Here is a 144,179-nt window from a genome sequence, read left to right as displayed (position 1 = left end):
AGAAAATGCCAGTCTCCATGCCAGTTGTGAGGGGCCTCTCGGGATTCCTCTCCAGTCGGTGCTTGGTCCAAACTCCTCGTTTACACCTGAGATCAGAAACTGAGTTTCCGTCTCCAGTGCTGACATGGATCTTGAGATTCCACTGCTCTCTCCATAGGGGAGTCAGGCCTCGTCTCGGGTAGATACATGCACGTCCACTTCCTCCCGAGAGGTAGCAGAGGTGTCAGACTTTCGACGAGTAGACACAGGGATCTGTGGCTTTCCCATTATGTGCCACTGGCCTGTCACCCGTGCCACTGTGGTGTGAGTCGATATTCGGGGTGCCAGTTGAGACAGTGCAGGGAAATTAGGTTCATCTGGAGTGGACTGAGATAGTTGAGGGTCTGTTAGATTTGTGTCCGGTAACCTGGAGTTCCTCTCGAATTCCTGTTGATAGTGCCTCCTCTTGAGATGCATCAGAAACGCCGGGAATCCTTTCCCAACGAAGCACGGAAAGGACCCCTCACCTTGAGTTGAGGAGGGACAACGCAACACCTCTTGAATCGTGGCGGCACCCTCGGTGTTCCTCTCGAGTGGAAATGCGTATGTCGGGTAATTCTTGAGTTGCAGCGAGGGTGTGAAGGACCATTTCGAGGTCCAAGACCTAGCTGTGATTTTCCTCTACACGCCGCAGTGGCAAAGGATCTCATGTCTCCTGGAGGGGAGAATCTTAGAGTTTTTTGCGAGTTGCGGCAGGTCCTTCTCGAGTTAGGACGAGGACCTCAGGGATCCACTCCTGTGGACTCAGGAAAGGCCACTCCCCATGTGAGGTGCAAGGGGATTCTCGGGATTCCTCTCCAGTCGGTGCCAGGTCCTAAGATCTCATTTGGAGCTTAGGACGGAACATGAGTTTTCCTTTCCAGCGCTGACATGGATGTTTGTGTTCCTTGGGAGTCTCCACAGGGGAGTCAGTCCTCGTCTCAAGTGGAGACATGCACGTCTGCTTTCCTTCTGAGCTGTAGCAGCGTTGTCAGGCTTCCCGTCGGGTTGACAAAGGTATGTCTGCCTTTCTCTTGAGGTGCCACAGGTCTGTTGCAGGTGCTACCATGGTGTGAGTCGATACTCGGGGTGACAGTCGAAGAAGTCCCTGGGAAATCAGGTTCATCTGGAGATGACTGAGACACTTGGGGGTCTATTGGAAAGGTGACATGAACCATACAGTTCTCGACTTTCCTGTGGAGATTGTCCCCTCCTGATTTGCGACGGGAACGTGGGAAACCTTTCCCAATGAAGCAGGGAAAGGAATCCTCATCTCGAGCTGAGGAGGGGAGAGCAGGTTTCCTCTTGTCTTGTGTCAGGAACCTCAGTGTTCCTCTCTCAAGTGGAGATGTGTATGTCAGGGAGCTTCTTGAGTTGCAGCAAGGCTGTAAAGGAACCTTTCAAGGTTCCAGAGGGAAGGTGTGATTTTGCTCGAAACGCAGCAGCGGGAAAGGTTCTCATCTTGTCTGCAGGGGAGAATCTCCTGGTTATTATCGAGTTGTGGCAGGTCCCTCTCCAGTTACGACAGGGACATCAGGGTCCCGCTCGTGTGGCCTACTAAAGGCCAGTCTCCATGCAAGTTGCATTGGGCCTCTTGGAATTCACCTCCAGTCGGTGCCAGGTCCATAGTACTTTTCTGGAACGGAGGCAGGAACCTGAGGTTTCCTGTCCAGTGCTGACATTGATCTTGGCGTTCCTCTGAATTCTCCAAAGGGGAGTCAGTCCTCTTCTCGAGTGGAGACATGCATATCCGCTTTCCTCCGGAGTGGTAGCAGAGGTGTCAGGCTTTTGGCGACTAGACACAGGTATCTGAGGCTTTTGCTTGATATGCCAAGGCCTGTCACCCATGCCACTGTGGTGTGAGTCAATACTCGGGGTGCCAGTAGAGACAGTGCAGGGAAATTAGGTTCATCTAGAGTGAACTGAGATATTTGAGGGTCTGTTAGAATTGTGTCACGAAACCTGGAGTTCCACTCGACTTTCTGTGGAGAGCGCCTCCTCTTGAGATGCATCAGAAATGCTGGGAATCCTTTCCCAAAGAAGCAGGGAAAGGAACCCTCACCTCGAGCTCAGGAGGGACAACACAACTCCTCTTGAATGGTGGCGGGACCCTCGGTGTTCCTCTCGAGTGGAAACGAGTATGTCGGGAACTTATTCAGTTGCAGCAAGGGTGTGAAGGATCATTTCAAGGTCCAAGAGGTAGCTGTCATTTCCCTCTACATGCCGCAGCAGCAAATAAACTCATGTCGCCTGGAGGGGAGAATCTCCGTGTTTTTCTCGAGTTGTGGCAGGTCCTTCTCGAGTTATGATGGGGACCTCGGGATACGCTTGTGTGGACTCTGTAAAGGTTACTCTGCATGAGAGTTGCGAGGGGCTTCTAGGGATTCCTCTCCAGTCGGTGCCAGCTCCTAAGTCCTCATTTGGAGCTTAGGATGGAACGTGAGTTTTCCTCTCCAGTGCTGCCATGGATGTGTGTGTTCCTTGGGAGTCTCCACAGGGGAGTCAGTCCTCGTCTTAAGTGGAGACATGCACATCTGCTTTCCTCCCGAGCTGTAGCAGCGTTGTCAGGCTTCCCGTTGATTTGATACAGGTATTTGTGTCTTTCTCTCGAGGTGCCACAGGGCTGGTACACGTGCTACCATAGTGTGAGTCGATACTCGGGGTGACAGTCGAGGCAGTGCAGGGAAATCAGTTTCATCTCGAGTGGACTGAGACTTTTGGGGGTCATTTGGAGTGGTGACACGACCCCTGGACTTCCTCTCCACTTTCGTGTGGAGAGCGCCTCTTCCTGAGTTGCGATAAGATCACCGGGACTCATCTAGACCTGAGAAGGGCAGAATGAGTTTCCTCTTGAGTTGTGGCGGGAACCTCGGGGTTCCTCTCTTGAGTGGAGACGGGTATTATGTGGAACTTCTTGAGTTGCAGCAAGGCTGTAAAGGACACTTTCATGGTTCCAGAGGGAAAGTGTGATTTTGTTTGAGACCCCCACAGCGGGAAAGGGGAGCATATCCTTGTTTTTATCGAGTTGCAGCAGGTCCCTCTTGAGTTACGACGGGGACCTCATGGACCCACACGTGTGGCCTCAGGAAAGGCAGTCTCCATGCAAGTTGCGATAAGCCTCTTGGAATTCCTCTCCAGCCGGTGCCGGGTCCTTAGTCCTTGTCTGGAACAGAGGCCGGAACCTGAGGTTTCCTGTCCATTGCTGACATGGATCTTGGGTTTCTTCTGGGATCTCCAAAAGGGAGTCAGGCCTCGTCCCGACTGGAGACCTACATGTCCACTTTCCTCCGGCACGGTAGCAACAGTGTCAGTCTTCCCTGCGAGTTGACAAGGGATCTGTGGCTTTCTCTCGACATGCTGCAGGACTGTCACAGGTGCCACCGTGGTGTGAGTCGATACTCAGCATGACAGTCGAGGCAGTGCTTGGAAATCAGGTTCATCTGGAGTGGACTGAGACATATTGGGGTTTTTTGGAATGGTGGCACGACTCCTGGAGTTCCTCTTGACCTTCCTCTGGAGAGCGTGTCCTTTTGAGTTGTGACAGGTTCGCCGGGAATCCTTTCCTGATGAAGCAGGGAAAGAACCCTCATTTCAAGCTGGGGAAGGGGAAATGGTGCTCCTCTTGATTTGTGGCATGACACTCGCTGTTTGTCGTGAGTGGAGACTGGTATGTCGGGGAACTTGTTGAGTTGCCGCAAGGGTGTGAAGGATCCTTTCAAGGTTCAAGAGGAAAGGTGTGATTTCTCTCTAGACGCCGCAGTGAAAAAGGGCCTCATCTAGCCTGGAGGGGAGAACATCCTGGTTTTTCTTGAGTGCGCCAGGTTCTTCTCCATTTACGACGGGTACCTCAGGGACCCACTCCTGTGGCCTGAGGAAAGCCAGTCCCATTTGAGTTGCGAGGGGCCTCTCGAGATTCCTCTCCAGTCTGTGCCAGGACCTAAGTCCTCATCTGGAAATGAGGCCGGAATGTGAGATTTCCTCTCCAGTGCTGACAAGGATCTTGGAGTTCCTCTCGAGTCTCCACACGGGAGTCAGGCCTCGTCTCGAGTGGAGACATGCACATCCCCTTTCTTCCAGAGCTGTAACAGCAGTATCACGCTTCCTGGCTAGTTAACACAGGGATCTGTGGCTTTCCCTCGAGGTGCCACAGGGCTGTCACACGTGCCACCATAGTGTGAGAAGATACTCTGGGTTACAGTCGAGGCAGTGCAGGGAAATCAGGTTCATCTGGAATGAACTGAGACTTTTGGACATCTTTTGAAACGTTGGCACGACCCCTGGAGTTCCTCTTGACTGTCCGGTGAGAGCGCCTCCCCCTGACATGTGACGGAAATGCTGGGAATCCTTTCCCGACGAAGCAGGGAAAGGAACCCTCATCTCGAGCTGAGGAGGATACAGTGGGGCTCCTCTTGACTCGTGCCGGGACCCTCGGTGTTCATCTCAAGTGGAGTCGGGTATTTCGGGGAACTTCTTGAGTTGCAGCTAGTGTATGAAGGACTCTTTCAAGGTCCGAGAGGGAAGGTTTGATTTCCCTCAAGACACCACAGCAGAAAAGTGCCTCATCTCGCCTGGAGGGGAGAATCTCCTGGTTTTTCTCGAGTTGCTGCAGGTCCCTCTCTAGTTACGATGGGGACCTCAGGGACCCGTTCGTGTGGCCTCAGGAAAAGCCAGTCTCCATGTGATTTGCGAGAGCCCTCTCAGGATTCCTCTCCAGTTGGTGCCTGGTCCGAAGTCCTCACTTGGACCTGAGGCTGGAACCTGAGATTTCCTCTCCAGTGCTGACATGGATCTTGGGGTTCCTCTGGAGTCTCCACATGGGAGTCAGGCCTCGTATCCAGTGGAGACATGCATGTCCGCTTTCCTCCCGAGCTGTAGCAGCACTGTCAGGCTTCCCGTCGAGTTGACACGGGGATCTTTGGCTTTCCCTCGTGGTGCCACAGGGCTGTCACACGTGCCACCGTACTGTGAGTCAATACTCGGGGTGACATTCGAGGCATTGCAAGGACTCGGTTTCATCTATAGTGGACTGAGACATTTGGGGATCTTTTGGAATGGTGACACAACACCTGGAGTGCCTCTCGCCTTTCCAGGTGAGAGTGCCTCCTCCTGAAATGTGACGGGAATGCCAGGAATCCTTTCCCTACGAAGCAGGCAAAGGAACCCTCTTCTCGAACTGAGGAGGGGACAATGGGGCTCCTCTTGAATTGTGGAGGAACCCTCGGTGTTCCTCTAAAATGGAGACGGGTATTTCGGGGAACTTCTTGAGTTGCAGCAAGTGTGTGAATGACCCATTCCAGGTCCAAGAGGGAAGATGTGATTTCCCTCCATACACCACAGCGGAAAAGGGCCTCATCTCTCCTGAAGGAGAGAATCTCCTGGTCTTTCTGGAATTGCGGCAGGTCCCACTAGAGTTAAGATGAAGACATCAGGAACCCACTCGTGTGGCTTCAGAAAAGGCCAGTGTCCATCCGAGTTGCGAGGGGCCTCTCCGGTTTCCTCTCCAGTTGGTGCCGTGTCCTCCATCGTCATCTGGAGCTGAGGCCAGAACCTGAGGTTTCCTCTCCAGTGCTGACATGGATGTTGATGTTCCTCTGGAGTCTCCACAGGGGAGCCAGGCCTCGTCTTGAGTGGAGACATGCACTCCCACTTTCCTCCCGAGCTGAAGCAGCAGTGTCAGGCGTCCTGGTGAGATGATACAGGGATCTGTGTCTTTCCCTCCAGGTGCCACAGGGCTATCACAAATGCCACTGTGGTGTGGGTCGATACTCTGGGTGACAGTCGAGGCAGTGCAGGGAAATCAGGTTCATCTGGAGTGGACTGAGACTTTTGGGGGTCTTTTGGAATGGTGCACCACACCTGGAGTTCTTCTCCACTTTCCTGCTGAGAGCCCCTCCTCCTGAGATGCGACGGTCCTTTCCCAACGAAGCAGAGAAAGGAACCCCCATCTCGAGCTGAGGAGGGGACACCGGGGCTCCTCTTGAATTGTGGCAGGACCCTCCGTGTTTCTCTCGAGTGGAGAAGGGTGTGTCAGAGAACTTCTTTTCTTTATTATTATTTTTACATCATTTTACTTTACAGCACTCTATTGGTTCTGGCATACATTAACATGAATCCGCCACGGGTGTACATGAGCTCTCAAAGATGAACCCCCCTCCCACCTCCTATCCCACATCATCCTTCTGGATCATCCCCGTGCACCATCCCCAAGCATCCTGTATCCTGATCGAACATAGACTGGTGATTCATTTCTTACATGATTGTGTAAATGTTTCAATGCCATTCTCCCAGATCATCCCACCCTCTCCCTCTCCCTCAGAGTCTAAAAGTCTGCTCTACACATCTGTGTCTCTTTTGCTGTGTTGCATACATGGTCATCATTACCATCTTTCTAAATTCCATATATATGTGTTAGTATACTATATTGGTGTTTTTCTTTCTGGCTTACTTCACTCTGTATAATCAGCTCCAGTTTCATCCATCTCATTAGAACTGATTCAAATGTATTATTTTTCATAGCTGAGTAATTGTGTATATATGTACCAGAGCTTTCTTATCCATTCATCTGCTGATGGACAGCTAGGTTGTTTCCATGTCCTGGCTATTATAGACAGTGCTGCGATAAACATTGGGGTACATGAGTCTCTTTCTATTCTGGTTTCCTTGGTGTATATGCCCAGCAGTGGGGTTGTTGGGTCATAAGGCAGTCCTATTTGCAATATTTTAAGAAATCTCCACACTGTTCTCCATAGTGACTGTACTAGATTGCATTCCCACCAACAGTGTAAGAGGGTTTCTTTTTCTCCACACCCTCTCCAGCATTTATTGGTTGCAGCCTTTTGGATCGCAGCCATTCTGACTGGTGTGAAGTAGTACCTCATTGTGGTCTTGATTTCCATTTCTCTAATAATGAGTGACGTGGAGCATGTTTTCATGTGTTTGTTAGCCATCCGTATGTCTTCTTTGGAGAAATGTCTATTTAGTTCTTTGGCCCATTTTTTGATTGGGTCGTTTATTTTTCTGGAATTGAGCTGCATAAGTTGCTGGTATATTTTGGAGATTAGTTGTTTGTCAGTTGCTTCATTTGCTGTTATTTTCTCCCACTCAGAAGACTGTCTTTTCACCTTGCTTACATTTTCCTTTGTTGTGCAGAAGCTTTTAATTTTAATTAGATCTCATTTGTTTATTTTTCCTCTTATTTTCAGTACTCTGGGAGGCGGATCAAAGGGGATCCTGCTGTGATTTATGTCAGAGAGTGTTTTGCCTATGTTCTTTATAGTTTCTTGTCTTACGTTTAGATCCTTAATCCATTTTGAGTTTATTTTTGTGTGTGGTGTTAAAAAGTGATCTAGTTTCATTCTTTTACAAGTGGTTGACCAGTTTTCCCCACTTGCTAAAGAGATTGTCTTTACTCCATTGTATATTCTTGCCTCCTTTGTCAAAGATCAGGTGTCCATATGTGTGTGGATTTATCTCTGGGCTTTCTATTTTGTTCCATTGATCTATATTTCTGTCTTTGTGCCAGTACCGTACAGTCTTGATGACTGTGGCTTTGTAGTAGAGCCTGAAGCCAGGCAAGTTGATTACTCCAGTTCTATTCTTCTTTCTCAATATTGTTTGGCTATTTGAGGTTTTTTTTTATTTCCATATCAATCTTAAAATTATTTGTTCTACTCCTTCTGAGTTGCAGAAGGGGTGTGAAGGACCCTTTCGAGTCCCAAGAAGGAAGATGTGATTTCCTTCGAGATGCCGCAGAGGAAAAGGGCCTCATCTCGCCTGGAGGGGAGAATCTCTTGGGTTTTCTGGAGTTGTGGCATGTCTCTCTAGAGTTATGACGGGGACCTCAGGGACCCGCTCATGTGGCCTCAGCAAATGCCAGTTTCCATGCAATTTGCGAGGGGCCTCTCGGGATTCCTCTCCAGTCGGTGCCGGGTCCTAAGTCCTCATTTTAAGCTGATGCCAGAACCTGAGGTTTCCTCTCCAGAGCTGACAGGTATCTTGGGGTTCTCTGAAGTCTCCACAAGGGAGTCAGACCTCATTTCGAGTGGAGACATGCATGTCCCCATTCCTCCCAGGCTGTAGCAGCAGTGTCAACCTTCTTGGCAACTTGATACAATTGGCTGCAGATTTCCCTCAAGGTGCCACAGGGCTGTCACATGTACCACCATGGTTTCATTCGATACTCTCATTGACAGTCGAGGCATTGCAGGGAAATAAGGTTCATCTGGAGTGGACTGAGACATTTGGTGGTCTTTTTGAATGGTGGCACGACATATGGAGTTCCCTTCGAATTTGATGTTGAGATCCTCTCCTCCTGAGATGCGACGGGAACACCGGGAATCCTTTTCCAATGAAGCAGGGAAAGGAAATCTCATCTCGAACTGAGGAGGGGACAATAGGGCTCCTCTTGTGTAGTGGCGAGACCCTCAGTGTTCCTCACGTGTGGAGATGGGCATGTCGAGGAACTTCTTGAGTTGCAGCAAGGGTATGAAGGACCCTTTTGAGGTCCATGAGGGAAGGTATGATCTCCCCGGAGATGCCGCAACAGAAAAGGGCTTCATCTCCCCTGGAGGGGAGAATCTCCTGGTTTTTCTCGAGTTGCGGCAGGTCCCTCTCGAGTTATGATGGGGACCTCAGAGAACCGCTTGTGTGGCCTCAGGAAAGGCCAGTGTCCATTCGAGTTGCAAGGGGCCTCTCGTGATTCCTCTCCAGTTGGTGCCAGGTCCTCCGTCGTCATCTGGAGCTGAGGCCAGAACATGAGGTTTCCTCTCCAGTGCTGACATGGATTTTGGGGTTCCTCTGGAGTCTCCACAGGGGATTCAGGCTGCGTCTGGAGTGGAGACATGCACGTCCACTTTCCTCCTGAGCTGAAGCAGCAGTGTCAGGCTTCCTGGCGAGTTGACACAGGGATCTGTGGCTTTCCCTCAAGGTGCCACAGGACTATCACACGTGCCACTGTGGTGTGAGTCGATACTCTGGATGGCAGTCGAGGCAGTGCAGGGAAATCAGGTTCATCTAGAGTGTACTGAGACTTTTGGGGGTTTTTGGAATGGTGGCATGACCCCTGGATTTCCTCTCGACTTTCTGGCTGAGAGCCCCTCCTCCTGAGATGTTCCGGGAATGCCGGGAATCCTTCCCCAATGAAGCATGGAAAGGAATCCTAATCTCGAGCTGAGGAGGGGACAACGGGACTTCTCTTGAATTGTGTCGGGACTCTCCGTGTTCCTCTCGAGTGGAGATGGGTATGTCGGGGAACTTCTTTTTTTATTATTATTATTTTTACTCATTTTACTTTACAGCACTCTATTGGTTCTGGCATACATTGACATGAATCCGCCACGGGTGTACATGAGCTCGCAAACATGAACCCTCCTCCCACCTCCCACCCCACATCATCCTTCCAGATCAGTCCTGTGCACCATCCCCAAGCATCCTGTATCCTGATCGAACATAGACTGGCGATTCATTTCTTACATGATAGTATATAAGTTTCAATGCCATTGCCCCAAATCATCCCACCCTCTCCCTCTCCCTCAGAGTCTAAACGTCTGCTCTACACATCTGTGTCTCTTTTGCTGTGTTGCATACATGGTCATCATTACCATCTTTCTAAATTCCATATATATGTGTTAGTATACTATATTGGTGTTTTTCTTTCTGGGTTACTTCACTCTGTATAATCAGCTCCAGTTTCCCCCATCTCATTAGAACTGATTCAAATGTATTATTTTTCATAGCTGAGTAATACTCCATTGTGTATATGTACCACAGCTTTCTTATCCATTCATCTGCTGATGGACATCTAGGTTGTTTCCATGTCCTGGCTATTATAGACAGTGCTGCGATGAACATTGGGGTACATGAGTCTCTTTCTATTCTGGTTTCCTTGGTGTATATGCCCAGCAGTGGGGTTTCTGGGTCATAAGGCAGTCCTATTTGCAATATTTTAAGAAATCTCCACACTGTTCTCCATAGTGACTGTACTAGATTGCATTCCCACCAATAGTGTAAGAGGGTTCCCTTTTCTCCACACCCTCTCCAGCATTTATTGGTTGCAGATTGTTGGATCGCAGCCATTCTGACTGGTGTGAAGTGGTACCTCATTGTGGTCTTGATTTGCATTTCTCTAGTGATGGGTGACATGGAGGATCTTTACATGTGTTTGTTAGCCAGCTGTATGTCTTCTTTGGAGAAATGTCTATTTAGTTCTTTTGCCCATTTTTTGATTGGGTCGTTTATTTTTCTGGAATTGAGCTGCATAAGTTGCTTGTATATTTTGGAGATTAGTTGTTTTTCAGTTGCTTCATTTGCTTTTATTTTCTCCCACTCAGAAGGCTGTCTTTTCACCTTGCTTTATTTTCCTTTGTTGTGCAGAAGCTTTTAATTTTAATTAAATCCCATTTATTTATTTTTCCTTTTATTTTCAGTATTCTGGGAGGCGGACCATAGAGGATCCTGCTGTGATTTATGTTGGAGAGTGTTTTGCCTACATTCTCCTCTAGGAGTTTTATAATTTCTGGTCTTTCATTTAGATCTTCTATTCATTTTGAGTTGTGTGTGTGTGTGTGTGTGTGTGTTGTAAGAAAGTGATCTAGTTTCATTCTTTTACAAGTGGTTGACCAGTTTTCACAGCACCACTTGCTAAAGAAATTGTCCTTACTCCATTGTATATTCTTGTCTCGTTTGTCAAAGATAAGGTGTCCATATGTGTGTGGATTTATCTCTGGCCTTTCTATTTTGTTCGATTGGTCTATATTTCTGTCTTCGTGCCACTACCATACTGTCTTGTTGACTGTGGCTTTGTAGTAGACCCTGAAGTCAGGCAAGTAGAATCCTCCAGTTCCATTCTTCTTTCTCAAGATTGCTTTGGCTATTCGAGGTTTTTTTGTATTTCTATAAATATCTTGAAATTATTTGTTCTAGTCCTTCTTGAGTTGCAGCAAAGGTGTGAAGGACCCTTCCGAAATCCAAGAGGGAAGGTGTGAATTCCCTCGAGCTGTCTCAGCATTAAAGGACTTCATCTGCCTGGAGGGGAGAATCTTCTGGTTTTTCTCGAGCTATGGCAGGGCCCTCTCGAGTTACTACAGGGACCTCAGGGACCCGCTCGTGTGGCCTCAGGAAAGACCAGTCTCCATGCATTTTGCAAGGGGTTTCTCGGATCCTCTCCAGTCGGTGCCATGTCCTAAGTCCTCATCTGGAGCTGAGTCCAGAACCTAAGGTTTCCTCTCCAGTGCTGACATGGATCTTGGGATTCCTCTGGAGTCTCCACATGGGAGTCAGGCCTCGTCTCGAGTGAAGACATGCGTGTCTGCTTTCCTCCCGAGCTGTAGCAGCAGTGTCAGTCTCCTCGGCTAGTTGACACAGGGATCTGCGGCTTTCCCTTGTGCTGCCACAGGGCTGTCACACATGCCACCGTAGTGTGAGTTGATACTCGGGGTTACATACAAGGCAGTGCAGGGAAATCATGTTCATCTGGAGTGGACTGAGACTTTTGGGGGTCTTTTGTTATGGAGGCACGTTCCCTGGAGTTCCTTTTGATTTTCCTGTTGAGAGCGCCTCCTAAGATGCGACAAGAACGCCAGGAATGCTTTCCCAATGAAGCAGGAAAAGGAACCCTCATCTTGGGCTGAGAAGGGGAAGCTGGGCTCCTCTTAAATTGTGGCGTGACCCTCGGTATTCCTCTCGAGTGGAGACGGGTAAGTCGGGGAAATTCTTTTTTATTATTATTACTTTTACTTCATTTTACTTTACAGCAACTGTGTTGGTTCTGGCATACATTGACATGAATCTGCCACGGGTGTACATGTGCTCCCAAACATGAACCCCCCTCCCACCTCCCTCCCCACATCATTCTTCTGGATCATCCCCGTGCACCAGCCCCAAGCATCCTGCATCCTGATCGAACATAGACTGGTGAATCGTTTCTTACATGATAGAATACATGTTTCAATGCCATTCTCCCAAATAATCCCACCTTCTCACTCTCCCTCAGAGTCTAAACATCTGCTCTACACATCTGTGTCTCTCTAGCTGTGTTGCATACATGGTCATCATTACCATCTTTCTAAATTTCATATATGTGTTTGTATACTGTATTGGTGTTTTTCTTTCTGGCTTACTTCCCTCTGTATAATCGGCTCCGGTTTCATCCATCTCATTATAACTGATTGAAATGTATTCTTTTTAATAGCTGAGTAATACTCCATTGTGTATATGTACCACAGCTTTCTTATCCATTCATCTGCTGATGGACATCTAGGTTGTTTGCATGCCCTGGCTGTTATAAACAGTGCTGTGATGAACATTGGGGTACATGGATCTCTTTCTATTCTGGTTTAATCGGTGTGTATGCCCAGCAGTGGGATTGCTGGGTCATAAGGCAATTCTATATGTAATTTTTTAAGGAATCTCCACACTGTTCTCCATAGTGACTGTACTAGTTTGCATTCCCATCAACATTGTAAGAGGGTTCCCTTTTCTCCACACCCTCTCCAGCATTTATTGGTTGCAGACTTTTAGATCGAAGCCATTCTGACTGGTGTGATGTGATAACTCATTGTAGTGTTGATTTGCATTTCTCTAATAATGAGTGACGTGGAGGATCTTTACATGTGTTTGTTAGCCAGCCATATGTCTTCTATGGAGAAATGTCTATTTAGTTCTCTGGCCCATTTTTTGATTGGGTCGTTTATTTTTCTGGAATTGAGCTGCATAAGTTGCTTGTATATTTTTGAGATTAGTTGTTTGTCAGTTGCTTCATTTGCTCTTATTTTCTCGCACTCAGAAGGCTGTCTTTTCACCTTGCTTATATTTTCCTTTGTTGTGCAGAAGCTTTTAATTTTAATTAGATCCAATTTATTTATTTTTGCTTTTATTTCCAGTATTCTGGGAGGTGGAACATAGAGGATCCTGCTGTGATATATGTCAGAGAGTGTTTTGCCTATGTTCTCCACTAGGAATTTTATAGTTTTTGGTCTTACGTTTAGATCTTTAATCCATTTTGAGTTTATTTTTGTTTGTGGTGTTACAAAGTGATGTGGTTTCATTCTTTTACAAGTGGTTGACCAGGTTTCCCAGCACCACTTGGTAAAGAGATTGTCTTTATTCCATTGTATATTCTTGCTTCCTTTGTCAAAGATGAGGTGTCCATATGTGTGTGGATTTATCTCTGGGCTTTCTATTTTGTTCCATTGATCTATGTTTCTGTCTTTGTGCCAGTACCATACTGTCTTAATGACTATGGCTTTGTAGTAGAGCCTAAAGTCTGGCAAGTTGATTCCTCAAATTACATTCTTCTTTCTAAAGATTACTTTGGCTATTCGAGGTTTTTTGTGTTTCCATACAAATCTTGAAATTATTTGTTCTAGTCCATCTTGAGTTGCAGCAAGGGTGTGAAGGACCCTTTTAAGGTCCAAGAGGGGTGGTGTGATTTCCCCTGAGATGCTGCAGTGGAAAAAGGCCTCATCTCGCCTGGAGGGGAGAATCTCTTGGTTTTTCTTGAGTTGTGGCAGGTGCCACTGGAGTTTCAATGGAGACATCAGGGACCACTCGTCTGGCCTCAGAAAAGGCCAGTCTCCATGCGAGTTGCGAGGGGCCTTTCGGGATTCCTCTCCAGTCGGTGCCAGGTCTTAAGTCCTCGTCTGGAGGTGAGGACACAACCTGAGGTTTCCTCTCCAGTGCTGACATGGATCTTGGAGTTACTCTGGAGTCTCCACAGGGGACTCAGGCCTCGTCTGGAGTGGAGACATGGACATCCACTTTCCTCCCAAGCTGAAGTAGCAGTGTCAGGCTTCCCGTCGAGTTGACAGAGGGATCTGTGGCTTTCCCTCAAGGTGCCACAGGGCTGTCACACGTGCCACCGTGGTTTGAGTCGATACTCTGGGTGACAGTTGAGGCTGTGCAGGGAAATCAGGTTCATCTGGAGTGGATTGAGACATTTGGGGGTCTTTTGGAATAGTGGAATGACATTTGGAGTTCCTCTAGACTTTCCTGCTGAGAGCCTGTGTTCCTGAGATGCACTGGGAATGCCAGGAATCCTTTCCCTACGAAGCAGGCAAAAGAACCCTCATCACGAACTGAGGAGGGGACAACGCGGCTCCTCTTGAGTTGTGGCGGGACTCTCGATGTTCCTCTTGAGTGGGGACGTGTTGTTGGGGAACTTCTTGAGTTGGAGAAAGGGTGTGAAGGACTCTTTCAAGGTCCAAGAGGGAAGGTGTGATATTCCTCTAGATGCCGCAGCAGAAAAGGGCCTCATCTCGCCTGGAGGGGAGAATCTCCTGATTTTTCTGGAGTTGCTGCAGGTCTCTTTCGAGTTCCGATGGGGATCTAAGGGACCCGCTCATGTGGCCTCAGGAAAGGCCAGTCTCCATGCGAGTTGCAAGGGGCCTCTAGGGAATCCTCTCCAGTTGGTTCCAGGTCCTAATTCCTGTCTGGAGATGAGGCCAGACTCTCAGGTTTCCTCTCCAGTGCTGACATGGGTCTTGCGGTTCCTCTGGAGTGTCCACAGGGAACTCAGGCCTTGTCTTGAGTGGAGACATGCACGTCCGCTTTCCTCCCAAGCTGTAGCAGCAGTGTCAGGCTTCCTGGCGATTTGACACAGGGATCTGTGGCTTTCCCTCGATGTGCCACAGGGTTATCACAGGTGCCACTGTGTTGTGAGTCGATCCTCTGGGTGACAGTCAAGGCAGTGCAGGGAAATCAGGTTCGTCTGGAGTAGACTGAGACATTTGGGGGTCTTTTGGAATGGTGGCAGGACCCGTGGATTTCCTCTCGACTTACCTGCTGAGAGCACCTCCTCCTGAGATGCAACGGGAAAGCCGGGATTCCTTTCCAGACGAAGCAGAGAAAGGAATCCTCATCTTGAGCTGAGGATGGAACAACGGGGCTCCTCTTGTCTTGTGACGGGACCCTCGGTGATCCTCTCCAGTGGAGAAGGGTATGTAGGGGAACTTCTTTATTATTATTATTATTTTTTTACTTCATTTTAATTTATAGCACTCTATTGGTTCTGGCATACATTGACATGAATCCGCCCCAGGTGTACACGAGCTACCAAACATGAACCGCCCTCCCACCTCACACCCCACATCATCCATCCGGATCATCCCCGTGCACCAGTCCCAAGCATCCTGCATCTTGATCAAACATAGACTGGCGATTCTTTTCTTACATGACAGTATACATGTTTCAATGCCATTCTCCCAAATCATCCCACCCTCTCCCTCTCCCTCAGAGTCTAAAAGTCTGCTCTACACATCTGTATCTCTTTTGCTGTGTTCCATACATGGTCATCATTACCATCTTTCTAAATTCCATATATATGCGTTAGCATACTGTATTGGTGTTTTTCTTTCTGGCTTACTTCACTCTGTATAAACGGCTCCAGTTTCATCCATCTCATTAGAACTGATTCAAATGTATTATTTTTCATAGCTGAGTAATACTCCATTGTGTATATGTACCACAGCTTTCTTATCCATTCATCTGCTGATGGACATCTAGGTTGTTTCCATGTCCTGGCTATTAAAAACAGTGCTGCGATAAACATTGGGGTACATGTGTCTCTTTCTATTCTGGTTTCCTCAGTGTGTATGCCCAGCAGTGGCATTGCTGGGTCATAAGGCAGTTCTGTTTGCAATTTTTTGAGGAATCTCCACACTGTTCTCCATAGTAGCTGTATTAGATTTCATTCTCATCCACAGTGTAAGAGGGTTCCCTTATCTCCACACCCTCTCCAGCATTTATTGGTTACAGTCTTTTGGATTGCAGCATTTCTTACTGCTGTGAAGTGGTACCTCATTGTGGTCTTGATTTGCATTCCTCTAATAATGAGTGACATGGAGCATCTTTTAATGTGTTTGTTTGTCATCCGTATGTCTTCTTTTAGAAATGTCTATTTAGTTCTTTGGCCCATTTTTCGATTGGGTCATTTATTTTTTTTGGAATTAAGCTGCATAAGTTGCTTGTATATTTTGAAGATTAGCTGTTTGTCAGTTGCTTCATTTGCTATTATTTTCTCCCAATCAGAATACTGCTTTTTTCCTTGCTTATATTTTCCTTTGTTGTGCAGAAGCTTTTAATTTTAATTAGATCCCATTTGTTTATTTTTCCTTTTATTTTCAGTATTCTAGGGAGAGGATATAGAGGATCCTGCTGTGATATTTGTCGGAGAGTGTTTTGCCTGTTATCCTCTAGGAATTTTATAGTTTCTGGTCTTACATTTAGATCTTTAATCCATTTTGTGTTTATATTTGTGTGTGGTGTAAGAAAGTGATCTAGTTTCTTCCTTTTACAAGTGGTTGACTAGTTTTCACAGCACCACTTGCTAAAGAAATTGTCTTTACTCCATTGTATATTCTTGCCTCATTTGTCAAAGTTAAGGTGTCCATATGTGTGTGGATTTATCTCTGGGCTTTCTATTTTGTTCCATTGATCTATATTTGTTTCTTTGTGCCAGTACCATACTGTTTTGATGACTGTGGCTTTGTAGTAAAGTCTGAAGTCAGGCAAGTTGATTCCTCCAGTTCCATTCTTCTTTCTCAAGATTGCTTTGGCTATTCGAGATTTTATGTATTTCCATACAAATCTTGAAATTATTTGTCCTAGTCCTTCTTGAGTTGCAGCAGGGGATTGAGGGGAGGACCCTTTCGAGGTCCAAGAGGGAAGGTGTGATTTCCCTTGAGATGCCACAACGGTAAAGGGCCTCATCTCTCCTGGAGGGGAGAATCTCCTGGTTTTTCTCGAGTTGTGGCAGGTCCCTCTCACGTTATGATGGGGACCTCAGGGAACCACTCGTGTGGCTTAAAGAAAGGCCAGTCTCAATGAGATTTGCGAGGGGCCTCTCAGGATTCCTCTTCAGTCGGTGCCAGGTCCTAAGTCCTCGTCTGGAGCTCAGGTTGGACCCTGAGGCTACGTCTCCGTGCTGACATGGATCTTGGGGTTCTTCTGGAGTCTCCACATGGGAGTCAGGCCTCGTCTCGAGTGGAGACATGCACGTCCGCTTTCCTCCCGAGCTGTAGCAGCAGTTTCAGCCTCCCCAGCGAGTTAACACCGGGATCTGCGGCTTTAACTGTAGGTGCCACAGGGCTGTCACATGTGCCACCATAGTGTGAGTCGATACTGGGGGTGACAGTCGATGCATTGCAGGGGAATCAGGTTCATCTGGAGTGGGTTGAAACATTTGGGGGTCTTTTGGAATGGTGGCATGATCCCTGGAGTTCTTTTGGAAATTCCTGTTGAGAGCGCCTCCTAAGATGCGACCAGAACGCTGGGAATCCTTTCCCAACGAATCGGGGAATGGAACCCTCATCTCGGGCTGAGGAGGGACAACGGGGCTCCTTTTGAATTGTGGTGGGACCCTCGGTGTTCCTCTCGAATGGAACGGGTATGTCGGGGAACTTCTTTTTTTAATTATTATTATTACTTCATTTTACTTTACAGCACTGTATGGGTTCTGGCATACATTGACATGAATCCTCCAAGGGTGTACATGAGCTCCCAAACATGAACCCCCCTCCCACGTCCCATCCCACATCATCCTTGTGGATCATCCACGTGCACCAGACCCAAACATCCTGCATCCTGCATCGAACATAGACTGGCGATTCATTTATTACATGGTAGTATACATATTTCAATGCCATTCTTCCAAATCATCCCACCCTCTCCCTCTCCCTCAGAGTCTAAAATTCTGCTCTACACGTCTGTGTCTCTTTTGCTGTGTTCCATACATGGTCATCATTACCATCTTTCTAAAGTCCATATATATGGGTTAGTATACTGTATTGGTGTTTTTCTTTCTGGCTTACTTCACTCTGTATTATCAGCTCCAGTTTCATCCATCTCATTAGAACTGATTCAAATGTATTATTTTTAAGGCTGAGTAATACTCCATTGTGTATATGTACTACAGCTTTCTTATCCATTCATCTGTTGATGGACAGCTAGGTTGTTTCCATGTCCTGGCTATTATAAACAGTGCTGCGATGAACATTGGGGGACATGAGTCTCGTTCTATTCTGGTTTCCTCGGTGTATATGCCCAGCAGTGGGGTTGCTGGGTCATAAGGCAGTTCTATTTGCAAATTTTAAGGAATCTCCACACTGTTCTCCATAGTGGTTGTACTAGATTTTATTCCCACCAACAGTGTAAGAGGGTTCCCTTTTCTCCACACCCTCTCCAGCATTTATTGGTTGCAGACATTTGGGTTGCAGCCATTCTGACTGGTGTGAAGTGGTACCTCATTGTGGTCTTGATTTGCATTTCTCTAATAATGAGTGACGTGGAGCATGTTTTCATGTGTTTGTTAGCCATCCGTATGTCTTCTTTGGAGAAATGTCTATTTAGTTTTCTGGCCCATTTTTTGATTGGGTCGTTTATTTTTCTGGAATTGAGCTGCATAAGTTGCTTGTATATTTTGGAGATTAGTTGTTTGTCAGTTGCTTCAGTTGCTATTACTTCCTCCCACTCAGAAGGCTGTCTTTTCACCTTGCTTATATTTTCCTTTGTTGTGCAGAAGCTTTTAACGTTAATTAGATCCAATTTGATTATTTTTGCTTTTATTTCCAGTTTTCTGGGGGCGGGCCTTAGAGCATCCTGCTGTGATTTATGTCAGAGAGTGTTTTGACTATGTTCTCCTGTAGGAGTTTTATAGTTTCTTGTCTTACGTTTAGATCTTTAATCCATTTTGAGTTTAATTTTGTGTGTGGTGTTAAAAAGTGATCTAGTTTCATTTTTTTACAATTGGTTGACCAGGTTTCCCAGCACCACTTGGTAAAGAGATTGTCTTTATTCCATTGTATATTCTTGCCTCCTTTGTCAAAGATGAGGTGTCCATATGTGTGTGGATATATCTCTGGGTTTTCTATTTTGTTCCATTGATCTATATTTCTGTCTTCGTGCCAGTACCATACTGTCTTGATGACTGTGGCTTTGTAGTAGAGCCTGAAGTCAGGCAAGTTGATTCCTCCAGTTCCATTCTTCTTTCTCAAGATTGCTTTGGCTATTTGAGGTTTTATGTATTTCCATACAAATCTTGAAATTATTTGTTCTAGTCCATCTTGAGTTGCCGTAAGTGTGTGAAGGACCCTTTCGAGGTCCAAGAGGGAAGGTGTGATTTCCCTCATGATGCCACAGCGGAAAAGGGCCTCATCTCACCAGGAGGGGAGAATCTCCTGGTTTTTCTAGAGTTGCGGCAGCTCCTATCGAGTTACGATGGGGGCCTTAGGGACTGGCTCGTGTGGCCTCAGGAAAGGCTAGTCTCCATGCGGGTTGCAAGGGGCCTCTTGGGATTCCTCTCCTGTCGGTGCCAGGTCCGAAGTCCTCATCTGGAAATGAGTCTGAAACCTGAGGTTTCCTCTCCAGTGCTGACAAGGATATTGGAGTTCCTGTGGAATCTCCACAGGGGAGTCAGGCCTCGTCTCGAGTGGAGACATGCACGTCCCCTTTCCTCCAGAGCTATAACAGCAGTATCACGCTTCCTGTCAAGTTGACACAGGGATCTGTGGCTTTCCCTCAATGTGCACAGGGCTGTAACATGTGCCGCCATGGTGTGAGTCGATATTCGTGGTGACAGTCGAGGCAGTGCAGGGAAATCAGGTCCATCTGGTGTGAACTGAGACATATGGGAGTCTTTTGAAATGTTGGCACGATCGCTGGTATTCCTCTCAGCTTTCGGGTGATGGTGCCTCCTCCTGAGATGCGACGGGAATGCTGCGAATCCTTTCCCAACGAAGCAGAGAAAGGAACCTTCATCTAGAGCTGAGGAGCAGACAGTGGGTCTCTTCTTGAGTCATGTCGGGACCCTCGGTGTTCCTCTCGAGTGGAGTCAGGTATTTTGGGGAACTTCTTGAGTTGCAGCAAGTGTGTGAAGGATCCTTTCAACGTCCAAGAGGAAAGGTGTGATTTCCCTCAAGACACCGCAGCGGAAAAGTTCCTCATCTCGCCTGGATGGGAGATCTTCTGATTTTTCTCGAGTTGCTGCAGGTCCCTCTCGAGTTACAACAGGGACCTCAGGGAACCACTCCTGTGGCCTCAGGAAAGACCAGTGTCCATGCGAGTTGCGAGGGGCCTCTCGGGATTCCTCTCCAGTCGGTGTTGGGTCCTAAGTCCTCACCTGGAGCTCAGGCCGGACCCTGAGGTTTCCACTCCAGGGCTGACATGGATTTTGGGGTTCCTCTGGAGTCTCCACAGGGGAGTCAAGTCTCATCTCGAGTGGAAACATGCACGTCCGCTTTCCTCCCGAGCTGTAGCAACAGTGTCAGGCTTCCTGCGAGTTGACACAGGGATCTGTGGCTTCCCTCAAGGTGCCATGGGGATGTCACACGTGCCACAGTGTTGTGAGTTGATACTCGGGGTGACAGTCCAGGCAGTTCCAGGAAATCTGATTCATCTGGGGTGGACTGAAACATTTGGGGATATTTTGGAATGGTGGCATGAACCCTGGAGTTCCTCTCGACTTTCCTGTGGAGAGCGCCTCCACTTCAGATGGGACAGGAAAGCCGGGAATCCTTTCCTGACCAGTCAGGGAAAGGAACCCTCATCTCGATCTGAGGAGGGGGAAACGGGACTCCTCTTGAGTTGTGGCGGGACTCTCGGTGTTCCTCTCAAGTGGAGACGAGTATGTCGGGGAACTTATTTAGTTGCAGCAACAGTGTGAAGGATCCTTTCTAGGATCAGGAGGGAAGGTGTGATTTCCCTCATGACGCCCCATCAGAAAATGGCCTCATCTCACTTGGACGGGAGAACTTCCTGGTTTTTTCTCGAGTTGAGACAGGTTCCTCTCGAGTTACGATGGGGACCTCAGGGACCCGCTCGTGTGGCCTCAGGAAAGGCCAGGCTCCATGCCAGTTGCAATGGGCCTCTCTGGAATCCTCTCCCTTCAGTGCCGGGTCCTAAGTCCTGGTCTGGAGCCGAGGCCAGAACCTTACGTTTCCTCTCCAGTGCTGACATGGATTTTGGGGTTCCTCTGGAGTCTCCACAGGGGAGTCAGGCCTCGTCTCAAGCAGGACATGCACCTCTGCTTTCCTCCCCAGCTGTAGCTGCAGTTTCAGGCTTCATCTCAAGGTGACACAGGGATTTGCGGCTTTCCTTCGAGGTGCCACAGGGCTGTCACACCTGCCATCTTGTTTTGAGTCGGTCCGTGGGGTGACCGTCAAATTAGTGCAAGGGAGTCAGGTGCTTCTAGAGTGCACTGGGACATTGGGGGTCTTCTGAAATGGTGGCACGACCCCTGGATTTCCTCTCAAGTGTCAAGTGGAGACCGCCTCCTCTTGAGGTGCAACGGGAACGCCAGGATTCCCTCTGCAATGAAGCAGAGAAATGGACCTCATCTCAGGATGAGGATGGAGAACCAGGGCTCTTCTTGAGTTGCGGTGGGACCCTCGGTGTTCCTCTCGAGTGGAGACGGGGATGTCGAAGAACTTCTTGAGTTGCCTCAAGGGTGTCAAGGAACATTTCTGGGCTAAAGAGGGAAGGTGGTATTTATCTCGAGATGCCCCAGAGGAAAGTGGCCTCAGCTCGCATTGAGGGGAGAATCTTCTGGTGTTTCTCGAGGTGCGGCAGGGTTCCTCTCGAGTTATGACGGGGACCTCAGGGATCCACTCGTGGGGCCTCAGGGAGGTCCCGTCTCCACCGAATCATGAGGGGCCCCTCAGAATTCCTCTGTAGTTGCAGCCGGGGCCGAGGTCCTCATCTGAAGTTGAGGCCGGAACATCAGGTTTCCTCTCCAGGGCCGACATGGACCTTGGGTTTCCTCTGGAGCGTCCAAACCCCAGAGGAAGTCAGGCTTCCTGTTGGGTTGACCATAGGGATCAGTGGCTTTCTCTCGAGGTGCCACATGGCGGCCTCACCTGCCATTGTGTTTTGAGTCGGTCCTCGAGGTGACTGTCGAGTCAGTTCAGGGGAGTCAGGTGTGTCTGGAGTGCGCTGGTACATCGGTGATCTTTTGAAATGGTGGCACGACCCCTGGAGTTCCTCTCGAACGTCAAGTGGAGATCGCCTCCTCTTGAGGTGCGATGGGAATGCCGGGATTCCCTCCCAGACGAAGCAGGGAAATGGACCCTCCTCTTGGGATGAAGGGGGAGAACCGGGGATCTTCTTGAGTTGTGGCAGGATCCTTGGTGTTCCTCTCGAGTGCAGACAGGGATGTCGGGGAACTTCTTGAGTTGCCTCAAGGGTTCAAGGACCCTTTCAGGGTTCAAGAGTGAAGGTGGGATTTCTCTGGAGACATCGCAGTGGAAAAGGGCCTCAGCTTGGGTGGAGGGGAGAATCTTCTGGTGTTTCTCGAGTTTCGGCGGGGTTCCTCTCGAGTTATGATGGGGACCTCAGGGACCCGCTCGTGGGGCCTCAGGGAGGTCCAGTCTCCCCTCGAGTCACGAGGGGGCTCTTGAGATTTGTCTGCAGTCACTGCTGGGGCCGAGGTCCTCATCTGGAGTTGAGGCCGGAAACTCCGGGTTCCTCTCCAGGGCCGACATGGATCTCGGGGTTCCTCTGCAGCATCCACAGGGGAGTCAGGGCCTCGGCTCGTGTGGAGCCATGCAAGTCCACTCTCCTCTCGAGCAGGAAAATCAGTGTCAGGCTTCCTGTCGGTTTAACCATAGGGATCGGTGTCTTTCTCTCAAGGCGCCACAGTGCTGTCACACCTGCCATCATGTTTTGAGTCGGTCCTCGGGGTTACCATCGAGTCAGTGCAGGGTAGTCAAGTGTGTCTGGAGTGCACTGGGACATCGGGGGTCTTTTGAAGTGATGGCACGACCCCTGGAGTTCCTCTCGAGCGTCAAGTGGAGACTGCCTTCTCTTGAGATGCGATGGGAATGCTGGGATTCCCTCCCTGACGAAGCAGGGAAATGGACCCTCCTCTCGGGATGAGGATGGAGAACAGGGGCACTTCTTGAGTTGTGGTGGGACCCTCGGTGTTCCTCTCGAGTGCAGACGGGGATGTCGGGGAATTTCTTGAGTTGCCTCAATGGTGTCAAGGACTCTTTCGGGGCTCAGGAGGGAAGCTGGGATTTCTCTCGAGAGGCCACAGCAGAAAAGGGCCTCAGCTCGCTTTGAGGGGATAATCTCCTGTTTTTATCGAGTGGCGGAGGGGTTCCTCTTGAATTATAACGGGGACCTTAGGGACCCATTCGTGGAGCCTCAGGGAGGTCCAGTCTTCACTCAATTGGCGAGAGCCCCTCGGGATTCCTCTGCAATCGCTGCTGGGGAGAGGTTCTCCTCTGGAGTCAAGGCTGGAACCTCAGGGTTCCTCTCCAGGGCCGACATGGATCTCAGGGCTCCTCTGGGAAGTCCACAGTGGAGTCAGGCCTCATCTTGTGTGGAGCCATGCAAGTCCGCTCTCCTCTTGAGCCGAAAAGGCAGTTTCTGACTTCTTGTTGGGCTGACCATAGTGATCAGTGGTTTTCTCTTGAGATGCCACAGGGCTGTCACAACTGCCATCGTGTTTTGAGACGGTCCTTGGGGTGACCATCTAGTCAGTGCAGGGGAGTCAGGTGTGTCTGGAGTGCGCTGGGATATCGGTGATCTTTTGAAATGGTGGCACGACCCCTGGAGTTCCTCTCGAGTGTCAAGTGGAGACCACCTCCTCTTGAGGTGTGACGGGATGCCAGGATTCCCTCCACAATGAAGCAAGAAAACGGACCCTCCCCTGAGGATAAGGAAGGAGAACCGGGGCTCTTCTTGAGTTGTGGTGGGTCCCTTGGTGTTCCTCTTGAGTGAAGACAGACATGTTGGGTAACTTCTCAATTTGCCTCAATGGTGTCAAGGACCCTTTTTGGGTCTCAAGAGGGAAGGTGGGATTTCTCTCGAGACACTGCAGGGGAAAAGAGCCTCGGACACTTTGAGGGGAGAATCTCCTGTTTTTTCTCGAGTTGAGGCGGGGTTCTTTTCGACTTATGACGGGGACGTCAGGGACCCGATCATGGGGCCTCGGGGATGTCCAGTCTCCACGCGAGTCACGAGGGGCCCCTCAGGATTCCTGTGCAGTCACAGCCGGGGCCGAGGTCCTCATCTGGAGTTGAGGCCAGAAAGCTCAGGTTTCCTTGCAGGACCGACATGGACCTCGGGGTTGCACTGGGTCGTGCACAGGGGAGTCAAGCCTCATCTCGTGTGGAGCCATGCAAGTCTGCTCTCCTCTCAAGCTGGAAAAGCAGGGTCAGGCTTCCGGTCGGGTTGACTGTAGGTATCGGTGTCTTTCTCTCGTGGTGCCCCAGGGCTGTCAAACCTGCCATCATGTTCTGAATCGGTCCTCGGGGTTACCATCGAGTCAGTGCAGGGGAGTCAGGTGTGTATGGAGTGAACTGGGACATCGGGGCTCTTTTGAAATGGTGGCACGACCCCTGGAGTTCCTCAGGAGCATCAAGTGGAGACCGCCTCCTCTTGAGGTGCGACAGGAATGCCGGGATTCCCTCTGCGATGAAGCAGGGAAACGAACCCTCCTCTCAGGATGAGGAGGGAGAACCGGGGCTCTTCTTGAGTTTTGGCGGGACCCTCGGTGTTCCTCTCGAGTGCAGACGGGGATGTCAGGGAACCTCTTGAGTTGTCTCAAGGGTGTCAAGGACCATTTTGGGGCTCAGGAGGGAAGGTGGGATTTTGCTCGAGATGCCGCAGTGGAAAAGGGCCTCAGCTTGCATTGAGAGAAAAATCTCCTGGTTTTTCTCGGGTTGTGGTGGGGTTCCTCTCGAGTTGTGATGGGGACTTCAGAGACCCGATCGTGGGGCCTCAGGGAGGTCCAGTCTCCACGCGAGTCGCGAGGGGGCCCTCAGGATTCCTCTGCAGGTGCTGCCGGGGCCGAGATCCTCATCTGGAGTTGAGGCCGGAACCTAAGGATTCCTTTCCAGAGCCGACATGGATCTCGGGGTTCCTCTGGGGCATCCAAAGGGAAGTCAGGCCTCGTCTCGTGTGGAGCCATGCAAGTCTGCTCTCCTCTCGAGCCGGAAAAGCAGGATCAGGCTTCCTGTCGGGTTGACCATAGGGATTCGTGGCTTTCTCTTGAGGCGAATCAAGGCTGTCACACCTGCCATCGTGTTTTCAGTCGGTCATCTGGGTGACCATCATGTCACTGCACAGGAGTCAGGTGTGTCTGGAGTGCACTGGGATATTGGGGGTCTTTTGAAATGGTGACTTGACAACTGGAGTTCTTCTTGAGTGGAACGTGGAGACCTCTGCCACTTGAGGTGCGACAGGAACACCGGGATTCCCTCCCCAACGAAGCAAGGAAACGGACCCTCCTCTCGGGATGAGGAGGGAGAACCGGGGCTCTTCTGAGTTGTTGTGTCACCCTCGGTGTTCCTCTCAAGTGCAGATGGGGATGTCAGGGAACTTCTTGAGTTGCCTCAAGGTTGTCAAGGACCTTTCGAGCCTCAAAAGGGAAGATGGGATTTCTCTCGCGATGCCTCAGCAGAAAAGGGCCTCCTCTCGCGTTGTGGGGAGCATCTCCTGGTTTTTCTCGAGTTGCGGCAGCAACTTTGGGTCCCTCTCAAGTTACGACGTGGACCTCAGGGACCTGCTTGTGCTGGCCTCAGGAACGTCCAGTCTCCATGTGAGATCCGAGAGGCCTCTCAGGATTCCCCTGCAGTCGCTGCCAAGGACGAGGTCCTCATCTGGAATTGAGGCTGGAATCTCCTGTTTCCTCTCCCGTGCTGACTGGATCTCGGGGTTTCTCTGGGATTTCAACAGGGGAGTCAGATCTCGTCTCGTGTGGAGACATGCACGTCCGCTCTCCTCTCAAGCTGGAAAAGCAGTGTCAGTCTTCCTGTCGGGTTGACATAGGGATCGGTGGCTTTCTCTCCAGGTGCCACAGGGCTGTCTGTCACACCCGCCATCGTGTTTTGAGTCGGTCCTTGGGGTGACCGTCGAGTCAGTTGCAGATGACTCAGGTGTATCTGGAGTGCATTGGGACATCGGGTTCTTTTGAAATGGTGGCACGACCCCTGAGTTCCTCTCGATTTTCAAGTGAGACCACCTCTTCTTGAAGTGCGAGGGTAATGCCGGGATTCCTTAACTGACGAAGAAAGGAAATGGACCCTCCTCTCGGGAGGAGTTGGGGAAATCGGGGCTCTTGTTGAGTTGTTGCGGGACCATCGGTGTTCCTCTCGAGTGGAGACTGGTACGTTTGGGAAATTCTAGAGTTGCCCCAAGGGTGTCAAGGAGCCTTTCGAGGCTCAAGATCGAAGGTGGGATTTCACTCGAGACGCCGCAGCAGAAAAGGGCCTCATCTCGTGTCAGGGGAAGAATCTCCTGATTTTTCTCAAGTTGCCTCAGCAAACTTAGGGTCCCTCTCAAGTTATTACAGGGACCTCAAAAACCCACTTGTGGGGGCCTCAGGAACGTCCAGTCTCGATGCGAGGTGCGAAGAGCCTCTCGGGATTCCTCTGCAGTCGCTGCCAGGGCCAAGGTCCTCATCTGGAGTTGAAGCCGGAACCTCAGGGTTCCTCTCCCATTCCAACATGGATCTTGGGGATCCTCTGGGGTTTCCATAGGGGAGTCAGGCCTCGTCTCGTGTCGAGACATGCACATCGTCTCTCCTCTCGAGCTGGAAAACAGTGTTAGACTTCCTATCGGGTTGACATAGGGATCAGTGGCTTTCTCTTGAGGTGCCACAGGGCTGTCACAAATGCCATCCTGTTTTGAGTCAGTCCTCGGGGTAACTATCAAGTCAGTTACAGGGGAGTCAGGTGTATCTAGAGTGCATTGAGAAATTGGGGTCTTTTGAAATGGTGGCATGACCCCTGAAGTTCCCCTCGAGTGTCAAGTTGAGACCGTCTCCTCTTGAGGTGCGACGGGAATGCTGGGATTCCTTTCCCCAATGGAGCAGGGAAATGGACCCTCCTCTCAGGAGGAGGAGGGAAAACCGGGGCTCTTCTTGAGTTGTGACAGGTCTCTTGGTCTTCCTCTCAAGTGGAGACGAGTATGTCAGGGAACTTTTTGAGTTGCCTCAAGGGTGTCAAGGACCCATTTGAAGTTCAAGAGGGAAGGTGAGAATTCTCTCGAGATGCCGCAGCAGAAACGGGGCTCATCTCGCATTGAGGGGAGAATCTCCTGGTTTTTCTAGAGTTGCGGCAGCAAACTTGGGGTCCTTCCCCTGTTACGATGGGGACCTCAGGGATCCTCTCGTGGGGGACTCAGGAATGTCCAGTCTCCATGCAAGGTTCGAGGGGCCTCTCAGGATTCCTCTGCAGTCAATGCTGGGGCTGAGGTCCTTATCTGGAGTTGAGGCCGGGACCTCTGGTTTCCTCTCCCTTGCCGACATGGACCCAGGGGTTCCACTGGGATTTCCGCATGGGAGTCAGACCTCATCTCGTGTTGAGTTATGCATGTCCGCTCTCCTCTCGAGCTGGAAAAGCAATATCAGGCTTCATGCCGGGTTGACATAGGGATCGGTGGCTTTCTCTCGAGGTGCCACAGGGCTGTCACCCGCAATCGCATTTTGAGTCGGTCCTTGGGGTGACTGTCGAGTCAGTTGCAGCAGAGTCAGGTGTATTTGGACTGCTTGGGACATTGGGGTCTTTTGAAATGTTGGCACGATCCCTGGAGTTCCTATCCAGTGTCAAGTTGAGACTGCCTCTTTTTGAGGTGCGACGGGAACGACGGGATTCCTTTCCCCGACGAAGCAGGGAAAAGGCCCCTCCTCTCAGGAGGAGGAGGGGAACCCAGGGCTCTTATTGAGTTGTGGCGGGACCCTCGGTGTTCCTCTCAAGTGGATACGGGTACGTTGGGGAACTTCTTGAGTTGCCTCAAGAGTACCAGGGACCCTTTTGGGGCTCAAGAGGGAAGGTGGGATTTCTCTTGAGATGCCTAGTGGAAAAGGGCATCATCTCGCATTGAGGAGAGAATCTCCTGGTTTTTCTCAAGTTGCCGAAGAAAACTTGTCCCTCCCAAGTTATGACAGGGATCTCAGGGACCCGCTCGTGGGGGCCTCAGGAAAGTCCAGTCTCCATGCTAGGTACGAGGGGCCTCTCGGGATTCCTCTGAAGTCAGTTCCCAGGCCATGGTCCTCATCTGGAGTTGAGGCCGGAATCTCCAGGTTCCTCTCCCATGCCGACATGGATCTCAGGGTTCCTCTGGGGTTTCCACAGGGGAGTCAGGCCTCATCTCGTGTGGACACTTGCACGTCCGCTCTCCTCTCAAGCTGCAAAAGCAATGTCAGGCTTCCTGTCGGGTTGCCATAGGGATCGGTGGCTTTCTCTCGAGGTGCCACAGTGCAGTCTCACCCGCCATCGTGTTTTGAGTCGGTCCTTGGGTGACTGTCGAGTCAGTTGCAGGGGAGTCAGGTGTATCTGGAGTGCATTGGGACATCGGGGTCTTTTGAAATGGTGGTACAAACCCTGGAGTTCCTCTCGAGTGTCAAGTTGAGACCGCCTCCTCTTGAGGTGGGACGGGAATGACGGGATTCCTTTCCCTGACAAAGCAGGGAAATGGATCCTCCTCTCAACAGGAGGAGGTGAAACCGTGGCTCTTATTTTGTTGTGGTGAGCCCATCGGTGTTCCTCTCGATTCAAGAAGGGTACATCAGGGAACTTCTTGAGTTGTCTCAAGGGTGTCAAGGACACTTTCGAGGCACAGGAGGAAAGTTGGGATTACTCTCATGACACAGCAGCGGAAAAGGGTCTCACGTCATGTTGAGGGGAGAATCGCCTGTTTTTTCTCGAGTTGTGGCAGCAAACTTGGGGTCCTTCTCCTGTTACGGCGGGAACCTCAGGGACCCACTCGTGGGGGACTCAGAAAAGTCCAGTCTCCATGAGAGGTGCGAGGGGCCTTTCAGGATTCCTCTGCAGTCGCTGCCGGGGCCGAGGTCCTCATCTGGAGTTGAGGCCGGAATCTCTGGTTTCCTCTCCAATGCCGACATGGATATTGGAGTTCCTCTGGAGTTTCCCCATAGGAGTCAGGCCTTGTCTCGTGTGGAGACATGCAAATCCTCTCTCCTCTCGAGCTGGAAAAGCAGTGTCAGGTTTCCTGTCAGGTTAAAATTTGATCAGTGGCTTTCTCTCGAGGTGCCACAGGGCTGTCACTCCTGCCATCGTGTTTTGAGTCGATCCTTGTGGTAACCGTTGAGTCAGTGCAAGGCAGTCAGGTTTATCTGGAGTGAACTGGGACACTGGGGTCTTTTGGAATGGTGGCATGACCTCTGGAGTTCCTCTCGAGTGTCGAGTTGAGACTACCTCCTCTTGAGGTGCGAAGGGAACGCCAAGATTCCTTTCCCGACGAAGCAGGGAAATGAACCCTCATCTTGATATGAGGAGGGAAAACTGGGGCTCTTCTTGAGTTGTCGCAGGATCCTCGGTGCTCCTCTCGAGTGGAGCCGGGTGTGTCAGAGAACTTCTTGAGTTGCCTCAAGAATCTCCTGGTTTTTCTTGAGTTGTGGCAGCAAACTTGGGGTCCTCTCAAGTTTCGACGAGGTACACAGGGACCCGGTCATGTGGCCTCAGGAAAGTCCCATCTACATGTGAGTTGCGAGGGGCCTCTCAAGATTCTTCTCCAGTCGCTTCCAGGGCTGAGATCCTCATCTGGAGTTGAGGCTAGAACCTCTGGTTTCCTCTCCAGTGCTGACATGGATCTCGGGGCTCCTCTGGAACTTCCAAAAGAGTTAGGCCTCATCTCGTGTGGAGACATGCAATTCCATGCCGGGGTCCAGTCCCAGTGGATCCAGGGTAATTTGAAGCAGAGACAGTGTGGCGAGGAAAGACTTATTTATATAGAGATATAAAATTAGATTAGGAAGAAATAGTATAGTAGGAAAATTTAGTGGAGAAAAGAGGCTGAATAACTTGGTTTATGTGGAAAGCCAATAAAGTTCCAGACAAGGAACTTGCACCATCCATGTTAGGCCACCGGCATCCTCTTGAATAGCACGGGGTGCCCCACCTTGGGCTCCCTCTCACGTGGATCTCAGAAGCCAGGGCAAGTAAGTATACATGGCAAGCCTCCACGCCCCAGATGGGAATTCAGCCAGAAAAGCATAGAAGGTGAATAGACCACACGAGGGAAACCATTCCAGTGACTAGCCCATCCACTATTGTTGTAAAGGCCTTTTATACCTTTTTTTTTTTTTTTTGTACATAGAGATTAATGGATACTATAAAATTATGTAGTGTCAACAGCCCTGACTCTTTTCCAGACCAGGCTTTTTCTCTGCCTACTTAGTTGCTTACACAAGTCTTAGGTGATTTACATCATCTTCTGGCCAGAAGGTCAATTAACATTTTACTTCCCTTTTCTGATCAGGGTCTGTCAACGAGAAGACTAATTTGTGTTGTTTTTCCCAAAGTCTGGTGACACTCTCAGAAAGCACTAAATAAAGTTACATTCTTACATAGCAAAGATACAACAATTTATAACAATGAAAAGGAGTGCAGTGATTTATAAAGAGAAAAGTAATTAACTCAAAAGTCAAGTGTTGCTACCATCAAAACTACTATATGAGTATTTCTGCATCCCGATTACATTGACTGATACCCTCCCAGGTGCCTAAAAGGTAAAGAATATGGAGGCCTGGCAGCAGTCATTGAGTCAACAGCGAAAACCCATCACCAATATGATTTTTAGCTCTTTAGAAAAGGCTCTGTACCTTTAAGATGCTTTAAGCTTTGTGCCTCTGGTGGCTGGAGGGCTGTAAACTATTCACAAGTGGTAAAAAGTCCATGGGAACCTGTTAGGCTAGATAGAGAGCCATCAGAAGGGTTTGAGCTGAAACATTCCTTTCAAATGCAGAAGACTGAAGCCCTAAGTTAGCTTTTTCTAGAGAGTGTCAGAAAATTTGAAAAGCACAGTACATTAAGGCAGGCAGACTCTGTTTTTTGTGGGTAGACGTTCAGAAAAATCCAGGGGGAACCCCTGAGGCCTGACTCGTCTTGCCCATCAGGCCACTTCTCATTACCTTGTCGTGGGTGGGATCTCCTGTGTGGGCTCCCAGTAAGTTCACTTTCCTTTGAAATGGAAAAGCAATGTCATGCATCCTGTCGAGTAAACATAGGGATAAGTGGCTTTCTGTCAAGGTGCCACAGGGCTGTCATAACTGCCTTCATGTTTCGAGTCAATCCCTAGAGTGACTGCAGAGTCAGAGCAGGGGAATTAGGTGTATCTGGAGTGGATTGGGACATCAGGCTCTTTTGGAATGTGGCACGACCACTGGAGTTCCTCTTGAGTGTCAATTTGAGATCGCCTCCTCTTGAGGTGCGACAGGAATGCCGTAATTCATTTTCCGACGAAGCAGAAAAATGGACCCTCATCTCGAAATGAGGAGGGAAAACCGGGGCTCTTCTTGAGTTGTGGCGGGACCCTCGGTGTTCCTCTCGAGTGGAGACGGATATGTCGGGGAACTTCTTGAGTTGCCTCAAGAGTGCCAAGGACCCTTTCGAGGCTCAGGAAGGAAGGAGGGATTTCTCTCATAATGCTGTAACGGAAAAGGGCCTCATCTAGCATTGAGGTGAGAATCTCCTGGTTTTCTCAAGTTGCAGTAGAAAACTTGGGGTTCCTCTCAGGTTATGACAGGAACGTCAGGGACCCGCTTGTGTGGCCTCAGGAAAGTCCAGCCTTTATGCGAATTGTGAGGGGCTCTTGGGATTCCTCTCCAGTCGCTGCTGGGGCTGAGGTCCTCATCTGGATTTGAGGCTGGAAACTCAGGGTTCATCTCCAGTGCCCACATGGATCTCGGGGTTCCTCTGGAGATTCCACAGGGGAGTCAGACCTTGTCTTGTGTGGAGACATGCAAGTCCGCTCTCCTTTCGAGCTGGAAAAGCAGTTTCAGTCTTCCTGTCAAGTTGACATAGGGATCGGTGGCTTTCCTCGAGGTGCCACAGGGCTGTCACACCTGCCATCGTGTTTTGACTCGATCCTCAGGGTGACCGTCGAGTCATTGCAGGGGAGTCAGCTGTATCTGGAGTGGATTGGGACATCGGGGTCTTTGGTTGGGACATCAGGGTCTTTTGTTGGGACATCGGGGTCTTTTTGAATGGTGGCATGACCCCTGGAGTTCTTCTCGAGTGTCAAGTTGAGACCACCCTCCCTTGGGGTGCGACTGGAATGCCGTGATTTCTTTCCCAATGAAAAAGGGAAATGGACCCTCATCTCGAGATGAGGAGGGAAAACCGGGGCCCTTCTTGAGTGGAGACGGGACCCTTGGTGTTCCTCTCAAGTGAAGATGGCTATGTCGGGGAACTTCTTGAGTTGCCTCAAGGGGGTAAAGGATGCTTTCTAGGCTCAAGAGGGAAGGAGGGATTTCTTTCAAGACGTTGCAGAGAAAAAGGGCCTCATTTCACGTTGAGGGGAGAATCTCCTGGTTTTTCTCGAGTTGCGGCAGGAAACTTGGGGTTCCTCTCTAGTTAGAATGGGGACCTCATGGATGCACTCATGTTGCCTCAGGAAAGTTCAACCTCCATGTGAGTTCCAAGGGGCAGCTCAGGATCCCTCTGCAGTCAGTGCTGGGTCCTACGTCCTCATGTGTAGCTGAGGCCGGATCCTCAGGTTTCCTTTCCAGTGCTGACATGGATCTCGAGGTTCCTATGGAGTTTCAAGAGGGGAGTCAGTTCTCGTCCACTTTCATCTCGAGCTGTAATAGTAATGACAGGCTTCCTGCCGAGTTGACCTAGGTATCTGTGTCTTTCTCTCTAGGTGCTACAGGGCTATCACAAGTGCCATCGTGTTGTGAGTCGATCCTCTGTGTGACAGTCGAGTCAGTGCAGAGGAATCAGGTATATCTGGAGTGGATCGACACATAGGGGTCTTTTGGAATGGTGGCAAGACCCCTGGAGTTCCTCTCGAGTTTCAAGTAGAGACCGGCTCCTCTTGAGGTGCGACAGGAACACCCGGGTTCCTTTCCAGACAAATCAGAGAAATGGATGCTCATCTCGAGATAAGGAAGGAAAAACGGGGCTCTTCTCGAGTTGTGGCGGTATTCTCGGTGTTCCTCTCTAGTGGAGACGGGTATGTTATGGAACTTCTTGAGTTGCATCCAGGGTGTTAAAGGACCCTTTCAACACTCAAGAGGGAAGGTGGGATTTCTCTTGAGATGCCGCAGGGGAAAAGGGACTCATATCGCGTTGAATGGACAATTTCCTGGTTTTTCTTGAGTGGCGGCAGGAAACTTGGTTTTCCTCTCCACTTACCACGGGGACCTGAGGGACCAGCTCGTGTTGCCTCAGGAAAGTCCAGTCTCCAAGCTAGTTGCAAGGGACCTCTCGGGATTCCTCTCCAGTCGGTGCCGGGTCCTAGGTCTTCATCTGGAGCTGAGGCCGGAACCTCAGTGTTCCTCTCCAGTGGTGACATGGATCTTAAGGTTCCTATGTAGGTTAAACTGGGGAGTCAGGCCTCCTCTCATGTGGAGGCATGCAAGCCCTATTTTGTCTTGAGCTGTAACAGTAGTGTCAGGATTCCTGTCGAGTTGACCTAGGAATCTGTGGCTTTTTCCTGAGGAGCCACAGGGCTGTCACACGTGCCATCATATTATGAGTTGATCCTCGGGGTGACAGTCAAGTCAGTGCAGGGAAATCAGCTGTATCTGGAGTGGATTTGAACATCAGGGTCTTCTAGAATTTTGGCACGATCCCTGGAGTTCCTCTCTACTTACAAGTGGTAACCACCTCCTCTTGAGATGTGACAGGAACTCCAGGATTCCTTTCCTGACGAAGCAGGGGAAAGGATCCTCATCTTGAGATGAGGAGGGAAAAACGGGGCTCATCTCTAGTTATGGCAGGAACCTTGGTGTTCCTCTCGCTTTTCCTGTTGAGAGCGCCTCCTCTTGAGCTGTGACAGGAATGCCAGGATTCCTTCCAAACAAAGCAGGGAAATGCACCCTCATCACTAGATGAGGAGGGAAAACAGGGGCTCTTCTTGAGTTGTGGCGGGACCCTCAGTGTTCCTCTCGAGTGGAGATGGGTATGTCAGGGAAGTACTTGAGTTGCCTCAAAGGTGTCAAAGACGCTTTTTAGGCTCAAGAAAGAAGGTGGGATTTCTCTCGAGACGCCACAGTGGAAAAGGACCTCATCTCGCATTGAGGGGAGAATCTCCTGGTTTTTCTCGAGTTGTGACAACAAACTTGGGGTTCCTCTCGAGTTACAACAGGGACCTCAGTGACCCACTCATGGTGGCTTCAGGAAAGTCCAGTCTCCATGCGAGTGGGAAGGGCCTCTCAGGATTCCTCTCCAGTCACTGCTGAGGCCGAGGTCCTCATCTGGAGTTGAGACCAGAACATCAGGTTTCCTCTCCAGTGCCGACATGGATCTCAGGGTTCCTCTGGAGTTTCCACAGGGGAGTCAGGCCTCGTCTCGTGTGGAGACATGCAAGTCCGTTCTCCTCTCAAGCTGGAAAATCAGCGTCATGCTTCCTGTTGAGTTGCCATAGGGATTGGTGGCTTTCTCTGGAGGTGCCACAGGGCTGCCACACCTGCCATTGTATTTTGAGTCGATCCTCGGCATGACCGTTGAGTCAGTGCAGGGGAGTCAGGTGTATCTGGAGTGGATTGAGATATCGGGGACTTTTGGAATAGTAACATGATCACTGTAGTTCCTCTCATGTGTCAACTTGAGACTGCCTCCTCTTGAGGTGCTACAGGAACACCAGGATTCCTTTCCCAATGAAGCAGGGAAATGGACCCTCATCTCGAGATGAGGAGGGAAAACCGGGGCTCTTCTTGAGTTGTGGTGGGACCCTCAGTGTTCCTCTCGAGTGGAGAAGGGTATGTTGGGGAATTTCTTGAGTTGCCTCATGAGTGTCAAGGACCCTTTTGAGGCTCAAGAGGGAAGTTGGGATTTCTCTTGAGACACTGCAGTGGAAAAGGACCTCATCTCGCATTGAGGGGAGAATTACCTTGTTTTTCTCAAGTTGCGGCAGCAAACGTGGGGTTCCTCTCGACTTAAGATGGGGACCTCAGGGACTGGCTTCTTTTGCCTCAGCAAAGTCGATTCTCCATGCGAGTTGCGAGGAACCTCTCAGGATTTCTCTTCAGTCGTTGCTGGGTCTTAGGTCCTCATCTGGAGCTGAGGCCGGACCTCAGGGTTACTCTCCAGTACTGACCTGTATCTCGGGGTAACTATGGAGTTTCAACAGGGGAGTCAGGGCCCATCTCATGTGGAGACATGCAAGTCCGCTTTCCTCTCAAGCTGTAACAGCAGTTTCAGGCTTCATGTCTAATTGACCAAGGGATCTTTGGCTTTCTCTCTTGGTGCCACAGAGTTGTCACACGTGCCATCATGTTTTGAATCAATACTCGGTAACAGTCGAATCAGTGCATGGGAAACATATGTAACTGGAGTGGATTGGAACATCAGGTGCCTGGGTCCGGCCTCGATGGATCCAGGGAATTCGAAGGGACATCTTTGAAAAAATTATTTATTTAGAAATATAAAGATTAGGATAAAATAATATAGTAGGAAAATTAGTGGAGAAAAAAGGGTGAATAACATGGGTTACGTGGAGAGCTAATAAAACCCTGAGACAAGAGGTTTGCACCATCTATGTAGGCCAACAGCACCTGCCTGAATAGCGGAGGGTGCCCCGCCTTGGGCTCCCTCTCGCGTCGGTCTTAGAAGCCAGGACAAGTAAGTATACATGGTGAGCCTCCACGCCCCAGATGGAAATGCAGCCTGAAAAGGAGAGGCAGGATGAGGGAGAAAGAGAGAGAGAGAGTCGATAAGGGGGAAACCAGTCTTTCCAGTGACTGACCAAACTCTTATTGTCCAGAAAGGCTCTTTATACTTTTGGTTGTACATAGAGATCGATGGATAATACAAAATCATGCAGTGTCAGCAGCCCTGACTCTTATTGAGACCAGGCTTTCTCTCTGCATACCCAGCTGTATACACAAGTCTTAGGTGATTTACATTGTCTTCTGGCCAGAAGGCCAATTAGCATTTTATGGCCCTTTTCTGATAAGGGTCTGTCAGCCAGAAAACTTATTTGTCTTAATAGTGTTGTTCTTCCCAAAGTCTGGTGCCACTCACAGAAAGCACTAAATAAAGTTACATTCTTACATAGCAAGGACACAACAATTTATAACAAGGAAAGAGGAGTACAGTGATTTATAACAAAGAGCAAATTCACTAACTCAAAAGTCCAGTGTTGCTAACATTAAAACTACTCTATTCCTTTTCTATATCCCAATTACATTGGTTAATATCCTTCAGGTGCCTAAAAGATAAAGAATATGGGAGCCTGGCGACAGTCATTGACTCAACATTGAAACCCGTCACCAATATACTTTCTAGCTTTTTAGAAAAAGCTCCATATCTTTATTTTTTTTTAATATTTTATTTTTTAATTTATTTTTTTAATTTTTATTTTTACTTTATTTTACTTTACAATACTGTATTGGCTTTGCCATACATTGACATGAATCCACCACGGGAGAAAAAGCTCTATATCTTTAAGACACTTTAAGCTCCATGCCTCTCGCAGTTGAGGGGCTGTAAACAATTCACAAGTTGGAAAAGTCTGGGGGAACCTGTTAGGCAAGTTAGAGAGCCACCAGAGGGATTTGAGCTGAGACACTCCTTTCATATGCAGGAGACCAGTTGCAGCTCTAAGTTAACATTTTTCAGAGAAAGGTGGTTGGGGATAACCCCTGTAATGTCAGAAGAATATAGTATAGCAGACAGTAAACAGACAGATTTTGGTTTCGGGGTAGACGCTCAGGCAGAGGACCCCTTGAGACCTGACCCAACAAGCCCCGTCAGGTATCTCCGCAAGAACTTGACATGGGTGGTATCTCCCATGCTGGCTCCCAGCAATTAGGGTCTTTTGGAATGGTGGCAAGATCCCTGGTGTCCCCCTCGACTTTCAGGTTGAAACCGCCCCCTCTTGAGGTGCTACTGGAAAGCCGGGATTACTTTTCCGAATAAGCAGGGAAATTGACCCTGATCTTGAAATGAGGAGGGAAAAACGCGGCTCTTCTCGAGTTGTGGCAGGACCCTCAGGGTTCCTCTCGAGTGGAAATGGGTATGTTGGGGAACTCCTTCAGTTGCATCAAGGGTGTCAAGGACCTTTCGAGGCTCAAGAGGGAAGGTAGGATTTCTCTTGAGACGCCACAGCTGAAAAGGGCCTCATCTCGCTTTGAGGGGAGAATCTCCTGCTTTTTATAGAGTTGCTGCAGGGATCTTAGGGTTCATTTTGACTTAGGACGGGGACATCAGGGACCCGCTAGTGTGGCCTCAGGAAAGTCCAGTCTCAATGTGAGTTGAGAGGGGACTCTCAGGATTCATTTCCAGTCATTGCCGGGTCCTAGGTCCTCATCTGGAGTTGAGGCCAGAACTTCAGTGTTCCACTCCAGTGCTGTCATGGATCTCGAGATTCCTATGGAGTTTCAAGAGGGGAGTCAGACCTCATCTTGTGTGCAGACATGCAAGTCCGCTTTCCTCTCGAGCTGTAACAGTAGTGTCAGGCTTCCTGTTGAGTTGACATAGGGATCTGTGGCTTTCTCTTGAGGTGCCAGAGCTGTCACACCTGCCGTTGTGGTTTTACTCAATATGCGTGGTGACAGTCTAGTCAGTGCAGGGGAATCAGGTGTATCTTGAGTGGATTGGGACATCAGGATCTTTTGGAATGGTGGCACGACCCCTGGCTTTCCTCTAGACTTTCAAGTGGAGACCGCCTCTTTTTGAGGTGTGATGGGAACGCCAGGATTCCTTTCCAGACGAATCAGGGAAATGGACCCTCATCCTGAGATGAGGAGGGAAAAAAATGGGGTCTTTTCGTGTTGTAGTGGTACCCTCGGTGTTCCTTTAAAGTGGAGATGGGTATGTCGGGGAACTTATTGAGTTGCATCAAGAGTGGCAAGACCCTTTCAAGGCTCAAGAGGGAATGTGGGATTTCTCTTGAGACACCGCAGGGGAAAGGGTCCTCATCTCACGTGGAGGGGAGAATCTGCTGCTTTTTCTCGAGTTGTGGCAGGAAACATGGAGTTCCTCTCAACTTACAATGGGGACCTGAGGGACCAGCTCGTGTTGCCTCAGGAAAGCCCAGTCAGCTTGCGAGGTGTGAGGGTCCTCTCGGGATTCCTCTCCAGTAGATGCTGGGTCCTATGCCCTCATCTGGAGCTGAGGTCATAACTTCGGGTTTCCTCTCCAGTGCCCACATGGATCTCGGGGTTCCCATGGAGTTTCAAAAGGGGAGTCAGGCCTCGTCTCATGTGGAAACATGCAAGTCCACGTTTCTCTCGAGCTGTAACTGTACTGTCAGGCTTCCTGTCGAGTTTACATAGGGATTTGTGGCTCTCTCGAGTTGCCACAGGGCTTTCACACATGCCATCGTGTTTTGAGGCGATCCTCGTGGTGACCGTCAAGTCAGTGCAGGGGAGGCAGTTGTATCTGGAGTGGATTGGTACACTGGGGTCTTTTGGAATTGTGGCCGAACCCCTGGAGTTCCTCTCGAGTGTCAAGTTGAGACCACCTCCTCTTGAAGTGTGACGTGAATGCTTTGATTCCTTTCCCAATAAAGCGGGGAAATAGACCCTCATCTCGAGATGAGGAGGGAAAACCGGGGCTCTTTTTGAGTTGTGGCTGGACTGTCGGTATTCTTCTCGAGTGGAGACAGGTATGTTGGGGAACTTCTTGAGTTGCCTCAAGGGTGTCAAGGACCCTTTTTAGGGTCTAGAGGGAAGGTGGGATTTCTCTCGTGACACCACAGTGGAAAAGGGCCTCATCTCGCATTGAAGGGAGAATCTCCTGGTTTTTCTGGAGTTGTGGCAGGAAACTTGGTGTTCTTCTCAACATATGACAGAGACCTCAGGGATGCACTCGTGCTGCCTAAGGAAAGTTCAGTCTCCATGCAAGTTGTGAGGGGCTCTCGGGATTCCTCTCCAGTTGGTGCCAGGTCCTAGCTCCTCATCTGAAATGGAGGCCAGAACCTCAGGGTTCCTATTCAGTGCTGACATGGATCTCGATGTTCCTCTGGAGTTTCTACAGGGGTGTCAGACCTCGTCTTGTGTGGATACATGGATTTTTGCTTTCCTCTCGAGTTGTAACAGTAGTGTCAGGCTTACTGTCGAGTTGGCATAGGGATCGGTGGCTTTCTCTCGAGGTGCCACAGGGCTGTCACACGTGCCATTGTGTTTTGACTCGATACACGGGGTGACAGTCTACTCAGTGCAGGGTAATCAGGTGTATCTTGAGTGGACTGGGACATCGGGATATTTTGGAATGTTGGCACGACCCCTGGCTTTCCTCTCAACTTTCAAGTGGAGACCGCCTCTTCTTCAGGTGAGATGGGAATGCCAGGATTTCTTTCCTGAAGAATTAGGGAAATGGACCCTCATACTGAGATGAGGAGGAAAAAACTGGGGTCTTCTCGAGTTGTGGCGTGATTCTTGGTGTTCCACTTGAGTGGAGACGGGGATGGTGGGGAACTTCTAGAGTTGCATCGAGGGTGTCAAGGACCCTCTAGAAGCTCAAGAGGGGAGGTGGGATTTTTCTTGAGTCCCTGCATTGGAAAACGGCCTCATCTTGCGCTGAGGGGAGAATCATTGTTTTTTTCTCGAGTTGCAGCAAGAAACTTGGGGTTCTTCTCGATTTACCAAGGGGACCTCAGGGGCCCGCTCGTGTTGCCTCAGGAAAGTCCAGTCTCCATGCCAGTTGCGAGGGGCCGCTCAGGATTCCTCTCCAGTCAGTGTGGGGTCCAAGGCCCTCATCTGGAGCTAACCAGAGCCTCAGGTTTCCTCTCCAGTGCTCACATGGATCTCGTGGTTCCTATGGAGATTCCAAAGGGGAGTCAGGCCTCATCTCATGTGGAGATATGCAAGTCTGCTTTCCTCTCGAGCGGTAACAGCAGTATCAGTCTTCCAGTCATGTTGACATAGGGATCAGTGGCTCTCTCTCAAGGTGCCACAGGGCTGTCACAGGTGCCTTTGTGTTTTGAGTAGATACTCGCTGTGACAGTTGAGTCAGTGCAGGGGAATCAGGTGTATCTGAAGTGGATTTGGCCATGGTGGTCTTTTGGATGAAGGGTGTCAAGGATTCTTTCGGGTGGGATTTCTCTCGAAACTCTGAAGCGGAAAAGGGCCTCAACTCGTGTTGAGGGGAGAATCTCCTGGCTTTTCTTAATTTGCGGCAGGAAACGTGAGGTTGCTCTCGAGTTACGATGGGTACCTCAGGGACCCACTTGTGTGGCCTCAGGAAAGTTCAGTCTCCATGCGAATTGCAAAGGTCCTTATGGGATTCCTCTCCAGTCCATGCCGATCCTAGTTCATTATCTGGAGCAGAGGCCAGAACCTCAGGGTTCCTCTCCAGTGCTGACATTGATCTCAGGGTTCCTATGGAGTTTCAACAAGGGAGCCAGGCCTCGTCTCATGTGGAGACATGCAAGTGTGCTTTCCTCGCGAACTGTAACAATAGTTTCAGGCTTCCTGTCGAGTTGACCTACGTATCTGTGGCTTTCTCTCGAGGTGCCACAGGCCTGTCACACCTGCCATTGTGTTTTGAGTCGATACTCGGGGTGACAGTCTAGTCAGTGCACAGGAATCAGGTATCTCTGGAGTGGATTGGAACATTGGGTTCTTTTGGAATTGTGTCACGACCCCTGGAGTTAATCTCGAGTTTCCATTTGATACCACATCCTCTTGAGGTGTGACGGGTATGGTGGGTTACCTTTCCTGACCAAGCAGGGAAATGGACCCTCATCTCGAGACGAGGAGGGTAAAACGGAGCTCTTGGTGAGGTGTCGTGCTAAAGTTGGTGTTGCTCTCGAATGGAGACGGGTATGTCAGGTTACTTTTTGAGTTAAATCAAGAGTGTAAAGAATGCTTTCGAGGCTCAAGAGGGAGTGAGGGATTTCTCTCGAGATGCCGCAGCGGAAAAGGGCCTCATCTCACAGGAGGAGATAATCTCCTGGTTTTTCTCGAGTTGTGGCAGGAAACTTGGGGTTCCTCTCTAGTTACAATGGGGACCTCTGGGACCTGTTCCTGTTGCCTCAGGAAAGCCAAGTTTCCATGTGAGTTGGGAGGGGCCTCTCGGGATTCCTCTCCAGTCGGTGCTGGGGCCCAAGCATCATCTGGAGTTGAGGCCGGAACCTCAGGTTTCCTCTCCAGTGGTGACATGGATCTCGGGTTTCCTATGGAGTTTCAACTGGGGAGTCAGGCCTCATCTTGTATGGAGATGTGGAAGTCCGCTTTCGTCTCGAGCTGTAAAAGTAGTTTCAGGCTTCATGTCGAGTTGACATAAGGATCGGTGGCTTTCTCTCGAGGTGCCACAGGGCTGTCACACCTGCCATCCTGTTTGGAGTCGATACTCAGAGTGACAGTCGAGTGAGTGCAGAAGAATTAGTTTTATCTGGAGTGGTTTGGGACATCAGGGTCTTCATGAATTTTGGCATGACCCCTGGAGTTCCTCTCGAGTTTCAACTTGAGACCACCTCCTCTTCAGGTGTGATGGGAAAGCCGGGATTCCTTTCCACGAAGCAGGGAAGTGGACTGTCATCTCGAGACGGGGGGGGGGGGGAAATGGGGCTCTTTTGAGTTGTGGTGGGACACTTGGTGTTCCTTTTGAGTGGAGACTAATATGTCAGGGAAGTTCCTGAGTTGCATCAAGAGTTTTAAGGAATCTTTTGAGGCTCAAGAGGAAAGGTGGGGTTTCTCTCGAGAAGCTGCAGCGAAAAAGGGCCTCATCTCACCTGGAGGGGAGAATCTCCTGGATTTTCTCGAGTTATGGCAAGAAACGTGGGGTTCCTCTCCAGTTACAACGGGGAACTCAGGGACCCACTTGTGCTGCCTCAGGAAAGTCAAGTCTCCATGAGAGTTGTGAGGGGCCTCTCAGGATTCCTCTCAAGTTGGTGCCGGGTGCTAGATCCTCATCTAGAGTTGAGGCTGGAACCTCAGGGTTCCTCTTCAGTGCTGACATGGATCTAGAGGTTCCTATGGAGTTTCAACAGGGGAGTCAGGCCTCGTCTTGTGTGGAGACATCAAGTCAGTTTTCCTCTCGAGCCGTTAAAGTAGTGTCAGGCTTCCTGTCGAGTTGACATAGGGATCTGTGGGTTTTTCTTGAGGTGCCACAGGGCTGTCACAACTGCCATCATGTTTTGAGTCTATACTCAAGATGACATTCGAGTCAGTGCAATGATATAATTTTATCTGGAGTGGATTGGCACATTGGGGTCTTCATGAATTTTGGTATGACCACTGGAGTTCCTTTCAAGTTTCAAGTTGAGATTGCCTCCTCTTGAGGTCCGATGGGAATGCTGGGATTCCTTTCCCAACGAAGCAGGAAAATGTACCTTCATCTCATGATGAGGAGGGAAACATGGGGCTCTTCTTAGTTGTGGCGGGACACTCAGTGTTCCTCTTGGGTGGAGACGGGTATGTCTGGGAAATTCTTCAGTTGCACCAAGGGTGTCAGGGACTCTTTCAAGGCTCATGAGGGAAGGTGGGATTTTTGACGAGACACCACAGCGAAAAATGGCCTCATCTTGCATTGAATGTAGAATCTCCTGGTTTTTCTCAAGTTTCAGCAAGAAACATGGGGTTCCTCTCTAGTTACGACGGGGACCTCAGGGACCCTCTCTTGTAGCCTCAGTAAAGTCAAGTCTCCATGTGAGTTGCGAGAGTTCTCTCAGGATTCCTCTCCAGTCGGTGCAGGGGACTAGGTCCTCATCTCGAATTAAGGCCGGAATTTCATGGCTCCTCTCGAGTGTTAACATGGATTTTGGGGTTCCTATGGAGTTTCAACAGGGGAGTCTGGCCTTCTCTCGTATGGCGAAAAGGAAGTCCACTTTCCTCTCGAGCTGTAAAAGTAGTCTCAGGCTTCCTGTCGAGTTGACTTAGGGATCTGTGGCTTTCTCTCTAGGTGCCACAGAGCTGTCACACCTGCCGTTGTGTTTTGAGTGGATACTCCGGGTTACAGTCGAGTCAGTGCAGGAGAATCAGGTATATCTGGAGTGGATTGGGACATCGGGGTCTTTTTGAATTGTGGCACGACCCCTGGAGTTCCTCTCGAGTTTCAAGTTGAGACCGCCTCCTCTTGAGGTGCAACAGGAATCAAAACATAAAGTGTGACACTGTTTCCACTGTTTTCCTAACTATTTTCCATGAAGTGATGGGACCAGATGCCATGATCTTCATTTTCTGAATGTTGAGCTTTAAACCATCTTTTTCACTCTCCTCTTTCACTTTCATCAAGAAGTTTTTTAGTTTCTCTTTACTCTCTGCCATAAGGGTGGTGTCATCTGCGTATCTGAGGTTATTGATATTTCTCCCAGCAGTCTTGATTCCAGCTTTTGCTTCTTCCAGCCTAGTGTTTCTCATGATGTAATCTGCATATAATTTAAATAAGCAAGGTGACAATATACAGCCTTGATGTACTCCTTTTCCTATTTGGAACCAGTCTGTTGTTCCATGTCCAGTTTTAACTATTGCTTCCTGACCTGCACATAGATTTCTCAAGAGGTAGGTCAGGTGGTCTGGTATTCCCATTTCTTTCAGAATTTCTATGGTTTATTGTGATTCACACACTCAAATGCTTTGGAATAGTCAATAAAGAACAATTTGGGATGTAAAGCCTGTCTTCCATCTCGTTAGGAAATTGTACTCAATTTACACACGGAAGCAACATCTCAGTAGTCTAGACACCAAGAAAGCCCTTTAGGACTATTTACAAAAAACAAGGTGGGGAGGGTGGGACTTCCCTGGCAGTCCAGTGGTTAAGACTTCACACTTCCATGAGGTGAAGTTTTGATCCTTGGTAAGGGAACTAAAATCCTACACACTGAACTTGGCCAAGGGAGGGAAAAATTATTATCCTTAAAACTAAAACTAAGAGGGCTGGGCTTTGGGCTTTCCAGGGCTGGAATTGGGACCCAGCTAAGCTGACATCTTTTTTTTTTTTTCTTTTTCTTTCCTTTTTCCTACCAAGTTAAGTATACTAAAAAAAAAAAAAAAAAGTACCTTTTTGTCTCGTGTTCAGCTATTTTTCTTGAATGTTAGAAGTCCTCACTTTCCAGGTTTTGATTTAGCCAAGGATTTAAAAAAGCTTTCTGTTCACAGTGTTCAACTAGATACAAGTAACAAAAGCTGCTAATTGCCTGCTTACTCTCATTGCTTTAGATAAGACCTTATCTCGCCTGGTGCTCCCCCCCACCTTTAACTCCAGCCTCTGTGGTTACCATCTTGACCGTCTTCCAGGATAACTTGATTCTTAATGTCCTGATTGCTTTTTTTTAATAGTCTTTAAGCTTTCTCACTGTTTTTTTTTTTTTCCCTATCTGAATTAAGAGAGGAGAAAGGAGTATGGTTCATGTCTAAAAAAAAAAAAAGGCAAAAAAACCCACAATGGTTTAAGAATTGTGAAACACCAGGTTCTGGCCTTAGCTCTAGTGTTGACTAGCAGACACTCAAGCTATTTCTAAAATAAGTTGAAATTGCATCTTTTTTTTTTTTTTAATAATTGATGTTCCTTTTAAATATTTATTTTATTTATTAAGTATTTATTTCACTGTACCAGGTCTTAATTGCAGCACAGAAGATCTTCAATCTTCCTTCCACAAGGAAGGGCATGTGGGATCTAGTTCCCTGACCAGGGATCAAATCCACATCCCTTGCACTGGAAGCACAGAGTCTTAGCCACTGGGCCACCAGGGAAGTCCTGAAATACCTCTTTAATGTCTCTTTCAGGCTAAAGTATGAATCTCGGGACCCTCATAGTTTCCCACCACATTTACTCTCTGCTTTCTCCCAGTACCAAAAAAGAATCCAGTGTATTCATGAATCCTAATTCTAAACCATTAAAAACTGGTTTCTGTCTCCTTTTTTTTTTCTTCAAATTTTAGAAAACCTAATTAATTAAAACAGAATAATTTATAAAACATAGTTTATACAGTGGTTTTCTTGCAAGCAGTCTTTAATAGACTTTTTTTCAAATTCTGACAAATACACTAAGTGTTTGGTTTGGATATGCAGAACTAAAACTATCTAGAAAGATTTTTAATTACTTGGTTCAATCCATGAACTTCCTGAGAATTCCATTTGGAAGAAAGAATAAGAAAGAATATGGGGGACTTCCCTGGTGGTCCAGTGGCTAAGACACTGTAGTCCCAATGTAGGGGGCCTGGGTTTGATTCCTGGTCAGGAAACTAGATTCTACATGCCACAGTGAAGACCTGAAGAAGCCAAATAAATAAATAAAATTTAGGAGCAAAACAACTATATATATATACATATATATACATATATATACATATATATACATATATATATATATATATATATATATATATATATATAATAGAATATGGGCTTTGCAGTCTGAGATACCTGGCCTTTTTTTTTTTTTTTTAATGGTAGCAAGCAAACAGGATTTATTTCAGAGAGAAAGTACAAAACTCTCAGCATAGACACTGAGAGAACGTGAAGTGCCCCAGACCGTGGCTTTTTTACTAAGCAGTGCAACTTTAGATAAGTTACTTAACCTCTCTGAGCCTCAATTAAAAAAAAAAAATTCCCTGTTTTATTCATACTTTTTAAACTTTATTTTTTAATATAAATTTATTTATTGTAATTGGAGGTTAATTACTTTACAATATTGTATTGGCTTTCCCATACATCAACAAGAATCCGCCACAGGTACACACGTGTTCCCCATCCTGAACCCCCCTCCCTTCTCCCTCCCCATACCATCCCTCTGGGTCGTCCCAGTGCATCAGCCCCAAGCATCCAGTATCATGCATCGAACCTGGACTTGCGATTCTTTTCATATATGATATTATACATGTTTCAATGTCATTCTCCCAAATCATCCCACCTTCTCCCTCTCCTTTTCCCAGAGTCCAAAAAACTGTTCTATACATTTGTGTTTCTTTTGCTGTCTCGCATACAGGGTTAAAATCGCTTTACAATGTTGTGATGGTTTCTGCCATAAAAACATGAAATGCTTCACCAATTCACATATCATCCTTGAGCAGGGGCCATGCTAATCTTTGTATCATTCCAATTTAAGTATATGTGCTGCCAAAGTGAGCACTGAGCCTCAATTTCTTAATCTATGAAATGGGAATGATAGTTCCCTTGCAGGATTGTTGTGAGGATCACATGCCAGGTATATATTAAGTATTCAATATATGTTCACGATCTTCTCCATTAAACAGCATCTTATTTGTTACTTTGCCCACCAAGAGCACACACTTGGGCCTGAAACAGCCTAGGTTCAATGCCTGATCCCACAATTTTAGTAACTCTGTGATTTGGGACAAGTTGTTAACAATTTCAGAAGCACTGTTTTCTCATCTGGAAAAGAGTTAGCAACAACTAACTAATGGAGTTAGTGCCCAGCTCCAGGAAGTGTTCATGAAATAGTCACATCCATTAGAATCACATTAAATCACTGTGGAGACAGCAGGGATGCTGAGAGAGTGCTGATGCTGAGTGGCTGCTGAGTTGCTGGCGAGGGGTCAGCCAGGTGTCCAGGAGGAGGCTCAACATTCTGTTTCCTGATTTTACCTTTATTTCCTACTTTTCTTTTTTTAAATATTTTTAATTATTTTTTGGCTATGGTTTGTCTTAATTTCAGCATGTGGGATCTTTCATTGTGGGACATGGCCTTCTCTCTAGATGTGGCTCCTGGGCTTAGTAGTTGTGACTTGCAAACTTAGTTGTCCTGTGGCTTGTGGGATCTTAGTTCCCCCACCAGGGATCAAACGCTCGTCCCCTGCATTGGAAGGCAGATTCTTAACTGCTGGACCAACAGGGAAGGCTCCTCCCCACTTTTCTGTGTCTTTCTCCTTTGTCTTCTCTTTCACAGTTTCTGCTGTGTGAAAAATGGTTATATCCAAAGTGATATGACATGTAACCCACATATTTTATTTCCCTGCATGGCCTCCATAAATCTTGTGTCTGTGCATGACTCTTTCTCAGTTCTGGGTTTTTGATTCCACGCCCCCAGGTAGAATACTGTGTGTTGAACTCTGTCCAGTGGATTTGGTGCTGTGTGTCCCCCTCTGACTCTGATACCTCCAAGATGAAAATACCTAATTGCTAAGAATTCTGGGGGCAAAATAAATTCTCAGGAAGGACCACGACTTAGCATCTTTTCATTTCTCTTTTACCTCTGAAAGAGCATAGTCTACTTGTTCTGTCTCGTGGCCTCTTGTTTGATCATGCTATGCATAATTAATATGGCATTTCCAACAGGAGTAATTCTACTTGCTTCTTTCCCTGAATATTTAGACTGGGGGTAAATGGCTTCTTGTTTTTACTTAAGAGTTAAACAAAAGATACTTCCCTGGTGGTGCCGTGGTTAAGACTGTGCCTTTCAATGCAGGGGCTGCAGATTGAATCGCTGATAGGGGAACCAAGATCCCACATGCCTCACTGCTCATAAACAAAAACAAAAACAGAAGCAGAATTGTAACAAATTCAATAAACAACTTTAAAAATGGTACACATCGAAAAAATTCTTAAAAATATATATATGTGTGCATATGTAGTCTATACGTATTGCACGTGTATAACCCTTTGTATTAAATAGTTCGGCTTCTTACAGCAAACTACATTAGAAGCCAATGTTTTCAGACATGGATGCTTTGAAATGTAAATTTATAGTCCCTACTAACAAAGAACCATAGGAATTCTATGTCTTGTGCACTTTTGATGGCACATCCCAACTTTGTGTCACCTATTTGAGAGGCTGAATGATGCCATCATATAATCTTGGACTTAAATTTCAAAACCCTAGCTAGAATTTTCTGCTTAGTCTTTCCACTATAACTGACAGTTTTACCCCAGAGCTAAAGACAAATGAAGAACAAAAACAGGCCTTTTGCTATGTTGATTATTTCTTGCTCACCTCTTTTTCTCTATTAAAAAAAATAATAATAAGGTATATATTTTTTACTGTGGGCCTTTTTTTTTTTTTTATGACCACATCATACAGCATGCAGGATCATTAGTTGGGGCGTGCAAACTCTTAGTTGTGGCATACATGATCTACTTCCCTGACCAGGGATGGAACCCCAGCCCCTTTTTATTGGGAGCTCGGAGTCTTAGCTACTGGACCACCAGGGGAGTCCTAGACCCATTGTTTCTTGACTGCTTTCCCTTTGTTCCTGCAGTCCTTTCTTCCCTTAAGAACATTAATGACTGAGACCTGTTTAAGGGCAAGCATTGTGGCCAGGCTTAGAGCACAAAATGTCTTGGACCAAAATGAAGTCATGCTTTATTCTCTTTCTCCAGGGACCCCCCTCCCCTATCTTCTTACAACACCCAATGTTGAGATAAAAGAATTTTCCAGTTATTTCAACCAGATCATCAGATGCTCTGGACCAAACCCTAGACTGTCAGATTTCTACCCTTTGTATATTTCCTCAGGCTTCCCAGGTGGCTCAAGGCGTAAAAAATTCACAGGAGATACAGGTTTGATCTCTGGGTCGAGAAGATCCCCTGGAGGAGGAAATGACAACCCACTCCAGTATTCTTGTCTGTAAAGTTTCATGGACAGAGGACCCTGGCGGGTTACAATCCACAGGGTTGCAAAGAGTCAGACATGACTTAGCCACTGGACACACACACACACATGCAATTCCCCATATTTTGTCTTTCCTCTTGTCATGATGGGCATTAAAGTCTTAAAATGAAGAGGGTCTGCAAGCTTTTACTCAGGGACAACCAGGAAGGGTGGCAGCTGACCAACTCACTCAAGATGGCTGTTCCCTTGCTCTCTGTCCATCCCTTGCCAGATCAGTGCCCGCTTCATTTACATTTAGTCTGACCTTCCTACATACTTGCCTTGGGCCCCAGCTAGTGATTGTTCTTATCAAAGTGGTGGTGAAGGGTGTGCCCTTCTATTGGTTTCCCTGGTAATCGATGAGCCCATCTGATATTAACTCCCCTATAACTGGCAATCTCCCCCTCCACCAGGAGCAAAGAATGCTGCCACGTCCTGAAGGTGTCTGATGCACAGGGTCAGGGGGAGGGTGTTGCTCCAGGACTTTGCTTCAGACACAGAAGCTCCCCATCTGTCAAACCACTGATGTCTCTGTTGCTTGATGGATGTGTGCATGATAAGTCACTTCAGTCATGTCTGACTCTTTGCAACCTTATGGGCTTTAGACCAGCAGGCTCCTCTGTTAATGGGATTCCCCAGTCAAGAACAATGGAGACGGTTTGCCATTCCCTTCTCCAGGGTATCTTCCTGGCCCAGGGACTGAATCCCCATCTCCTGTGTCTCCTGCATTGCTAGTGGATTCTTCACCACTGAGCCACCAGGTAAGCCCTCTGTTGCCCAATACAGGCTTTCTTCTGTCTTAAAGCTGGGCAAATGCAAGTTTTGTAGGCTTGTGAGGTGCAGTCCAACAGGTGGGCATAAAGAGACCAGCTTCCTTAGCCCCTCAGGAAGGGGTGAGAAACTTGACAGTTTGGGGAGGTGGTGACAATTACCAAAAGGAGACGTGGTGGGGCAGGGGAGTCCCTGGGACCAGCCAAGGTGGAAAAGGAGAGCTTGAGAGGAGCTTGGCTGGGCCTGTGGATCTCCCCCTGCGGGGACTTAGGAGAAAGTGTTCCTCAAATACAGTGATAAATATTCTTTGCCCTGTAATAGAATTCCATTTGAATCTGTTACAGCTGAGGTGTTATGAGCCCATTCTTGTGTCACAGAAAGCTAGGCCGTTCCTCCATTTGGAAGGTATTATTTTATTTCCCTTGTTCCTAAAATAGCACAAAGGAAGGCTTCTATTTGTTCTCTCACCTTGTGCTAATCTTAGAGCAACATGAAAATGCTTACTGTGCGTGGCTCTTGAAACAACACTGAAAACTTCCAACACGGGAAGACAATTAATTCCCACTCCTTCCCCCTTTCCTCTTAGATTCCAATGACTGGCTGTGTTTAACCCTAATTTTGCCTACTCCTTCTCAGAAAAGTCACAGTAACATGCATGGATCTACTAGCAGGATCATAGATTCAGTAGGGTGTGGGATTCCAGCTTGATTCTCCTGGAGCTGACATCTCATCAGAGAACAATGAGTCCTGAAAAGCATATGTTCAGTGCTGGGTTTGGGGGTCTGCATGATAATGGCTTCAGGAATGCAGCTCAGACAAAAATCCCTGAGAGTTTAAACACTCAAGCTTCTTGGAGAAGGTGGGCCTCCAAGGATAGATGTAGAGAAGGAGTAAAGAGAGCTGGTGAGTAAGTCAGAAAGAAAAAAAACAAATATTGTATATTAATGTATGTATGATATGCATTATGGCAGGCTACAGTCTATGGGGTCTGTATGACCAAAGTCATGAGCAAAGCAACTTAGCATGCATGCACCACACATATATACATAATCTAGGAAAACAGTATTGATGAACCTCTTTACAGAGAAGAAATGGAGACACAGATGTAGGGAATGGACTTGTGGACTTGGCAGAGGAAGTAGAGGCTAGGACAAATTGAGAAAGTAGCATTGATGTATATACACTCACTCACTCTCAAAGTCACTCAGATATGTCTGACTCTTTGAGACCCCATGGACTGCAGCCTGCCAGGTTCCTCTGTCCATGGGATTTCCCAGGCAAAAATACTGGAGTGGGTTGCCATTCCCTTCTCCAGGAGATCTTCCCAATCCAGGGATCAAACCGAGTCTCGTTCATTGCAGGCAGATTCTTTACCATTTGAACCACCAAGGAAGCCCCATGTATCCTCGTAACTTGTGGGAGGCTGCTATATAGCACAGGGAACACAACCTGGAGCTCTGTGATGACCTAGAGGGGTAGAATGCAGGGGGAGGGAGATTCAAGAGGGTAGGAGGATATATATGCATATATATATATATGCTGCTAAGTTGCTTCAGTGGTGTCCGACTCTGTGTAACCCCATAGACAGCAGCCCATCAGGCTCTGCTGTCCTTGGTATTCTCCAGGCAAGAACACTGGAGTGGGTTGCCATTTCCTTCTCCAATCCATCAAAGTGAAAAGTGAAAGTGAAGTTGCTCAGTCGTGTCCAACTCTTCGCAACCCATGGATTGCAGCCTATCAGGCTCCTCCGTCCATGAGATTTTCCAGGCAAGAGTACTGGAGTAGGGTGTCATTGCCTTCTCCAATATATATATATATATATCATTATGACTGATTAACATTGATGTATGGCAGAGAGAACCACAACATTGTAAGGCAATTATCCTCCAATTAAAAAATAAATATAGAGAGAGACAGGCAGGTGGAGGGTACAGGCGAGAGCAGCCTGTGTGGGGCATCTCTGTGGAGAAAAACGGACCCAGTTCACTGGAGACAGCAGTCATAGCTGAAGCAATTTCTGATTCAGTGAAAGCCTAAAGTAGGATTTTCCTCAGACTAATGGAAACCCTGTGTGTTACAAACATATCCATCAGAACATTAGAGGGAGGTAATGGATAACCTGACTCCTGGGACCTACCAGCTGACTATGGAGTCGGGAGGGGGACCGTGTTCAGAGAGGCCCAGCCTCTGTACTTTTGCTTGCTCTCCTGTGTTGCTCTGCCCAGTCGGGTCCGAGATACAAATTCATGTGCCCCCACTTGTTCCCTGTAAACTCAGCTCGTATCATGTCTTTCTCTCGCTCTCTCCCTTCCTCTGCCTTTTCTGCTCATGGCCAGATGTTGAGAAGTCCTTCCTCATTGTGAGTTCTGGATGGAATGTCCACCTGTGATATCAGTCTTTTGTGTGCATGCCCAGATTAGCAGGGAGTGTAAACAATGGGAACTCTATCAATACCCACCTGGTCTCAGGATCAGGAGTCTCCAGGCCCAACCCTAACACCTTTTAGCTCCTTGAACTCTGGCATTTCAACTACCTGTTCTTCAGTTTCATTTATTTGTAAAATGGAGACATTAATAGCTCCCTATCTACCTTACACAATTTCCTTGAGGCTTAAATGAAATATGGTTGTGAAAGTGCTTTGGAGACAAAGAAATATATTTATTAAGAGTAACTCAATACTTGAGGGGTTGCATGAGGGGGAAGGTGGTAAAACTGAGACATCTTAATAAATCCCATCCCGTCCTATGATTGTATAAAATTGTTTTATACTACTTTGTCGTTGATTAGTAAGTAGGTTGTGTCCAGCTCTTTTGCAACCCTGTGGACTGTAGCCATCCAGTCTCCTCTGTCCATGGAATTCTCTGGGCAAGAATACTGGAGTGGGTTGCCATTCCTTTCTCCCAGGGATTTTCCCAACACAGGAATTAAACCCACATCTCCTACTTGGCAGGTGGATCCTTTACCACTGAGTCACTAAGGAAGCCCTTTATATTCCTTAAATAAGCTGAATTAGATAGCTTTTCCTGCTTTTCTAACAACTCTCACTCTAGCGGTATCTTTTTTCCTACCTAGAGCTCCTTAAATGCAGAACCCAGGGCCTCCCTACACGTTCCCGCTCACCTTGCTTGGCTTCCTCACCAGCCACTGGGCCTCCCAGCCACTGAAGCAGCAACAAAAACTCTCACACAGCATCTCCAGAGACTCTCTGGACTTCAGTCATCACCCCAGGCCTTCCAGCAGCAGCTGATGTAAAAAAATGTGGAAAGATTTTTCCTAAGACAACAAGATGCTCTACACAGAGACTTGGATGTCACTTGGCTCCTCGCTTAGAAATGACTTAGGAACCTTACTGTGAAAGAAAGTCCTGCAGTATTTCAGGAACAGGTATTCACAGCACAAACTTTGACATATTTATAAACTTAGGAATGTGATGATAGATACCATGGTGTCGATAAAGGAACATATGATAGTGTCCTTGGTGAGGTCGGCTGTGTGAGACCAGGTCTGAGAAGGATATAACCAGCACTTCCACAAGCGGTTTAGTGATGGGATGATTAACCGTGGTGTCATAGTTTGCTGGGGCTGCTGTAACAAAGTATTAGTCTCTTTAGGCTGCTGAAACAAAAATACCATTGATAAGTGGTATTTCCTGATGTCTCAGAGGTAAAGAAACAGCATGCAATGCAGGATACTTGGGTTTGATCCCTGGGTTGGAAAGATGCCCTGGAGAAGGAAATGACACCCACTTCAGGATTCTTGCCTGAGAAATCCCATGGACAGAGGAGACTGGTGGGCTACAGCCCACAGGGTCACAAAGAGTTGAACATGACTGAGTGACTAAACCAACACCACCATTGATGAGTGGCTTGAAAACAACAGACATTTATTTTCTGGAGGCTAGGAAGTCCAAGATTAAGATGTGGGCAGGGTTGATTTCTTTTGAGGCCTCTTTCCTTGCCTTGCAGACGGCTGCCTTCCCCCACAGACTGTCTTCCTTCTCTGCTTGTCGATGTCCTAATCTTCTCTTACTGTGTATATGTTAAGTTGCTCAGTCATGTCCGACTCTTTGGCGCACCATGGACTGTAGCCTGCCAGTCTCCTCTGTCCATGGGATTCTCCAGGCAGGAATACTGGAGTGGGTTGCCATGCCCTCCTCCAAGGTGATCTTCCAGGCCCAGGAATCGAACCCATATCTCTTATGTCTCCTGCATTGGCAGGCGGGTTCTTTACCACTAGTGCCACCTGGGCTTCTTATTATATGGACACAAGTCAGATTGGATTAGGGTCCACCTGTATGACTTTGTTTAACTTTAATTACCTTTTTGAAGACACTCTCCTAAGACAGTCACATTCTGAGGTCCTGGGGGTTAGAACTACAACATAGGAATGGGGGGGGCAATGGTTATAGTCAACCCTTAACTCACACTGTGGGCAAGGTAAAGAGAATCAAGACGAATGGAGAAGCCACTGGAAACTATTAACAGCAGAAGCCTCTATCATCCTTGAGCCTGGAGAAACAAAAGAGAAAGGGTGTGCTATTCCTAGAACCCATTCAGAGCTGTGGTCATAGGGGAGGGGCTGCCCAGCATGGGTGCTATATGACAAAGGAAGGCCCCCATGGTGGAGACCAGGCTCTGGCAGAGAGAGAGGGAGAAGACCCACCCCTCTCTCCCCGCCCTTCATACTCCTGCCTTCACACTCTGATAGTGCTTCCCTTTGGTCAAGAACCGAGAAAGAGGCACTGAGAACAGCAAAGCCTGGGGGTTGCAGCTTGTAGATGTCAGGCTTTGAGGCAGGGAATGGACTGACAAGTGTGGCCAGGGGTGGGAGGGAAATGGTAGGATTTGAGTGGGACAATGGAGAATTGCCAGCTCAGTGGAGAAAACAAAGACATTTGCAAAGGAGGAATTAATTATGCATACTCAGGTAACATAAATGGACTTTAAAGTGTCATTGGAAAACAGAAAATGCTACTTAACTACAAAAAAAAATTAGTTATACATTCAAAACTGAACCGCATATTCATGTAATCATTTCCAGTCCCAGAAGTTACGATTCTAAGATACTTGTTTGCAGAAGTAAAGCAGAATTATAGAAAAATAGGTTTGTCAATTTTGTCATGTTGAGCACTGATGTTCTTAAAATGGAATGGGAAGTATTATTGGAACTGTTTTGGAATAGAAAGCAGCTCTCTGCTTCAGGAGGGTGCCTTGTGACCATATCCATTAATGGTCACACCATGGTTATATGAACTGGGTACATCCCGTGTTATCCCGCTGGGGCTGCCATAATAAAGTACCATAGGCTGGTGGCTTTGACAACAGAAATTTGTTTTCTCATCACTCTGGAGGCTGGAAGACTGAGACCCAATGTTGACAGGATGGTTATATGCTGAGAGCTCCCTTTGGGAGTTTCTTTTCAGTGTGTGCTCACATGGTCTTTCCTGGGTGAGTTTGCAGGAGGGAAAAGCAAGGGGATGGAGGGAGGGGGAGAAAGGCTGATCTCTTGGTGTCTGGTCTTTTTTTTTTTTTTTTAACCTAAGTTCTAATCATCCTGATTTTATGATCACAGAAATACTACAAATATCCACAGTTGGTGAACACCATTTTAACAAATACAGATAGAAGGATGGATAGAGAGCTACATAGATAGAGTGACTGTAACAGGAATAGGCTCAATCTGCAATGCTGTTTTTAAAGTATAGTGTTGAATTTAATGTTACTTGAATTAAAAAAAAAAATATTTGGCCACACCAGGGCTTAGTTAAGGCATGTAGAATCTAGTTTCTTGACCAGGGATCTAACCCAGACCCCCTGCACTGGGACACAGGCTTGATCCCTGAGTCAGGAAGATCCCCTGGAGGAGGAAATAACAACCCACTCCAGTATCTTTGCCTGGAAAATCCCATGGACAGAGGAGCCTGGCAGGCTACAGTCCATGGGGTCACAGAGTTGCAGACGACTGAGCAATTTAGCACACACTCATGCATTTCCCTAAAGGCCTCACGTCCAGATACAGCCGCTCTGGGGGTTAAGACTTCAACATATGAGTTTTGGGAGGGACACAAACATTCAATCCATAACATCCCATTCATATAGTGATATGAAATAGATGACACTTGATGTGTTGATATTGATAGTCATTAAATCAAGAAAACTTCATTGCACACCTACTATGTACCAGAATCTCTGCTAGGCTCTGAGATTATAGGTTGAAGAAAAAAAAAAAAAAACTGTTTCAGTCTTTAATGAGTTTATAACTTGAAAAGAGACAGAGAAACTGTGAGAACACAGGGGTCACTACAAAGAGAGCCTGAGAATTTGTGCTATGTCACTTGGTCATGTTTGGATTTTTTTTTTAATTTAAATTTATTCATTTTAAATGGATGCTAATAATTTACAATATTGTATTGGTTTTGCCATACCTCAACATGAATCCTTCATGGGTGTACACGTGTTCCTAATCCTGAACCCCACTTCCACTTCCCTCCCCGTAGCACCCCTCTGGGTCATCCCAGTGCACCAGCCCTGAGCATCCTGTATCATGCATCAAACCTGGACTGACGATTCGTTTCTTATATGATATTATACATGTTTCAATGCCATTCTCCCAAATAACTCCACCCTCTCCCTCTCCCACATATCTCTTTGAGACCCCTTGGACTCTAGCCCGCCAGGCTTCTCTATCCATGGGTTTCTCCAGCCAAGAATACCAGAGTGGGTTGCCATTTCCTTCTCCATACCCAGAGATTGAACCCACGTCTCTTGGGTCTCCTGAACAGGCAGCAGGTTCTTTTCCACTAGCACCCCTGATGGCTCAGATGGTAAAGATTTCATCTGCAATGCAGGTGACCTGGGTTCTATACCCAGGTCAGCAAGATCTCCTGGAGGAGGGCATGGGTGCCAATATTCTTGCCTGGGAGTTCCATGGACAGAAGAGTCTAACAAGGTACAGTCTATGGGGTCGCAAAAGAGTCAGGACATGACTGAGCAACTAACACTGTCACTTTCTGTTCAGCGCCTCTGGGAAGCCCCAGAGCACCTCAGTTCAGTTCAGCTCAGTCGCTCAGTCATGTCCGACTCTTTGTGACCCCATGAACCGCAGCACGCCAGGTCTCCCTGTCCATTGCCAGCTCCCGGAGTTTACCCAAACTCATGTCCATTGAGTCAGTGATGCCATCCAACCATCTCATCCTCTGTTGTCCCCTTCTCCTTCTGCCCTCAATCTTTCCCAGAGAGTGCCTAGATGGGATGAGTAAACCACTCCCTGGGGGCTGCAGAAGTGATGTGCAAGCAGAAACGGAGGATGAGGAATATTGGAGAGTAAACACGGGGTGGGGCAGACAAGGGGGAGCAATCAGGATTGAGGAAGACGATACACAGAACTAGGGTGACCGGGATCCTGGTTTGCCAAGGGTTGTCCTGGTTTTAGCACTAAAAATCCCACATCTGGGAAAGCTCGGGGTCGCTGAGCCTTATATGCTGCTGCTACTGTTAAGTCGCTTCAGTCATGTCTGACTCTATGCAACCCCATAGAAGACAGCCCACTCAAATGAACTCGAAATGAAAAAGGAGACATTACAACAGACAACACAGAAAGAGAAAGGATCATATGAGACCATTAGAAACAACTGCATAACAATAAAATGGATAACCTGGAACAAATGGACAAATTCTTAGAAAAGTACAATCTTCTAAGACTGAACCAAGAAGAAATAGAAAGTATGAATAAATCAAGCACTAACACTAATCACAGGCTCTAAATATGAACACATCAATTACAAGCACTACTATCTGTGATCAAAAGTCTCCAACAAACAAATGCCTAGGATTTCACAGATGAATGTTCTCAAACGGTAGAGATGTGATAATACCTATGCTGGTCAAACTGTTCCAGAAAAATGTGGAGGAAGGAGCATTCTCAATTTATTCTGTGAGACCACCATCACCATGAACCGAAATGAAGCAGAAATGCCACATAGAAAAGACAATTACAGACTAACATCACTGATGAACATCAATGCAAAAATCTTGGAGAAAATTCTAGCAGAAACAAAACAAAAACACATGAAAAGGATCATACACCAAGTTCAAGTGGGGTTTACCCCAGGGATGCAAAGATTTTTCACTATCTGCAAATCAAACAATGTGACACACTATATTAACAAATTGAAAGATAAAAACCATATGATAATCTTGATTGATGCAAGGAAAGGTTTTTACAAAATTAAACACCAGTTTATGACTTAAAAAGCATCCCATAAATGGGTATGGAATAAACCTACCTCAACATAATAAAGGTCATATAGGATGTAGGAAAATCTTTCAGCAAACATTATTCTCAATGGTGTCAAAATTTAAGCATTTCTTTTAAGATCAGGATCAAGACCATGGTGCCCACTCTCATTCCTGTTAATCAATATAGTTTTGTATGTCATAGACACAGCAATCAGAGAAGAAAACAAGAAAGAATGCATATTGGAAAAGAAGTCCATCTCTCATTGATTGCAGATGACCTGTTTCTATTCACAGAAGACCCTAAAGATAGAATAAGAAAATTACTAGAGCTAATCAGTGAATTTAGCAAAGCCCAGGATACAAAATTTATACACAAAAATCCTTTGTATACTTATAGCACAACAAGAAAAATCAGAAAGAAAAACAAAGGAAACAGTGTCATTCCCCACTGCAACAAGAATAGCATGGCTAGGAATGCTGCTGCTGCTAAGTCGCGTCAGTAGTGTCAGACTCTGTGCAACCCTATAGATGGGAGCCTACCAGGCTCCCCTGTCCCTGGGATTCTCCAGGCAAGAACACTGGAGTAGGTTGTCATTTCCTTCTCCAATGCATGAAAGTGAAACGTGAAAGTAAAATCGCTCAGTCATCTCCAACTATTCGGGACCCCCTAGACTGTAGCCTATTAGGCTCCTCCATCCTTGGGATTTACCAGGCAAGAATACTGGAGTGGGTTGCCATTTTCTTCTCCAAAAACTAGGACAAACAGACCTAAACAGACAAAACACATGTATGCAGAAAGACAGGTTGTATGATGAAAGATAGCAAAGATGAAAGAAACAGATAGAAAGATATGTCATGTTCTTGAACTGAAAGAAATCAACGTTGTGAAAATGACTATACTACCCAAACCAATCTGCAGATTCAATTCATCCCTACAAAACAACCAATGACATTAAAAAAAAAAAAAAAAAAACCTAGGACTAATAATTTTACAATTTATATGGGGGAAACAAAAGACCTGGAAAGGCCAAAGTAACCTTGGAAAGAAATGTGGAACTGGAGGAATCAACCTTTCTAACTTCAGACTATACTACCAAGACGGTATGGTACAGGCACAAAAACATAAACATAGAGAAATGGAACAAGACACAAAGCTGTGAGATAAACCCACACTCCTATAGGCACCTTTTCTTTGACAAGGGAGGCAAGAATACAGAATGGAGAAAGGACAGAAAAGAGAACCTCTTCAGTGAGTGGTGCTGGGAAACTGGACAACTACATGTAAAAGAATGAAATTAGAACACTTCTTCACATTATACACAAAAATAATTCACAATGGATTAAAGACTAAAAGTAAGGCCAGAAACTATAAAATTCTAAGAGGAAAACAGGCAGAACACTGTTTGACATTTACCACAGCAAGATCCTCTTTGATCCACCTCTGAGAATGACTGAAATAAAAACAAAAATTAAAAAAAAAAAGTGGCACCTAGAGAAACTTCAAAGTATTTAAGCAGCAAAGAAAACTATAAACAAGATGAAAAGACAACCCTCAGAATAGGAGAAAATAATTGTAAACGAAGCAATTGACAAAGGATTATCTACAAAGTACACAAGTAGATCATCAAGCCTCAAATCAGAAAAAAAGCAAACAAGTGAAAAATGAGCAGAAGACGTGAACAAACTTCTTCAAAGAAGACATTAAGAAGGCCATCAAACACATACAAAGATGCTCCACATCACTCATTATTAAGGAAATGCTTATCAAAATTATATGAGGTGTCACCTTACACCAGTCAGAATGGCCATCATCAACAATTCTACAATAATAAATGCTGGACAGGGCATGGAAGAAAGTAAACCCTCTTGCACTGTTTGTAGACATGTAAATGGATACAGCCACTATGGAGAAGGAATGTAGGTTTCTTAAAATAGTAGGAATAAAACTACCACATGATGCAACAATCCCCTACTGGCCATATACCTGAGATAACCATACGTCTAAAAAGACATACATACACCAATGTCCATTGCAGCACTATTTAAAATAGCCAGGGCATGGAAGCAACCTAATGTCTATCAAGAGAACAATGGATAAAGAAGTTGTGGAACATATACACAATGAAATATTACTCAGCCATGAAAAGGAACAAATACGAGTCAGTTTAACTGAGGTGGAGGAACCTAGAAACTGTGATACAGAGTGAAGTAAGTCAGAAAGAGGAAAACAAACATAGTACGTTAATGCATACACAAGGAATCTTGTGAAATGGTACTGGTGAATATTTGAAGAAATAGATACACAGATGTAGAAGAAGGCCTTGTGAACTCAGCTGGAGAAGGAGAGGGTGGGACAAATTGAGAGAGTATCATTGAAACATAGCAACTACCATAAGTAAAATAGCTAGCTAGTGGGAAGTTGGTATATAACATAGGGAGCCCAGCATGGTGCTCTGTGACGACCTAGAGGGTGAGATAGTGGGAAGTGGGAGGGAGGCTCACCAAAGAGTGGATAATATATTTATGACCTATTCGTGTTGTTGTATGAGGAAAATCAACCAAACATTGTAAAGCAGTTATCCTTCAATTAAAAATAAATAAATACAATCTGAAAACTTTCATTCAATACATCTGTACTGTCATCTAAAGCTATATGGGATCATCTATTCCTAGCTATTTTTCCACTATAAGTGCTTATAAATGTTATTAAATGTTTTAAAAATATGATTTTAATAGCTACACAGTATTGCTTAATATCTCATACATAAATAATAAAATTTCAGCCTCAACATAGAAACATAATACCGCAAAAGGTTTCCTTTAAACTAAAGCTCGCATTTTAATTCAGTTCAATGAGAATTTCCCTGAAGATCTAAAATTCTTATGAAAAATTAATTATGTGGAGTCTTTCTTGCTTTCATATGTTATGCCTTATTGTCATTTACTTTTAAGGACTCTTGGACTTTTGACAGTATTGCCTTAGACTGTATTTTTTGACTCTTGAGAAATCTGTACGCAGGCCGGGAAGCAACAGTTAGAACTGAACATGGAACAACAGACTGGTTCCAAATGGGAAAAGGAGCACGTAAAGGCTGTATATTGTCACCCTGCTTATTTAACTTCTATGCAGAATACATCATGAGAAACGCTGCACTGGAAGAAACACAAGCTGGAATCAAGATTGCCAGGAGAAATATCAAGAAACTCAGATATGCAGATGACACCACCCTTATGGCAGAAAGTGAAGAGGAGCTAAAAAGCCTCTTGATGAAAGTGAAAGAGGAGAGTGAAAAAGTTGGCTTAAAGCTCAACATTCAGAAAACGAAGATCATGGCATCTGGTCCCATCACTTCATGGGAAATAGATGGGGAAACAGTGGAAACGGTGTCAGATTTTATTTTTCTGGGCTCCAGAATCACTGCAGATGGTGACTGCAGCCATGAAATTAATAGACGCTTACTCCTTAGAAGAAAAGTTATGACCCAAACTAGATAGCATATTCAAAACCAGAGACATTACTTTGCCGACTAAGGTCCATCTAGTCAAGGCTATGGTTTTTCCTAGTGGTCATGTATGGATGTGAGAGTTGGACTGTGAAGAAGGCTGAGCACCAGAAAATTGATGCTTTTGAACTGTGGTGTTGTACAAGACTCCTGAGAGTCCCTTGGACTGCAAGGAGATCCAACCAGTCCATTCTGAAGGATATCAACCCTGGGATTTCTTTGGAAGGAATGATGCTAAAGCTGAAACTCCAATACTTTGGCCACTTCATGAGAAGAGTTGACTCATTGAAAAAAACTCTGATATTGGGAGGGATTGGGGGCAGGAGGAGAAGGGGACGACAGAGGATGAGATGGCTGGATGGGATCACGGACTCAATGGACATGAGTCTGAGTGAACTCGGGGAGATGGTGATGGAGAGGGAGGCCTGGGGTGCTGCAATTCATGGGGTTGCAAAGAGTCGGACAAGACTGAGCGACTGAACTGAACTGAACTGAAAATCTTAAATTTAGATATTAAGAATGTCAAGAATCATTCTTATAAGTGTGAATAACTCAGTCATATCCAGTTATTTGTGACTCATGGACTATAGCCCACCAGGTCCTCTGTCCACAGAATTTTCCAGACAACAATATTGGAGTGTGTAGCGATTCCTTTCTTGAGGAGATCTTCCTGACTCAGTGATCAAACCTAGGTCTCTCGCATTGCATGCTGATTCTTTACCATATGAACCACCAGAGAACACTGACCCTGGTGTACACGGATGTAAAAATCCTCAAAAGAATATTAGCAAACCAAATTGAAGATACATTAAAAGAATTATACACTATGATCAAATAGAATTTATTCTCTGCCTCCAAGCATGATTTATTATCTGCACATCAATCACTGTGATACAATATATGAGCAAATTTAAGGATGAAATCATGTGATCTTCTCAATAATTGCAGAAAAACCTTTTGACAAAGTTTAACATCAATTTTGGTACAATCTCTCAATACAGTGGTTATACATGGAACATCCTAAAGGGTATATAAGACAAGCCCACAGGTAGCATCCAACTCAGTGGTAAAGAGGTGAAAGATTTTCCTAGAAGATTAGGAATAGTACAAGTATGCCCACTCTCACCAATCTTGTTCAACATAGTAGTGCAAGTGTCCTACCCAGAATACTAGGCAAGAAAAGGAAATAAGAGCATTCCCATTGGAACAAATGAAGTTACACTGCCACTATTTGATTATGACAGGATTTATATGAAACCATAAAAACTCCATCAAGTAACAAGTATTAAAACTAATAAACCCAGGAATGTAGCAGGATATGAACCATCAGAGAGAACAGAACAGTATCATATACAAATGCATCAAAAAAATAAATAAATTTAACTGAGGAGCAGAAACACCTGTACAGTCATGGGCTCCAAGACTTAGAGTCTGGATTCAAATCCCACCTTACCCACTGACCTGCAGAGTGACCCAGGGCAAATCACACAATGATCTGAAGCTCAACATATTCAACTGTAAAATGGACATAAACCCAGTATCTCCTCCCAGGGCTGTGAAACTCCAAGGAAATGCTTATTTAGGCCTGGGTGTTGGAGTGTCTCTGGAAGCCTCTCCTTGTATGAAAGTCCTCTAGAACTAGGTTCTCCTGATCCTGTGGGTAAGGGTCAAGTGTAGAGCCTGGGAGCCAAATGGGACTGGACAAGGATGAGGACAAAAAAATAAAACAATAGTTCTGTGTCAGGGAGGGAAGCCACCTCCTTTCCAGATCTCAGAGTTGTTCCTGCACCAAGGGCCTGGGGGTTGCACAATCAGATGTGAACCCTGACCCCCCCACAGCAGGGATGGAGCCTTCCTGGCAAGAACCTTCTCTCTGGTCCAGTCTCCAGTGTGATGTGGTGCTGCTCCCTGAGTTCCCCATGACTCCACCAGGCAAAGAGCTCTTGGGACTTGGAGGTCTATTAAACCACAGGTGCCTGAGAGTCAGAATGACACAAGGAATAACAACATTGAGATTTATCTATATTAAAAAAAATGACAGAATTACAGATGAGGCAGGGGATGTGAAGCAGAAGGATTAACTACCTCTGAATCCTTTAGCAGAAATATCTCCACATCAGCTCAGCAGAGCTCACTGAAGGAAAATATAATGGAAAAGCAGGCTATGGGTATATCTCTACACTGCTGGACCCAGGGACCCAAGTCCCAATCCACCAACATTGTTTTTGTGTATCCAGACACCAAAAGGAAGGAACACAGGCCTTGCCTTAGGAAGTCTTAGCCAGACTTAATATTGGGGTTGCTGAGCATGGTCACATGGTCGCTATGGACTCAGACCCTTCTCCATGCTCACATCCTCTGTCCTCACAGAAACATACATGGTTCACTATAGAGAACCCTCTGAGGGTACTTGTGTATACTAGAAACTGGCAATGGTGAAATGCGAAGAGAAGACACAGAAATGGAAACATGCCTCTGGGGTACTGTACAAATTTCCAAAGATCTGAAGTTATTGATACTCAGCATTTTAAAAAAAAAGCTTCTTAATGTATAAACGCAGAAAGGACATTTCCAGGAGAAAGGACAAAGGAATCATCCCATTGGGACAATTTGGTATCCATGTGGGAAGGTAAGTTGGATCCCTACCTCAAAAAACACCACCAAACCAATTAGGCACATACAAAAACCAACAACTGAAGGGAAAACTTTACAAAATTTCAAACCATTTTTGATGAGGGAACATCTTTTCTTTAAATTGAGGTATTGATGATTTACAAAAATTTGTTTAAGGTGCACAGCAAAGTGATTCAGTGATTCAGACTCTCAGGTGCTTCCTTGGACAAAACTCAATCCCTTTGGGAGGCCCCTAGGCCATGCCCTCTACTCAGAACAGCTAAGAATCCTAAGTAGGCAAAGCAGCATGTGGTGGTGCTCAGTGGGGGTTTTTAGACTGAATAAATTACTCTAACACGATACAAGAAACAAGCCCAGAGTTTAAGAGAGAATCTCCAAACCTACCTTCCAAAAAGAGGTCTTGCTCCCTTGAATGTGGGTACATGAAACAGCTCTTGGGAAGGGAAAATGTGTGTTATGAATATTTTGTCTGCAGAGGGGACAAAGTGGTGTGTAGAGAGGATGTGCAGGCACGTCCCAGGACACTGAGCACACAGATGCAGTTACTGGACTCTCAGTCCTGCTCTGGGGGCATTGCACTGTCTCCACCCTGGACACAGGGTTAGCAGCTCACACGGGTCCTGGAGAGTATGGTAACATGACCTGGACCTGGCTAATCGGTGTGTTCTATCTTCCTTGGAACCGTGATTGGCTCAGGACTGGGACGCTGACCAGTTGAGACCCAGGGCCAGTCCTCATGCTGGAATCAAGGGAAGAGGAGCTCTGGTTCGGAAGGGGGTGGAGCTGGGTGAGATCAGGCTACAGAAGTGGGAAGGGCATGATGTCAGCCTGGGACAGTTGGTGGCCTTCCCGTGCCCATCAGGGCAGAGCCACTGGCCTGAGAAAGAGGGCACTGCTGAGCCCAGGGTTTGAAAGCACCAGTTCCTGCTGTGGTCCCAGAGCTCAACCTGAGACTGGAGGGAAGCCGTCTGCCTTTGAGTCCTATCCTGCTTGTCTGTCAGCTTGTTTGAACCACCCTGGGTTTTCTGTCCAGCTGGCTAAGTGGAAACCCTGGAAATGCACCTGCGTGGGTTTATGCTGGCTTAAGGGAAGAAATGCCAGATGACACTGGGAGACTACAGTTTAATCTGGATTCAGGTCATATCTCTTGATAGTGAAATGAAAGTCCCTCCGTCGTGTCCCAGTCCAGGGATTGGACCCAGGTTTCCTGCATTGCAGGCAGATTCTTTACCAGGTGAGCCACAAGAGAAGCCCAAGAATACTGCAGTGGGAAGCCTGTCCCTTCTGTAGCGGATCAGCATTCCTGACCCAAGAATCAAACCAGGGTCTCCTGCATGGAAGGAGGATTCTTTACCAGCTGAGCTATCAGGGGAGCCCAGTATCTCTTAAGGCCAGGTATTCATTGTAGGATTACCCTAATTAGTCTTCATGGGTTTAAGGTAGCAACCTGCTAAGGTAGCAATAAATGTCCTTTTTCTAGAGGACAAAACTAGGGTTCAAAGAAGGGGGTAACACAGCTACAGCAAGGAAGTGTATACCTAGAAAACCCCCAGATTCTGCTGTTAGAACTCAGGGAAGCCCTATGGTGTGGCTTGTCCATGTGACAGGGGCTGAGGCAACCAGCCCACACTGGATATGGTGGGGACCTGACTTGGTAACTGCCTTCTGGAAGCTCTGAAACTCAAAAAAGCAATTTGCACTGGAGAGAGGAAGGACACATTCCTCCATCCACCCCACCACACCCTCCAAGTACTCCCACACCCTGCCCCCTTTCTCTTGCTTTGTGAAGGAATGAGAGTCACGCTTATGTGACCACATTGGCTGTCAACTGCTCACAAGCTACCAACTGGAGCTGCTACAGCAGAAGCCAAGATAAGTTTCTCCTGAGTACCTCTCTTTCCTTTGCACCGTGGGGGCCCTCCTCCACACCTGCACACCAGAGCCCTTTTCTGAGACATGCAGGGACCCTCCTTCAGTTTGCAACAGGTTGCATCCATCACTGTCCTTTCAATGCCTCCCTTGAAACTCAGCTCATGAGCTCCTTTGTCTGCATTGTGGCCCACCTGGCTGCCACAGGAGGGACAGAGCTGACAATGAACCCAAACCTCAGATCTGACAGGCAGGAATCTGTGTATAAACGGATCCATAACTAGGGCTTGAGCCAAAGTGACTCCACAGCTGTTTTAATGCCTGGGGAGGGTCTGGCTCTAGTGGGGGTAGGGTGAGTCTCCTGAGGTTCTGAAGGTCCACTGTGTGCAGGTTCATGGCACACAGAAAAGAGAAGGTGGAGTCCTTCCCTGGAGGTGGTTACAGCTCATGGATGAGCCAGAGAGGCAGGGCACAATAGCACCTGAGCTGCCTTCATGAGTGTATGGTGTAGGGGCAGAGGAAGAGAACCAGGTCTGCTTCCTTACTGGAGCCCAGGGCAGGTTGTCACCAGACTAACCGCTTACTATGTGGATGACCATCACTGCTGTCTGCAAAGGGTTTACATTGGTGTGTGACTTCATCGAGTGGTCAGGCCACCTCTAAATTACACTGGCCATGGGCATTGCCTCTCCTTGGAACTTGACATGTTTCCTCTCTTCCTTACTGAACATTCATTTTCAAGAGGGTTTTTGGGCCACAAGGATATTGTTTTTTTTCTAGGTTTGTCTCATGAGGAAAGCTTTTCCACTTGTTGGTGTGGTTTGTTTTCCCAGCTCTCTTTCTTGGCTTGTTTTGTGAATTTGTTTCTGCCAGAGGAAGAGCTCAGATTTGCCTTCTGGCTGAGATGTGACACTTACAACAGCAATGCCTACCTGGATATTATGACTACATTTCCTGAAAGGGCTTTGTTTTGCAGAAGACATCTTGAAAGTACTCACACTGTCTTTTCAGATACCCAAAGGCTATTTGAAATGAAATAAAAAACAAGAATTCTCAAGTTTAGTCTTACAATATGTGGTTCAAGTGAAGTCACTCAGTCGTGTCCGACTCTTTGTGATCTCATGGACTATATCCTACCAGGCTCCTCCGTCCATGGATTTTTCCAGGCAAGAGTACTGGAGTAGGTTGCTATTTCCTTCTCCAGGGGATCTAACTGACCCAGGGATCAAACCCAGGTCTCCCACATTGGAGGCAGATGCTTTACCATCTTTGCCACCAGGGAAATCCCATGGAGAAGGGAAACACTACCCACTCCAGTGTTCTGGCCTAGAGAATTCCATGGAGTGTATAGTCCGTGGGGTCACAAAGAATCAGACAAAATCTGATGACTTAACAACAACAACAACAACGAAGCTTCATCATTTGTCAAACAGAGATAACAACAGTATTTACACGACTGTGTGCATGTTCAGTGGCTCATTCATGTCAAATTCTTTGCAGTCCTGTGAACTGTAGCCCCTAAGATCCTCTATCTGTGGAATTTTTCAGGCAAGAATACTTAAATGGTTTGTCATTTTCTCCTCCAGGGTATCTTCCCGATCAAGGGATTGAACCCAATTCTCCTGCATCTCCTACATTGGCTGGTGGGTTCTTTTCTGCTGAACCACCTGGGAAACAAGTCATTACATCACTGGGTTATCATAAAGTACTGAACTTAGAGTCTGGCACTCGGGAAATTCTCACTGGTGATGTGCATACTCAGCCATATATCATTATTGCTCATATGATAATGGAATGGCCATGCTCACAAAGGAGAAAGAAGAGCTTTTCCAAGTCCAATTAAATCCTTCACCACACATCTTTTTTAAAAACTTATTGACTTTGAAATGAACATCAAACATAAAGACATTGGTTATGGCCTCCAGAAAAGATCGAGCTGTACCAATAAGTGATGAAGATTTTTCTCCCAGTTCCAATATGCATGTGTTGTTTCCCCGGCACCACCGAGCCCTTCTCCAGTGGGCTCAGAGAGGATGAGTCACTTACCAGAGACAACACAGCAGCACACCAGGACTCCGGCCCAGGTCACTTAAACCACGGCTCCCTCCTGTGCCCATCTAACCTGCCCCCTCAGGGCAGCAGAAAGATCTGGGCTCCCTTGGCCTGAGCCTTTGGGCCTGCCTCCACTCATCTGTGCTGGGATATGTCCATTTCCAAACCATGCTCGGTGTCTCCTAGCCCTGGGCTGTCACGTCAGGCTTTAGGCTCCCTGCAGGTGAGCTCCACACCCACCAGCACACCTCTGAGCCCTGCCCATCTGATCCCTGTGCCCGAGTGTCCTGATCCTAAGTGTGTTCTTGAGGCAGCCCCAGGACTGAGGTCCTGGAGCCCTGCTTCTTCGAAGCTCCCTGAACCAAGCCCAGTAAGGCTCTGCCCTGTGGCCTCATGACAAGTGTGGTGGGCTGAGTGGTGGTTCTCAAAGCCGTCCATCCTTCTGCAGCCTGCAAAGGTGGCCTTATTCCAATGAAAGTTCTCGGCAGATGGAAGTAAGTTTCTGACCTCTGCACCAGATCACCCGGGATGCATGTGGACCCTAAATCCGATGATGGGTGCCCTTGGAAAAGAAGAGAGAGTGCTCTGAGGCACAGAGCCACCCAGGGAAGAAGGTTTATGTGGTCAGGGTGATGTGGCCACAAGCCCAGGGAGGTCTGGGGTCCCCCAAGGGCTTGACCAGGCCAGAGGGACCCTCCCCTGGAGCCTCTGGAGGGGAGCTCAGCCCTACCTACACCTTGATCACAGGTTTCTGACTCCAGAACTGGGAGGAAATGTATTTGTGTTAAAGCTGTCCAGTCTGTGGACAGTGTCTGCAGCCACCCCTGGACGCTGAGAGAGAACTTGCTGGCTCCAAGGTGAGAACAGTGGCAGGACTCGCCCCCCCCCCCTCCCACACACACACACTGTCTTGTCATGAGGTTAAATAAGTTAATATGCACAGATGCTTGAATCAGGGACTGACATTTGGATCTCAGCCACCTTCACCTCCTCTTCCTCCTCCTCCTCCTCCTCCTCGTCATCATCATCATTATTAGGGGCCCTTATCCAATCGTTCAGTGGACACGCAGTGCTCCTGCTTGGCCCCAATGTGGGAAGTGAGGCCAGCGAGCCAGGAGGCTCAGCACAGGACTCACCCTGCCTGCTGGGGCTGCATGGACAAGGCCTGTGCAGTGACACAGAGGCCCCGGGAAAGGCTGGATCCTCCGGTCGTGGGAGGCATGGATGCCTCATCATCAGAGGTGGAGGCGTGGGCTGGGTTTATCCTGGGGGCTGCAATACTTCATTCAAAGTGGGGGAAGAACCCCACGTGGCACCCAGTGTCCAGTGTAAGGCTCAGAGAACCACACTCTGAAAAGGACACTCAGGGACAGCCTCTAGTGGACTGACAAAGTTTATTATCCAATTGTGTAGTTTTATACTTTTCAGGGAATAGAGCATAAGGCTGTTTTGCACGTAGCCATTCCAGATAAACATTAAAGCATTCAAGTATAAAATACAGTTTCCACTGCCCAAGCCATAACATAGCTTTGGCGAGACTCTAAAGGGAGTCTTATCATGAAACAACAGTCCTTGCTCTCAGAAACAGGTGGTCAGAAGGAAGCCTTTGAGCACCTCAAGGCTGGGTGTATTGACCCTTCGTCACCTGTTCCCAGCCTTGGGCGCTCAGTAAACGCTCATTACCCTTTGTTTTGCTCATCCCAGCTTCCAACCTTCTTCATGAGTGGAGCAAATACATTTTCAGTATTTGCTTAAAGCCTTCCAGCTCCTCCACATTTTTTCCCTTTTTCCTCAAGAGCAAGGACTGCTGCAGCCATGGTTACTCCAGCTTTTTGGGCGACGGAGGCTCGAGCACATAACATTCAGAATCCTATAAGAACAATAACAAACAATAAACAGATCAGCACATAAGAAGCCATCGTATGGGGTACCCAATTTTTTGGATTTAAAAAGGAAGTACTAGCAGATAGTGTATTATAGAAGTCAGTGTTATATAACACAAGGGGAATGCTGCTGAAGGTAGACGTGATTTTTTTCTTCAGTTTCTCTATGTCTAGACTAGTGTTTGATTTCGAACCTAAAAGATGTAACTTTATTTGTTCCCAAGGATATTCAGTGGCATTGTATGGCATATCGGTCAAACAGAAAGTAGTAAAATTCCAGTGACACCGCAACTTCAACTGTATCTGTAAAGCATGCAGATTATCCCTCACATACATAAGGACAGCTTGTAGTTCATCTAAGCATGTTTGTATTTGTTGATCTATCTGAGCTTGCCAGGCCCAGAGGTCATGAGAATCCTTCTTCCAGCAGTAATGAAATCATGATTTTGAATAGAATTGTACAATGCCATTCCAGAAACTGTAAAAACAGTTACAACTGAAATAATACCCACTATGGCACCTATAATCCAGCCAATAAAGCATTTGCTTCTTTTTAGGGATTCTCTCAGAACAAAAGACAACAACATGAAATCTGACCAAGGTTCAGAAATCTTAACTGGAACCCACAAATCAGTCCTTTGCTGGACTAAAAAAACACTGTCTTTAGTAGCATTAATTGGCACACTATGATTTTAAAAAAGTATACAAACGACACTCAGTACAGGACAGAATTGAGCCATTACTCCTAAATTGTCCAATAGCAAAAAGATAGGGCACATTTACAAAGCACGAACATAACCAGTATAATTATACTCAATAGTATAATTTTGTGGGATGGAAACATGTGCATAAGCATATGAGACCCTAAACCGAGACAAAGAAGCAGGAATTTTCCAAAGATGCCAGTGTTCAGGCCACAGGACTGGACTGATTTTCTGGGTTCTGGGAGGTGAAAGATCTCCATTGTACCAGTTCAGAAGTTCATCACGTTGATGCCAAAGTCCTGTTTGTGTTCTGTTAAAACGTGGTGCTGAAACATTATACTATTGGCAGGTCTTATTAATTTCTTGTGATTCTGAGAAATTCACAAAGAGTCCATGAGGTGCCGGGAGCCAGTGTGAGGAATCCCGCCCGTGACAAGGTCATGAGGAAGGAAGCTGACATACGCAAGGCGTGCTCAGACTTCAGGGGCCCCTCTGAAAATTCCTAAGCATGTACCCCAACAAAAATCTGCTGGTTTTTGTGCTCTGCTTTTCCACTCTTCTGACATTCTCTGGAAAAAGTCAATTCAGGGCTTTAGTCTTCTGCATTTGAAAGAGTGTTTCAATCCAAAAACCCCTCTGATGGCTTTCTAGCCTGCCTGCAGGACTCCTACAGCTTCACATGTGATTGTTTGAGGCCTCCTGACCGCAGGAGGCACAGGAAGCTTAAAACATCCTAGGAATGTAGGGGCTTCCGAAGAGTCAAAATCTTTAGAATAGGACTGATTAAAGGTTTCATTTGTTGAGCCAATGCTTGCTGCCAAATTTTCATATCCTTTAATTTTAGATATAGTTGGTATATACAAAAACAAGTAGTATACCTTGTATTAGCAACATTAGATCTTTGAGTTAAGTACCTTCTTTGTTATAACCCACTGCGCCTTTGTTCTATAGAGATGTAACTTTAGCGCTTTAAGGAGATGTAGATTAAAGAAAAACACTTCAGGGAAAATGAAATTAACATTCATTAAGGAAGAGAGCCAAAATGTGTTAACAAGCCTCTTGGCCAGAAGATAATGTGAATCACCTGAGACCTTTTGTATACAAAAAGATATACAGAAAGAGTCTGGGCTGCGAATGCTACATAATTTTATATTACCCATTGATCTCTATGTATAATCAAAAGTATAAAAGGCCTTGAAGGACAATAGAAGGAGAGCCAGTCGCTGGACTGGTTTCCCCCGTGTCTCCTCTTTACTCTAATTTCAGGCTGAATTCCCATCTGGGGCGTGGAGGCTCACTATGTCTACTTACTTGTCCCGCTTTTAAGATCCGTAAGAGAGCCCAAGGCGGGACACTCTCCGATATTCAAACGGGCGCCGGCGGCCTAACGTAGATGGTGCAAGCTCCTTGTCTGGAACTTTATTGGCTTTCTACATAACCCAAGTTAATCAGCCTCTTTTCTCCACTTAATCTTCCAACTACACTATTGTTTCTCAATCTAATCTTATATTAATAAACAAGTCTTTCCATGCCAACACCATCCACCCTTCGAATTCCTGGATCCACCAGGGCTGGACCCCGATAATGAGGCTCCCAATCAACAAAAGTCATGTTGGTGTGAACAGAAACTTTTCCAAACCTTCCTCTACAGGTGGACCAGTCCATCCCCGGCACAGACGATTTTTTCTTCCAAGATACATTGTCACAAGGAGGCTCAGAAGGCTTAAATAGATAGTGAGTGAAGTTGGCTATTTGTCCATGGTAGGTAGTCTCTGTCCAATTAAAAACAAAGGTCATGGTAGCAAACATTCCAAGACGGAAAGAGCCATTTGAGAAACAGTAAGCCCACCATTGTGGATATAGGCAGAGACACAAAGGGAGAGCACCAAAACAGATGGGGAGCACTGGATACATAAGTGTTAAATTAACTGTCTTTCCTTCTTCTTTTATTCGTGGTCCTAGATCCGACCAAGGGGCAGGAAAATGTAAGCTATCATTTGTGAAAACCACAGGAGATGATTCTGTCCAATCCACCACTAGTAAAAGAGGTGGGTTGGGGATATAAGTCCAATAGGTGTAATTACCGCTTACCCCAGAAGCACAGGTTAAAACAGCCATCATGGCCAGCAACAGTTTTTCCAGTGTTACCTCACTGTTGGTCATCAACAGAGTATCCTCAGCTCGTCTGGACAGATTTTTCATTTGTGCCCAGGTCAGAAAAGGTGCATTGCGTCGGGGATGTTTCATTTTCTAGCCATCTTTCAGTGTCATCTGTTGCAATTTCTGTTTTAGTGCTGTTGCCGGTCGGGGGGTGTGGAGCAAGGCCTGCCTGTCTTCTGACTCTTCTGAGTGGGACCCACTGTTCGGTTCCATCATCTAAAATGACAAGACAATATCGCTTGCCTATGAACTTAAGTGTTCCTGGCTGCCATTGATCAAGACATTTAACCCAAACAGCAGTTTGTTCAGGCATACGCGAGGGTGAATCAGAAAAATGTCACTCTGCTCATGTTTCCTGACTGTGTAGAGGCAAATTAAAATAACTGATTGTTAAAAGGGCTATAGGCAAAATGGCTTTAGGTCCATAGGGACCCCTTAGTTTATTCCACCTGTTTTGTTTATTAAGAATGAGCTTGAGTGTATGGTGGGCAGGTTCAATGATGGCTTGACCTTGGGGGTTGTATGGGATGCCAGTAAGATGGCAAATACCCCACTGATGCATGAAATCATGAAAAGCATTGGCTGTTAAAGCAGGACCATTGTCCATTTTGATGGAGGCAGGGAACCCCATCACTGAAAAACATTGCAGAAGAGCTGTGATGGCAGCTTTAGGAGTCTCAGCAGTGGAAGGAACTGCCCAAATGAAGCCGGAAAAGGTATCTATGACTACAAATAACAATTTAAAAGGGGGCAGTCTGTAATGTGTAAAATCAGCCTGCCATAATTCATTTGTTTGTAAGCCTCTAGGATTAGTCCCTTGGGACTAGTGGTTAAATGAAAGGGGGCACATGTAGCACAGTTCCGAACAATTTTTCTAGCCATTTGTAACGGTATCTTATATTGAACATGTAGTGTATTAGCGTTAGTATGGAAGAGCTGATGTTCCTGTTCAGGGGAAGAAAATATAGGGGCGATGAGACAATCAGTCAAATCATTGCCTAAACTGAGGGGTCCTGGTAAATGGGAATGAGCAAGAATGTGAATAAAGAAGGGATGGAGTCTAGCTCTTATTTCTTGCTGAATCAATAAGAACAAATGTATAAGATCATTTTCATTGGATATAAAATGAGCGGTTACAAAAGATGGGAAAAAATGTGTCACGTAGCAAGAATCAGTTAAAACATTCAATGGGGTTTTTATTAGAGTAAGTAAACAATTATAATGCAAATAATTATGTTTTTTGAACGGATTGATAAGGACTTTTAATTTTCTTTTGCAGGTTGGGACCTATTATGGCTGCCCATCCTGCCTTATTTCCATCTATAAAATAATTAGGTGCATTCATGAGAGGGTGTTCAGAAACAATATTGTTGATGATAAAAGAAGTATTTTGTAAGAAATTCCATAATTTTCCTTTAGGTGTGTTGGCCAATAATTCCCCTGAATAATCAGCAAGGGCTATCTGAATGGTAGTAGACACCTGGAGAGCATTATCAATTTCTGTTTTTGTCAAGGTAGGTAAATCTGAGTAGGGTCATATCCAGTTTTAGCACACAATCGAGACAGTGCAAGAAATTTCCCTGTCAAGTCTATATAGGAAACAGTGCATTTAGTCTGTTTGAAATGGAGATATACCCATTCAATAGGGTGATTATCCTGCACTATAATGGCGGTAGGATATATCTTAGTACCAAAGACATATATCTGAAAAGGGGAATTGTAATTAATACGGTAAACAAATGTTTGTTGAATTCTCTGTTCTACCAATTGTAATTCTTCCTCAGCTTCAGGGGTAAGTTGTTGGGGACTATTCAAATCAGAGGAACCTTCTAATAATTTGAATAAGTTTTGTAAAGCATATGTGGGAATTCCCAAGGTAGGTCGTAGCCAATTAATATCCCCAAGAAGTTTCTGGAAATCTTTCAGTGTTTGTAAATTATCCCTTCTAATAGAAAGTTTCTGTGGCTTTACAGTAGAGTGGTCCACAAGAGATCCAAGATATTTAAAAGGGGAATGGTGCTGCAATTTATCTTCTGCTATTAGTAGCCCATGATTAGTTAAATTAGTTATGACCTCATTACCTAATAAACTTAATTGAGATTCTGAGGGAGAAGCCAATAAAATGTCATTCATGTAATGAATGAGATACGCCTCAGGGAATTGCTGTCTGATGGGCTGCAAAATTTTATCAACAATGAATTGACAGACCGTAGGGGAGTTCATCATACCTTGGGGCAGGCTCTTCCATTGATACCATTGAGCAGGGGATTGATTATTAATAGAAGGTATTGAGAAGGCAAAACTTTGCCTGTCATCTGGATGTAAAGGCATATTGAAAAAGCAATCTTGTAAATCAATAATTATAATAGCCCAGTGCTTAGCGACCATAGCAGGGCTTGGGAGTCCTGTTTCTAATGTTCCCTTAGGAATCATTATAGTGTTAATATTCCTTAAATCTGTTAGCATTCTCCATTTACCTGATTTCTTTTTAATGACAAAAACTGGTGAGTTCCATGGTGATTGAGTAGTTTCTATTCTATTTTGTTGTAATAGTTCAGCCACCAAAGTATGCAAAGCGGACAGTTTCTCTTTTGATAGGGGCCACTGAGCTGTCCAGATAGGTTTATCAGACTTCCATTCTAACTTCAGTGGCTTTATCTCAGTGACCCCTAAGAAAAAAGTTTCATTCAATTGTATAGTCGCTTGAGCTTGTTGTAGAAAGTCTCTTCCCCACAAACTTAATGGTAATGGGGCAATGTACGGTTTAATGTAAGCGACTAATTGATCAGGGCCCAGGGCTTGTAACTAAGATGAACTAACATAAGTTTGAGCTGCATCTGCAGTTCCTATTCCCACCAACTGGTGTGAGGCTAAAACTGCAGGCCAATCCAAAGGCCATTCCTCTGTTCTTATGATGGAAATATCCGCCCCAGTGTCTAACATTCCTTCAAAAGTTCTTCCTCTGATTTTAATTTTAACATGGGCCTATTGATTTCTTTTATAACAGTAGAAAGGGCTGCAGTAACGTTGGTACTCCCAAAGCCACCTGTTCTGGTGTCTGCTTTTCTGTTAAGTGGGGGCACATAAGGTAATAGCAATAGCTGAGCAAATCTGTCACCCTTTTGTAAATACAAATTATGAGTCACATGTAACATTACTGCAATTTCATCCATGTAATCTTCATCAATGATCCCAGTATGTACAATTATCCCACGCATGGTGCTGCTGCTTCCTCCCAACAGAAGGCCTACAGTATTTTTTAGTATAGGGCCAAAATATCCAGTTAAGATTTTCATAGGATTATTTACCATTAATAATTCCATATCTCGGGGAGCAGGAATGTCTACACATGTGCTATGTCTGGTAGCCGCTGTTAATTCAGTAATATTTGGTTGTCCTCCTTGTTTAATGAGGGTAGAGAAGAGCCCCTGTTCTAGTTTCCCGAAGGAGGTGTCTGAATGGGTAAAGCATCACCTTGTTTATCAAATCTGGAGCAGCATTCACTCAGCCAACATCTTGGGCAGAGCCCGGGGGGCTTAGTTTTAATAGCCCCTCCTTTGTCAAGAGAAAGACCTGTTTGTCGAGGCAAGTGACACTGCTTCCACATGTGTCCTGGCTTGCCGTAGTTAAAACATTTAACTTTAGACTTTGGGGAAATATTTAAGGTTTCTAAAGTGGCTATTTTAGCTTTATATTGAATCGTACCCACATTCCTGCATGCTTTCTAGTATTCCATAACTCCTCCTTGCTCCTTAATAGGTCTGATAATAGCCTGACAGTCTTCCTTAGCATTATCAAAAGCCAGTTGTTTCAAAATGATTTCTCACAAAGATGCATCCCTAAGACTGTGATCAATAGTCTCCTTCAATTTACCAATAAATTGAGCATATTCTTCAGTTGGTCCCTGCAATATTTTCACAAAAGATCCATCGGAGGTGGAACTCTCGATTTTAGCCCATGTTCTGATAGCTACTTCCTTAATCCAGTATAACATGGGCGGCTGCACAAATTCTAATTGCACAGAAGTTTCAGCCATAGCTCTGGTGCCAGTGAGAATTTAAAAATTTAGTCCAGGAGGATTTCCCTTGCTTTGCTGTTCTAGCAAGATTAATTTGGCTTCATCTGTGACCCACATTTGCCATTGTAGTAGCTGTTGTGGAGTCATAACCATTTTAGCAACTGCAAAAAAATCTGCATGAAGCCATTCATCCACCCAGCCCCTAAGAAATTCCATACAGTAGGGTGAGGTAGGTCCATATATTGTACATGCCTTTTTGAATTGCGTGAGCAAATCAAATTCCGGTGATTGTCATTGATTATGTCCAGGTTGAGGATTATTAAGTTGGACCGGAAAAGCCCATGCACAAAGAGGCATGTCCCGAGGAGCAATGATAGGAAATAGGGGAGCAGTAGCAGCAGCGGACAGCATTGCAGCGGGCGGAAAGACCGGTGTTAGAGGCTTGTTAATATGAGCTCATGAAAAGCAAGGTAAAGGCAGATCAGGGGCCTCTGGCAAAATTGATTGTTTGACTGCTTTCAGCATCTGTGACTCTTGTTTGTCTGTAATCTGCTCTAGCATGACATTTTTCTGATTTAAAACCTCTGATAGATCTTTCTCTTCTAATTCACATTCATGCAGGGATCAAACAGTTTCAACCTCTAAATCTTCTCCTGAGCCATCTAATTGCTCCATAACAGCCCATAAAACAGACCAAGTTACCCGCCATTGTGGGGGGATTTTTACCCCCTGTCTATAAGCTTTTAAAACATTATTCTTTGCTCTTGTCCAAGTTTGTAAATCCAAGGTTCCTTCCTCCGGAAACCATGGATATATTCAACCACTGTCTGGTAACAGCTAGTTAACTGCTCTTCAGGCAGATTAACCCCATATTGTTTCAAGAAATGATGCATGAGATGAACAAAAGGAATTTTACTTGACTGATGTCCCATCCTGCTTACCTCGCTTCTGGAGGAGTGTGGCCCTTTTTCAAAATCAGTCTGCTGCTTTGACCCCCATGTTGGGTGCCAGTTGTAAGGCTCTGAGAACCACACTCTGAAAAGGACACTCAGGGACAGTCTCTAGTGGACTGACAAAGTTTATTATCCAATTGTGTAGTTTTATAATTTTCAGGGAATAGAGCATAAAGCTGTTTTGCACGTAGCCATTCCAGATAAACATTAAAGCATTCAAGCATAAGATAGAGTTCAACCGCCCAAGCCATAACATAGCTTTGGTGAGACTCTAAAGGGTGTCTTATCATGAAATAACAGTCCTTGCTCTCAGAAACAGGTGGTCACAAGGAAGCCTTCGAGCGCCTCAAGGCCGGGTGTATTGACCCTTCATCATCTGTTCCCAGCCTTGGACACTCAGTGAACGCTCATAACCCTTTGTTATGCTCGTCCCTGCTTCCAACCTTTGTCATGAGTGGAGCAAATACACTTTCAGTATTTGCTTAAAGCCTTCCAGCTCCTCCACAGTCCAGGAGCCTCCCTTTGCCTGGCAGTCTACGGGCAGAGCCATGGATGACCCGGAGTCTGCATCTCATTAGGGGCCGAGGCTGGTGCTGAGTGAATCCCCAGTGAGGATTTTTTCTTAAAAACCATCCTAAGTGACTTCAGCTCCATTGCTTTTTGCCAAAAACCTACAATGATCCCAAGAACTTTGTACACTCCAAGAGTGGTGACTGGACGTGGAGCCCAGCACAGACCCAAGTCAGTCCTGCCCTGAGTCCCACAGGCCAGGCACATCATCCCCCTTCTGTGGCCTGGCTTTCTTCTGCCAGGACCCCCAGAATGGTGGAAAGGAAAGTGTGGCCTCAAGCTGAGGGCCCCAGCGTGGACTCCAAGCCCCTGAGGGTCCCCTTGGGAAGTCTGGTGGACCATAGTCCCTACTGCCATCGGGCAGCTCTGTCTGGGGGTAATGTCATGTTTCTTTGCTTTCTGTTGTGATGGGGCACTGCAGTTATCTCTGGGTGATTGGGAAGTCTGCTGGTGTTACATGCTCCTGCTTTAGATGGGGAAACATTATTGTTGCATTGATGCTGCTCACTCAATACTGGGAATCTGTTAAACACAAATGGCAAGGGGAACAGAGAAAAACAGAAAAAGAAAAATGGAGAGTTGCTGGGTTGCTTCAGGTCTCACCTGTGATTAAGAGTGTGTACAGCCTGCACATGAGTCCGATTTCCCACACCTGCCAGCTACCAGGTGCCAGGCGCTGATTTTAGATCACCAGCTTCACTAAGGAGTCATTGACAGAAACAGTTTGTGTGTATTTCAAGTCTACATTGTGATGACTTGATGCCCATAGACATCTTGGAATGATTACCCAACATACACATCACCTCACACGGTTAACTCTGTGTGTGTGTGTGTTGTTTATGTTGTTCTTATAATCCATGAACACAATATAGATAGCTCTCCATTTTTTAGATCTTCTTTAATTTATCTTAGAAGTTTATAGTTTGCTGTATGTCTTGCACATGTTTAATTAGATATCTTGATATTTTCAGTGCCATTATAAATTCCTAATAGATAGAGATAGAATTGACTTTTCTATAGTCACTTGCTAAATCCATTTATTTCAAATAATTCTAATTGTATTTATTTATGTGTACACAATTATGTCTGCAAATAAGTTCTTTTTTCCCCCTTTGCAACTGTGATAACCCTTTTCTTTTTCTTGCCTTATTGTACAGACTAGGATCTCCAGTACAGAGTACAGTGGTGAACAGAATTAGTGAGAATAAGTATCCTTGTGTCTTTCCCATTATCAGAGGAAAAGCTTTCAGTATTTCACCATCACACATGATATTAGCTTTTTTGTAGATATTTTTATCAAAATATATAAATTCTTCTCTGTTAATTTACTAAGAGTTTTTTTCTTAGTCATGAACTAAAATTATTACATTTAATTTTCTTGTTTATTTTCTGCAGATTTTGAAACAGGTGATTTTTCTCTTATGTGGTGATTAAACTTTTAAAAAAATTTTGCGATTCTAAAACAACTCCAAGCTGATCTTGATGTATTCTCCTTCTGTTGGACTTTATTTGTTAGTGTTTTCTTTAGGATTATTTCATCTATACTCACAGTCTGTAATTTTACTTTCTTGTACTTCTTCTTGGTTTTAGTATCAAGGTTATGCTAGTCTTATAAAACAAGGGTGGAGGGTGTTCCTTGTTTACCCTGAGAACTCCTGTAAGATTACTGTTTTCTTTCCTAGAGTTTTGGAAGAATTGATTGGCAAAACCAGTTGGTTTCACTGTAGGGAATCTTTAAATTTCAGATGTCATTTTTTTCATGCAAATAAAATTTTCTGATTTTGTATGTATTCTTGGGTCTATTTAAGTAAAGCATTTCCCCCCTACTAGGAATTTATTGAGGCCAGCAGACTCTCCAATTAGTAAGTGAACTGTGGTTCATAATATCTGTCTTATCTGCCAAATGTGTTGTCTCCCTTTTTAAAAATCCTTGATACTGGTGATTTGTGCTTTGTCTCTTTTTCTTAATCAGTCTCTCTAGGGGTTTATTAGTTTTATTCGTCCTTTCAAAGAGCCAACTTTCGGCTTTTTTTTTTTTTTTATTTCATATTTGCTTTCTGTTTCCTTATTTTCTGCTCATTTTTTCCCATCTGTCTTGTGTTTCTTTTGCTTTGCTTTTTTTCTGGTTTCTAGAGATAGACGCTTAATTGATTTTTACCCTTCCTCCTTTTCCAATATATGTGTTTAAGGCTTTAAGTTACCCTCTAAACACAGTTCACTCCGTCCCACAAGGTGGAATAAGCCAGATTTTCATTATCTTTTATGGAAAAGTATTTTCTAATTTTCTTTGTGTTTTTTAAAATTATTATTCATGAAATTCTTCAAGCAATATGTCATTTAACTTCCCAATGTTTGGGGAGGTTTTTCTAATGACCCTTTTTAAAGTTCTAGTTTAATTCCATGAAAAGGCCAGTCTTTGTCTTTTTGGGCTACTGTTATAAATACCATAGACTAGCTGATAAACAATAGAAAGTTGTTTCTTATAGTCCTGGAGGCTGGGGAGTATCAAGATCACCAGCAGGTGCCACGTCTGGTGAAGCCTGTTTCCTACTTCCTAGACTGCCTGCTGATTCTCCCTGTCCTCGAAGCATGGAAGCTCATTCCTTCCTGACCTGACCCTGCCCAGAGTGCCTACCTCCTAGGATCATCACCACATGCTGGGTGAACTTTCAGGGCACATAAACCGTCAGCCTGTTGCAATTCCTAAGTATACCCTGCATTATTTCAGTCCTTTGAAATAATTTGAGCTTTCCTAATGGCCCAATATATATTCACTTTGTTATATGCTCCCTGGGCTCTTGAAAATTATATGTATCAATGGGAATGCAATGTTCTATGTGTATCGGTTAGATCAGGTTTGTCACTCATGTATTTCAGATTTCAGTAGCCACGTTAAGTAAAACAGAAATAGGTGAAATTACCTGTAATATATTTTATTTTAGCACAACCAAAATATATCATTTCAGTGTGTAATCAGCATGATAAAACCTAATGAAATATTTCATGTTCTTTTTTTCATGCTATGTCTTAAAATCCAGTGTGTGTTTCATGTTTGCAGCACATCTCATTTTAGAGCCAGCCACATTTTAGGTACTTCATGGCTGCAGGTGACTACATACCAGGGAGCCCAGTTCCATGAGAGATGTGTCTTTTTTTTTTTACTTTTTTTTTTTAATTTAAATTTTTATTTTTACTTTATTTTACTTTACAATGCTGTATTGGTTTTGCCATACATTGACATGTGTCTTTAACATCTCCCACTGCGATTGTGAACTTGACTATTACTCCTTTTCTATTTCTGTCAGTTTTTATGTATTGATATTTTGAGGTTATGTTATTCAGTTCAGTTCACTTCAGTTCAGTCACTCAGTCTTGTCCGACTCATTGCAACCCCATGAATCACAGCACGCCAGGCCTCCCTGTCCATCACCAACTCCCAATTTCACTCAGATTCATGTCCATCGAGTCAATGATGCCATCCAGACATCTTATCCTCTGTCGTACACTTCTCCTCCTGCCCCCAATCCCTCCCAGCACCAAAGTCTTTTCCAGTGAGTCAACTCTTTGCAAGAGGTGGCCAAAGTACTGGAGTTTCAGCTTTAGCATCATTCCTTCCAAAGAAATCTCAGGGCTGATCTCCTTCAGAATGGACTGGTTGGATCTCCTTGCAGTCCAAGGGACTCTCAAGAGTCTTCTCCAATACCACAGTTCAAAAGCATCAATTCTCTGATGCTCAGCCTTCTTCACAGTCCAACTTTCACATCTATACATGACTACTGGAAAAACCATAGCCTTGACTAGACAGACCTTAGTCAGCAAAGTACTGTCTCTGCTTTTGAATATGCTATCTAGTTTGGTCATAACTTTTCTTCCAAGGAGTAAGTGTCTTTTAATTTCATGACTGCAGTCACCATCTGCAGTGATTTTGGAGCCCCCAAAAATAAAGTCTGACACTGTTTCCACTGTTTTCCCATCTATTTCCCATGAAGTGATGGGACCAGATGCCATGATCTTTGTTTTCTGAATGTTGAGCTTTAAGCCAATTTTTTCACTCTCCTCTTTCACTTTCAGGTACATTCAAATTTAGAATCCTCATCTTCTTGCTAGATTGAACTTGTATCAGTATGAGATGCTCCTTTTTATCTCTAGTAATGCTTCTTTCTTTAGACACAATTTGCCAGTGATATTGCCACATCAGTTTTCTGTCCTTGTTTGCCTGCATATCTCTTACTTTCAGCTTTCTAAAAGACCTTCCATCTTAACATGTGCCTCTGTGAATAGTGTATAGTTTTCATTGTAATCAGTTTGACACTTTATCTTTTGAGAGTATTTGCTCTATTTATCATGCTGATATTTCATTGTGTAGATACCACGTGACTGTTTGTTTTCTGTTTGTCCCACCTATTCTGTGTTCTTTTCTCTTGCCTTCTTTTAAAAGTATGAAGTGTTTTTCTAGTTCTGTACTCCTATCAGGTTGTTGGGTATACATTTGCAGATTCAGTGTGTGTTTTACATTCAAGTCTAACTTAGTACTTTTACTGCTTCCTTGGCATGACTGTTTCCTCTTTGTCACTGTTACACTTTAAATTGTTAGATATATTTTTGGCATTAACATCATTGTTTTGTAAAGTTAGTATTTACCCTCACAGTTACCTCGTTGTTGGTCTTTACTAGTTTTTTTTATATTTCCATCAGAGACTACTTTTTTTTTTCCACAATATTTTGTTAGTTCATGTCTGTGTGTGATGAGTGGTCTCATTTCCATTTGCCCTAAAAGTCCTTATTTTGCTTTCACTTTTGAAGAGTGTTTTTCTTGGGCATAGAATTCCAGGTTGGTGGTTATTTGTTTTTCAGCATTTTACAGATGCCAGTCCATTATCTTCTGACTTCCTTGTTCTTGAAAAGTCAGCTCTTGGTGTTGTTGTGCCATTAAAAGCCACACCCTTTTTCCTCTGAGTGCTTGAACATTTTCTTCTTGCCTTAGGCACCGCAGAGAAACTGAAACCAATGTGTGGTTTTCATTTTTGAGTCAATGGTCTGATTCTTGAACCAACTCTTGCTACTGTCCCTGTCAGTCAGTTCAGTCACTCAGTGTCTGAGCCATTGCAACCCAATCCCATGGACTGCAGCATGCCAGGCTTCTCTGTCCATCACCAACTCCCGGAGCTTGCTCAAGCTCATGTCCATTGAGTCGGTGATGCCATCCAACCATCTCATCCTCTGTCGTTCCCTTCTCCTCCTGCCTTCAGTCTTCCCCAGCATCAGGTTCTTTTCTAATGAGTCAGTTCTTTGCATCAGGTGGCCAAATTCTTAGAGCTTCAGCATCAGTCTTTCCAGTTAATATTCAGGTCTGATTTGCTTTAGGATTGATTGGATGGATCTCTTAGCAGTCTACAGGGCTTTCAAGAGTCTTCTCCAACCCCCCAGTTCAGAAGCATCGATTCTTTGGCATTCGGCCTACTTCATGGGCCAACGCTCACATCCATACATGATTACTGGATAAACCATAACTTTGACACAATAAGCGTTTGTTGGCAAAGTAATGTCTGTTTTTTAATAAGCTGTCTAGCTTTCCTTCTAAGGAGCAAGCAACTTTTAATTTCACCATCTGCAGTAATTTTGGAGCCCAAGAAAATAAAGTCTGTCACTGTTTCCATTATTTCCCTGTTTATTTGCCATGAAGTGATGGGGCTGGATGCCATGATCTCCATTTTTTCAATATGAGTCTTATGCCAGCTTTTCCTCTCTCCTCTTTCACTTTCATTAAGAAGCTCTTTAGTTTCAACCCCTGGAGGCATTTCTTTTTCCCCTTTCTGTCTTTTCTCCACCATGAGTTCAGTTCAGTTCAGTTCAGTTCAGTCGCTCAGTCGTGTCTGACACTTTGCGAGCCCATGAATTGCAGCAGGGCTCCCTGTTCATCACCAACTCCCAGAGTTCACTCAGACTTGCATCCATTGAATCAGTGATGCCATCCAGCCTTCTCATCCTCGGTCATCCCCTTCTCCTCCTGCCCCCAATCCCTCCCAGCATCAAAGGCTTTTCCAATGAGTCAACTCTTCGCATGAGGTGGCCAAAGTACTGGAGTTTCAGCTTTAGTATCATTCCATCCAAAGAAACCCCAGGGTTGATCTCCTTTAGAATGGACTGGTTGGATCTCCTTGCAGTCCAAAGAACTCTCAAGAGTCTTGTCCAACACCACAGTTCAAAAGCATCAATTCTTCAGCACTCAGCCTTCTTCACTGTCCAACTCTCAAATCCATACATGACTACTGGAAAAACCATAGCCTTGACTAGGCAGACCTTAGTCAGCAAAGTAATGTCTCTGCTTTTGAATATGCTATCTAGTTTTGGTCATAACTTTTCTTCCAAGGAGTAAGCATCTTTTAATTTCATGGCTCCAATCACCATCTGCAGTGATTTTGGAGCCCCCAAAAATAAAGTCTGACATTGTTTCCACTGTTTCTCCATGAGGGTCCCCATTTATAGTTTTTAACAACGTAGTTTAACAAGGAGCTCCTTCAAAATATTCTATACTTTTTTCCCTCTTATATATATTTTTTAACTAACCCATCCTTCAGTTCACTGAACCTCTCTCCAGCTACGTCCAATTTGATGTTAAGCCCAGAGAATGAGTTTTTAAATTCAGTCACTGTTATTGTAAAGTTCTGGAACCGGTTTTGGTTCTCAGAGATTTTTTTTTTCCTTTTGCAAGTATATTTTTGAACAGGTGACGTTTGCACCTGATGCCTCTAGCATACCTCTGATATGTTGATATACATCTGATACCTCTGGATCTGGTTCAGTTCTCTTTTTCTTGGTCCTGTTGGTTGTTACAACCTCTTTTGTTTTTTTGATTGCATGTTGGACATTATGTTTGGAAAACTCTAGAGGTTCTGGTGATGCTGTCTTCTCCAGAGTTTCCTCTGACACAGAGCTGTCTGTCCCTCAGGACCTTGAGGCTGGAGGATCCTTGTAAGCTCAGTCTTAGCAGCCTTCACCTACCTTCCCCCTGACCCCAGGGAGGAGCCTTCCTGAATCTCCGTCTGGAAGCCTGGGCTGCCTCTCAGGCCCCTCCTTCTTGGCAGGTCCTGACCCACCGTCTGTCTCCTGAGCACCATGAGGTGACTGATACTCAGCACTTAGCTGGTTTAGGCAGAGTGTTGTGTACATTTTCTGACATCCGGACTGACTTGTCTGGCCTGTGCTCGAATTTTTGTCTTCCAAGCCCAAGGAACCATCCAGAGCTGTGTTAGCCAGCCCCCTCCTCTTGACTTTTTCTCTGCCTTTTCTTCACAGAGTCAGCTTTGTTCAGATGCCCCGAGGGAAGGAGTGGCCCTCTCAGTCTCCAACTCCCTCACTGGGCTTCCATTTCATTTGAATTTTTTTTTATTGTGGCTGCCTAAGGACCTCTTTTAAAATGTATTTCTAGCTCTTGGTAGGCTGACCTACAAGCTGCTTGCATCTGTCACTGGAAGTGGGGGTGCCCTGGGTGTCTTCAGTCATCTGAAGCCACATGTAACAGTCACAGTAATTGTATTGATCATCTTTATTTGATACCAGGGAAAACAAGAACCAGGGGTCCTTGCTTAGTACCCACGGTTGTATTTCTGATCAGAATCCCCAGCTTGCCTGGGCTGTTTCAGTGCCACGTGAACTTGGGAAGAAGGTGGAGCAAGCAGCCCACATGGCCTGGAGACAGAGGAGCTGGTCTGCCCTCTTCCCCTGCCGCTGCCAGCCCAGGCCTTGCGATGACAGGCTGCTGGTGGTGGAGGAGAAGGCTGAGGAGGGAGGGGTTACCTGACCTGTATTCTGTGACATGATCACATTGTGGGCTTTGTTTTTTTTTTTTTTTTCAGTTTAAAAAATGACTTCTTTTAGTCAGTTTCACTTTAAGGTTGAAAATGAAGATTTTATTCTTAAAATTGAGCACAGTGATTTTTCAGTCTCTTTGAAAGCAACAGTTGAGATTTTAAAAAGACATATCAGAGAACTCTAGTAGATAATGTCAAAAAAAGAGAATGTGAACAGGGTGAACAGCGGGCGGGACCCCAAACTGTACTCTGTCTCTCCCAGAGTGTGTAATTGCTGAGATGGGTGGATATAGAACCCCAAGCACCCTGGGGACTGAGGTCCTCAAGTGACAGCAGGGGTCCTGGCTGATCCAGGGATGGTGTGGCCTGTGCCCTGGTGAGTGGAGAGCCACGAGGGTAGGAGTGGGGCCAAGAGATGGGTGGGAGACTTGGGGATGGAGGGTGGGGCAGCACCTGGTGGGGTCTGGAAGGCACTGGCTGTCATGGCTCAAGGCAGGGACACCCCTGAGCCTCCACCATGCAGCCCCCATGGGGCAGAGTCGTCTGGCAGCCCAGGGTCGAAGTTAAGAGGGTGAGTTTGCAGCAGGTTGAATGAACCCCTGTACCCACTGTGGGTTCATTTTAAGTGCCTGGAGGGAGGTTGGTCAAGCCCTTGTTGAGCTCGAGTAAGACAGTCAGTCAGGGAGGACCGAGCTCAGGGTGAGAGTGTGGGGCAGCTAGCTTGGTGAGTCCACCTCAGCTGGGTGGGTTCTGGGGATACCCTTGAGTTCAGGGGTGCCCCTTCAGTAGCCTCACTGGAGGCTTGTTTGGGTGTTGGAGGGGGAAGAAGCCCACTTAGAAGACGTGCTCATTCCTAGCAGTGGTGGTTTCTGAAGCAGTTTAAACTGTTCAGTTCGACTGTGACCCAGTATCTTGCAAGGTCATGTTTGATGGTGGGCGTGAGCTGTGGGCATGGCCTTCCTTCTCCCACACCCACAGTCAGCTGCCATCTTTTTGGCAGCCCCTCCCCCCTCTGCATCCTTGACAGTGGGCCTGAGCCCAGCCCCCCTGTTACCACGGAGCCCCTTGTGACTGAGTGGGTTCTGGGTTTCTGGCTCCTGGGAGATGTGCTTCTGGCAGAGCCTTAGTGCCATTTCTTCTTGAGACAGTGGTGCTGGTGGTCATAGGGTGAGAGCAGTGGTCATAGTGTGAGAGCGGTGTGTATGAGAGTGGTATGTGAGAGCGGTGCTTTTGAGATCAGAAGTGAAAGTGGTGTATGTGAGAGCAGTGGCCGTAGTGTGAATAATGGTTGTCATAGTGTGAGATCGGTGGTGATAGCTCGGGCGCTGATGTATGAGACTGTGAAACAGCAGTTGCTCCTGAGTGGAGGGCTGCCCCCATTCGTGACGATGGGTCACAGCAAAGCCTGCCTATGAGCTCTTTTTCAGTGCTGCAACCCCAAGGCAAAGGCCAAGACAAGGAAGAACTTGGCCTTTGCCCATGTCCTGGAAGCAGAGTGGCCTGAGGTGAGAGCAGCTGGGGGCTGGACCGGTCGGATTGGTCCTCACCCCATGAAGCATTGGGGTTGTGTTTCATTTTGTTTCCATGGTTGTGGGCCCTGGCTGCCAGGGCATTTTGGCCTTAGTGGGTAGGATCAACCCCAGGAGGTTGACCTTGTACGAGGTTGTGCAGGTGCTGCATGGAGGATAGGCGAAGGCCCCACAAGAAGGGAAACACTACCTGGAGGAGTCTCTGGGGCATGAGATTGAGCTAGAGAGTCAGTCCTTGAAGCAGTAAGGCTAAGCATCTTAATGTTCTCTATCCTAAAAAGCACAGACCAGTGTGTCCAAGATTTTAATGATGAGTACCTATTGCTTACATGTATAACATACACCCTCATAGCTTCAAATATCTACTACATGCCTCTTACAGGTGCTGGGCACTGTTTTGGGTGCTGAATACTCAGTGTGTAGTAGGGGATACGTAGCCCAGGATGTTTTGTTTTGTTTTGTTTTTAATCTGTGCTAAGAAAAATAGAAGAATGAAAGACTCAGTGGTTCAGTTTGAGCAAGTTCACCACGTGGATGACCCCAGGTGCACGCAAATTGTGGTAAAATACACAACCCAGATAATCACGATGGTGTGATCACTCATCTAGAGCCAGACATCCTGGAATGTGAAGTCAACTGGGCCTTAGAAAGCATCACTATTCTAAGCTAGTGGAGGTGATGGAATTCCAGTTGAGCTATTTCAAACCCTGAAAGATGATGCTGTGAAAGTGCTGCACTCAATATGCCAGCAAATTTGGAAAACTCAGCAGTGGCCACAGGACTGGAAAAGGTCTGTTTTCATTTGAATCCCAAAGAAAGGCAATTCCAAAGAATGCTCAAACTGCCACACAATTGCACTCATTTCACATGCAAGTAAAGTAATGCTCAAATCCTCCAAGCCAGGCTTCAGCAATACATGAACTGTGAACTTCCTGATGTTCAAACTGGTTCTAGAAAGGGCAGAGGAACCAGAGATCAAATTGCAAACATCCGATGGATCATCAAAAAGGCAAGAGAGTTCCAGAAAAAAACATATATTTCTGTTTTATTGATTATGCCAAAGCCTTTGAATATGTGGATCACAATAAACTGGAAAAATCTGAAAGAGATGGGAATACCAGACCACCTGACCTGCCTCTTGAAAAACTTGTATGCAGGTAGGGAAGCAACAGTTAGAACTGGACATGAAACAACACACTGGTTCCAAATAGGCAAAGGAGAATGTCAAAGCTGTACATTGTCACCCTGCTTATTTAATTTATACACAGAGTACATCATGAGAAAAGCTGGAGTGGAAGAAGCACAAGCTGGAATCAAGATTAATGGAAGAAATATCAATAACCTCAGATATTCAGATATGGCTTTTCAAGTAGTCATGTATGACTGTGAGAGTTGGACTGTGAAGAAGGCTGAGCACAGAAGAATTGATGCTTTTGAACTGTGGTGTTGGACAAGACTCTTGAGAGTTCCTTGGACTGCAAGGAGATCCAACCAGTCCATTCTGAAGGAGATCAACTATGGGATTTTTTTGGAAGGAATGATGCTAAAGCTGAAGCTTCAGTACTTTGACCACCTCATGCGAAGGGTTGACCCATTGGAAAAGCCTTTGATGCTGGGAGGGATTGGGGGCAGGAGGAGAAGGGGACGACTGAGGATGAGATGGCTGGATGGCATCACTGACTCGATGGATGTGAGTCTTAGTGAACTCTGGGAGTTGGTGATGGACAGGGAGGCCTGGCATGCTGCGCTTCATGGTGTTGCAAAGAGTCAGACATGACTGAGCGACTAAACTAACTAACAGATATGAAGATGAAACCATCCTTATGGCAGAGAATGAAGAGGAACTAGAAAGCCTCTTGATGAAACTTAGATAGGAGAGTGAAAAAGTTGGCTTAAAGCTCAACATTCAGAAAACTAAGATCATGGCATCTGGTCCCATCACTTCTTGGCAAATAGATGGGGAAACAGTGGAAACAGTGTCAGACTGTATTTTTTTGGGTTCCAAAATCACTGCAGATGGTGATTGCAGGCATGAAATTAAAGACTCTTACTCCTTGGAAGGAAAGTTATGACCAACCTAGATAGTATATTGAAAAGCAGAGACATTACTTTGCCAACAAAGGTCTGTTTAGTCAAGGCTATGGTTTTTCCAGTGGTTACGTATGGATGTGAGAGTTGGACTGTGAGGAAAGCTGAGCACTGAATTATTGACGCTTTTGAACTGTGGTGTTGGAGAAGACTCTTGAGAGTCCCTTGGACTGCAAGGAGATCCAACCAGTCCATCCTAAAGGAGATCAGTCCTGGGTGTTCATTGGAAGGACTGATGTTGAAGTTGAAGCTCCAATACTTTGGCCACCTCATGCGAAGTGTTGACTCACTGGAAAAGACCCTTATCCTGGGAAGGATTAGGGGCAGGAGGAGAAGGGGACGACAGAGGATGCGATGGCTGGATGGCATCACTGACTCGTTGACATGAGTTTAGGTAAACTCCAGGAGTTAGTGAGGGACAGGGAGACATGGCATGCTGCAATTACTGTGGTTGCAGAGAGTTTTGGACACGACTGAACAACTGAATTGAACTGGACATATAACATGAATTTAACATTTTAACCAGTTTATTGAACAACTGAGTGACTTCAGTGGAGTCAGTCTAATAGATGGCCTTGGGGACCCATCAGTCTTTTCCCCAGAGGAACACTCCAAAGCCTGGTGGCCTTGTAGACCTTACCTTTTTTCTTCACTCTCCCCAGTGGTTCTAGGTCACTTGCCTATGTGTTGTTTAAGAATTTCTTTATCCACTTTGTTGTTAGGTTTATGTTTAGGAAAGTTTCTTAGACGTCCCTGGACGTTCTTGAGAAGGCAGGCTTGGATTCCGGGTTCTCCCGTGCTGCATGCCTGCCAGGTCGAGGTGGAGGCTTAAGGCCAGTCTGAGTTGTGGTGGTCTGTGTGGTCTTGGTGTCAGCGGACCCCCTCTTCTCTGGAGGGGCAAGGAGATCCTTTGTGTGGAGCCTGGAGAGACATGTCAGGGTAAGTCTTCAAAGTCTCACTCTATTTTAAATTTGTGTTTGCATATAGTTACACGTTTAACTGTTTTCTAGGAGTGTCCAACTCGTACTGAAGAACTAAATATATGCAAGGAGCAGCTTCTTAAAAGAGAAGAAGAAATAGCTGTGCTCAAAGTGGAAAGGAGCAACACCAGGGTCAGTAGGGGGATTCTTACGTGTTGACATTTGCCCCGCAGGGATCACCACTGGACTCCGTGTTGTTGTCTTTAAAGTCTGTCTGATTTTCAAGTCACTTTTTGCATCTTCCCACTGAGCAGACCAGGGTGGATCAGTTCGGGTTTCTCATACCTTGCTTCAAATTTATGGTGAGAGCTAATGTAATTTTAGTACATTTGAGGGGGGAGTTCTCTCAACTTACATTTTTATCCAAGATACACTTTCTGTGGGATCTTAGTTCCCCGAGCAGGGATTAAAACTCATGACCCATGCAGAAGTGTGGAGTCTTAACTACTGGGCCACTGGGGAAGTCCACTCTAACTTTAGACTGAACTGGCAGGATTCCAATGTGTCTTAGCATGTTTTCGGCTATAGCATGAGGCTGAGAGGGGTTATCTGCCCTGAATTCAAATATGAAGTTGAAGGTGTTCCTTTGGCCCTGCCGTGCACCTGCTGCTGGATCACCTGAAGTGCCTGGTTTCCTGGTATGTGTCATCCCTCTGGATGACGGCGGGCAAGCAGCAGGTGCAGTCCCCAGCCAGCATGACCAGTAAGGTGGAGGTGCTCAGGGCACTGAAATCTGTTCGAGCACCACAAGGTCCTGGATGAGAAAGTACCAGCCACCCGGCTGTCCTGGATTTGTACACTTGCTGCCTTGTTAGGTGGATGAGGCATGTATTTATGTAACTAGTTGACTTTTGAGCTTCTTGAATTTTTCTAAATACATTTTTTCCCATAAGAAGTCAGAGTTTTATATGGTTAAAAAGTGTTGGCTGTGTATATGCTCAGTCATGTCCCAGTCTTTGTGACCCTGTGGACTATAGCCCACCACACTCCTCTCTTCTTGGGATTTCCTAGACAAGAATACTGGAGTGGGTGGCCATCTTCTAAGCCAGGGGATCTTCCCAACCCAGGGATCGAACCTGCCTCTTGCAATGGCAGGCAGATTCTTTACCACTGAGCCACCTGGGAAGCCTCCAGTTAAAAAGTATTAGTTGACATAAATATCTCAAGATTTATTATATTCTGTATATTAATTTGCAGTTAAAAAACTTGGTAATAAAATTAATTTAGGATAACATTTTGTTCCCTCAAACTTAGAATTTAAAGCTGTTAACAAGCAGATTTTCTTGACGTTAAGATCAATGAGAGACATTAAAGGTATTCTGTTACAGCAGCCATGTATTAGGGTGAGTATACAATCAGACGTGCATTAACATATATACACACATCAACACACGGTGACTCAACCCCTTTTATTTCAGTTGAGAGAGCGATTATGAGTAGCAATCAAAAGGTGTAGTTTGTTAGAAGAATAATTATGTGCTACACATAAAGAGGTAAGTTTGATCAGTCATCGTGTAATTTCGGTTAAGGGTTTGTCATTTGTATCCTTTCATTTCAAAAAAGTATGAAGGCTGTAGTGGTGGACATTAGATGTTATTTATCTTTCTGATTGAGGACAAGCCCACCTGGGTTATTTTAATAACTAGTAAACTAGACTTGTGGCTCAGACCTGCAGGATCTCTTAAGTACCCCTTTGTCCAGTAGAAGACAAATTCTGACTCTAATCACCTGGTTGTATTCAGGATGGATAGCATCACCATGTATTTTCTTTTTATGTTATATTTTCAGTTTTAGAGTTGAGTTTTTCCAGGTGGAGTTTTGCTGTCTTTCCTAATTTCTTTCCTCTGATTCAATTTTTTTGGTTTTAGCAGATGATTCCTAAAGAGAATAACCAGGAAAAGATACTAATGGATGGGGTGCTTGATGTAAATCATGAGCAAGAAAACATGCCAAGTGCCAATGGAAAGGCAAGTCCTTGGTCTCACTTTCTGTCTGGTTCTCATCTTACCATCCAGTCTGTGTGGGGCTGTTGGGACCTCTCACCAGTGCACCATGTAGGTCTGAGTGGCCGTGAGGCTCCTGTGAGCTCCCAGAGTGCAGAAGGCAGTTTTGACCTCACCAATTGCCCAGAAGTGCTGTGTTCCCTCCCTCCCAAAACAAGACTGTCTAAGGCTTCCTTTCCCCCTTAGAGACCCTCCGACGGCTCTCTAAGCCATGAGAAAGACCTGGCTAAGGTGATCAAGCTCCAGGAATTCGTAGACAAGCTGTCACAGGAGCAGAACCAGATGAAGGAGTGCCTGGCAGCCCTCTCTGTCCAAGTGACGGAGCTGGAGGAGGACCTGGACACGGCCAGGAAGGACCTCCTCAAGTCTGAGGAGGTGAACATGAAACTGCAGCGGGATGTCCATGAAGTGAGTGACAGCGGCTGTGTCTGTTGTTCTGAGGTGGAATGTGGGTTCCTTTTTCTCCTGGTGATCTCAGCCTTGGGATGGCTGCGTGAGCAAGAGCAGAGCACTGGTGAGACCATGACTGGCTGCCTCCCTGCCTCTGCATCAAGGTTTCTGGGGCAGAAGAGGCCTGGTCAAGGCGGTCTGTTGGCAGTGGACCAACATGAGTGCAGCCCTAGCGTTGTGCTGCACTCTGGGTGTGGACTCCTCATTTCTACAAGTTCTAGGGGGCCCAGTGTGTTCCTTTTTTAAAAATTCATTCATCCATTCATTCACTTATTGGTGTACAGTTGCTTTACACTGCTGTCAATTTCTGCTATACAGCAAAGTGAATCAGTCATATAATATACATATATACATATATATATACATATATATATATATATATATATATATATATATCCCTCTCTTTTAGATTTCCTGCCCATTTACTTCACCACAGAGCACTGAGTAGACTTCCCTATGCTGTATACTATGTCCTTACTCGTTGACTTTATACATAGTATCGGTACTGTATATATGTCAACCCCAGTCTCCTGGTTCATCCCCCCTCCCCCGCCACCTGCCTGTTGAATGTGTTCCTGATGATGCTGAAATTTCCTTCTGATTCACTCAGGCGAGTCTGGTGATGTCTGTGGAGCCCGTTCTCTTGGAGAGATGGGACCATGCTGTGTGGGCTCTGCTGAGGCAGCTTTGCTTGGCAATCTCTAGTTTTCTGAGGTTCCGCTCCTTGAAGGGATGTGTGACAGTGATATCAGTGGGCAGACAAGTCGAGTGGCATTTCCTCACCCTCAGATCCTCAGGCCCGAGCTGTGTGACCATGTGGAAGCGTGATGTTTCTGGTGGTCATGTCTGCGGGTTTCATGACTTATGAGAAACTACCTAATGGTAACTGTGAAAACAGAAGAGTGCTGGGGTTCAGGCCTCCTCCTGTGAGCCTCACCTCTCCTTTGTATGCAGACAGATAGTGCCCACCATGCCCCACCCTTCCCCATGAGACTGTCTCAGACAGAACCCCTCCAACATGTGGTACAGCAGGAGTACTTGTTTAGTAGCTTGGTGTGAGTAATTCTGTGTGAGAACTCAAAACAGAAACATTTACACATGTTTGTATAACCTATTCACACTACTCTTTGGAGATTAGGTGGCAGTTTAATATGTAGAAAATTCTGGAAAAAGCGTTTTTAAGACCTTTCACTTTTAATGTTAGGATTTTGCCCACATTGGTTACTTAGTGACCAGGGAGGGACCTGAAATGGATTTTGAGCTGGCGGATAGGAGTCACACCAGCAGCAAGTTCTGGTCCTGGTTTGAGCATTTCATACATGTGGTGTAACTCTGCTTTAGAACTAGGCTTGCTTGAGAAGGCTGCTTACAGTTGTGTTACACTTTGACTTCTGTTTCCACTTGTTAATATTCTTACTTTAATTTTGAGGAAATTGCATGAGATTTTCCCAACTTTTACCTGAGGAAACGAGCCTCAGAACTCCCTGTTGGGTCTGTTGAAGATCACTCCCTGTTCTGGGTCAAGCCTGCCTGTATGGTGTAGCAGACAGAGGTCCTGATTTCATGCCAGAGATCTTCCCTCCTGGAATTCTTGCAATAACAGGGTAGTTTAGCATACTTTTTGTTTGCTGTTTGGGTTTATTATGTAGAAAAGAAGCTTGGTAAACCGAGTGGCCAGACAGAATGTAAAGACATATCGGTGCGAATCGTGGCAGATGTGACATTTGTGGTAGGCACGTTTTGGCCTATGTCCAAGAAAATCACCATGTCTAACACTTTTTTTTTTGTTTGTTTTTTAATTTTTATTTTTACTTTATTTTACTTTACAATACTGTATTGGTTTTGCCATACATTGACATGAATCCACCGCGGGCGTACATGAGTTCCCAAACATGAACCCTCTCCCACCTCCCACCCCATATCATCTCTCTGGATCATCCCTGTGCACCAGCCCCAAGCATCCTGTATCCTGCATCAAACATAGACTGGTGATTCATTTCTTACATGATAGTATACATTTTGAGGATGCTAACTTTATGTTTGATTTGAAACTTAGGATTTAGTCCAGCTTTTTTTTTCACTCTTAAGTGTATCGGAGTGTTCCATGATAATGGCTTACTTTTTCTCCTCTGCAATGCCAGATGTAAGCCATGGCCCAGTAGGAGGACATGGAAAAGAGCATCACTACCCTTGAGGAATGTTACCTCACTGCACAGCACAAAGCCACCTCTGTGCACGACCTTAATGATAAACTTGAAAATGAAATTGCCAATAAGGATTCTATGCATCAACAGGTAATGGGCTTTACTGAACTGTGTCTGATTTTTATAGTAATGAATTGCTCAAGAAGGAATGTAAAGACCTTTTCCTGTGACTACCAAGTTGGAAATCAAGTCCCAGTGTAATGTTCTTATGACCCTAAAATATTGCATTAATAAGTGTGGATGTACATCATGGTAAATCAGCTGTACTGGAAGGAAATAACATTTTTTTTTTAATTGGGGGTGACTGCAACTTACAAGTTTGAATTATTTGGGACTTGGTTTAACTATTTTGTGGAATTCCACTCCTGACTCTTGTTTTACTTGACTTGAATCTGTAGGCTTGTTAGCATTTTTCCTGAAAGAGCAGAGAGCAGCAGGGAGCTTCATGGCAGCTGGCTGCCTGCTGGAAACTTGGGTCACTGTGACAAAAGGCAAGGTTAGAGCTCTGGTCTGATTAGGGTTTATCCTTCCTGTGGTTTGGTGAGACTTACTTGCTCCTGTTCCCATGTGGTCTCAGATAATCAGGACTTAACCAGGAAACCCAAATCTGGCTTCTCCAAAACAAAGTGAGTCAGTCTGGTGTGTGCCAAAGTGTATCATTGTCCCCACCACAAAAATAAAATACTAGAAAGCCATTGAAATGTATGATGTGGGATGCTAATTAAGAGCATATACAAAATAATGGCTGTAAAAGGCAGATCAGAAAATACTACATACCATATGCTATTGTTTTCTGAGGATTTTAAATCATATTGTATTGTTTGTGTATGTATGTACATAGAGTCATACACACAGAGAAAAAATATGAAAGCTGTTTAGAAGCAAATGATAACCTCTCAGGAACCTGAACTTATAGATAAGTTATTTATTTTTTCTTTTTTAAAAAATAATTTGTCTAAATGTTCTACATTGAAAGTTTTTCAGATTAAGAAGATCTATTAAAAGAATAATCGTGCATTTACAAATATTAGTTGACTGGCATTTCACCAGGCACACTCTAATCAGGTCTGTATTTCAGTGGAAATGAAAGCCATATTTTGGCTTACAGGCCCATGGCCATCTGCGGTCGGTAGGGTTCTCTTCAAATGATGATTCTAGTGATGTTTTAAGAAGGGTCTCTACTGAACCTTTCTTCCCTTAACTTGCCAATAAGAATGAATAAGATTCTACAGAAAACTGATCTTCTTTAATATATAAGAATTTTTTCTAAGACTTCTTTGGGGAACATCTAGGAAAAGCAAATACTCTGTCAGGAGGTGTTCCGCTTACTGAGACCAAACCCAGGAACACTGAGAGAAAATTTATTGTGATGCAGCTTCCTAAATAGAACTAATCCAGTAGACACGTGCATTTAGGTTTTGTCTCAGCTTACTTAAAGTGGCAGTGGCTACACCATTCGGCCTGTTTTGATCCTCTGCTCTCCCTTTGGAGACGGAGGATAAGAACCGCCAGTTGCAGGAGTGCCTGGAGCTGGTGGAGAAGCTGCAGCAGATGCTGCAGAGGGAGACGCTGCCCGAGGTGGAGGCTGAGCTCTCTGGGCAGGCGCAGAGAGGGCCTTTTCCCATGCTGTCCCTCTGTGCCCCTGACCATGCTGCTTAGTCCACACAGGAGCACAGACATGGGGGTTGTGCCGCCCGTCTGAGATGGGGGAACTCCCTGAGTGTCAGACAGTGCCCGCTTCTGTGTCATCCCTACATTAATTTCCCTCCAGTTTTGTCCTGTGTTCTGTGTGTCCCCAGGACTCTTCAGCTCCGAGTCACTGCTGCTCAAAGTTCAGTCAGCCACTCAAAGCCTAGCAGGACAGAGACCTTGAAAAATCCCATTCTTGTTTAAGAGATGGCCAAAATAGCTCTGTAATGAACACAGTTTTAAGTCTTTATTGAAGACTTCTTTACTTGTTGAAGAAGTCACAGAGGGGCATGTGCAGACCCGGGGACCCACTCCCAGCTCGCCATCCCCAGGAGCCCGTGGGTGAGAGGCTGTGTCCCAGGGATGTGGCGTTGTTGGGAGCATCGTCCCCACTGCCAGCCAGCCAGCCACTCCATCCATCTGGTGGGAACGGTGTTGCCCCGCGCTGCTGGTGGGCACTGGCTGGGCATGGAGAGTCTGGTGGGCCTGTGTTGGCTCAGCTGTCGGGTGCATTGCCTGGAGCTGAGTGAGCGGCTGAGGGGCCCTCTTGTCTCGGGTGGCCAGCAGTGTTGGGTGCTCACAGACCCTCCCAGAGCAGGGTCAATAACAGCCGCCAGGGGGGAGCCCTTCTACCTGTGATCTTCCTCTAAAGGCTTGCTTTCTTTCCTCTAGCATCTCTGCTGTCCCTCCCCAGTCAGTCTTATAGTTCGGCGTTTTGTCTTCAGGAAGCTCTGCCACTAAGGAGACTAAATGGTTCGAACTTACCTCCCAGATTAGGAATGTAGAACGTGTGCCTCATGTGTCCCACACTTGCCACTGCCTGCTGCCCATGCTGGCTCGCCACAGGCAGTCCTACGAGGGGGTGCATTGGCCATGGGTGCAGGGCCCAGGGCATGGGGGAGTGTGTCTCCTCTCATGAGCCAGGCACCAGCACCCTCCCTGACCCACGTGTCACACAAGAAGCTGTGCAGGCTGTGTGAGCAGGCATGTGGGCATGCCCCCCGCCAACCTGGGGCCCGTGGTCCCCATGCCCCACTTGCCACCCCTGCAATCACAGCCCGTGAGCCATCAGAACAGGTTAGTTGCCAGCAGAGCTGATACTGTTCTTGACCAATAGGCAGGAGAGAGACATGGCAGCACAGAGGAGAGGCTGTGCCAGGTGGAGGCCCAACTGGAGGAGAAGAACAAGGAGCTGCAGTGGGTGCGTGTGCTGACAGGGAGGCTCCGTCTGGGTTCAGACGCAGCTTGGGCAGGGGCCATTGCTGCCATTCTCTGCTGCTCCCATCTTTGCCTCCGTGTGCGTGTGTGGCCCCATCTGCTAATCCAGGCACCCACCTCCTCGGGAGCAGGGCCAGAGGTGATAGCCCATAGGCAGTGGGCAGAGGCCAGGGTGTCCCCATTTTCAAACAGGCTGCTTGTTGCTCTGAGCAGCAAGTCCAGAGAGCTGCTTGGGATACAGATGGACCTCACGAGTGCCCCTCAGACAAATCTGTGGGTGCCAGCCCGAGGCCCATGAAACTGAAGGCATGGCATCCAGGTGTGGAGCCTGCTTGCCTTGAATGTGATGCTTGCCTCGGACGTGGTGCTGGAGTCCCACATGCCAAACTGCTGGTCCAGACACAGTATGTGTGTAGGATGGCTGCTCCTAGACAGGAGGAGAACCACAGTTGCACTGAGACAGAAGGCACGTCAGGAAAGGGTGATGGTAGAGGCTCGCATCACCAAGTCCTGAGAGAGGTTTCCTGGAAGGGCTGGCCACACGTCAATACAGGAAATGGAGTGGGGATCCCAGGTCCAGCCTCACGTCAGTACTGTCCCCACTATGCCTGTGCTCTTGGGCCTGGACCACAGAGCCTCACACGTGGGCTCCTGGGGGACAGTGATTCTGACTCCCATCATGAGACCAATGGTGAGGCACCCTCCCCGCTTAGGCAGAGAGCTCAATACCTCCCCATCAGGGTGTACTGCCTTACTTTCAGAAGTGCTGCTCAGAGGCTGTTGAGATCAGGATGCTGTTTATGACTAAGCCAATTCAAAGTAAACTTTTGGTTTGTTTTAAAAATATTTGAATGCCAATGCTTTATTGTGGAAGCTGTGACAGGTTTTGTTTCCTTGGGCTCAAAAAGCACTGCAGACATGGTGACTGCAGCCATGAGATTAAAAAATGCTTGCTCATTGGAAAGCTATGACAAACCTAGACAGCATATTGAAAAGTAGAGACATCACTTTGCTGACAAAGGTCCACATGGTCAAAGCTATGGTTTTTCCAGTAGTCACATATGGGTGTGAGAGTTGGACCATAAAGAAGGCTGAGCACTGAAGAATTGATGCCTTCGAGTTGTGTTGCTGGAGAAGACTCTGTTTTAACAGAAAATGACCTGTTTGCTTAATTTTTTATAGTGGAAAATTTCAAACATGCCCCAAAGTGGATGGAGTAGTATAATAAATACCCATGACCCATCAGTTAGCCTCAGCAATTTCTAACACAGGGCCAATCTCAAATAGATCATTCTTTTGTCTTCTCTCCATTTTTTTTTTAATATAGTAGGTCTTAAAACAGCTTTTTAAACCATGAAATTGATGCTCAATTTATAAAACACAGACTTGCCAACCTTGTTATTACATTTAAAATTGCTTGAGGTAATTATTTCATTTTTAATACAAATTTTCATATTGGAAAAGACCCTAATGCTGGAAAGATTGAAGGCAGGAATAGAGTGGATGACAGAGGATGAGATGGTTGGACAGCATCACCAACTCAATGGACATGAGTTTGAGCAAGTTCTGGGAGTTGGTGATGGACAGGGAAGCCTAGCATGCTGCAATCCATGGGGTTGCACAGTCAGACACGACTGAGCAAGTGAACTGAACTGAATATGAATTATCATTGACAGAAAAGCTATGGCCAACCTAGACAGCATATTAAAAGTAGAGACATTTCTTTGTCATCAAAGGAACACCTAGTTAAAGCTATGTTTTTTTTCCAGTAATCATGTATGGATGTAAGAGTTGGACCGTAAAGAAGGCTGAGCACCAAAGAATCGCTGCTTTTGAACTGAGGTGTTGGAGAAGACTCTTGAGAGTCCCCTGGACTGCATGGAGATCAAACCAATCAATCCTAAAGGAAATCAGTCCTGAATATTCATTGGAAGGACTGATGTTGAGGCTGAAGGTTTAATACTTTGGCCACCTGATGCGAAGTACTGACACATTGGAAAAGACCCTGATGCTGGGAAAAGTTGAAGGCAGGAGGAGAAGGTGCGACAGAGGACTAGATGGTTGGATGGTAAAACAGACTCTATGGACGTGAGTTTGAGAAACTTCTGGGAGATACTGAAGGACAGGGAAGCCTTCTGTGCTGCAGTCCATGGAGTCACAAACAGTCAGACATGACTGAGTAACTGAACAACAGCAATCGTTACAAAGAATTCAAGTGATGTTGCATGTAAAGAAAAATATGTGAAAGTCTATTTCCACTGGCTTTTATCCCAAAATGATTTTCTCAACTTTTGCTTTATAAACTGAATATGCCCCTTAATCCAGACTCAAGCTTCTGTTTATATACTGGGAAATTCCTCTACCAATGTGTGTGTAAGCTGATCCCCTTTAAAGTCTCCGTGTTTCTGAATGTAAATCTGCTTGCTCCCCAAGCCTCTGTGACAGGTAATGGCTGGTGACACTATGGTCTCCTAGGTGCTCTGTCAAAGAGAAGCATTGGGAGTGACCTTTGACAAGTGAAGTCCCTGCCTCCCTCTGCACTTACCGGTCTGCTCTGGTGATTCCTAAGAGCCCACCAGAGGTGGCCATGGGAGGGGGCCTCCTAGGGAATCAGGGCACAGGCTGCTCACATCGCTGCTCCACGGTGCTTTTATTATTTATTTATTTATTTATTTATTTTTACTTCATTTAACTTTACAATACTGTATTGGTTTTGCCATACATTGACATGAATCCACCACTGGTGTACATGTGTTCCCAAACATGAATCCCCTTCCCACCTCTCTCCCCATAACATCTCTCTGGGTCATCCCCGTGCACCAGCCCCAAGCATGCTGTATCCTGCATTGGACATAGACTGGCGATTCGTTTCTTACATGATAGCATACATGTTTCAATGCCATTCTCCCAAATCATCCCACCCTCTCCCTCTCCCTCTCTGAATCCAAAAGTCCGCTCTACACATCTGTGTCTCCTTTGCTGTCTTGCATACAGGGTGCTTTTAAAAGAAGGACCGTACTTGATCTTGAATTTTATGAGTTTTGGGTTTTTCTTGTTTTAGGCAAGGCAGAGAGAAAAAAATGAATGAAGAACACAATAAATGCTTATCAGATACCATGCATAAGCTTCTGTCCAAATCAGAGGAGAGCCTTCAGCTTCATCTGAAGGAGAGAATGGCTGCTCTGGAGAGTAAGATGAGCCAGCCCCACAGTCCCTTTAGAAAGAGGCACATCTGGCATGGCCTGGCCTGGCCTGGCCCAGTCTGTGTGTGGGGGAAATCTCCAAGCCAGAAGTTGGAAAAGTGTTCCCATAGAGGGCCCCAGATTGAATGCCTTTACTGGTTATGAATAACCGAGTAGCAGCATTTCATGCTAGTCAATAAGCGTGGCAGTGTGTAAAGGAATAGACAATAGATATGTGCCTGCAACCCTTACAGAAAGCATCAGTGAGCTGGATCCACCAATGGCCGCGATGTTACCAGCTGCTGTGCTAGAACTTTCTTCTAGGTCCACCCTCACCCCTTCATTTTTTTCTTAGAAGTTTATTTATGGGGCTTTTCTGGCAGTCCAGTGGTTGAGAGTCTGCCTTGCATGGTCAGGGATGCAGGTTTGATGCCTGCTTGGGGAGCTAAGATCCCACATACCACACGGCAATCACATCAAAGGAATCCTGTGTGATGTAGCTAAGGCCTGATACAGCCAAATTAAGAAGTTTAGTTCAGGATCTTTTATATAATATGATAGAAAAGATTGAAGCAAGTAAAAGCAAGCATTCTTATATTCCAACTCCAGCCTTCTCTCTTTTCATTTGCTTTGGAAAATGTCTGAGAACCTATATCAGAGCAGCTCAGTGGGCAACAGTCTGATTCAGGTTTGGTGAAAACATGGCCTAGCTGCACTAGTGCCCTAAAGACAAGGCCCAGAATCATCCCTGATGTCGGCTTTTCTGAGAGAGACCCATGGTCACTGCAAGTACTGTGGCACATTTCCCCCCCACAAAACCCAAGATGACACATACACTTCACTAGAGACCACACAGGGTTGTCCTCTGACTTCACCCTGACCTGTGGGCTGGCCCTGAGGTGGGGATAGCTTTGTCTCAGGTTTAAATTTGGCATGTGAAACCTGCACCAGTTTCCTGAGTGACCACCGAACTGCAAAAGCTGAAAGCAAGTATAAAGCAGTTTCACTTACCCCAGGGACCTGGCCTTCTTGTGCCTAGAAGATCAGTCGGGGAAGGAGGAGATGGTTGTGTATAAGTTAGTGCTAAAAGTTGTCAAACGGCCTCGTGCTGGCACTTCACTCTGGGCGCGAGGCCCGCCCCTTCTCCCAAGGCGCTTTATGCTTTCAAACAGAAGAGTAGCCATCCCACAGTCCACGCAGCATCTGTAAGAACTGACCCTAAAGCAGTGTGTGTATCTTTTTCACAATTCTCTCCTATGGGAAGTTGAAAATGCGAAAAAGCAATTAGAAGAAACGCAAAACGACAAGGTACTTAAATGTCTAAATCCTTTAGAAATTTGTTAAGAGCTGAATTGAGCTGGGTTTGTTGTTGCAGTCACTAGAGATGCTTAGCGGAAGTCAAGTTACATTTTCCTTATGGCTAATCCACTGCTGTAACAAGTATAGCATTTCTGGTTTTGAACATTGAATGTGTTTGCATTATAGGTGGATTTAGTGTGTGTGGCCATTGTGTGTGGTTCAGAATTCTGAGTAGTCCTTTCTGGGTTCACCCGAAGGCTGAGACAAAGCGTGAGCCTTTCAGATGGACAGTGCTATTCTTCAGAAAGATAATAAGAGCCACATACACAATCTAAACTTTCCTAAAAACCAGTGGGCTGCTTGACATCCTTCTTTCACCATGAGTCTTGAACTCTTCTGTGTGATTTCCATATCGAGCTTTGCACCAGCCTGTCTCATGTACTCAGGTGCTGCATGAGGCAAGTGACTGCCTTGGCCGACAGCACAGAGCTGCCAGGTTAAGTCAAGTGACTCAGAAACTTGGCCCATTTGTCTTGTTTTACCCTGTGAGGAAGTGAAGTGGGGTGTAGAAGAATTAATGTGAGGAATGCCCATGAATGCAGGTGAGCTCCATGGTGCCAGTTTAAAGCAAAGAGAGAAGCAAGGGCAATAGCGCAAGTTCTGTCCCCTGCCACCCGAACCCCCGCCCCAAGTCCAGCTTCTCTCTCCAGACTTCATCGTTGTTAACAGCTTGCCATGTTTCCTCCAGAAGCTTTGCTACACCTGAGATGGAACTTCTTACTCATTATGATTTATAAGGGTTAATATTGTTCTGAGTGTTTATATTTGCTGTGGGACTCTTAGAGAACATTTTCTCAAAATTAAAATGTTCAAAGTTGATAACTACTAATGTAACCTGTTATGCACATTTTGATGCAAGTCATTTTACATCTGGAAAGCAAGTGGTGCAGGCTGTGTCATTTGCTGTTTCGTAGGACCAGCTGATTCTAAACTTTCAAACCCTGAGAGCCGAACTGGACCAGACAAGGCTGTGAGGGGCTCCCCTCCACCACGGGTAGGCTGCTCCCCCAGGCAGCTCCCCTCAGCACTGTCAAGTGTGACAAGGGCCTGTCTGGTGTGTGGACAGTATGACTGGGTGTCTCTCATGGTTAGACCTCAAGGAGCCTGTAGCCTGTGGCCAGCGAGAGGGAAGAGACAAGCATTGATCCTTAGGGTCGAACTTGGTACCAGGAAAAGTGGTGGTCCCAGTATTGACAAAATTCACAACCACAGGCGGAGGTTTGGAAGTGGGGGGCCAACCAGTTGATATTTGGTGTATTCATTTGAGGGGCCTGACAGACTGTGACACTGATGTTTCTTAAGAGTTGCAGAAGGTTAATGACCTGTAGTCTTTTTTATGTGAATGGAGACTGAGACATGACTTGCCGTTGACTGCAGTGGGAGGAATCGCCTGGCTTGTGAATGAGGCCAGCAGATTACTGAGCATCCTGATTTTTCCTTACTTGTTTTATAGGGGCAGTAATTCTTATTAAGTATTTAAATGTTTCTGTGGTTTCTTGATGGAATATGGTCACAAGTGAGAGATAAACTTAAGCAAAGGTTATTAAAGTGCTTAACTGGTGACATTCATTTATGTGTAGGAAATCGACTGCTGCTTGAATCCTGAGTTAGGAGGCAATTTGGAGCCCATATGCATATTTATGCGTTTGTGTGCTTAGGGGATCCTTGCGGTCCAGGGCCCCTGCCCAGCCATCTTCTGGAGTAAGGGGGTATCATTCGAGACAAAGGCAGAGTCAGAAACTGGCCCTGTGTCTGAATCCATGGTGGGTGGAGTTCAAGGGGAGCACAGGCCCTGCAGAAGGGATAGGGGACATAGCCGGACTTGCTGGCAGAGCTCCTCCAAGGTGAGGGGCTGGTGCTGTCAGAGGTGGAGAACCCCTGCTCCCAGGGTGGATGAGGTGAGTGTAAGGAGGACTGTGTAGACAGTGGAGGAAGAGGAGGTGGACATGGCCTACTGCTCTTGGGGGGACTGGGTAAGGATGGGGGTGCTGCTGGTGCTGGGACCCGAAGGCCTGGCATGGTTAGGGGGTTCAGATGGAGAAGCCTGGGACCTGGTCATCAGTCCCCTGTGTGTCAGTGAGAGTGAGAAACGAGAAGAGGAAGCAGCCACGGGGCAGGAGGGGCCACTGTGCTCTGAAGACAGTGGGCCACAGTGGCTGGTGCAAGGGAGGGCTGTCTCCAGGAGGCAGTTCTTGAGGGGTCATGGCAGTAACTTAGCAGCACAGGGGGGCCTTGGAGTGGGGCTTACAGGCAGTGTGGGCTGGGTGGGGGCCACTATGCTGTCTCAGGAGGGAGAGAGTGTGTACTGAAAACCTGGCTCACAGGCAGGGCAGGTTTGGCGTATTTGGCAGGACCTCCCAGTGCAATTGATCACCTTGTCTCTGAGATCTTCTCCTGGAGGAAAGCGCCTCGAGTGAGAAGGGGGAGAGAGATGGAGGCTGCACTCTGCGAGGGGACTGGGAGGTAATAGTTGGGGGACGACCCAACCCAGAGGCCTCTGTGGCCCTCAGAGCATCTGCGAGGGTCTGCAGCCCATGGCAGGACCGTGTCATACCTCCCACCCAATTCCCAAGTATGCTCTGGCCCCAGGCCCTTGGGTAGAAGTGGAGCAGAGAAAGGAGTGGTTCTGTCAGGAGGGAGGGGAGATGAGAGGGATACAGGTGTGGTTCGGGGAGATTCCAGACTTCCATCTCCTGTGCAGTACAGTTTTCCTCGCAAAACCATTGAGCAGAGCAGCGTGTGAACCTGAACAGGCTGAGCTGGTGGTTGGCCCTGGCCACTCTGCAGATGTATGGGGTGTCCTGTCCTCGGAGGAGGGCTCTGTCTCCCTGGTTTAGGGACTCCTGCATGTGAAGGCGCCACCGTTTTCCCAGAGACAAGACTGAGCAGAGCCCAGGCAGTCCTGCAGTGCAGTGGATCACAGTCAAGGAGGGGTTTTCCTGCCTCTCAGCAGGCCCCTGCTGGGTGAACTCCTGGCGCAGGCAGGCCCAGGCCTTAGTGATCAGAGCCTGAGCATCTGTCCTGAGCCTTGTTCAGCCCAGAATCTGGTGACACGCTCATCTCTGCTTTTGATGGGAGACACCAATGTGGCTCAGCTCCGAGCTGTGGGTCTGAGGCCTTTCTTGCTGCAGGCTGTCTGAGGTGCCATTAGAAGCACTGAGAGTGGTGCAGACAGTGTTCCAGGTAGACAAGTGACTGTGATCCATGGACTTCACATGGGAAAAGGAGGTCAGAACAGGTGCGGCGAGAGGGGAGGTGGGGTGCCAAGGAGAAAGCAGAGCAGGTGCAGGCCCCGCCCTGGACCTGAGGGTGGGCTCCAGGGGGACTACAGACGTCCCAACCCCAGACAGCTAATCCTGTCCTAGTCAGCTCCGCACCCTCGCTTCAGCACTGCTTTCCCCACACACGGGAGTTTTCCAGCTGGTGGGGCTGAGCCCTGAGTGTTTGTGGGACAGCAGGAGGCCTGTTGCTATTGGAGCCAGGAGGGCAGTGCCCTCCCGGGGACCCTTTTGCTGTGAAATTGCCGATCTTCCAAATTGACAGGCTCTGGCTTGACTGACAGAGTGAGCTTCTTTTTTTCTAACAGTGCTCTTCTTTCCCTTGTGTTTCAGCTGACCCCACTTGGGCAGCACCCCGGACTTCAGGTTCCCTGTGGCAGACTGGCTGGCAGACTCCTCCAACAGCACGGCACTGCTGCAGTACCCCCAGAAAGGCCAGCTGGCAGCACTGTGTGATGAGCCATCTAAGACAAGGACCCTTGGCCCCTTCCCATCCCTGGTGGGCACCTCGTGAGGCGCCTGCCCCCTCACACTGTGGTCCTGAGATGGGTTTGGAGCAAAGCATTGATAGATCACTTTATGTCTTCCCATTTTCCTTTTTCTGGCTAAGAGTTTAGTTTACGGCATGCTTTTTTTTTTTTTTTTTTCTTAAAAGAACCAGTTTTGATAACTTGTGCCCTACTGTGAGGCCAAGCACGGTATAAATTAGCACAGTTTTGAAATTATCCTACAAGTAAGTGGATACACATATCCATCATCTTTTAGTGAGAAGAATTCTCATTGGAAGTTTAAGTGCCTTTATATTTTCACCTCATTCATGGCATGTATTTTTTCATACATGTCTATGTTTTGAGCTTCCATATTCAGTGAGTAGCTAGTCTGTGCTAGACGTCATCAGAAGTATGACTCCAGCATTGAATTAAAAACTGTGTGTTCTTTATCCACTACTACATAACAAATCACTGCAAAGCTTAGTGACTTCCCAGTGAACAGCTCACAGTCCACAGTCCCTGTGCATTGTAGCAGGTGGGCCTGGTTCAGGGCCTCCTGAGGATGCAGACATGAGATGGCCCCCCAGGGCTGGATGGCAAGATTTCAGACTCACCTAGTTGCTGGGGACAGGCACAGGTCCCTAACGTGTGGATCTCTTCATGGCCTGGCTTTCCTTGGAACTCTCTCTGAGAGCAAGAGCATGGGGTGTACCCCGGGGCCTTGCACGTCCCAGTCTTGGAAGACGCACACCTTCACTTCTGTTTGCGAGAGTGAGCTGAGAAGTCCTGCCTCGCTCAGGGGCTGAGCAGGAGTTGCCCCCTCTGCCTCTTGAAGGGAGGAGGATGGAAGAATTTGTGGAGCCATTTTTAAACCCACACAGCCTGTCGGACAGTGATGAGCAGGGAAAGGAGACCAGAGTGCCCAAGTTGTCCAAGGAGGAGGGGACAATCGTTTGTGAACAAGGTGGCCAGCAAGGTGACTCCAGGAGGGTGACCTTGAACCAGAAACCCAAAGGCAGGAAGAGAAGTAGCCACTTGGAGATAGAAAAAGGGTAGTGTCAATAAGCGGGGACAAGGGAGAGAGCGGCCTGCATCAGGGAGGACCTCAGGCTCAGGTGTGAGCAGCTCGAGGCCAGAGCCTGTTTCCTGAGGTGAGGAAGGCTGCCAGGGTGGGGAGCTAAGAGCCCTGTTGAGATGGACAAGCCCATGGTGTGTCCAGGGGACTTGTCAGGAGAGCAGCTGAGTGTTCCAGCCTGCATCCAGGAGAGGATTCACTCAGCTCAGGGTGGACCTGGGGTCGTGGGCATATAAATGGCATTTAAAGGGATGAGCACGGTAAAGTCACCAGGTAGGTGCCGGTGGAGACAGATGGGGTGCAAGGGTAGAGCCGTGGGGCACCCCACATTCCAAAGCTGAGAAGGGGCACAAGGGACTGAGCAATAACCCCAGGGAGGGCGGGGCCTGGAGCCCAGGGAGAGACATACTGAGGGGTCTTAGGGGAGGGCAAGGAGAGGAGGGGGCTTGGTAACATGGGATCTTCGAGCCCCCAGGGAGCTGCCTTGTGAGGGAGGGCACACCGCCTGCTTGCAGAGGGCTGGAGACTGGGTGGGGAGGGGGGCAGTATAGGCCGCTCCCAGGGAACTTTCAGAGACCCACAGTAGGCGCTACAGGGAGCCCTGGAGGAGGAATCTGCTGGTTCCCCTTGTGCAATTTGAAGGCGAGAGAAGGGAGAGGACATGCTGACCAGGCTGATGGGAGTGAACCCATAGGCAGCTGGTTCGCTGGAGCAGAGCAGGAATGATGGCAGGTGGTTCTGAAGCCAACGAAGGGGGTAGGCCAGGTCTGGGGAGGGGTCGTGACAAAGACAGGGGGTGAGGGCATTGGCCACAGGGGATAGGGAACCGGCAAGGCAGAACCCCTTGGTTGCTTTGAAGTCATGTCTGGGAAAAGAAGGCAGGACCTGGGTGAGAGTGGGGCAGGGGGAGAACTACAGAGAGAAGGATGTGAGGTGTGAGAGCAGGAGGGCAGCACAGGGCCCCGTGGGCACTCTCCTGTGTGTCTCTGATGACAGAGTCACACTTGCGGTGCAAGGAGCCATCCCCCAAAACAACCCAAGGGGCTGTGCCCCAAGAGGAGAGCCGTGAGGGGCTGGCCTTCCCATCCCCTGGTTGCCCCTGCTCGCTCCTGTCTGTGGGTGTTCAGACCAGACTGGGAAACGGAGGGCTGGGAACCTATGAGGACAGTACTCCTTGGTGAACTGGTACCCGTGATGACCAGTGAGGGGGACCCAGTGGCTGCAGAGCTGAAGGGTTATTTTCTCTTATTTTCATTCAGCCTGGCTGATGGAAGCATGGGTGTATTTTTTTTTTTTTTTAATTTTCAGTTTTTGTCTCTGCCTCCATCAGCCCACCCTTGTGAACAACCTCATAGGATTGCCTTCCATCCACGCTAAGACCTGAATGTCACCAGGCCATCTAGGAACTGGATTCTCCTCCTGCCCGTTTGTTCATTACTGCTCGCATAAGAGATGGCAGTGTCTCATAAGCATGGCCCATTTATCCAGTTAGGGCTTCCATGTAAAATTGTGTTCAGTTCCTGATAGACTTGAGCTGCTCAAAATGTTGCTGATGAGACATGGTCCTCTAGTGCCCAGGTGCAGACCCTGAAGGAACAGGACTGGGAGTGCGCAGCAAGCCAGTGTGCTGGCCAACGTGGCCCAGGCATTCAAGAGTGACGAGGGCCTGTCGAGTGGCGAGTGACGACAGGGTCATTCTCTTCAGCTCGGACACTCAGCTGTCGCCCAGCAGGCAGGCCAATGCCGAGACTCTGACTTTGATGCCTCGGGAGCAGCTGAACGCCATCAACAAAGAGATCCAGTGGGTGCACCTGATCCCAGCTCCCCGGAAACTCGGTTTCTCTGAGGAGCTGTCTTCTCCTTAGAGAAGCCTGAGTGTTCCACAGTAAGAAAACTGACTTCAGGTCTGCTTCAAGAATTTTCAGTTCCAAGATTGCCCTTGATTATAAAGCGCAGTCAGCCAGGGCATTCGGTCCACAGTGTGGTGTCAGCACTTTGGGGGGGGGCGCATTATGGGGTGTCCCTCCCCATCTCTGAGCCCTAAGGTGGGTGAGCTGCTGAGGCAGTGTCCCCTGCAGCCCGTGCATCTTCCAGCACTGAGAGTTCACCCTTGTGTGTCCCTCGGAGACTCCCACGTTCTGGTGAAAAGCCACTTGGAACAGAAAAGCTGGGGTTTTGGGGTTGGAAAAGTTCCCACTCAAATCTGCATTTTCCTTTTTAACTTAATACAGTGTGAATATTGGCTTGTTGTAAGACAGTAGCCCAAGGACATGTGTTTGAGTTTTTCTCAACTCATAAATATATTTAAGATGTTTTCTTTAGACACCACCTTGGCAGTTATAACAGTTTACAAAACATGATAGAATCAAAAGACCAGCCTTGTGGTGAGCATGGGGCCTTGGGTCTGGGTGCAGTCAGGTGGCTGTGGGCCCCAAGGCCTGCCTGATGCCACACCCACATAGCTGTTCCCCTGTCCAGAGTCCACGTCCAGAGTGGCAGCAGGCTGGTGACCCTGCACAGGACCAGATAGAGCTGCTGCTCAGACTCTTCTCATCACGTCAGCCCAGGCCAAGGTTCCCATTCCTGTTTGCCTAGCACGGGGTGCTTGGGGGAAAGGCAGGGCCTGAATGGCACAACCAGCAAATGCAGGTGGTGCCGCCTACACATTTGACGCTGAGACAGACTGCTTTATGGGCCATGCTTGAGCACAGGCAAGCTCAGAAAGATGGTCTTTCTCCATCTCCACAGGAAATATGGAACAGTTATATATTAATGTTTTTATTTTTACAGCAAGTTGTTAGGTAAAAGTGATTTTTCCTTATGCAACAAGTTGACTTGATGTAAATGGTAAATTATCTCCATCAACTTGTTATCACCAGTGAAGAACTTTCAGGACATAGAAGTAGAAGTGAAACCAGAGAGGTTACGACCTGCAAGAATCTTGTATTTTATTAAGAGAATCATTTTAAATGCATAATTGTATATTTAAACTGCTATATAAAGTCATCCATGACACATTAGGGGAGAAGAGCAGTAACCGTGAATTCTTGGCTAATGCGGCACATTGACATGAATCCAGAAACTCACATAAAGCCGGTGGAGAACTTCATCAAGTGATGAGTTTGTACATATACAACCTTAAAGGAAAAAAAAAAAATCAACTAGGCACTTCATCTGGTCTGGAGACTTGTGTTTAGAAACTCCAGCTTGTTCATGAATCAATGTTTCGATTGTACAGAGTTCCCAATTTCCAGTGGAAAAGACTTGAGGCACTGACATGCATCTCTGCCCTGAGAGGGAAGGGAAGGTAAAGATTATCAACTTCAGGTATCTCCTCACAGGGATAGAGTCGCCACCCAGGGGTTGCCGCCCCATCAGAATGTTAGAGTAAATAAGTCAAATCAAACGTGAATGATCAGGGGCCAGTTTGTAAGACTCAATGATAAGTTATTCTAAGTTTGAGAAAATTCAAAAGAGGGAAAGTCGAAGCGTTTTGCTGAGCAGCTGTTCCTGGAATTTGCTAATCGTGTTACAGAATGCCAGCCCAAATATGTTATCCAGACAGATTTCTCTGCTGACAAAGGCACGTGACGGGTTTTATTCTATCTTAGGTTGATCCAAGAAGGAGAACACGGAGCAGCGAGCCGAGGAGACTGAGAGCAGGGTGGGCAGGGGGAGCTTAGGCAACCTCCTTCATTTTAAATCCTTAAACTCCCTCAACTTGTATCCCACCTCCTCGCTTGCTGGCTCCTGCCCACCCAGCAGTGTGCGCTCCATGCCCCAAAGGAGGCACCACAGCCCGGTGTGGGAAGTAGACAAGCTGGGCATTATGACTCTGGTATGTGTCTGCCTCCTCCCTGCCACATTCCTCTTAGTTTTTTCTCTTTTTACCCAGGAGAAACTCAGGTATATTTGCTACACTCAGAGGTCTAAATTTTTTTAAAACTGCTTAGTCTTTAATCATTCCATAATCACACAGAGACAAATGTCATGATATTTGGACCGCTAGCTTTGCGTGTCATCATGAACTCAGCCAGAGCCTGCCTCTGTAACATTGGGCCTGGCCTGTGCTGGGCACAGCAGCTGCAGGGAAGTTTCTGTTCTCAGGGAGCAGACAGCTTTGTGAAAGTAACCATAGGCAGCTCTCATGGTGTGTGAAAAACATGCAGCACATTTTCCATTGGGGATGCCTGGCTGCAGGGTGCAGGGCATGCAGTGGGAATAAAACCAAGAATCTAAACTGGTCAGCTTGCTGATGGGCCTGACTGCATGCTCAGGCCAGCTCTGCATGTGAAACCAGGTTAAAAGCCCGGTACCCCAGGGCCCCAGGAAGAAGTCGGGCTTCCTCACTCTTCTGAGTCTAAAAATGGGATGACGACCTAGGGCATTTGGTGACAGAGTGTGTGGCTCTAAAGCTCATGTTCCAGCTTTCTTGCATGTTTAGCTTAGGTTTTGTGAGTGCATTGCTATTTAACCCCATGAAATCATGTGTACAACACTCTGCTTTGTAACTGGTCTTGTATTATCACTTTTTTCTGTTACCACCCATTTCATGTTAGCTGCATTGTTAGTCAGCATATAATTAAATTAACTGTGAATCATTTTAGATGCATGTGAAATGTTAACTAGTCAATTTTGTGGTCTTTTGACACACTGTTTTTATAATTTGCATCATTGGCTAATTAGTTGATATTTAAAATTATTTGACCATTTCTCTGTGGCTTCTTGCTTGATTTCTTTCTGAGTATTTGTAAAAGAACAGTTCTGTATATGTTTTCCTTGTTGTTGGAGTTCTCTGACGGTTTGTCTGCTTTCATCACTGGTTTCGATTTCCTGTCTCATCCTGTTGTCTGTTTAGTTCAGTTCAGTTCAGTTCAGTCACTCAGTCATATCTGACTCTTTGTGACCCCATGAATTACAGCACGCCAGGCCTCCCTGTCCATCACCAACTCCAGGAGTTCACTCAAATTCATGTCCATCGAGTCAGAGATGCCATCTAGCCATCTCATCCACTGTCGTCCAATTTTCCTTCTGCCCCCAATCCCTCCCAGCATCTGGGTCTTTTCCAATGGGTCAACTCTTCGCATGAGGTGGCCAAAGTATTGGAGTTTCAGCTTCAGCATCAGTCCTTCCAATGAATCCCAGGACTGATCTCCTTTAGGATGGGCTGGTTGGATCTCTGTTTAGTTATTGTCAATCCAGACCCAAGCCTCCCCTCCTCTCCCCCCTACCCCCCGCCCCCAAGGCTGTAGTTTACCCATCCATCTCCTCTCCCCCAACCTCCCACTTGCTCTGGTCATAGCAGTGCTGTGGTCCACAGCGTGTGTCCCCTTAGTCAAGTTTGTGCTTTGTCTTCATATCTCATTAAATATTTTTCCCCGTAGCAGTAAGTCTGAATTAGGGTATCACTATGCAGTTACAGGAGAAGGCAAAGCAACCCACTCCAGTACTCTTGCCTGAAAAATCTCATGGATGGAGGAGTCTGGGAGGCTGCAATCCATGGGGTCACAAAGAGTCGGGACAAGACTGAGTGACTTCACTTTTCCTTTTCACTTTCATGCATTGGAGAAGGAAATGGTGACCCACTCCAGTGTTCTTTCTTGCTTGGAGAATCCCAGGGATGGCGGAACCTGGTGGGCTGTTGTCTATGGGGTCACACAGAATCAGACACAACTGAAGCAACTTAGCAGCAGCAGCAGCAGCAGCAGCCTGCAGTTACAAGCATAATGTAGATGGATCCTAAACTACATATCATGTGTAATTCATAAATGAGATTATCCTTATATAAAGAAACGATCCTCTTAAGTGTAGAATTAATGGACTTTTGACACAATATCCTTTCTATGTTGGTGCTTATATTTAAGACTGTAAATCCCATCAGCTTTTGCACAGTTAATGTTTCTATGAGACTCTTTCAAAAACTATCTTCTATGGTTAATAAAATGTAAAGATTGCACCTGCTATTATGCAAGCTTTCTTTCTTACATATTTTCACAGGGAACCTGCTTTAATGAATTTATTTTGAGAAGTTTTAAATCAAATTATATGTCAGGATTTTGCATTAATGTCCAATAGGTGGTTAGATTTGTTCAATGTTAAAATAGGTTGTCATGATTTTACATTAATGTTCAATAGGTGGTTAGATTTGTTCAATGTTAAAATAGGTATTATGGTAACTTCCTCATCAGTTAAATTACTAAGTTAAAGTATAACATGGTTTTTATTAAGAGAAACTAACTTATAGAGATTGGCTGAGAATAGACAGCTGTTAAAGCCCTTTGTTGTACAGAATGCTGTGCTTTAATAAATCATGATGTTGTAATAGAATTGTATCTTCCTGAGTAATAATTTATAGTGTTTCTCTAGTAAATCTTCAATAGCTTATTTAACTTCTGTGGTCAAAAAATAAACAAACAAAAAAAATGTTCTGTTACCAGTCACATGTTCTCTAAATCTTCATCTCACTTATATGTTTGCCATCATTTTGCTTTACTGTATTTGCCTATAATGATTTTTTTTTAAATTTTTAACTTCAAATTAACAATAAATCTGGTTTCTCTTCACATCTTTGCATGCATCTATCAGCCTAGTGATTTAAGGAAGCAGCATTGAAAGGTAAACTATTCAGTAATTTAGCATGCCTTTTTTCTCTGTGAAGAATTAAAGAGTCCTTAATGTTTAACACGAATGAACACTCTGTGCTTATGTACTGGTGAATAATTGACATTTTAATGGAAGTAATGAAACTCACCCACCACTTAAAATATGCTGATGGCTCTGTTGGAAATAGGTCATTCATTGGGACAATTGTAACAGTTTGCCTTTCTGCCATTTGTTTTCCTTTGAATCATCTCATGCTTATTTATAATAGACATAGTATTATTTATTATTTTTAAATTTTTCTTTACATGCTACACAGATTATGGGATCCTAGTTCCCCAACCAGGGATCAGACCAGTGTCCTGACAGTGAAAGTGCCAGGTCTTAACCTCTGGACCACCATGGAATCTCTGCTTGGTGTTTTCTTATAAGAAATGACTGAATCAAAGCCATAGATGTTAGATTTACAGGAAGCCAATTTAATGATGGTGGGTAGCAGTGTGCAGGAGACTCTGTGCACCGGGCACCATGTCGAGTGCTTTCCAAGCCTTTCATCTAATCCCACAGACACCCATGTGAGGTCCAGGCTGCTGTTATCCCCATTCAGCAGACATGGACACTAGGCTTAGAGAGGTTGGGCACTCTGCCCAGGCTCGCACACGCAGCAGTGTGGTGCAGACGGGTCTGATCAGAGCCTGGACACTTAACCATGGTGCCGTCCAGCCCACTTTCCTGGAGAGGCTCTCATGTCCATCACAGCATCACTGATGGAGGGAGCATCAGGAGGGAGCTCCCTGCCTCTCCCTTAGGGTCACTTGGATGAGCCCCTGTTGTTGGAGTCCAGTGCCCTGAGGGCTGGCCTTCCTCGTCCCTCTCCCGCTCCCAGCCCACTGATTGAGCACTCCTGGGGCCCTCCCTCAGGACTGGGGCAGCCATGCTCCAGTTCAGGCAGCTCAGTGCCCAGGAGCCCTTCTGCTGGGCACAGCAGAGCAGCTCCATCACCCTGGGGTTGGTGACCTGGGTGTGCCACTTGTCTGCTGTGTCACCTGCTTTGCCCTCCTGTTAAGTGAGGACATGTGGGCACCCAGTGGGGTGGCTCCCATCCTGGGGGAGGGCGGCCAAGCTGGGGACCCAGAGGCCTTCCTCAGGAGGAGGCCTGGGGGAAGGGGCGTGGCTGTGGTCCCCAAATTTGAGGCATAGTCATTGAGTCCATAGTCAACCCAGGTGTGTCACTTCCCTGCTTTGTTCTTTGTTGTTTTCTGATTTTTTTTAATGCTTATTTTAACTGGAATTTGAGAATCAGACAGGTGTTCCGGCAGTGAAAGTGCCAAGTCTTAACCTCTGGACCACCATGAAATTTCCACTTACAGTTTTTTTTTTTTTTTTTAATGATTGAATCAGAGCCATGGATGTTAGATTTATGGGAAGTCAAGTTAATGATGGGGGTAGCAGTGTGCAGGAGACTCTGTGCGCCAGGCACCGTGTTGAGTGCTTTCCGAGTCTGTCATCTCATCCCACAGACACCTAGGTGAGGTCCAAGCTGCTGTTATCCCATTTCAGCAGACATGGACACTGAGGCTTAATGAGGCCAGGCATCATGCCCAGGCTCACACACCAAGCAGCACGGTGCAGACTGGTCTGATCAGAGCTGAACACTTAACCATGTTGCCATCCAGCCCGCTTTCCTCCAGGGGCTCTCGTGTCCATGATGGCATCCCTGATGGAGGGAGCATCAGGAGGGAGCTCGCTGCCTCTCCCTGCGGGTCACGTGGATGAGCCCCTGTTGTTAGAGTCCAGTATCCTGAGGGCTGGCCTTCCTCGTCCCTCTCCCGCTCCCAGCCCACTGATCAAGCACTCCTGGGGCCTCCCGCAGGACTTGGGCAGCCATGTTCCAGTTCAGGTGGCTCAGTGCCCAGGAGCCCTTCTGCTGGGCACAGCAGAGCAGCTCTGTCACCCTGGGGTTGGTGACCTGGGTGTGCCACTCACCCACTTTGTGCCTGCTTTGCCCTCCTGTTAAGTGAGGACAAGTCGGCACCGGTGGGGCAGGTTCCCATTCTGGGGGAGGACCACCAGGCTGGGGATCCTGAGGCCTTCCTCAGGAGGAGGCCTGGGGGAAGGGGCGTGGTTGTGGTCCCTGACTTTGAGGCAGGTGTTTGTTTCCATTGAGTCCATAGTCAACCCAGGTGTGTCACTTCCCTGCTCTGTTCTTTGTTGCTTTCTGATTTTTTTAAATGATTATTTTAACTGGAATTTGAGATTGATCCCTGTTCAGTTCCATGTAGACAATTTCTAGCCTTCCATTTTCTGAGGGCTGCTGTTAGAGATCAGGAGAGGGTGCACAGTTTATCCAGCTGCTGTTAAACGAGTTCAGCTGTATTTTGCACTAAGTTACTTTGTTGTCACCAAGCTCCTGTGGGGCTGCAGTGGATCTGTGTTCTTTACAGAATCCCACTAAAAACGCACAGGTTAGTTGGTTAAAACAACATACTCATTGTTTATAAAAATACTTGCTGTGCACGTTTCCTAAAATCTCTCCTGGTTTAACCACAAACCCAAATGTATAACTGAGACCTCTCTGGACCCTGAGGGTCCAGACAGTTGCCACCACTGTCTTTCCGGTCTTCACACCCAGGACCAGCAGAAAAATCCAGGAGAAATCATCATTTTTTTTAAATTAGTTTATTTTTTAAATTGAAGGATAATTGCTTTACAGAATTCTGTTCTTTTCTGTCAAACCTCAACATGAATCAGCCATAGGTATCCATATATCCCCTCCCTTTGGAACTTCCCTCCCATCTCCCTCCCTATTCAATCACTCTAGGTTGATACAAGATCATCTCTTAGTGAAGACCTAGGGGTGCTTTATGTAAACCACAGTGAGTGAATTACACTCAAACAGCGTGTAAGCACTTTAGTGTGGAGCCCCCAGTCTGTGTGTTACCAAGAAATATGTGCCAGACACATGGTGTTCGCATGCAGAGGTTCGGTACCTTTTCTGTGTTTCACTTGTTGTAATGGGTTCCAGCAACCTGAATCATCACTACAAATGATCTTGGAGGGTGACACAAGCTGTGTCCTTTTCTCCTTCAAACAGAAAGGTCTGGACGACTTTGCTGAGAGATTTCTTACTCTAGCTGTGGTGCTTCAGGGCAACATCTGGCTATGAGCACAGTCCTTGCATTGGGGCAGTTCATGCCATGCAGGGTTCACGGTTCCAGTGTCACTCTGCTGTCCTGCCTGGCGGGGCCATCTGGTCGCTGGATGCCAGGGAGGGCGGAGCCCGGCTGCAGGGAGGCTTCCTTCCGGGCTCTTTGCAATCAGTCACATGCTCTTACTGCCCTACGCCCCCGTTTCTCTTGAACAAGACAGTCCTTTAAGATGGCATTAAGCTAGAACAAGGTTTTGTTTTGTTTTGTTTTGTTTTGTTTTGTTTTTTGTCTGTTTTGTACTTGGCAGATAGCATAGCTAATAGATTTTGAAATAGGTTTCTGGTTATAATGTAAATCCTGTGAGACTGCTTTTTCAACACGGTCTGTTGTAAGCCAAGTTTACACTTACCTCTCTCACTCAGGTGACAGCTTTATGGGAAGAGGTGCGAGATGACAAGAGCACCATCGAATGTGAAACCTTGACCCCTACCTCGCTGCGGTCCCTTTGGCTGGACCAGCTGCACACTGGGGCGCTGCACACAGCCAGCCACGAGGACATCAGGAATGCCCACAAGTAAGGGGCCTGGGTGCCTCATTGTCAGTTTCAGGAGCCCTGTGCCTCCTGTCCTGGAAGAGTTGCAAGGATGATCGTAAAGGAATCCCACTGGGTTCAGTGCCTGTGTTTAGTGGTGAACTTCAGGTGCTGGGGGAGAAGAATTCCGCGACCTCAGTTATTTTAGAAAACCTTCGTCTCTTCGGATTGACTCCTGCGGGAGCTTTCTTCCTGCTCTTACTAGTGGTCTGCTCGGCCTGGGGTGCATTCCTGACGGTGACCGCCCCGTGCCTCTTGGGTTCTCTCTTGAGGGTCCCTCCCTTTTCCTCAGGGGTCTTCTCTCAAGAGACTCTGTCCCCTCCTGTGACTGACACTGTCCTCATTCAGACCACCACCTGCTGAGCTCCCGTCCTGGGCCAGGCAGCACTCGATGGAGGGCGACCTGACCAGCAGCCCTGCAAGGTGACCGTCGCTCTCCTGTCATGGCTGGGGATGGTCACCCTGCGGGAGGCGGGGGGAAATGCCCAGAGCAGGGGAGCTCGTCTTCTCCTGGAGCATTGTCACCTGCCGAGCAGTGACCCTGAGGGAGGGTCGGAGCCGCCTCTGCACCAGCTGGCCTGGAGTCAAGCCCTCCTAGGCGGAGAGCTCAAGGCAGAGAATTTCAGCTTCCCGGGGTGGTTATCTGTGGCCGGGAGCCTGCGTTGCTCGTGTAGAGTGTGGTTGGTGAGGGAGACTCCACTGTCTGCTGTGAGGTTGAGGCACAGGTGTTGCTGGGTGCCCATTTCTATCAGTAGGTCTTGTGGAGGGTGTGTGTTTGCATGAAGGTGCTGGTTAAAGGTCATTTTCTCTCCCTGAAGCTTGACAGGCTCTCGATGGCCCCAGGGGCAACCCCAGCAGCAGCACCAGCAGCCAGGACTTGCTGCACAAAGCCCCGAAGAAGAAGGGCATCAGGTCCTTCACGGGAACTGACAGAAGTTTTGATGAAGTAAGTTTTCAGCTTAATGATTTTTAAAGTTGCCTTAATGGAAATCATTTTACTACACTTGTATGAGCCACGTAGTCAGGGTATCCCTTCTAAATGTGGAGATAAATTTATCTTACAAGTTAAACTTTGCTCTTAAAATTTTATCAACAAATGAGCCATTAAAAAACTAGTGTCTTCACTAGTAAGATAGAGGGTGGGTTGGGTCTGTTTGTTTGTTTGTTTGTTTGTTTTTGCTATTTAAGTTTTAGCCCACTCAAAAATATTTCATATTAAAACGTTGGTTTCTGCTTAGGAATGGTGTCTGTGAGTTGTGTTTTCGGGAGCAACTGGATGCCCTTACCCTATTCTAGGGCCTGTGTGCTTTGGGGGACTATTTCATAAGTGTATTGAAAACACACAAAACACTAATTTCCCCTGACACACAACCATGACTCATTCACTCCCACACTATAGTTCTTCTCTTCATTGGACCTTAATGAGACTTGAGTTTGACAAGAAGAATCGGACACCTGAAGAAGCATCCATTGGCTGTGTCCCAGAGTGAGACAGAACTGGTTACAGCTTGAAAATATTTCCATGGCAAATGACAGTGTGTTGTATTATATAGCAGGAGGTGATTTCTCCACGATGAGAAGTGAAACCTGCTAACTGTCAGGAGGAACATCCACCTGGCTAGGCAGGGTGGTACAGTTAGGGTCCAGTCAGGGTCCCAGTACGTGTCTTACCCCACCCTGTGTCACGCTCCTCTGTTCCCAGTTTGGGCATATCAGTCACACAGCCATCACAAATGGGGTCAAATACACATGGACAAAAGTGCAGTAGCAAACTCAGCCATTTTAAAGGGCTGGTGGCTTTTTGTTTTTGTCCTTTGTTTTAAATTCTGTCTTGTTTTCTGTCCTGTAATTTCCAAGCACAATGATAAAAGCTTTAGGAGGGCACTTTCTTGGAGGAAAACATTCAGACCAACGGATGTCCGTGGCTTAGCTGCTGTGTGCGCAGAGACTCTGCCTGCAAACTTCTGGGTTCTGTCCTCTCTGCCCTCACCTTCGATGCAGGCAAAGAAGAAGCAGCCGGATAGTAGGTGACAGGATAGGCATAGTGCACAGCCCTGGGCTAGAATGGAGATGAGCTGGAATGGCCTGCATCTCAGGTTACAGGTCTCTTTAGTGCCATTGCATGCCCAAGGGTCAGTGCTCTACAGTGAATCCTAACATCTGTTTATAAACATTTAACAGTCAGGTTTTTTTTTGTTTTTGTTTTTGTTTTTTCAAATTCTTGTCTGGTTGAATATTAGCATATTCTTCCAACTAATAAAATGAGACTCGTGTGTGTTCTCAGAACATTAGATTGACCCCCATGCTTGTAGAGATGTGTGTGTGGCCGGCAGTGCTCAAGAGCTCTTTCATAAAATAGTAGTGTCACTTTCAGGCCACACAGCTGCCTCTCAACGACTCTCCACACTGGGAGGATGGTCGAGTCCATATTCAGTGACAGCAGCATCCACCTTCCTGTCCTCCCCCCGTCCTCATCTCCACCATTGTTGGTCCCTTGCACACTGTCAGTCGATGGGGCAAAGGAAGAAGCTAAGGCCAGGAGAGGTCCTCTCCCGAGTTCAGCCAGGCAGTGTACACCATCCTAGGAGGTGTCCTTTCAAACCCAGCTCTGGTTTTCCCTCTGACAGTCACTCTGCCAGAGAACACTGCTAGTTCAGGCTGGATGCTCAGGGCTGCTGTGTCCCCACTTGATGTCAAGATAGATGGCCAGACAGCCTGGGCTGGGGTCAGGCTCTGTGGCTCAGGAGATGCCTTGTGCATGTGTCCAACGCCCCCACCCCCTCTGCCGCCCAGTGTCCCATCCATGACAGGGGCATCTCAGTGGCTCCTTTCTCCCTGGTTAGCTGTGCCAGCCACACTGGGGGTTCCCAGAGGGAGTGTGCACTTACCCCATGGGAGTGGGGCCTGGAGGGTCTCTTTGGTGCCATTTTTTTCCTGTTATTAGCCCTTCCCATGAGTAGATTTATAAGCTTTGCTCTCACTTGCTCTCACAGAGCAAAGTACATTTAGGTAAAGCCTGTGCTAAGCTGGGCACATTCAATAAGGGGACTTACGGGGAAGCTGCATTGTCTCATCACCAGAACTCACTAATATGCTTTACCGGGGTGGGGGGGAACCCAGTGACTCTCTCCTTTTTTAAACAGCATTTTTCTTCCAAGGAGCATGCAGCTCATTTTTACAAATATTGACTGTAGCTTAGCTTTCAGTCAATTGAAGAGTCGAACTGCTTGCTTTTATATTTTCCATTTTCCTCATTAAAAATCCAACATTTCCCTGTCAGATGCACATGGTGACGTAGACATTAGAGTTTAGATAAATCAGAAATAATCCTAGAAAGAGGTGTTGGGAATATGATGTCCAGGATCTGACCTTTTACAAACTGCGTGAGATAGGCAGGGCATAAATTGTGTAACTGGGTTGTTTTTATGGCTTTTGAAGTCACAGTGCAGCAAGTGTCTGGGGCTCCTAGAATCAGAAGGGCTTGGATGGGTGGCCTTCTCCATCAGCAGCCCCTGCTGTCTTCAGCCCTCTCTGAAACCCTGGCCAGCGACTCATCAGATATGTTCCTGGTGGGCCCAGGGGAAGACAGAAAACGTTGAATTGGGAGCAGTGGGTTTCTGCTAGGGGGTTACGGAGATTTCTTAGTCAACTTGGAGCGGGGGGTCCAGGCTCACCCATTAGGCCCTACAGCCTGTGTTGTAATGAGAAAACGTCAGCGGTGATATTTCCGAGGGAGGCTGAGACTGAGTTTCTGGTTTCTTAGATCAGCCCCGTGCTCGGCCTTCCCTAAAGCAGCCTGGGGAGAGTGGCCTGGCCCCCCAGGACAGCAATCGTGGGGCTCCAGGCCACCAGTGCCCAGCCGCTGACCCACAAGCAGCTGGTCCCTCCCCTCATCCAGTCTCACAGATTGAATCTTGAGGGCTGGAAGAGAGGTCCAGCAGCCTTGTGAGTCTGGAGGTCTAAGGAGAGACTGGCAGCTGCTCACCTGGAGTAGCTGTCCCCATGATGGCATTTCTGTCATCAAATGTGCCATTGCTGCTCTAGTGTGACCACCATCCCCCCCAGGTGGCTGGGACTGTCACGTGGCAGACCCCTGGCTCGCTCTCTCTGGCTCATCCACCCTCTAGAAGTTTCCCCAGACCCTCAGTAGGAGTGGGCACTGCTGCGGGTGTGAGTGTGTGTCCCCGTGCCCCATGTGATGTTGCATGACTAAGCGCATTAGGTTAGTGCAAGGAAGGTGTTTGCACCCTTCCTCCCACGCTCGTGGGACCAGGCAGAGTGGCAGGCATGCAGAGGCTGGATTCCACTACAGTCCCATGGGGGCATGGAGGCCACGCCCTGGGAGTGGAGGGTCAGTGGGTCTCTGGAGGCCGGCCGGGAGAGCCCTCAGGTGCAGAGAATGTGACCTTGGCGCCCAGCTGTCGCTGGAGTGATCAGAGCACGGCCTGAGGCTCCCTCGCGTCCGTGCACATGGGTGTCCCTCCCACAGTGGCAGTGCTGCCGGCCATGCGCTGCGTGCACGCTCTCGGAGGGAACAGAGCCCAGAACGTGAGGGTTCACGAGGCTGCCCTGCCCTGGGCCTCTCTGTGCGGAGGCCAGCATTTCACACCGAAGTGCACCATCATGTGGGTTTCTGCCGCCACTGAGGGGCCACCCTCCCTTGCAGGTGCTGCTCTGGGTGGTCCTCTGGTGGGTCCGGCCTGGGGGCCCAGCCCTGCTCGAGCCACTCTGAGGGCAGGAGGCTGTCTGCTCTGTCCTAGTCACATCTCAGCTAGAAAGCTGGATTGGGTTTTGAGTTTTTTACCAGCAGCTTTTAGCTATATGTCAGAATAAAGTCAGCCACAGAGTTATCGCCTTGATCTGCTTGGTCCTCCATGTTTCTATGAATTCTCAAAGCAGCTGAAACCCAGAATGGGGTGGGGGATGTCTGGAGGGGCAGGGGCTCGGGCACCAGCCACCATCCCAGTACTGACTCATCTGTGTGTTTGTTTCCAGTTTACCCACGCTAATTATACAGGTGATTATACAGCATCCAGAATATGACAAAAACTACATTTTTAACTAAATGCAATCTTTACTGTGTTAATATTTGTTATATGGACCAGAAGATATTTTATTACAGGGTTTTTAGTTAGTGATGAATTCATGAATACCATAGAAGAAAATAGTTTAGAATTTAATTTTTCTTATATTTATGTAAACTTATGACTTCATTTATATAATTACTTACTTTTTCTTGTATAATCAGGCTTAAATATCCTTTCATATCAATTCATGTTCTGATACCTGATTTTAGTCTTTCAAATGAATGTACTGCAGTGCTTGTCTGTGTAAATCCTATGAACAAATATAGGACTTTTGTAAATGATGCACTTATTGTAATTATTCCTGTTTAATTTTTAAATGTTAAGCCATGAGAGAAGGGGTTTTCCTGCGATTGTAAAATCATCATGACACTGTGTGCATTATCCTTCCAGAATGTGACTGAGCTCTCCAACAATCACTCTGAAATGAGCAAACTTAATTTCAACCAGGTGTTTTGTGTTTTAACGACTGACCTAAACTGTACCTTTTCTAGCAAGAAATGCTTTTTGTCTGCAGCGTGAAGTGATTTAAAAGTACTGGGTGTTAAATGTGAGCTTCTAATGAAATTTGGGCTGAAAGGATGACTAGAAGAAGACTATGAAAATCTCTCCCATAACCTGGTCTCTGTAGACCCGGATTCCTCCTCTCTGGTGAGACTCTTTGGGGACCAATTGCAATGCCCTGCACCTGCTGTGGCTCCGGTGCATTGGACGGTGAAGGTGCCATGTCCCCTACAGACAGACAGCATAGTGCAGTCCTGACAAAGGCCTTATTTTTATGTAAATCACGTTTTTACAGCTGTTTGTAAACATGTTTAAAGAGTGGACCTAGGCATACATTTTTAGATTGTGATGACAGCCATTCTGGATTGTATAAGTAGCAAATGTAACTTTTACTTTTTCAGCGGCACATTAAAAAAGCCAACAAGAGATGCATTCAGATCATGGTGGAATATTTATTATGCAGCTGGTATCTCGGTAGACAGAGACAGCATGTCTCTTTACATGTGGGTTCCGCCTTTAATTTACTTGTACAATTCATTGTTACCGTTTATTTTCCTATTAATCTTTTGTGGACTTCCTGAATATGTGAAGTATGTACAGTCTACTTTTGAACTATTTTTTATCACAGTATTATTTATTGCTTTATTTCAATAAAGTACTGAAGCAAAATTTCCCACTGCCAATAAAGAGTGCCGAGAGTAAGCTGTACTCTCACTAAGAACAAACCAGAGCTGGTAATAGGAGCCCGTGTCATCACAAGGACATTCTGTTAAGAGAAACGGATGGATACAATGGAAAGGCCAGAAGGCAGAAGCATAGGTGTCCTCAAAGGACGACCGACAGTGTGTTCATGCCCTTGGTTCTGGAGAAAAGAGGTTCCATCACTTCACCATCTGTGGGGACAGGGCCCCTGTGCTGCTGAGGCATGGGCAGCAGGCAGAGGGTGGGAACAAAGTGCAGGTGTCAAGGCTCACCGTCAGTCCCAGGGTGGGGTGGCCGACAGCAACCCTGACGTGGACCCGAATGCTGCATTAGGGAGTGTGCGTGTGCACGCTTGTGTGTGGGAGCTTTTCATGATATTTTAGTCAATAGTCTTTATTATTCATATATCCATAGAAACAACATTGTAGCAAGGGGAAGTGGGAGGGAGATTCAAGAGGGACAGGACACATGTACACCTATGGCTAATTCATGTTTATGTATGGCAGAAATCAGACTGATATTGCACAGCAATTATCCTTAAGTTAAAAAGAACATAGCAAGGTGGTCAGGAAAGTATGAAAAAATGATTTATCATAGAGATTTATCCTACACTCCGTGTACATCTGGGAACAGGCTGTCCACCATCATCAGACCTTCCCTCCAGCATCAGGCCATCACCCAGCATCAGACACTAGTCCAGCATCAGGCCATCCCCCAGCATCAGATGTTTCTCCTAGCATCAGGCCCTAGTCCAGCATCAGACATTTCCCCAGCATCAGACCCTCCTCCAGCCTCAGACCCTTCCCCAGTATCAGGCCCCCCACCTCCAGTATGACGTGTGGCAGCCCTACTTGTCTGACGGTCCTGAACACACTCAGGCAGCCCCAGAGCAGCAGGACAATAGCTCTTGCAGGAGGTGCATCTTCAGGAATCACCTGCAGAGCAGCAGCAGCTGAGGTTTATTTATTTATTTTTTTTTTCAGGTCAAGCAGAGGCAAAGGCACTTGTACAGGCGGCAGTGGAGGCTGTGGGCACATTCCTCAGCTCTGCTTCCTCCCAGTGGGGGCTTTGATCTCCTGCTCTCTCACTGGCCCCAGGGCTGTTCCCTTCCAGAATCATGGTCTCCTCGATATCTCAAGCCCAAGTACTGAGTTGCGTCCCAGTCTGGCGTTGCAGAGGGCTGGGAACACCCAAACTCAAGGGCTGAAAGGATCCAAGGGGGACAGCCAGGCCCCAGTGGGTGGGAGGGCAGGGGATGAGGCTGGCCGCCCATAGAGGGCCCTGCAGCAGCACTGGAAGGAGAGCAATGATGACTTAGCTCACTCAGGAATGCTGCCCAGCCTAGCACTCAGAGATGTTGCCACCAGCAGCTTCGTGGATGCAGGAAGTCCGGTGAATGACACCACGCCACTCGGGCTGTGTGGGTGGGCACTAGTGACCATGGCCTCAGTTTTCATTCCGGTTCCAACTGTCCCTCCAAGGGCTGATGGGCTTCTCTTCTGAATGGCACAGATATTTTCTTTATGTGGGTGAACGCATCCAGGCTTGTTTCTGTCAGCACTGTTGTCGCTAATCATGTGGTTTCCTCTTTACAACCTGTGCTTGCTGCTCTTCCAGTTTAACTTAGGAGCAGCCCTTATTTTCTGCATTTCCTAGTTGTCAGTGTTCACTGGGGCTTTCCAGGTGGTGCTAGTGGTGAAGATCATGCTTGCCATTGCAACAAATAATGAGAGATGTGGGTTTGATCCCTGGGTCAAGAAGGTACCCTGGAGGAGGGCATGGTAACCCACTCTAGTATTCTTGCCTGGAGTGGACAGAGGAGCTAGTGGGCTACAGTCCCTGGGGTTTCAAAGAGTCATACACGAGTGAAGCACTTTAGCACATACTCAGGTTTTAGTTAAGTCACTCAGGTGTGTCCGACTCTTTGCCACTCCATGGACTGCAGCACTCCAGGCTTTCCTGTCATTCACTATCTCCTGGAGTTTGCTCCAATTCATGTCCATTGAATCAGTGATGCCGTAGAACCACCTCATTCCTGTTGCATCTACCAGAGAGGTGGCTGGGGCTTGGCAAAGTGCCTGGGCCCACTACGTGGGTGTGAACCTGCCCTCACCACTCCCTAACCATGTGTCCTCCTCTGTAAATTGGAAGGTGGCAGCACCTGCTTCCTAAGGGGCACACACAGCATCTGATATATAATCAATGTACCATCCATGTCAGCGTTGTATTTATTAATAATAGGGATAGCATTTAATCACCTTCTCCTTTTTCTCTCTTGTCACCTAACTGCTCCAGACCACATCTGTTTTACTTACCCCTGGAAATCCCACACCCAGCACAGACAAGACATTCAACAAATTTGTGGCTGAAGAGGCAGGGACATACCCTATCCTCAAGGAGATGAAGCTGAGCGAGACGGGGGCCTGATGATAACCCTGTGTGATGAGGAAACCCCAGGAGGACCTGTGTGGCTGTGGGGTGGGGTGTGGTGGGGGGCATGGGCAGAACCCCTGATGAGCTCCTGTGGATGCGGAAAGTGGCAGGAAGGAAGGGGTCTGTTCCTTGTGGGGTGTCCACAGATTTTACCTCACCCTTCACTGATGAGCACTTAGGCCGTTTCCAAACACGTGTCACTATTCTGGAGGAAACAATCATTGCCCAGCTCATACTCAATCAATTTCATAGAATATGTTTCTAGCACTGGAGTATAAACATCTGTTTTATTCATTCCATGCCCCGTTCATCCACCCATGCAGCCAGTCATATGTTCATTCATCCATCCACTCACTAACCCATCCATCTACCCACTCACTAATCCATCCATCCATCCACCCATCCACTCATTAACTCATCCTATCATCTCGGACCCACCAAGAAGACAGATGCCTCCTCCACTCCTGCTCCCAGGAGGACCCCCAGTGTGAGTGACAGAAGCCTCGTGGGGACAATGGAGGAGACACAGAAAGGACATGCCAGCAGGCCTTCCTCCCTCTGAACAGTGAAGCACCCACCTAGTCGTAACCCCTCCTTGCGGGGGTGTCCGGGCCGGCCCTTTTCCTTTTTGGTAAACAAGCAGCTGATGGAGGACTTGATGCCCTTCTTCTTCGGGGCTTTGTGCAGCATGTCTTGGTTGCTGGTGCTGCTGCTGGGTTTGCTCCTGGGGCTGTAGTGACAGCCTGTCGAGCTTCGGGGAGAGAAAACGACTGTTATCCGGTGCCCTTGTGCAAACACACAGCCTCCACAAGACCTACTGGTAGATAGGGCTGACAGTCAAAGTGACTTCTGTGTTTTACATAGTCATTATTCCTATTCTGAAACCCTTGAACTACAGCCTGGGGAACAAAGAAGTAAAAAATGCACTCATAAGATTAATTTCCACAAAATCACTTTGTCATGCCCCCTAATATTCTTACATTCATTATTCTATTTCTGAAAAAAGCTGACTAACTATGCTACAGATTGTTCCATTCTTGTAGTGCAATTGATGATTCAAATCTTTTAATAAATAAACTTTTAGTTAATATATCTATGGCAGGACAACTTTTTATTGGTAGTTGATTATTGATTGTTACATACATCAATGTTTAGTAAAATAGTTGCAAAACACATGTAAACCTTTGTTGTGCAGAAGCTTTTAATTTTAATTAGATTCCATTTGTTTATTTTTGCTTTTATTTCCAGTATTCTGGGAGGTGGATCATAGAGGATCCTGCTGTGATTTATGTCAGAGAGTGTTTTGTCTATGTTCTCCTCTAAAGTTTTATAGTTTCTGGTCTTACATTTAGATCTTTAATCTGTTTTTAGTTTATTTTTGTGTATAGTGTTAGAAAGTGATCTAGTTTCATTCTTTTACAAGTGGTTGACCAGTTTTCCCAGCACCACTTGTTAAAGAGATTGTCTTTTCTCCATTGTATATTCTTGCCCCCTTTGTCAAAGATAAGTTGTCCATATGTATGTGGATTTATCTCTGGGCTTTCTATTTTGTTCCATTGATCTATATTTCTGTCTTTGTGCCAGTACCATATTGTCTTGATGACTGTGGCTTTGTAGTAGAGCCTGAAGTCAGGCAGGTTGATTCCTCCAATTCCATTCAATGTATGGCAAAACCAATAAAGTATTGCAAAATTAAAAAAAAAAAAAAACCGCGGTGGATTCATGTCAATGTATGGCAAAACTAATACAGTATTGTAAAGGAAAATAAAGTAAAACTTAAAAAAAAAAACATATAAACCAAAACAAACAAAATTTTGACTGTTTTTTTGTAATATTTGTAAATTGTTTTACAAATTGAGTGAATCAAAATTTATTAACAGTTTATGGGTACAGGGTGAAATAAACTATTTTTCTGCCTTAGACAGTTGGCATGAACATCATAAAAAGGACGACTAAGGAGAAAGTTCATGTTTCATGCAAAGAAGGCATAAAACTATCTATAACTCCCTTTTCAAAACACAAGTCTGGGAAAATTAAAGACAGGAGGGCAACTAATCAACTGAACACCCAATAGCAATAAAATATGAGTAACCAAACAACAACACAATTATACTAATCATTCAATGACCAAACGTTGTCTTAGACTACACTGTTTAGACACGCATGACAGCAATCTAGAAAAGAAGACACTTGGAGTCAGCAGGGAGAATAGAGCTTGATGAAAATTATTAGGTTTTGTTTCCCCCTTGGCCCCTGGTAACCCTGTTTCTTTATCATTTTTGTAGGGTTCAAACTCGTACTTTATGAAAACATTCAGGTACTATCAGTTAGAGTTCACAGCCATGAAAATCAATTTTACTTCATATGTTTTGCTATTGATAATAAAAATGTCAACAATAGTAAGAGCAATTGTTAATCAAAGCTTTTCAATGACTGTTATTAATTAATTTATTTTATTTTATTATTGGAGTACAGTTGCTTTATGAATTCTTTACCATAAAGAGTATAATTTTATATGTGTGTTCCCAAAGAAAGGGCTTCCCTTGCAGATCAGCTGATAAAGAACCTGCCTGCAATGCTGGAGACTTGGGTTGATCCCTGGGCTGGGAAGATCCCCTGGAGATGGGAAAACGTCAGAAGCCATGTTAGGTATTACTGACAAAATGGAGACACGGCCCCAACCCCCTCTCCTTGTCCTGCAGGCACAGACCCAGGATGAAAGAGTTAGGCCTTATAATTCTGACTTGCTTTTTCCTCTTCTCGGCTGAGTTGACTGAAAAGGAATATTAAGGTGCTTATTGCTCTTGAGAGGAGCATGAGAAGGCACAAAGCCTTCTGCAGCTGTGTTCAGAGAATAATTCATAAAGTTAATCATTGACATTTGTTTAAGGACTTTTACAAAAGAGTGTTCCAGGATGAACACATAGGCTGCAGCTTGAGGCCATGGAAGGGATTGCTATCTGAAGCCTATTTATGAGGAAAATGTTTAGGGCAAAGGAGTTTACTGAATTTAGGGCTTAGAAATAATTGAAATAGTTAGAAGTTAAAGATTTAAGGAACGTTGTAATGTTAGCATATTTTACTATAGCTTATAGAGGTTAGGAATTTTAGAGATACTAATAGCTGGAAGTATTTTTAATAGTTAGTGAACTCAGGATACTAGGGGCAAACAAGACTTAGAAAGATAAGAAATAAGCTGAGGTTTGTGGTATGCAGCCCAGATTTGAAGCACAAGTTACAATGTAATCATGAGTTAAAGGAAAAACTATTCTGAGAGAACCGCTTAAGCAGGAACTCTGTTTGAAGGGCAACAATGATTTATAGAGATAATAAATCTGGGTGAGGGGGAACTGAAAATGTCAAACCTCTGACCTAATGCTTTTGTAAAGGTATAAAAGAGAATCTTAAGCTTGAAATAAATAGGCAGTCCAAGAAAACTGAGAGGCTGCCTCAGTTTCTCACCAACACCTCTCACCCCTTCAGGTTAAATCCCTGGCTGCTGGAGTTGGACTCTGGAAGGAAAGGCTATCCACTCCAATATTCTGGTCTGGAGAATTCCAAAGGGGTCTCAAAGAGTGGGACATGACTGAGCAACTTTCCCTTTCAAAGAAAAACTGATTCTCAGCTCATCAGATATGTGCAAGCCAAACATAAATCCCTAGACTAGGAATCATAATCCAGAGCTGGCTTAAGCAAATGTTTCAGCATATTGTAGTTTATAATGAATCATTTAATAATTATTGCATAATAAATGGTAGAAGTCAATTTCCATTCATGAAATATAAAGCCTGCTGACCAACAAACTAAATTAAAATATCATTCTACTTTCCCCATGTTCAAATTCTTATTTTATTACAAAAGCTTTTCCAGTAATCAAGGCAATAGGAGATTAGTCTAATAGGGTACCAAAATGGACTCAAGTGTCTCTGGTCATTTAAATTACAAAAATACCTGCTATTATAATTCAATAGAGAAATGATAATTTTCAATAAACAAGGCTGAGATAACTGAGTATCCACATGGAGGAGTAAGCTCTTATTTTTACTTCATAGCATACAACTATTAACATGAATGAACTAAAATGAATCGTTGCTGTTGTTCAGGTACTAAGTCGTGTCCAACTCTTTGCCACCTGATGGACTGCAGCTCATCAGGCTTCTCTAGCCTTCACCATCTCCCAGAGTTTGCTCAAACTCATGTCCATTGAGTCAGTGATGCTATCCAACCATCTCATCCTCTGTTTCCCCCTTTGCCTGTCCTCAACCTTCCCCAACATCAGGTTATTTTCTAATGAGTCGGTTCTTCTCATCTGATGGCCAAAGTATTGGAGCTTCGGCTTCAGCATCAGTCCTTCCAATTACTATTCATGGTTGATCTCTTTTGAGATTGACTGGTTTAATCCCCTTGCTGTCCAAGGGACTCTCAAAAGTCTCTAGCACCACAATTCAAAACTAACAATTTTTCATCACTCTGCCTTCTTTATGACCCAACCCTCACACGTGAACATGACTACTGAAAAGACCATAGCTTTGACTATACAGACCTTAGTCAGCAAAGTTATGTCTGTACTTTTTATTTATTTATTTATTTTTATTTTTTAAGCTCTAACCTGACTTGGCTTTATGGATTTTTTTTTTTTAAACTTTACAATATTGCATTGGTTCTGCCACACATCAACATGAATCCACCATGGGCGTACATGTGTTTCCCATCCTGAAGCCCCTTCCCACCTCCCTCCTCGTACCATCTCTCTGGGTCATGCCAGTGCACCAGCCCCAGGCATCCTATATACACTGTCTAGGTCTGTCATGGCTTTACTTTCAAGAAATCATAGATGAATGAATTATAGATGTAGACATAAAAATTAAAACTAAAAAATTTAGCATAAAATAAAATATCTTTCAAAACTTGGGGTGAGAATTTTTTAATGAACATAAAAATGATGGATCTTTAAAAAACAACAAAAGGAACTTCATTACCATTAAAAATAATTGGTAAAAGTTTCTTAAGTATAAACGACACCATTAATAAATGAAAATATAAGCTATAGATTGTGAGTAAATATTTGCAAAACTTATATTTGATAAATTATTTTATCTGTACAGAGAAGACTTTATAGTCAAAACAACAAGAAAAAAAAGCTACTTAAAGGTCTGCTGAATTATCTGAGCACACATTTGACAAAACAAAACACACAAACCATCTATAAACACATGAAAAAATACTAAGCATCATTAGTCATCAATGCCATTCTTATTAAAATTACAACTTAAACCACAAGAAGAGACTATTGTACCCTACTTAGAATAGCTAAAGTGAATAAGAGCTTCAAATCTTGGTGAAAATGTGGAACAAGTTGAATGCTTATGCATTTCAAATAAGAATACAAGGTTAAATAACTTTTAAAATAGTTTAGCAGTATCTTATAAAGTTATGCAAACACTTTCCAGACTATTATGTTACAGAAACTGTGATAGCAGTTTAAGTCTCTAAGTTGGTGGCAATTTGTTGTACAGCATGGAAAACTAATATCCAAAAAGGTTGCTAACTCTGGATGACTAGAGTGTAGATATCGGCTCCAAAGTTACTCCAGGGTACAGAAGTGTCAGCGATGGGGGGAAGATGCATTGTGGAACTCAAACCTACCTCAGTGAAAGAATAGCCATGATGACTTGTGGGATTTTGGATCAAGATCACGCTGTGTACAATAATTCTGTGCCTGGTGGGAAACAGCCTCTGGTGTGTTATGGCTTCGTGGTAGAGTCTGACAAGTGTTAGTCAGGTTTTCAGGAGCTAGGGACAGCATTTGTTGTTGTTTAGTCACTAAGTTATGTCCAAATATTTGCAATTGCATGGATGGCAGCCCACCAGGCTCCTCTGTCCAATGTATTTCCCAGGCAGAATACTGGAGGGGGTAGCCATTTCCTTCTCCAGGGTTTCTCCCTGACCCCAGGGATAGAAACTACATCTCCTGCATTGCAGGCAACTTGTTTTTTACTGCTGAGCCACCAGGCAAGTCACTGGATCTACCTGTGTGATATTTCAGTGTAGTGAAACCAGTGGATTGATTGACACTCAGGTTTTAGAGACTTAAACATGTTTCCAAGATGCATTTGCCATTTTTAAGAGGTTATATTATTTAATTGTATTAATATAAGCAGTATGCAAAGGCAAAATGATAGGGTACTGGAAGAGGCACTCCCCACGTCTGTAGGTGCCCCATATGCTACTGGAGATCAGTGGAGAAATAACTCCAGAAAGAATGAAGGGATGGAGACAAAGCAAAAGCAATACCCAGTTGTGGATATGACTGGTGATAGAAGCAAGGTCTGATGTGGTAAAGAGCAATATTGCATAGGAATCTGGAATGTTAGGCCCATAAGTCAAGGCAAACTGGAAGTGGTCAAACAGGAGATGGCAAGAGTGAACATGGACATTCTAGGAATCAGCGAACTAAAATGTACTGGAATGGGTGAATTTAACTCAGATGACAGTTATATCTACTACTATGGGCAAGAATCCGTTAGAAGAAATGGAATAGCCATCATGGCCAACAAAAGAGTCTGAAATACAGTACTTGGATGCAATCTCTAAAATGACAGAATGATCTCTGTTCGTCTCCACGGCAAACCATTCAATATCACAGTAATCCAACTCTATGCCGCAACCAGTAACACTAAGGAACCTAAAGTTGAATGGTTCTATGAAGATGCACAACACCTTTTAGAACTAACAACCCCCCCAAAATATGCCCTTTTCATTATAGGGGACTGGAATCCAAAAGTAGGAAATCAAGGGGCTGGTGCATGGGGATGATCCAGAGAGATGCTATGGGGTGGGAGTTGGGAGGGGGGTTCAGAATTGGGAACTCATGTACACCCGTGGCTGGTTCATGTCAATGTATGGCAAAACCAATACAGTATTGTATAGCAAAATTAAGTAAAAATAAAAATTTAAAAAAATAATAATAAAAAAGAAGAAACTCCTGGAGTAACAGGCAAATTTGGCCTTGGAATACGCAATGAAGCAGGACAAAGGCTAATGGAGTTTTGCCAATAGAACGCACTGGTCATAGCAAACACCTTCTTCCAGCAATACAAGAGAAGACTCTACACATGGAGATTACCAGGTGGTCAACACCATATCATCAGATTGATTATATTATTTGCAGCCAAAGATGGAGAAGCTCTATACAGTCACCAAAAACAAGATCGTGAGCTGACTGTGGCTCAGATCATGAACTCCTTGTTGCCAAATTCAGATTAAATTGAAGACAGTAGGGAAAGCCACTAAACCATTATGGTATGACCTAAATCAAATCCCTTATGATTATACAGGGGAAGTGAGAAATAGATTTAAGGGCCTATATCTGATAGATAGAGTGCCTGATGAACTATGGAATGAGGTTCATGACATTGTACAGGAGACAGGGATCAAGACCATCTCCATGGAAAAGGAATGTAAAAAAGCAAAATGGCTGTCTGAGGAGGCCTTACAAATAGCTGTGGAAAGAAGAGAAGTGAAAAGCAAAGGAGAAAAGGAAAGATATAAGCATCTGAATACAGAGTTCCAAAGAATAGCAAGAAGAGATAAGAAAGCCTTTCTCAGCAATCAATGCAAAGAAATAGAGGAAAACAACAGAATGGGAAAGACTAGAGATCTCTTCAAGAAAATTAGAGATACCAAGGGAAAATTTGATGCAAAATGGCCTCGATAAAGGAGAGAAATGGTATGGACCTAACAAAAGCAGAAGATATTAAGAAGAGGTGGCAAGAATACACAGAAGAACTGTACAAAAAAGATCTTCATGACCAAGATAATCACGATGGTGTGATCACTCACTTAGAGCCAGACATCCTGGAATGTAAAGTCAAGTGGGCCTTAGAAAGCAGCACTATGAACAAAGATAGTGGAGATGATGGAATTCCAGTTGAGCTATTTCAAGTCCTGAAAGATGATTCCGTGAAAGTGCTGCACTCAATATGCCAGTAAATTTGGAAAACTCAGCAGTGGCCCCAGGACTGGAAAAGGTCAGTTTTCATTCGAATCCCAAAGAAAGGCAATTCCAAAGAATTCTCAAACTACTGCACAGTTGCACTCATCTCATATGCTAGTAAAGTAATGCCCAAAATTCTCTAAGCCAGGCTTCAGCAATACATGAACCGTGAACTTCCAGATGTGCAAGCTGGTTTTAGAAAAGGCAGAGGAGCCAAAGATCAAATTGCCAACATCTGCTGGATCATGGAAAAAGCAAGAGAGTTCCAGAAAAACATCTATTTCTGCTTTATTGACTATGCCAAAGCCTTTGACTGTGTGGATCACAATAAACTGTGGAAAATTCTGAAAGAGATGGGAATACCAGACCACCTGACCTGCCTCTTGAGAGGAAGCAACAGTTAGAACTGAACATGGAACAAAACACTGGTTCCAAATAGGAAAAGTAATATGTCAAGGCTGTATATTGTCACCCTGCTTATTTAACTTCTATGCAGATACATATTAAACATCATGAGAAACGCTGGGCTTGATGAAGCACAAGCTGAAATCACGATTCCCGGGAGAAATACCAATAACCTCATATATGCATATGACACTGCCCTTATTGAGGAAAGTGAAGAAGAACTAAAAAGCCTCTTGATGAAAGTGAAAGAGAAGAGTGAAAAAGTTGGCTTAAAGCTCAACATTCAGAAAACTAACATCATGGCATCTCGTCCCATCACTTCATGGCAAATAAATGGGGAAAGAGTGGCAGACTTTATTTTTTGGGGCTCCAAAATCACTGCAGATGGTGACTCCTTGGAAGGAAAGTTATGACCAATCTAGATAGCATATTCAAAAGCAGAGACATTACTTTGCCAACAAAGGTCCGTCTAGTCAAGGCTATGGTTTTTGCAGTGGTCATGTATGGATGTGAGAGTTGCACTGTGAAGAAGGCTGAGCGCCAAAGAATTGATGCTTTTGAACTGTGGTGTTGGAGAAGACTGTTGAGAGTCCCTTGGACTGCAAGGAGATCCAACTGGTCCATTATAAAGGAAATCAGCCCTTGTTGTTCTTTGGAAGGAATGATGGTAAAGCTGAAATTCCAGTACTTTGGCCACCTCATTGGAAGAGTTGACTCATTGGAAAAGACTCTGATGCTCGGAGGGATTGGGGGCAGGAGGAGAAGGAGACGACAGAGGATGAGATGGCTGGATGGTGTCACCGACTCATGACTCATGAGTTTGAGTGAACTCTGGAAGTTGGTGATGGACAGGGAGACCTGGTGTGCTGCAGTTCATGGGGTCGCATGGAGTCGGACACGACTGAGCAACTCCACTGAACTGAAGCTTGGAGGTGTGTATAGCTCATATTTAGAAGGAAACACAATTTAGTTTCAGCAAAGAACATCACTGTTTCTTCAGAGAATAATATTCATTTAGGTTAGGCAATAAAACCAGAGACCAATTTGTGTTGTTCATGCGTCTCAAAACACGTGGCACTTCATACACAGAATGGGACAGAAAAATCATAAAGTAAATAGATATAATAGCAGTTATTAATATCTCTGTATGAGTCACTTATTTATCTTTAATTTGAGGTTTTATTTTAGTCACCATGTTATTTTCTATAATTATTTTTTTTAAGAAATCCATGAAATAGTGTATTGAGGCTCTATCTCCAGTCATTTAGAGGAAATTACATTCTTGCAAATTGCCACATAGAAAAACATTCAAGTTATTTTCTGGATGTCAGATATAAAAAGTAATAGCTCAAACAATACTCTCTGGGATCTAAATCCCCATGGTCATGGAAGCATAAATAAGCCTTACATTTTGTTTATAGGCATTAGATTCAGCTTCCAAATCTCTCTCTCTCTCTCTCTCTCTCTCTCTCTCTCTCTCTCTCTCTCTCTCTCTCTCTCTCTCTCTCTCTCTCTCTCTCTCTCTCTCTCTCTCTCTTTCTGTCTCTTCCTTTCTCCTAGTTTTTCTGGATATTAAAAAAGAATTATATTCCAGTCCCATTACATTTTTTGTGGGCTCCTGCTACATTGACAAACTCCTTAATATTTTACATGATATTTGAATTCAGAGTGGGAACTCACCTGGAGATATTTAATAGTAGAAACAGGATCTTCAGGTGAGTTGGTTTCAGGTGGGATGGTCTATCGTGTTTCTTTTCTCTCCTTTGGGGAACTCAGATCCTGAAACCTCTGAAGCAGTGGACACTCTTTGTCAGTTTTTGTGTGGTGATGTTTCCCGAGTCCATTTTCCTGAAGGCTGAACTTTGATCTCTTTCCCCTTCACTGGGGTATTATCTTGATTTTTGCTCTGAGGATATCCACACTGTGCTTAGCAGAATAGTCACAATGAAATTAAAAAAAAAATATTATAATGCCTGAGAATTCATCAACACCTCAAAATTGAGTCAAAAATGGTAAGAATCATATGTATATAATAATAATGAACACCATAATATACAATTTCATTTTTCTGACAGTAATTTCCACAAGTATGTCAAGGGTGTAGGAAATATGGTTGAAGTGAAAGGGAAAATCGTCCTTATGATAACAATTTGCATGAAATGCTTGGTATATTATTCAAGTGTTGTATCATTATGTAAGAAAAGAGGAAATTACAGGCATTATAATCTGAGAATACTGGCGCTCAAAGAAGATTGAAAATTGAAGAATATAGCTAGGATAAGGCTTTAGGTAAAGCTGAGCAGAGAAATTTAGACTTGATAAATTAGTTAATAGGGAGAAATTAAAGTTTTTAAGAGTCAGAAACTGTCATAAAAGAGTAATCAAGTAAAGAAGAAATTCATTTTCTCACAATGCAGGGTAGCAGCACTGCAGGCAAGTTGGCTGAGCCTAGGTGACCATGAGATTAAAATTAGATGATTAGTAAAAGTCAGATAATAATGATAAAACAAAGGGGAAACAGAGTCAATTTATTGAAGGATAGTGATTGATGAATTAACATGAACAGGGCCAAGAGGAAATTCAGGGAAAAAAAAAAAATTAGTTGAGCTATTCTTCAACATTACAAATTGTTCCTTCATTTTTATTGCTGACAACTTTGGACCTTGACATGTTTCTTACATTGTTTAAAATAATATGTGTTTAAAAATAATAACAGTTATTCAGAGTGTTAAGAATTAAATGGGATGAGGGTGGGAAAACGTATATATTTTGAACTCCATAACTGTCAGACTTTGGGCTAATTATATTAATGTCATTTTTTAACTTAATACTTATACACTTATAAAATATATATTCAGTTCAGTTCAGTCACTCAGTCGTGTCCAACTCTTTGAGACCCCATGAATCGCAGCACGCCAGGCCTCCCTCTCCATCACCAATTCCCAGAGTTCACTCAGATTCACGTTCATCGAGTCAGTGATGCCATCCAGCCATCTCATCCTCTGTTGTCCCCTTCTCCTCCTGCCCCCAATCCCTCTCACCATCAGTCTTTTCCAGTGAGTCAACTCTTCTCATGAGGTGGCCAAAGTATTGGAGTTTCAGCTTTATCATGTCACTATTACTGATAAAGAAGTTGAGGCTCATAAAATCTGAGTGATTCACCAAAGATCATACAGTAAATGCCAAAGCTTGAAACTGAATTTAAATCGATGTTTCCAACTCCTCCTTTCATTGTGCCAGTCTGTCTGTCACTAACTCTTTTCCACTTCCCACCCATTCCCTTTTCTGCATATAGGAAATACATTTTTTGAGTGTCAAAAGTACCATAAATGTATTCAAGAAATAATTAATTATTTCTCTCTTCACATGGTCAGACAAAACTAAAATTGCATCTGTGTTTATGACAGTCGAACTGATAGTCTTTATTAATCTGAATATTTCAGATGTGTGCTTATTATTGGTTAGCTTATTATAAAATCTTTGCTAAATAAATATGCTTCTGTTGTTGTAAACTGCTTACCAGTACAAGATGCTATTGTTTTCCCAAAATAATCTATACAAATAATTGTATGACTCAAAGCAAGATTATCACCGGTAGTTTTAATCAAACTCAATAGTCCTGTCACCAGAAGTTTTGAAGGTGGTAATGTAACCACTCGTATTTATCACTGTATTTTTTTATTTTCTTGAGAAACAGTATAGAATGTGGAAGAGCTGAGCAAAATATATTTTAAGTTACTCTGTAATTCAGATATTCTATAAGCATCTAATGCTATAATATTCCTAATAAATTTATTATATTAAAATATTGATAGCAAGTTAGAGATATTGATCAAATAATTTAAAAGACTATATCAACAGCATTAATGACAATATGTGAGACAAATGATAAACAGTCAAACAGGAAAGAAAACAGTAGTGAGGGCACTACAAATTATAATACGGCATCATTACTTTACCAGGTCAATGCATTGAACACAAAGCCAATAATTTCAGCATAAAACTGGAATCAGTGGAAAACTTGAAGATAGAGCTTTATTTCCTTCAATGTACATTTATGTTTTCCAAAATATGAAAATTCTTTTGGTGACCCATGACCTCTGCATTTTTGATGATCTTCAGTTTGAACATAATGATAGAAGTACTACTGCCTCTAAAAATATTATTCCTCCTGCTTTTCAAAATAAACTTGAGTGCTATGATTTCATTTATTGTTATGTTACTTCCATTAAACAACACTGACCTTCAGAATGATAGAACTGTGAAAAACATGTTTTTCTATGACACTATAGAAAATATTTCTCTCTGACTCTAAATTAAATTCAATTTATGTCACTCATGGTCACTTCAAACCTATCTCATCAGCAGCAGGCTGTGTTAATTCAAACAAGTTTCTTAACTCATATATACTACCATTTCCTTTTGTAAAATATGAGAATGGTTGTTTTGAAATTCATAAGTCTTATTTAGTGGTCAAAACAAACTTACCAATATTTTAGCACAATATCTGCCACACAACAAATGTGATATCCATGGACTGTCATCATTATCACTGTTACCATTTTATTATCACTATTTCAGATTTTCTCCAACAATAAATATGTGGTTTGCTGAAGGAAATCAGAGTGCTGTAACCATGTTCACCCTCTTGGACTTTTCAGAATATCCTGACTTCCAGGTTCCCTTGTTTCTGGTTTTCCTCACCATCTATGCAGTCACCGTAGTGGGGAACATGAGCATGATCACCATCATCAGGATCAGTCCCAAACTCCACACCCCCATGTACATTTTTTGCAGTCACTTGTCCTTTGTTGATTTCTGCTTTCCACCACAGTTACACCCAAACTCTTGGATAACTTGGTGTGGAAGTTAGAACCATCTTTTCACAGGATGCATCATGCAATTCTTCTCAGCTTGTATGTTTGCAGTGGCAGAGGCATTCATGTTGGCACTGATGGCCTATGACCAATTTGTGGCCATTTGTAAGCCACTACTCTATACAGTGGTCATGTCCCCAGAGCTCTGTGCATCGTCAGTGGCTGGTCCCTGTACGTGGGGTGTAGTCTCCTCCCTAACATTCACCTGTCCTCTCCAGACATTATCCTTCTGTGGGTCTAACATCATAAATAATTTCTTCTATGAGCTCTCTGTCATTGTCTCAATCTCCTGCTCTGATCCCTTCATCAGCCAAGAGCTATTTTGCCATTGCCATATTCAATGAGGTGAGCAGCCTGGCAATTATCCTCACTACTTACATTTCTATTTTTGTCACTATCATAAAAAAGTCCTCTGCTGGGATTCGCCGAAAAGCCTTCTCTACTTGTGCCTCCCATCTGACCGCCATCACCATGTTCCATGGGACTGTTGTTTCTTTGTCATGTAGCCAGCTCCAAAAACTCATGGCTCATGGTCAAAGTAGGTTATATATTTTATACAGTGGTGAGTCCTTAGAAAGCATCACTAGGAACAAAGCTAGCAGAGGTGATGGAATTCCAGTTGAGCTGTTTCAAATCCTGAAAGATAATGCTGTGAAAATGCTGCACTCAATATGCCAGCAAATTTGGGAAACTCAGCAGTGGCCACAGGACTGGAAAGGTCAGTTTTCATTCCAATCCCAAAGAAAGGCAATGCCAAAGAATACTCAAACTACCACACAATTGTACTCATCTCACATGCTAGTAAAATAATGATCAAAATTCTCCAAACCAGGCTTCAGCAGTACATGAACCGTGAACTCCCTGACATTCAAGCTGGTTTTAGAAAAGGCAGAGGAACCAGAGATTAAATCCCCAACATCTGCTGGATCATGGAAAAAGCAAGAGAGTTCCAGAAAAACATCTATTTCTGCTTTATTGACTATGCCAAAGCCTTTGACTGTGTGGATTACAATAAACTGTGGAAAATTCTGAGATAGATGGGAATACCAGATCACCTGACATACCCCTTGAGAAATCTGTATGCAGGCCAAGAAGCAGCAGTTAGAACTGGACATGGAACAACAGACTGGTTCCAAATAGGAAATGGAGTATGTCAAGGCTGTATATTATCACCCTGCTTATTTAACTTCTATGCAGAATACATCATGAGAAACGCTGGACTGGAAGAAACAGAAGCTGGAATCAAGATTGCCGGGAGAAATATCAAGAAACTCAGATATGCAGATGACACCACCCTTATGGCAGAAAGTGAAGAGGAACTAAAAAGCCTCTTGATGAAAGTGAACGAGGAGAGTGAAGAAGTTGGCTTAAAGCTCAACATTCAGAAAACAAAGGTCATGGTATCCGGTCCCATCATTTCTTGGGAAATAGATGGGGAAATAGTGGAAACGGTGTCCGACTTTATTTTGGGGGGCTCCAGAATCACTGCAGATGGTGACTGCAGCCATGAAATTAAAAGATGCTTACTCCTTGGAAGGAAAGTTATGACCAAACTAGATAGCACATTCAAAAGCAGAGACATTACTTTGCCAACTAAGGTCCATCTAGTAAAGACTATGGTTTTCCTAGTGGTCATGTATGGATGTAAGAGTTGAACTGTGAAGAAGGCTGAGCGCTGAAGAATTGGTGCTTTTGAACTGTGGTGTTGGAGAAGACTCTTGAGAGTCCCTTGGACTGCAAGGAGATCCAACCAGTCCATTCTGAAGGAGATCAGCCCTGGGATTTCTTTGAAAGGAATGATGCTAAAGCTGAAACTCCAGTACTTTGGCCATCTCACGTGAAATGTTGACTCATTAGAAAATACTCTGATGCTGGGAGGGGCTTGGGGCAGGAGGAGAAGGGGACGACCGAGGATGAGATGGCTGGATGGCATCACTGACTCGATGGACGTGAGCCTGAGTGAACTCCAGGCGTTGGCGATGGACAGGGCAGTCTGACGTGCTGTGATTCATGGGATTCAGAGTCGGACACGACTGACCAACTGAACTGAACTGAACTGAGTCCCATGCTGAACCCTCTGATCTATAGCCTCAGGAACAAAGTTGTGAAAGAGAGTGTCAGGAAATTAATTAATCACCTAATACAATTTGGTTGAATATCTGTACGTCCAAAAGAAATTTGATCTATTACATAGTGTTGATTAAATATTCTTATAGAGATGATGACTCAAATTATGTAGTCCACTCTCTAGATCATAAATTTAGAGTCATAAGTTGCCTATTTGATCTTTTAGTTTCTGTTCAGTTCAATGTCAAATAAAATAGCTGTATAACATGTGTAAAATGATGTGTGTTGTAGGTGTATGAAAAGTGAAACTGTGAGTTGTTCAGTCATGTCCGACTATTTGCCACCCCAAAGACTATAGCCTGCCAGGGTCCTCTCTCCATGGAATTCTCAAGGAAACAATAATGGAGTGGGTAGCCATTGCCTTCTCCAAGGGATCTTCCTGACCCAGGGTTGAATCTGGGTTTTCTGCATTTCAGGGAGATTCTTTACCTTCTGAGCCACCATGGAAGTGCTGTGGATGAATAATGTCCCCCAAATATCCATGTCACCCAGACCTCAAAATGTCACCTTATTTGAAAATAAGATCTTTGCAGATGTAATTAAGGTAACAGTTAAGATGAGCTTAAAGTGAACCCAAAATCTAATGAGTGTCCTTGTAAGATACAGAAAAAGATATACAGAGACACACAGGAAGGAGGGTGTGTGAATTCTGCTTCTCTCTCTTTCCTCCTAAACCACACACAATTCTAAAAAAAAAAAAAAAAAACACTCATTTTTAGTATTGTTGGTACATAATTGCTTCCTAGATGTTTGTAAACCTGCACTTTATACAACTATTGTTCCCCAGAAGCTGTTTTCCATCCTTTTGGCTGATGCTACAGCTGAGCGTAGACTATTTCTTACACTCATCCTTTCAGTTGTACTCCCTACTGTGAGTCCATCATAGTTAACATATTTGATATGAATAATCTGCTGCCCTTTTAGATCTTGTTTTACTTTAGCCAATTCAATGAACTAAGAAAGTTCATAGTCATTATTTCCTAGCTTTCCCTTCTGTCACTATTTTAAAGATACTTTCTACCTGTGGACATCACAGAGTCCTGTCTACCTGTGCCTTCCACACATCATCATCCTTTCTCTATATATTATGTACATGCTGTGTGCTAAGTCACTCCACTCGTGTCTGACTCTTTGAGACCCTGGACTGTAGCCTCCAGGCTCCTCAGCCCATGGGATTCTCCATGCAAGAATATTGGAGTGGGTAGCCATGCCCTCCTCCAGGGGATCTTCTGGATGCAGGGATTGAACCCCAGTCGCTTATTCTCCTGCAGGTACCTTATCACTAGCGCCACCTGGGAAGCCCTCTTTTATACCACACTAATCCTCACACTGAACTCACTGACATATAGTATACATACTGATATACTCACTGACATAATACTTGAAATACAAAAACATGAAACACCTTGTAAAGAAGTTAATAGACTACAAAATATTTTAGTACTCAATCAGCATTAATAAATATATTTCGATTAAATCATGTATGTGCATATTCAACTATCACCTTCCAAGAAAGTTCTTTTTTGAAAGCCTAACATAATGAGATAATCACTCCTTATTCCCTTAACTTGATTTATATTTTTCCTAGAAATTGATGATATGTTTAATACATGCAACAATTTATTTGTTTCTTATTTCCTTCTCCTTGTATACACTCCAAGAGAGCAGAAATTTCTGGTATTATTATTGTATATTATATCTTTAATGCCTAAAAAATTGCCTAGAAACATGTTTGGCCTTCAGTGAATACTTGTCAGATGACTAAAAGATGAAAAGAAATGAAAATTTCTGACTAAATAATAATTAGTAATAATAATAATGATTTATAATAATAATAATTCATAATAATTAGTACTGTGCTCACCTAGGTAAGGGAGCTTCCCTGGTGGCTCAGATGGTAAAGAATCCTCCTGCAGTGCAGAAGACCCATGTTCAATCCCCAGATTGAGAAGTTCCCCTGGATAAGGAAATGGCAACCCCTTCCAGTATGCTTGTCTGGAGAATCCCCTGGACAGAGTAACCTGGCTATAGTCCATGAGGTCACAAAGAGATGGATATTACTGAGTGATTAACACTTCACCTAGGTGATGTCTCTTTAATGAATATAGTTGTCATATGAAATTTAAAAAGGTAAAATAATATAAATAATACACTCAAAGATAAAAACGTAACCATACTTATGTAAATGCTTCTATTGCTGAGTACTGTACCCTGAAATATATTTCTTTATCTAATTTTAAGTATTTAGTTGTAGTTGCATTTTCTATAAACATTTGACTCTTGCAGTTTTCAGAACCACAGAAATGACACTTTCATTATCAAAAGTGTCTCATAATTAGACCTTGAATGTAGTTTATTAAAACTGGTCATGCTCAATTTAGGGATCTTGCCCTTTATAAGGTAATACAGATTTCAGAAAATCTGAACAGTTTATTCAGTAATGTAGTTAATACTTTAGATATATTAGTTCATTTGAATTACTTGGATCCAGAAATTCAAACTTGTAGGGTGCTAGATATAATTGATAAATCATATCTTTGATTAGGTTGATTCTGGTCCACCACAATTGGAGAAATTTGTTTA

The 144,179-nt window shown here is 45.6% G+C and overlaps 1 non-coding gene and 2 pseudogenes across 1 annotated transcript; 2 read left to right on the top strand and 1 right to left on the bottom strand.

The window, feature by feature from the left end:
- Positions 1-45,834: 45,834 nt before the first annotated feature.
- Positions 45,835-45,938, bottom strand: LOC138072364 (U6 spliceosomal RNA). Its single transcript, XR_011144292.1, has one exon. It is a non-coding gene; the product is annotated as a U6 spliceosomal RNA (small nuclear RNA).
- Positions 45,939-72,188: 26,250 nt separating this feature from the next.
- On the top strand, positions 72,189-124,909 carry LOC138072358 (liprin-alpha-1-like; annotated as a pseudogene).
- A 14,283-nt stretch (positions 124,910-139,192) lies between these two features.
- On the top strand, positions 139,193-140,043 carry LOC138072357 (olfactory receptor 5D13-like; annotated as a pseudogene).
- Positions 140,044-144,179: the final 4,136 nt, after the last annotated feature.

Source organism: Capricornis sumatraensis, unplaced genomic scaffold (genome assembly GCF_032405125.1).
Source record: "Capricornis sumatraensis isolate serow.1 unplaced genomic scaffold, serow.2 scaffold10, whole genome shotgun sequence".
Taxonomy (NCBI): domain Eukaryota; kingdom Metazoa; phylum Chordata; class Mammalia; order Artiodactyla; family Bovidae; genus Capricornis; species Capricornis sumatraensis.
Note: the sequence above shows the minus strand (reverse complement) of the source record. Positions and strands in the feature narration are given on the sequence as shown.